The 144,179-nt window shown below is 35.8% G+C and overlaps 1 protein-coding gene across 2 annotated transcripts; it reads left to right on the top strand.

The window, feature by feature from the left end:
• Positions 1-22,353: 22,353 nt before the first annotated feature.
• Positions 22,354-105,188, top strand: LOC149788434 (low-density lipoprotein receptor-related protein 2-like). Of its 2 annotated transcripts, none has more exons than XM_089974426.1 (22): positions 22,354-22,525; positions 46,010-46,183; positions 46,622-47,078; positions 47,436-47,691; positions 48,212-48,365; positions 48,767-48,880; positions 50,035-50,286; positions 51,897-52,068; positions 53,369-53,515; positions 54,582-54,693; positions 55,971-56,127; positions 56,922-57,041; positions 64,703-64,930; positions 65,685-65,871; positions 66,237-66,364; positions 69,933-70,089; positions 70,540-70,655; positions 71,049-71,174; positions 88,270-88,440; positions 89,183-89,353; positions 102,880-103,009; positions 104,437-105,188. In XM_089974426.1, the coding sequence occupies exons 1-22, from the start codon at positions 22,429-22,431 to the stop codon at positions 104,711-104,713; spliced, it is 3,903 nt and encodes a 1,300-aa protein (XP_089830552.1). In that variant the 5' UTR covers positions 22,354-22,428; the 3' UTR covers positions 104,714-105,188. The 2 variants fall into 2 exon arrangements, with proteins under 2 accessions (XP_089830552.1, XP_089830551.1); XM_089974425.1 differs by lacking the exon at positions 22,354-22,525 and adding an exon at positions 27,489-27,645.
• The last annotated feature ends 38,991 nt before the right edge of the window (positions 105,189-144,179 follow it).

A 144,179-nucleotide genomic window follows, 5' to 3' on the forward strand; every position in this document is an offset into this window, starting at 1 on the left:
TATAGAAATATATTATTTCATATAAGCTATGCATAATTCGTAAAAGTTCTTCTTATGATTTTGTTTTTAAAAACCTGATATATAATTAATCTATGGTAAATAGAAAGCTTTATTATATAACTATTTCTTTTTATTTATGAGGGAAGTGTTATGTATATTTGATTTGATTTGATTTAATTGTTTGTTTGTTAGTTTTAAATATTTTCTTTTACTCCATTAGATGCTATTGTAATATAAATTTATTTACTGGATTTGACATTTTCCAGAAATTAGTTTAACCTGGCTTGTCTTTCGTAAACGCCTAATAATTGAACCTTATATATATATATATATATATATATATATATATATATATATATATATATATATATATATATATATATATATATATACACGTAGCTTTAACAATATTTCAGTTATATTGCAACGATGTCTGCAGTGTGGCAGTTTATAGTGACTGCGACATCATGCTGCAGACATGTAGAATGATGTCCCACCCAGTTACATTAGCCTTACACCGACCATCCACTAACCTCTTAATGATGAGCGTGTAGCAAGGCAGCTGCTTGTACCTTTTTTGTAAGTCTTTGGTATGTCTAGACCAATGATCGATCCCACAACCTCCAGTTTCCGAGGCTGACGCTCTAGCCACTAGGCCACCAGAGCGGTTAACTTGTATCTACTGTTTTAAAGGGCCTAAAAGGTAACAATGAAATATATATATATATATATATATATATATATATATATATATATATATATATATATATATATATATATATATATATATATATATATATATAAGGGTTTCAAATGTACCTACTTATTTTCTGGTTTCGATTTCACTAAAATAGTTTCAGAACTATAACTGAAGATGGTACCTCTCTACTGCCGACTCTTTGTTTGGCTGAGCAGGTGGACAAATATATGATATTTTCATTCGCCAATAATTCCTGAAATCATTTATTATAAAATTCCCTTCCTTCCTCGAAATGTATATTTTATTCTATATATCTTCTTGTTAAAACCTCTTAAAATCGTCGTGTAAGCCGCCCTCACCACGCTCCCATTAAAACAATGTCTTTGCCCAGGTGTATGTTCCAAACAGATCTATTACAATCAAAATTATGGTTCTCGCCATTGTTATATTTTTGAAACGCTTATGCGCCTACTGTATTTGGTTGAAACTGAAAATCTTTTTGTGGTGCATATGCACTTCTAAATATATTTTTTTCTAGCATGCTTATGTAATGTAAAAGTAGACTGTTTAGATAACAAGTCTTTTAGCGCAGAAGATTTTATAGGTATTTTCCTTTTATTCTACTTATCAGACTTTGTACTAGCTTCTCTCTCAAGTTTAATTTTTCCCCACGATTGATTAATATTTGTGAAAACAGATAATATTCATTATTTAAAGTTTTTGTATAAATCAAGTCTCAAACCGAATGCTTCTTTTGCTCAAAATTTTAATGCTCTAGATAGAGGAGAAACGTGTACAGGATCGCTACAGTCGCTGGTGTGAATGACTTGGAAGGCGTCTTTCACCTATAACATTTTCAATATTGATGACCTGTCCGCATTGCAAGTTAGATCATACACTAAACTCAGTGAATGTCCTAGATGGACCCCAGGTCCGAATACCCGAAATAGGTAATGGCCTACAACATCAGAACCAAGCCTTTCCACCGCTTCAAACCATATATAAACTAATATTATACCGTATTGTCAAGTTACGACATAGTTAAGTTCGTATCGTCTATACTGATGCTGGCAACATACGTAATCAATGTGCGCCATATTTGAACAGCGCACTTTAATTTATTTTGAATGTACTTCCAAACGGGTCATTCAACAAAATCATAAACTTTGTCGAGTCGATACTATATTACTTAGCATGAAATAACAATCAAAATAACGTAAATAGTTAATAAAATATGTGTTTTCATCAAAGGACTATCGACTTGACATGTATATATTATTGGAAACAAGTTTGAGTACTTACCGATGACAGCTTGATTACTAATCGAGGATGTCGTTTGACCAGATGTTGCAATGAGTGTATATTCACGTATTCACTGGTAGTAAAGATTATTTTGACACAGTATAATTTCCTGGTAGTATAGCAGCATCAAATTTCGTCCGCTCATAGATGCATAGTCTAGATAATATTTTAACGAACAAACGAATGTGTTATACCATATATAGCAACATTCGTATGAGTGATTTACCGTATGTGAACGTTCCTAAAAGCGTATTTACACCTAGACAAAGGTATATGTCTCTGAAAGTGCATTTGCTACATAAATATAATGTTCTTATCATATATACTGATGCCTATATCTCTAGAATTGCATTTACCATATGTACTAATGTGCTTACTTCTAAAAGTGCAAATAAGTGGCTTTTGTAATAATTTGATATAATTTGAAGCTGATGTACAACTGGATTATTAATCCGTAAGCAATTTATAATAAAACTGATAATCGAGAGTCATCAGTAAGTACATTTGTTCACTCTGTTCATTACTGTGATAATAATATATATTAATGGTTTATTTTGAGTTTGTATTTTATATATATATATATATATATATATATATATATATATATATATATATATATATATATATATATATATATATATATATATAATTTTTTATATTCTATTCATGACGGTAAATTGTAGTAGATGTCTATAGCTAAGTCTGTATACAGGTATAGGATTTATTTTAAGATATTTAGAGTGTAGAATGCGTGGGATCTGTAAGTAGTTGTTTCATAAAGGTGTTTACTACCATTAATAATAATAATAATAATAATAATAAAATCATATTGACAACTCTGGGGGTACTTTCTTACTGGCTATTGGGTTCGTAGAAGAATAAAGCTATTCCCCACTGGATGGGTGTGTTGGCATCCGTTAGTCTCGAGAGACGATGGAACTGCGCCCATGAGAGATGTCCCGGTTGGTTGTTGTGCAGCGTCTGCTGTGGCTAAGTAGTCCAATGCCTGAGTGGCAGTACCTGCTGTACTTGAAGGTTGCATCAGATGTTGGTTGGAGCTGCTTCTTCTTCCTCTGCGATCGTCTTTCATCAGCTAGCAAGCGTTGCTTGTCGTCGCTGGCTTTCAGACCAGTGATCAGAGTATGTCGCCAGCTTGATCTGTCTAGAGCGAGCTTTTCCCAGGTGTTGACATCGATATCAAGGGCTTTCATGTCTCGCTTACAGACATCCTTGAAGCGAAGATGTGGCCGTCCGATCGACCTTTTGCCAGAGGCGAGTTCCGAATAAAGAATGTCTTTGGGGATCCGTCCGTCATCTATCCGACATACATAGCCCAGCCATCTGATGCAGCGTTGGCGGAGGAGTGTGATCATGCTGAGAATCTTGGCACGCTCGAGCACCTCGTTGTTTGTTACTCGATCGCTCCAGGTGATCCCGAGTATGCGTCGGAGGCATCGCATGTGAAAGGCGCTCAGTCTTTTCTCTTGTGAGGCGCACAGAGTCCAGGTTTCACTGGCATACATGAGAGTACTTAGCACACATGCACGGTACACGGTGATCTTAGTGTTCATGGTCAGCATACTGTTGTTCCACACTCTCTGCGACAACCTGGAGAGAGTTGTTGATGCCTTTCCGATCCGCTTGTTGAGCTCAGCATCGAGCGAGAGGTTGTTGGTGATGGTAGAGCCGAGTACATGAACTGACTCATCACCTCAAGTTCGTAGTTGTTGATGATGATGCTTGGGGTTCGCGTCCTGAACCATCACGTTTGTTTTCTTTAGGCTTCTGGTTAACCCAAACTCATCGCATGCTTTAGCAAAGCGGGTCATTAGGCGCTGAAGCACAGCTTCTGTGTGGGTGGCTAGAGCAGCATCGTCTGCGAAGAGCATGTCCCTATGGTTACTTCACGCACTTTGCTCTTTGCCTTCAGTCGTGCCAGGTTGAACAGTCTGCCGTCTGATCGTGTGTGCAGGTAAATCCCTTCTGTGGACGTCCCAAATGCGTGCTTGAGCAGGACTGCGAAGAAGATGCCGAAGAGCGTGGGGGCAAGGACACAGCCCTGCTTAACTCCACTGCGGATGTCAAAGGGGTCGGATGTTGAGCCATCGTACTGCACTGTGCCTTTCATGTCATCGTGGAAGGACTGAATCATGCTTAGCAGCTTTGGAGTGCAACCAATTTTGGCCAGGATTGTGAAGAGTCCGTCTCTGCTGACCAGATCGAATGCCTTGGTGAGGTCTATAAAGGCCAGGAAGAGGGGTCTGTGTTGTTCTCTGCATTTTTCCTGCAGTTGCCTGACAGATAAGATCATGTCGATTGTGAACCTCTCTGCGCGGAACCCGCACTGCGACTCTGGGTAGATTCTGTCAGCAAGCGTCTGCAGTCTGTTCAGGATGCCGCGTGCGAAAACGTTACCCACGATGTTGAGAAGTGATATGCCCCTGTAGTTGTTGAAGTCGCTTCTGTCGCCCTTGTTCTTGTACAGGGTTATGATGTTAGCGTCTCTCATGTCCTGAAGCACTGTATCTTCGTCCCAGCACTGGCAGAGGAGGTCGTGCAGGTGTGTGAGCAGTACTCTACATCCACACTTGATGAGTTCTGCTGTGATGCCATCCTTCCTGGGGTTTTACCTAGGGACAGTTTCTCTAAGGCCTTCTTTAGTTCGTCTACAGTAGATTTCTCGTCCAGTTCGGCAATGAGAGGGAGGTTTTCAATGGCATTGAGGGCATCATTGGTCACGTGGTTCTCTTTGGAGTATAGTTCGGAGTAGTATTCCACCCAACGCTCCATCTGCTTGCCCTTGTTGTGGATGGTATCGCCTGTGGCAGACTTCAGTGGTGCTGTCAGCTTCTTCGTGAGACCCATTGCTTTCTTTATGCCATCGTACATGCCTCTGATGTTTCCAGTATCTGCTGCCGACTGGATACTCTGACAGAGCTGAGGCCAGTATTCATTGGCACACTGCCATGCTAATCTCTGCACTTTGCTTCTGGTAGACCTGTATGCCTGGAGTGTCTTCTGCAGGGGGATTACTTGTATTGCAGGTGAGCACTGCGACGCTCTTCTATGGCTGGCATGAGTGTGGCAGAGTTAGCCTCAACCCAGTCATTGTTTCTTGATTGCTTCTTACCAAAGATCTGTGTGGCTGTGCTGTATACAGTCTCTCTGATGTGATTCCATCTTTCTTTGGCACTGCCGTTGGGGGGTTCTGAGTCAAACGTCTAGGAAAGAGCATAGGTGAATTCCTCAGCCTTGTCTGGATATGATGTCTTGCTCACATCAATGCGTGAATGAGATCTTCTTTGGCTGAAGCTTCATTTTTCAGCACACCAGTTAATGGTCGGTGTCGCAGTCAGCTCTCTGGAAGGTATGGGTATGAAGCACACCTTTCATGGCTGATCGTCTTGTAATGATCAAGTCCAGCTGGTGCCAGTGTTTAGACCGGGGATGCCTCCAAGACACTTTATGCTGTGGCTTTGTCTGAAAGAATTAATTGGTGATGCTGCGTTCGTGGTACGAGCACATCTCTAGAAGGTGCTGCCCATTCTCATTCATCTTCCCAACGCCAAACTTGCCAAGACAGGAGGGCCAAGAGTCATGATCGGCACCCACCCTAGCATTGAAGTCACCCAGCAAAATCAAGTTCTTTTCCTTGGGAATTTTGTCGATGAGTGAGTTTAACTCATCATAAAACTCATCCTTGGTATCTGTGGAGGATCTTATTGTGTTAGCGTAAACGCTGATTAGGTTGACAGGCCCGTTTGTGGTGTGGAAGCGGAGGGATATCAGTCTTCCATTTCCTTGTTGGCAGGGTTCTATCATCCCTAGCAGAGTGTTCCTGACAGCGAATCCAACACCAAACTCTCTGGCTTCATCTGCACTCTTTCCTTGCCAGAAGAATGTGTAGTTCTTTTCTCTGAGGGACCCAGAATCTGGTAGTCGTGTCTCCTGTAGTAAGGCGATGTCGACCTGGAGCCTTGCAAGTTCGTCGTTGATGACTGAAGTCTTGCAAACATCGCTGATTGTCTGGAGATCATCTGAAAGCCCAGTCAGCATGGTCAGGACATTCCAGGTACCTAGCTTGAGGATTGAAATCTTCTTTTTTATTTTTATTTTGCTATTTCTTGGTGCAGTAGTTGCAGTCCGCTTGTCAGGTACTCGCGTACCTTAAGCCTTACGCACCCAGCAAGGCAGGCGAACTGTGGCGGGACAGCACCTTATTGGCTGGGGGCTGCCCAGTTTGAGGCGGGCGGTAGCTGTCCAGTGAAACATGTTGGTCTCTCCCACCGTCAGAAGCAACCCCTGGCGTCTGGCTCTACGCCAATCGAGCGATGACTTATAACCGGTAAACTGCTGCTTCCCGTGTTGTGTCGACGCTGTGGAGCGCAGCTAAGGGGTCCTCTCCAGGGCGCAAGCCTGGGCAGGGTGATATGGAGAATCAACTGTTGCCCATGCAGCTGATCCCCCCTCTCCACGCAGCTGATGGATCCAAGGGAAAGGACAAGCCGATACGTCATGGCACCAGCTGCGTCTCAGGAGTTGCCGAGATGACACTGAAATCAGTGCCAAGTCGCCTTAGGGACTCCGTCTCCGGATTTTCTGTTAGGGTTTACTCCCTTAGCCTTTCCCATGAGAGGTTATAGTTGCAAGGCAGCGAAGGTTTGAAATCGGAGTTTACCTTCTCCTAGATGGGCGACCACCCAAGGTTAACGAGCCCCATCTGCCCGAAGTATCTGGTTTTGAGGCGCCAGAAGCTCGCCTGTCATCCCTTCTCCAATCAGTTTAAACAGGTTCCGCCACTCGTGAAGGCCTGAAGCTGGATTTTAATTGTCAGAGGCTCTATCAGATGCAAGCCATTGGGAGGTTTCCAAGGGAAGTGGGTGCTATCTCCCACATCCGCCCCCGGCGATGACAACCCTTGAAACCCACTGGATGGGTAATCACATGAATAAGTATTTTGAAATATTAGATTGAGTAGCAAGATCTGTCACGAGGGATATGTTGCGACATACAGGCGTAATATATTCTAGAGGATGCATATGAGGAGAGAACCGAGCAATCCTATTCACTCCTATTATGGATTAACTACTATTTTGGATTTTAATTTCATATGTTGAATCTGTTCGCAGATGTGTTTTTGCTGTATTTAGATACTTTGAGAGGATACGTGTGTTAGAATTATATACTGGTATTGCAAAGTATCGATTGGACTAGAACATTATTTTAGAACTATTGTGAATTATTCAAAGGAGGTATAGACGATGCCATTGTGATACGTACATTCGAGGATCTGAAATTCATTTAGAACATTCGATTCTTTAGGACTTGAATAAAACTAAGTAACAAAAGGAAGCAAAAACCAGTAACGTGTAAAACTTTGCAAATTTTTTAATTATCGAAATTATAAAATGAAAATGTGAGAGGTAGTTACAGTATTATAAAGTAAATCCAAAATAATCATGAAAAGTTATATTGAAGTCCAAAAGAATGAAAAGTTTCGTATAAATTTCAGAATCAGAGATGAACAGGTCCTCCTAAAATTGTGACGTTGTCAAAATGGCGTTGTTCAGAACGCGATTGAATAATTCACAATAGTTCTAAATAGAATTATAGTTCAATGAGCTCTTTCTATTTCCAATGAACAATTTAAAGAAATACTTTACCTGTCAGATAATATCTAAATACAACATAAAACAAGTCTGCAGACTTGATGTTACATAAGAACCAAAGAAATCAGAATAAGAAAACAACGCAGTCCGAGCTACTTATATATAGGTTAGAAAGCCAAAGCACGGCTATCACTATTACCTACTTGGTCATACTGCGGCTACGTGATGTTTTATTTGTAAACATGATCACGTGATCCTCTATTTCGTAATTCAGGCATTTCCGAAGTTGCGCATTAGTTAGTGTTAATAAGTGATGCTTAGAGAGCATTTAATCAGTCTGGGCTTAACGCTTGATACCAAGTCGTTTCCTTCTGTTGAAGCCCGTTTTCGAGTTATATGTAAATTCTTCTTCAGATTATTTGGATTGAAAAGATTATTTTTTCCCGTGGAAATATACGTGTGCTCATACAGAATTATTGAACAAGTACAAATTTTATTTTTATTTTCAAAAACCGGAGGAGTATTTATTTTGTTTTACAAGGAACTGTAGTCAACTGAGCTATACAGGATACAGCATACGTCATCTTGGATTCTTCGTCGGGACTCAAACTTGAATTCATTAGAACATTTCAATATTAGGACTTCTAAAACAATTGGTGGATTATTCTTGGATTATTTTTGGATTGGGTTCTTAAAACTAAGTTTTTATTTTCTTTCAATTTTACAATATTTTTCCAGGAAAATAAATTATTTGTTAAATTTTTTCAAAACTTGTTGTTTTCACTCTTTCTTGTATTGCTGTTTATTCGAGCCTAAACACGTGACATAAGAATTAGGTAGCTCGTCCGGAATTTTGAATTTTGGCTATATTTAAGAAAACTTTTTTTGTTTGAAATTTGAATGTCCCTAGTTTATGAAATTTTAATTGAAATCGGCAAGCTGTTTTCTAAAACTGGAACATGAGAAAGATAAAGAAGAGGAACAAATGCAAATGCAACGAGACAAAGAAGAGAAGGAATATCAATTTTGAATAAAAGAAATGGAGCTGGCAAGTGAAAAACATATTTCCACTTCAAAACAATTTAAGTTTTGATCTTGCAAAGAATATTAGATTAGCGCCCCCTTGTAGAGAAAAAGAAGTAGACAATTATTTTACTCGTTTTCAATAAGTTGATTAAAAGTTGAAATGGCCAAGGGAGCATTGGACTCAATTATTACAATGTATACTCCAGGTAAGGCTAGCGATATTTACAATTCACTGTCAGTTCAACAACGTGATGACTATGATACGATTAAGGAATGCATCCTAAGGGGTTATAAGTTAGTCCTTGAAGCTTACCGGCAAAAATTCAGAAACTATAGACAAGAAGCTGGGCTAACTCGTGTCGAATTTGCTAGAGAAAAAGACTAGTTATTTGATAGGTGGTGCTAGCTAAGAATGTTGAACGAGATTATTAAAGTCTCAAACAATTTATATTACTTAAAGATTTCCATAGTTACATTAAATCTTATCTTGACGAGCATCAGATTGAAACCTTGGAAAATGCTACTCGATCTGCTGATGAGTATTCTTTAACTCATAAAGTTCCTTTTGTAATTAAGACTTCTACTCAACAGTCTTTTGGCAGAAAAGTATTTTGGCCTAATACAAGCCCTTCTTAAACTCAAACCGGCACAACTTCTAAAACTCAAACGTCCAATAAGCTTGATTCAAGATCCTTGTCTCTTCCTACGTGTACCTATTGCAAGAAAAAGGATACGTTATTTATGATTGTTACAAATTGAAAAATGGCATCAGAATCAAGACAGACCTATTCCAAATACTCTTATTTCTAAGAGGCCAAGGTCACGGTCATGTATTGAAAGCAATACATTTGTTAGGTCTATTAAACCAGTCTAATTTTATTATGGACAATTGTGAACCATTAATATCAAAGGGTTTTATATTACTCGTGGGTGATTCGGCCAATCTTATTCCTATTAAATATTTTAAGAGGCACAGGAGCTCCTCAGAATCTTTAATTGTTGGGTGTTTTTCCTTTTTCTGAGAAGTCTTCATCTTATGAGTGTGTGTGTGTGTGTGTGTGTGTGTGTGTGTGTGATTTGCATTTTTAACGTAGCTTTAACAATTTTTCGGTCATATCGTTACGATGTCTGCAGTGTGGCAGTTTATAGTTTATAGTCTAACACTGGGGCATCATGTAGCAGACATTTAGCGTGATGTCCCACCCAGCCACATTATCCTATCACCAGGCCGACCAGTTCTAACACTAGCCTCGTAACACTGAGCGTCAAGCGAGGAAGCTGTTAGTCTATTTTTGTAAGTCATTGGTATGACTCGGCCGGGGATCGAACCCAAGAGCTCCCGCATCCGAGGCGGACACTCTAACCACTAGGCCACCTGAGCGGTTTCTTCTTATGAGAGTGTTTTTGTACAGGGAGAAGAGTGCGGAATTCTTAATGTTCCTCTCCATTGTGTAAATTTGTCATCAGACTTAGTCTCAGGACCCGTGACAGTTGGCACAGCCTCTGTTTTATCCGTTGAGGGCATTCGTGTATTTCTAGGCAACGACCTTGCTGGAGACAAGGTTGTGCTTAATCCACTTATAACTGACAAGCCTTGCTTGGATCGGAAAGTCGATCCAATCGAAAAAAAAAAATTCGCTGATGTATTCACAGCTTGTGCAGTTACCAGAAGTATGGCACAGATAGCTCTTGAGAATGATGTTGATAAGGAAATATTTCCTTTAGCTGACACATATATTAGTCAGGCTTTTGATGAGGTCACTTTCACTCCTTGCTTGGATCAATCAAAAGGTATTGATGACAGTGACCCTCTTTTAGCTACTCATTCTCTTTTTTCTAATCAGTGTGATAAAGGACAATCACTTGTCGTCGAATGAAAAAAAGATTCTGAGATCTCCTCTTGGTTTCAAAGGGACATTAGGGAAACTCAAACTACTGAAGTTTCTGTCTGTTATTTCATTAAAAATGGAAATATTGTGAGAAATTGAGACCTCTTGAGGTACCTGCTAGTGATGAGTGGTCAGTTCCAAAATCTTACAGACAGGACTGACTTAGTCTGGCCCTTGAAAATCCTCTGGCTGGTCATTTAGGGAATAATAAAACTTATCACAAGATCTTGACTCACTTATACTGGCCAAAACTCAAATGTGATGTTGGTAAATACTGTGGATTTTGTCATACCTGTCAAAAGGTAGGAAACCAATCAGAAAATACACAAGGCTCAACTACAACCTATTCCTGCCTTTGACGAACCGTTTAGTAGAATTATGGTAGATTGTGTTGGTCCCTTAACTAAGACCAAGTCAGGTAACCAATACCTGTTTACCATTACGTCTGCGTCATCAAGGTTTCCAGAGGCAATTCACTTGAGGAATATAAAATCTAAAACAATAGTAAAAGCTTTAATAAAGTTGTTTTTCCTCAGTCTGGCCTTCCCAAATATGTCTAGTCTGATAAAGGCTCAACTTTCATGTCTGGAATTTTCCAGCAAGTTATGTATGAATTGGGTATCCAGTATTTCAAATCTTCTGCCTATCACCTGAGAGCCAAGGGGCATTAGAAAGAGTCAATGGGACGTTTAAAAATATGATTCGATCATATTGTTTTTGATACGGGTAAAGATTGGAATGAAGTCATTCATTTACTATTGGTTGCTGTTGTGGAATCAGTTCAAGACTCTTTAGGCTACAGTCCCTTTGAGCTGGTTTTTGGACAGACTGTGTGTGGACCATTGAAGTGATGGAAACAGACACATCTTTCTAATGAAGATTCTGAAATTAATCTTCTTGATTATGGTTCCAATTTTAAGTATAAGTTGTCAAAGGCTTTTGAGGTCGCAAGAACAAATCTGCACTCTACTCAAATCAAAATGAAGTCAAGATACGATAAAAACTCGAGTGAAAGGAGCTTTCAGTCCGGTACTAGAGTGATGGCTTTCTTGCCCATACCACAAAATCCTCTTCAGGCCAAGTATCATGGTCCCCACACAGTTGACAGGAAAATAATGATTTAAAATAATTACTCATAGGAGGCGTAAACAAAAACAACTCTGTTAACATGCTAAAAGAGTATATTGAAAGAGATAGTCAGGTTAAACATGCAATTAGTTTATTTGTACCTGTCCCACTCAGTAAAGATTTAAGTGAAGGTATATCATCGGATTCTATTGATATTGGAGTGAACAATCTTCAGAATTAAAAAATTATGAAAGACCTGGAACAAAAACGTTCACATTTGCAAGCGCAAGAAAGAAATGAACTTAAACATTTAATATTTGAATATGAACATACTTGTTCCAAAACCAGATAAAACTCTCCGTATTTGTAATGATTGTAGGAAGGTGAATAGTGTGAGAAAAACAGATTCATTTCCATTACCAAGAATCGATGACTATTGATAAGATCAGGAATGTCAAGTATTTTGGCAAATTCCACAAACGGAAAGTGCAAAGGAAATTGCGGTATTCGTGACTCCAGATGGACTTTTCCACTATAAAGTAATACCGTTTGGGATGAAATTGTCGCCAAGTACATTTCAACGTCTCTAGTCTAGACAACTGTGATGCTTGCATCGATGATGTCATCATCTAAAACGACACCTGGAAAGAATATTTAGCAACAATTCGGAAATTCTTTGACAGACTCACTGATGCATGTTTGACAATTTATCTAAGCGTGAGTTCTGTCGTGCTAGTGTATCATTTTTAGGACACATCGTGGGAAGTGGACAAGTTAAACCTATAGATGCTAAGGTATATGCTATCTCTGAATTTCCCGTGCCTTTTAATAAAAAGCAACTGATGCGATTTTCAGGTGTGGATGGATACAATCGAAAATTTTGTTCCACTTTTTCTATAATTGCTGAACCCACGACAAATTTATTGAGTAAGAAAAACAAGTTTCCTTTGGATTGAAAAATGTCACAAGGCTTTTGACAAGTTAAAAGACATACTTAAAAGCGCGCCAGTTCTTACTGCTCCTAATTTCAGCCAATTGTTTAAGCTGTCTGTTGATGCAGGTGATGTTGGGTTTGGAACAGTTTTGATTCAAGAAGACAAAAATGTTATTGTTTATCCAGTTTGCTAATTTTCCAAGAAATTAAATAAGCACCAAAGAAATTAATCAACAATCGAGAATGAATGTTTTGCTTTGATATTGGCATTACACCATTTTGAAGTTTACATTAGTTCAGTTCCTTTTTCGATTATTGTGTTTAGTGACTGCAACACCCTTACTTTCATCGGCAAGATGAAAAAAGTTAAAGACTATTAAATTGGAGTTTATTGTTACAGGAATATGATATTGACATCAGGAACATCAATTGAAAAGATAATTTAATAGCAGACGCACTTTCCCATGTATAACAGTGTATTACTTTATGTACACTGTGTGTAATTTATATGTTTTTTTATACTTCATATAAACTTTGTGGTAAAAAGAAAGCTTTATTATATAAATCTTTCTTTTTATTTAATAGAGGAAGGGTTATGTATATTTGATTGAAATTATATCTGACTTAATTGTTTGTAACTTTTACAATCTTTCGATTTTTAAAACTTTTATTATACGTCGAAATAATGTATTTCTGTTTTATAGGAACTCATCATTTTTCCAGAAAATAGTTTGACCATGACTGTTCATTTTTGTAAACATAAAGCTGACCTGGTTCCCGACCTTAATTCAAGTTCAGTAACAGTCAGGTCAACAAGTTCTTTTTATATCTTATTTTATTGTGGAAGTAATAAGAGTGAGATAGAGGCTGTACTGGTTACGTGACCCTAGGCTTGTAAATAGTTTTAGTGAAGTAAACATTTTTTTAATTTTATTCTTAGAGTAAAATGATTTGTTTTTATCAAGGTCATACAGAAGCTATGTGATTTTTTATATGTAAACACGATCACGTGATCTATTTCGTAATTCATTCATTTCCGAAATCGTGAATTAGTGGTAATAATTGATGCTTATAGATAATTTAGTCAGTCTGGGCTTAAAAACGCTTGATGTGAAGTCGTTTCTTTCTGTTGAAACCAGTTTTTGAGTTACATGTTAATTTTTCTTCAGATCATTTGAATTCAAAAGACTTAAATCTTTTGTTTTCCTGCAAAAATACGTATTCTCATAGAGAATTCTTGAATAAAGACATTTCGTAAAAAATTAATTTCTATTTCCAAAACCGGAGGATTATTTATTGTGTTTTACAAGGATATGAAGACAACCACACAATACATGATACACCATACTTCATCGCCTTCCATCTTGGATTCTTCGCCGTGACTCAAACTTGAATTCATTAGAACATTTCAATATTGGGACTTCTAAATAATGTATTCGTGGATTATTCTTAGATTATTTTTGGATTTGATTCTTAAAACCTTAAGTTCTTATTATTTCTATTTTACAGTATTTTTCCAGGGAAGTAAAGTATTTGTTAAATTGTTCAAAACTGGTTGTTTTCACTCTTTCTTGTGTTGCTATTTATTCGAGCCTAAACACGTAACATCAATTATAAATCTCAGATTATGACAAAGAATCATAGGATACAAGATGCTGTGACGTGTTAATATGTGACATCTAACATAGAATTTTGAATTTCTTTTCGTATGCAATATACTGAATAGCTTCTCCACAATGTGTTCTGTGTATTATCTAAACCTGATCATAACTTCATGTTTTGATTCATTATTCCTTACAGTTGTATTTTTTCTCAGAAACGAATGTAGAAAACGTCTTTAAACATCCTGAAAATGGTGAATATATCAGTTTAAAATATCATCAAGACGGTTACAAATGCTGATGTTTTAATCAGCACGGTACACATGAAGGTATCGCTGTATGTTCAGAAATTACTTTGGTACAACATTTTCCTGGTACTCAGCTCCACTCATAATTAATCAGCTTATATGGAAGCATACCAAATCTAGGTTATTTTAGATGTATCTGTATTATCCTAAGCTCTTGGTTGAATATAATAATTTAGAGCGATAGCTTCATCCGGGTTATATGAGTATTACGTCACCAATCTTTAATCTCTTACAATTGAATTAAAGTAGTGAGACTTTGCTATATTTTCATTTAAATCATTGATTATTTCTGCACGCACCTACGTGATTAATGTGTCTTATTCTTTCTTCTTCTCCTCATTCAGTCATACAATTGAAATAGATAATGGGCCATCTTTGAATGCTACACCATTAGCAAATGCTCCTCCGAGCATTGCTGCCATTTAGTGGTAGTCAATTTTACGATGTTTCCAATATCTATAAATAAGTTAAAAGAATATGATACATGGCCAAGCACTGAGGCAGTTTTTAAAAAAATTAAATATACTGTTTTATTCTAAATGTTACTTTTTAATTTCTTTTATTCTAATTAATTTTGTTCTGCAAAAGTCTCGTCTGGCAAATATTTCGTTATTAATTTGGTAGATTAGAATGACGTTTTAATATTTATAATTCAACATTAAATTTTTGATTAAGTATAAAAATGGAGAGATAACAACTTTATTTATTTTAATGGCATAATAGTCTATGTAAACCGTATAGTGTATCTATATTCAACAAAACGTTTTGAAGGATATTCAATTAAAGAATTAGTAATTATATTTGTGATTTTGAGAAAACAACTAAAATAACACCATTGGTGAAAATAAAAAGAGAAATATTTCCAAGCAGTTTATCATCAAATGTATCTATCAATGTATTATTATGATCATTGAAACTGCTTATTTTGTTCAAATGTAGCTGCATAATTTAATGTTTAAGTCTTTTTATCTTCGTCATGATTATTATCATCTGTTATGTTGTTTGCTTTTGTTCTATACGTCTTTTTTTCTAAGGTATTGGAGAAGTTATTTATCTGCAAATAATTTACAATCAGTAAGAGTTTTATTTTCTGTTCTAGCAAATAGTTCACTTTTGAGAGTCTCTATATCCTTTTCTTTTCGAAGTTGTATCATTATCACTAAAATCAACTATCGACAAATCGAATGTCTCTCTCATGGTTTTGGCAATGATTTCACTCACATTCGGCGTATTCTGTTTGTCCGTTATACTTATGTTGTTTTTTTAAAACCATTTTTCAGGTGTCATTCTGAAAGATTCTTAATGATACCTTTTTTGTTTGTTTCGTCTGTCAATAACTGGAACAAAACTTGTTGATTCATAGCAAAATAACACAATATTATATAATAATAATAATAATAATAATAATAGTAATAATACTAATACTAATACTAATACTAATAATGATGACTTTGTATAGCGCATAATCTTTAGAAGCTCTAAGCGCTTTACAACATTAAACAACACCTATAAGATAAAAAATTTTATAATGATATGATTACAAAAACAAACACCATGAAATTAAAAAACAATTAAAAAACATGCTGAGAATATTTAAGGTAGGAAACATTGTTAGGTCTTTAAGTTTGTCCTTGCAGTCGAAATACGTGAGTTTTGAGAGCCCTCTTGAATGTGATAACTGTGTCTTTGTGTCTAAGTTCAGTGAGCAATTCATTCCACGTTGATGGGCCCTGGTATGCAAAAGAACGCTGTCCATATGACTTCGTTTTCATAGTAGGAATAATGAGTATACGATTGTCAGAAGAGGAGCGTAAGTATCTTGCTGGTGTGTACATGTGGGTGAGGTCGGATAGGTATGTTGGACTAGAGTCCGACAGTGAAACGTGGCACAGAGAACAAATTTTGTGTTTGATTCTGGATCGAATGGATAGCCAGTGTAGGGTACAGAGAGCAGCGGGGAGGTGTGCTCTGATCGTGGTACTCTAAGTATGATTCGAGCAGCTGTGTTTTGAACTTTTTGAAGTTTCTGAAGTAGATATTGAGATGAACCAGACAGAACTGAGTTACAATAGTCCTGTCTTGAAAGTACTAATGAACACACAAGTGTTTTCGTGGCATCAACTGAAAGATATTTGCGAACTGAGCTGATGCGTCTCAGCTCAAGATATGCAGGCTTGCATATGTTCATGACATGTTGGTGCAATGTGAGAGTACTGTCCAGAGTGACACCTAGGTTTCGTACTGACTGTGTGAATTTAATGTTGGTGTTGCTGATATTTATTGTTTGAGGTAAAGGATGTGAATGAGAAAGTCTTTGTGTTATGATCAGAATTGCCTCAGTTTTTTATTCATTTATCTACAGCTTGTTACATGTCATCCATGATTTCACATCAGAAATGCACCTCTCTACACCTTGGATGGTAGCATCAACTTCAGTTGGGTGGCTAGATTTGATTATTTGGATGTGTCATTAGCGTACAATTGGTGAGACACTGGATGATGATCTATGACACTTGAGAGGGAGTGAGCGTACAGAATGAAGAGACCATGTCCAAGAACGGAACCCTGTGGAACACCACAACTTAGATCAACTGGGCTGGAGTGTATTCCATTTGCAGATACAATTTGTGTCCTGTTGACCAAGTAGGACATGAACCACAGTAAGGCTGTATCATGAATGCCAAATGCATGCTGGAGATGGTGAAGTAATATATCATGGTCTATTGTGTCAAATGCTGCAGATAAATCAAGGATGGTGAGGACTGTAATCTTTCTGCTATCCAACGCAGAGAGAATGTCATTTACTACTTTTAGAAGAGTAGTTTCCATACTGTGGCAAGGGCGATATGCAGATGTACATTGCTAAAAAGATTGCTTGAATTTAGATGAGATACAAGCTGGGATAGAACAACCGTTTCTAAGATTTTTGTTATGATGAGAATTTAGAAACTGGGCGGTAGTTCTTTAAATCATTATGGTCTAGTGTTGGTTTCTTCAGCAGAGGCTTTACAATGGCAGTTTTGAAAAATGATGGGAATTCCCCGGATAAGAGAGAGGTATTAATAACATCAGTTAGTGAAGGCAATACTGCATATAAGTATTAAGCAGCGGTGATGATGGAATTGGATCAAGTTCACATGACTTTTGGTGCACTCTTCATCAGGACTGTACGTACGAAATCCATAGAGACAGGTTCAAATGCTGCTAATGGTTGCTGCTCAAATTCTGTATCCCAACTGTATAGTTATGACGAGTCAATTGAAATTGTAGTGTCACTTATTTTTAAAAGAATAGGCACGTCATTTCTGATTGCTATAGGTTGAAAAATAAGCAACTTTATAGTGATAGAGCTATTCTAAATGCTTTAATTTCAAATACGTCAAATACGTCAAAGTCATTGTTTGGTTTTGAAAATAATACATTGGTTGGGTCCAATAAATGTCGGCCTCCTTCTATTATGGAGTATTATGAACCATTTATGTCGAACGGTTCTATATCACTTATTGGTGATTCTGTCAATCCTATCCCTATTAAAATATTAAGTTACAGAGAAACGTCTCTGTCTTTTGTTATCAAACACTTTACTACTGTCTGAGACGTCTTCTTCTAGTAAAGTGTTCTTATTCAAGAATTAGAGTGCGAATTTGTTAATGCGTAAATTTGTCATCCGATTTAGCCTAAGACTCATGCCAGTTGGACCAGTGACGTCCGGAGGTATAGTTGTGGTTAGTACACTTGTAACTGGCAAGACTTGTTTGGCTAAAAAGTTGATTTATTGAAAATGATCTCCCTTATTGATAATGCGCTTGTGCAGTATCTATAGCTATGGAAAAAGAGCTCTTGAGAAAGATGTTGATCAGTATATTATTCCTTTAATAGACACATTTATTGGTCAGCCGTTTGCTGAGGTCATTTTTGCTCCACGTATTGATCAATCAGTAGATATTGATCACAGTGATTTGCTTCCTACTACTCATTCTCTTTGTTTAAACAGGATAAACATCATGAATCTGTTTCAGATGTCTATTAGTGAAACTGAAGCCACACAAACAAATTCACAGACTGATCACATGATGTATGAGCAATTACCTATTTTAGAAGAAGTGACTTCATTAAGTGCTTTTGGGTTTTACGATTGTCACTAATCGTGAAGTTAATGTAAATAAAGCACACCGTGCATTGTTACGATGAATGTATATATATATATATATATATATATATATATATATATATATATATATATATATATATATATATATATATATATATATATGTGTGCAGTTTATGTTTTTAAAACTAACCTGTTGACTGTTCTTTTCTTACTCCTAAAATGGAGTTTCTTATATTTTATTAGGAATTATTCACATCTCCTAACACACACACACACACACACACACACACACACGCGCGCGCGCGCGCGTTCTTGTGTTTCATGCATATTCATGACTGAGTATGAAACCCCATACAGAGGCCATTTGTTTTAGGCATCCTGGAGTGAAAAGCGACACAGTTACTGGCTGTAAACTTGTAGCAAACGGTCACGGTCACGGATCGAGTCGAGTATTGTAACATTAATTCTAAGGCAAATGAAATTATGCACTGCAAGCGAGGACGCTCGTGCTTACACATATAGAATGTACTATCAATTTAAACCGGGGACACATAACTATTGACACAGACATGGACGCTGTGAACAATGGTATATTATGGACAATGTGGACTCGCATGACCGTAAAATAATCAATACCACCCCCACCCCCCGCAGATGTGAGCCTCACGTGATTTACAAAGGTAGTTGCAGCTTGATTGGCGTTTAAGTCCAATCTCCTTCTCCTATCCGACTTCCATTATTCATCATGTACACAATTAAAATCGGCATAACCTGAACATTTTTCAACCATCTTTTTATGAAATTTTCAGTAGGTATTAAAATATTAATGATAATCCACCCTAGGTAACCATCAACAGAAAATAGTTTGATTTTGTTGCTCGGATTCTTGCCACTTTCTAGAATCAAATGACGATTGCTTTATGATTATCAATTACCTAGGTAATATATCACTTTCTGCTTGCTTTTCATGCAGCAAGGTGTCTGTGTTGTGATTCCATAGTTTCACATACACTGCATGCATAAATAACCTTGTGTATCAAAATGCATTTTGGGTGTGTTTAAATTTACACTATTAACCTATGCTACAAAATATGAAACTATCATGATATTTCAAGGTGATAACATTTTGTTATTATTATTGCGTCATTTATATTTGTATTGTATTAATTGTTTAAAATATTCATTAAAATTAGTGTTTGTAACTTATTAATGTGTACACACTCACTTAGCTATTGGTTTGTCAAACTGTACATGTATTTGTAACCACATAAACAAGTTAAATGTTAGAAGATTTATTATGAAGCAGTTTCCTAATCACGCTCTCATTATAGGTACATCATATCAAGACAATCAATACAAATGTAACAGTGACATTATGGACAATTTGATAGTCATATTAAGAGTATTAATTAGGTTGGAGTTCAATTCTTATAGAGAAAATTTACACGACGTTCAGACCTTTTTGTTTATTAACGGAAATGGAAATGTTAGCATAAGTTTCTTAACGTTACTCCTCCTTAACTACTTGAATCACTTCCATGAAACTGTACGCACAAATGCATCATACGGTCTAACTGGTCCAAAATGATGTCCGGTTTAAACTTAAAAAATGACAGCCACAAAGACCATCTTGAAAATTATGTTACTGCTTTTCCTCCTGCACGGAAAGTCATGAGGCATGGGTTTTTTTTGTGGTAGGATAGAGATATAAATATATTGATTTCCTATGTTTCACGAGGCATGGGCATTTTGTAACAAAGACGGCGGTATCGGGTTTTGTTTCCATTTATGTACCATAACTTTTTCGTTGGAAGTAAGCTGATATATTCTGTACATGTCCTTTATTCTAGCATATCAAGATGCACTGTTCCTTCTACATATTTTCATCAAAGATAAATTAACTTCATTTGATTTTTCAGAGTACGTGCGTTTAAAGTTGCTCATACTAATCAAATTCAAATAACCAATAATCCCTCGATACAGTTAAAGCCAAAGTAACTATGCAATAAATCAATTTAGAAACGTCTTCCTACCTAATATCGAAATCAAACAAGTTGCAAATGCCTGAAACATACAATTATTCAACTTTACCTTTCTCGGGGGATATGAGGTGAGAGAGGATTGCACGAGTTTGATTAGATCTGTTCGAATTTCATGTAAGGTAAACGAATCTTAGTATATATTTTGTAGACTGCCTTTTCTTTGGCCACATATAGTCAGTTACATATATTCTGCAAGCGGTTATGTATACAGTTGTCAATACGTTATTTCCAATTCACACTCCTACAGCTACCTAGTAGAAACGTCGCGTGTAAGATTGAGAGGAGTATAAAGTGAATGTTTGTTACATTTACCGACCAGATCAAGTAAAAATTGTCAATACCAAAACTATTAGGTTGCACGTTGCATGAAAAACACTAAATTGACTGTGACCTATATCTCACCTTGACAATGCTTTGGTTACGTTGATATGGTTGTTTTATGACATATATGTTGGGCATGCTGTATGCAAGCTTTCTTACCTAGACTTATGCAAACTTGATGAAAGAGAGCATTTTGATAATCATTTCATCGTTATTAAAACTAGAGATGTCTTTGGTTTCAGTTTGTTTCTGCAACTATGTAAAACCTTTCTGCAAACTGGTCATTCTGAACCTAAACTAAAAAAAAGATAATTACACAATTTTGGCACAGCTCTACAAAGAATTTGTATGCATTTTCAACATCTGTTTGATATACATTTTTCACATGACATGCCCTATATTTATCTTTTGTATTGGACCTGCGCATCATGATTGTATCTTGGGCTTCCCATCATTACTGACACTCATAGGTGAATTATAAATAAAAACTGCATGGACCGCAATACGCACCAGTTTTCCGTCTTCTAGTCTGGCTAAGTTATTGAAGTTTGGTTTTGGATCTAAAGGGAAATAATAATTGTTGGAAACCTCTTTACAAGTTTTCCACAGGGCACTCGAGGATATGGTTTCGGTCGTGTGTATCGCAAGGTTTGGAAGAACGATAAACTGCACAATCACGAAACAAGTACTTATTGTGTAGATGGGGACATTCATAAAAATAATATTTTTTATTGTTCTGGGCCAAAGCAAGTTTTTCCTCTCTTTCCATCCGACGAATATGACATACAGTGGATTCTAATGTTTTCGAACAGTCCACAAGTAGGGAAAGAGTTGACACTTATTTCTACAGTAAGTTATATACACATTAGTGATGATTTAGTGACGTTGTTCGGTATTGGTGATAAATAGTTACTGACCTTTGTTGTGCATCACACTTGTGAACTGGGGAAATTAATTTTTATCGTTGTACAATGTAGTCATCTGTAGAATCATCTGTACTTTAAAAAGCATGATGCAAAAAGGAATTTTAGTGGGTCTGGTGGTCTACATAAAGGGAACAAAATTAGACCAAAGTCTTACAGTTTGTACATTTTGCCTTGAATCCATTCCTAGGATACCAAGAAAGTGGTCAAAGGTGGTCAGAGATTTTAACTCAGGGCTCAATAATTAATAAAGTATAGTAAAATATATTACCAATTGTGATAGGATAGAGAGATAAATAGATTGATTTCCTATAAGTTTCAGTGACGTTTTTCATACCTGCGAAGGAGTGCGCGTGTGTGAAGACGATGATCATGCTGTAAATATTCTTCGTAGAATCTCCGATTTGCACGAATATATCAATATGGGTATAGATCTATTTCTGGGCCAGGTAAGTTTATAAAAATATCTTACCGTTTCGGCGCAGTCAAGCGTGTACAGGACAACTAATCTTCCTGGTCGTCATATGCCAAATGTAGCAAAGACTAGAGGGTCTTCCTTTGTACCAGGTTCAGTTTTCTGTGACTAGACAAGAGATGACTATGAAAATCTTCATTGGGCGTTACCTGTGTCCGAAAGTGATATTCTACACTGTGATATTCTGGGCATTATTCAGCACAATAGCTGGACAAGGTAAGATTTATTTCTCTATTTTATTGGGCCTATGTACCAGAAAGACAGTATACCAGCTTTGTATAACAATGAGTTGCAATCTTTCGTTCTTTTAGTACAGACAGACTTACACTGATCGTAACAGATAAATAAATAAATTTGTTTTACATCTCCCTTCGGGTCAAACACAGTCGTAAACTCGAATCCATTCTTTTCATGACTGGCTGCTTGACGGATCAGAAACAAAACTCCATCTCAATTATTGATCTCCATATCAGCCTGTCTGTTGGTTGATACATGTAACTGGTTTTAAACAACCGATGCCTTTTCACAGGGCACACACGGATTTTATGAGAGTAATTAGGCTTTCGTGACTGACCTACATGACATCACAGTCTCACAAAAATGGATGTCAAAATATATGGGAACAGTAAAACTGCCATCTAGGATTTTTCTTCAGTATGAGCGGTTACGTTACCTTGTTACGCAGTGCATGCGTTACATAATACAAGTATACATTGGCACCTTTTTAAAAACTAGTTTAAAATCCAAAAATGAATGGAATTTTAAACTAGGAAATTGCTCAGTGACAAAGGAAAACTGCTTTTCTCTGTCTAACAAAGTATTCACACAACCACAATACATGCGCTAATAATATTTTGCGGCTGCGGAAAAAAAAACCATCATATTTTTACATAACTAGGATATGCAATAAATATCAGCTCAAATAAACAAGTTTACCATGTCTTTTAATATTTTAACTGAAAAAGGGAAAGGAATACATTGCAGTAAAACAACCAAATATAGTTAATCTTTTACATGTAATTCTACCTATCTGTCGTTTTACACGACATACTCATTGGCATTAAATCAACGAAGATCTCCTTTCTGATTAATTAGGTATCATACATGACATATTCACTGGCATCAAATCAACTAAGATTTGCAACCTGATTAATTAGGTATCATACATGATATACTGACTGGCAAGAAAGCAACGAAGATCTGCTATCTGCTTAATAGGTATCATACATTACGTACTCACTGGCATTAAATCAACGAAGATCTGCTATCTGATTAATTAGGTATCATGCATGACATACTCACTGACATTAAATCAACGAGGATCTGCTATGTGATTAATTAGGTATCATACATGACATACTCACTGGCATTAAATCAACAAAGATCTGCTATCTGATTAATTAGGTATCATACATGACATACTCACTAGCATTAAATCAACGAAATCTGTTTCCAGATTAATTAGGTATCATACATGTCCTGCTCACTGGCATTAAATAAAAAAAGATATGCTCTCTGATTAATTAGGTATCATACATTGCATACTCACTGGCATTACATCAACGAAGATCTGCTATGTGACTAATTAGGTATCATACATGACATACTCACTGGCATTAAATCAACAAAGATTTTCTATCTGATCAATTAGGTATTATACATGACATACTCACTGGCATTAAATCAAGAAAGATTTTGTAACTGATTAATTAGGTATCATACATGACATACTCACTGGCATTACATCAACGAAGATCTGCTCTCTGATTAATTAGGTATCATACAAGACATATTCACTGACATTAAATCAACGAAGATCTGCTATCTGATTAATTAGGTATCATACATGACATACTCACTGACATTAAATCAACTAAGACCTGCTATCTGATCAATTAGGTATCATACATGACATACCCACTGACATTAAATCAACGAAGATTTGCAACCTGACTAATTAGGTATCATACATGACATACTCACTGGCATTAAATCAACTAAGATCTGCTATCTGATTAATTAGGCATCATACATGACATACTCACTGGCATTAAATCAACAAAGATCTATCTGAATAATTAGGTATCATACATGGCATACTCAATGGCATTAAATCAACGAAGATCTGCTATGTGATTAATTAGATATCATACATGACATGCTCACTGGCATTAAATCAACGAAGATCTGCTATGTGATTAATTAGGTATCATACATGACATACTCACTGACATTAAATCAACTAAGATCTGCTATGTGATTAATTAGGTATCATACAAGACATACTCACTGGCATTAAATCAACGAAGATCTGCTATGTGATTAATTAGGTATCATACATAACATACTCACTGGCATTAAATCAACAAAGATCTAATATCTGAATAATTCGGTATCATACATGACATACTCACTGGTATTAAATCAACAAAGATCGTATGTGTTTGATTTGGTTGTTATCAGTTTCAGGCTTCGAGAATGATATTTTTAAAACGTTCTTGTGGCTTGTCACTTTTGGAATTCAGTAGCATTGCTAATACCAGTTTGAATATACTCCCATGATATTTTAGGGATTATTTTTGGAGAACTTCTGCGAGAATGTTTTTGACAATATTTTGGCACGACGAAGAGAAAGACGACTAGACCAACTGTTTCCACGTCCTGGAAACGTGTCAAATCCCATGTAGCCCATATATTCAAAATAATAGATATCTAGCTTTTGAGGTCCTGTACAATGCTAACACTGCTTTTTCGCCTTTTTTCATGTTTAAAGAATTGACATCATTTTCAGATCAGCAGCGTTTTGCTCTTTGCCTCAGCATCGAGTTTTGTATAATTCAACAAACAATCTATTTCCTAAGGAAACAAAGTTAAAATTTGAAAAGAACTTACACCAATAGGAATTAAATCCCAAATAGTCCAAAACATTTTATTACAAGTCCTAACGAATAAAGTTCTAATTAAATTCCAGTGATATTCTATATAAGATCCAACGCTGACAATGTCGATGTACCTGCGGTAGCGAATGTTATAATGTACAAATAGCCTAAATTTTGATGTTGTACTAACAGTTTTTCAGCTAATCACAGTAATATAATCCAAGATGGTCTTGACCGAATCCAGTTATTTCTTATTTAATGATACAAATATATCGTGGTATTTGCATTCTAACGATAGTTATCATCATAATCATAAAATAGTGACCATAAATAATAATAATAATAATAATAATAATAAAGACGATAATAAAGCAATAGTTACAACCCAATGAAATACTGAACACAACAGTAAGACTGATTTCTGCGTCACATTTATTGCAGGAATGAATATTTTCTCAAGTTAACAGGATTATAAAGCCGTCTACTTAAGTCACAGTTAGCATATGATCTTGTGAATGAGCGGATTTCTCATTGGTGCTTTAAGTTCTAGCACAATCAGATTGTATTTTATGTTGTGTCTAGCATTATTTCGGGCTGGAAACTATTTTTTCAAATTATTGAACTCAAGTGATTATTTTGCTCTGGAAATACAAAGAGCTCTGATAAAATTCTTGGATAGATACGTTCACTGAAATTTATAGTAAATTCAAACATGGAATTTTATAATTGTGGTTCGAGAAAAGACCTTTGGCGCATCAAGATTCAAATCACACTCCTACAGCAACCTAGCAGAAACGTCGTGTGTAAGACTGAGAGGAGTATAAAGTGCATATTTGTTACATTTATCTACCAGATCAAGTAAAAATTGTCAATACCAAAACTATTAGGTTGCACGTTGCATGATGAACACTAAATTGACTGTGACCTATATGTCACCTTGATTATGCTTTGGTTAAGGTGCTATGGTTGTTTTATGACCATATATGTTGGACATGCTGTATGCAAACTTTCTTACCTAGACTTATGTAAACTTGATGAAGGGAAGCATTTTGATAATTATTTCATCCTTATTAAAACAAGAGATATCTCTGGTTTCAGTTCATTTTTTCTGTAACTATGTAAAACCTTTCTGCAAACTGGTCGTTCTGAACCTAAACTAAAAAAAGATAATTAGACAATTTTGGCACAGCTCTACAAAGAATTTATACGTATTTTGAACATCTGTTTGATGTACATTTTTCACATGACATGTCCTATATTTATCTTTTGTATTGGACCTGTGCATCATGATTGTATCTTGGGCTTCCCATCATTACTGACACTCATAGGTGAATTATAAATAAAAACTGCATGGACCGCAATACGCATCAGATTTCCGTCTTCTAGTCTGGCTAAGTTATTGACGTTTGATGTTTGGATCTAAAGGGAAATAATAATTGTTGGAAACCTCTTTACAAGTTTCCACAGGGCACTCGTGGATATGGTTTCCTTCGTGTGTATCGCAAGGTTTGAAGGAACGATACACTGCACAATCGCGAAACAAATACTTATTGTGTAGATGGGGACATTCATAAAAATAATATTTTTTATTGTTCTGGGCCAAAACAAGTTTTTACTTTATTTCCATCCGATGAATTCTAATGTTTTCGAACAGTCCACAAGTAGGGAAAGAGTTGACACTTATTTCTACAATAAGTTATATACACATTAGTGATGATTCAGTGACGTCTTTCGGTATTGGTGATAAATAGTTACTGATCTTTGTTGTGCATCACACTTGTGAACTGGGGAAATTAGTTTTTATCGTTGTACAATGTAGTCATCTGCACAATCATCTGTGCTTTAAAAAACATGATGCAAAAAGGAATTTTAGTGGGTCTGGTGGTCTACATAAAGGGAACAAAATTAGACCAAAGTCTTACAGTTTGTACATTTTGCCTTGAATCCATTCCTAGGATACCAAGAAAGTGGTCAAAGGTGGTCAGTGATTTTAACTCAGGGCTCAATAATTAATAAAGTATAGTAAACTATATTACCAATTGTGGTAGGATAGAGAGATAAATAGATTGATTTCCTATAAGTTTCAGTGACGTTATTCATACCCGCGAAGGAGCGCGCGTGGGTGTGAAGACGATGATCATGCTGTACATATTCTTCGTAGAATCTCTGATTTGCACGAAGATATCAATATGGGTATAGATCTATTTATGGGCCAGGTAAGTTTATAAAAATATCTTACGTTTCGGCGCAGTCAAGCGTGAACAGGACAACTAATCTTCCTGGTCGTCATATGCCAAATGTGGTAAAGACTAGAGGGTCTTCATATGTACCAGGTTCAGTTTTCTGTGACTAGACAAGAGATGACTATGAAAATCTTCATTACGCATTACCTATGTCCGAAAGTGATATTCTACACTGTGATATTCTGGACATTATTCAGCGCAATAGCGGGACAAGGTAAGATTTATTTCTCTATTTTATTGGGCCTATGTACCAGAAAGACAGTATACCAGCTTTGTATAACAATGAGTTGCAATATTTCGTTTTTGAGTACAGACAGACTTACACTGATCGTAACAGATAAATAAATAAATTTGTTTTACATCTCCCTTCGGGTCAAACACAGTCGTAAACATAAATCCATTCATTTCATGACTGGCTGCTTGACGGATCACAAACAGAACTCCACCTCATAATTATTGGCCTCCATATCTGCCTGTCTGTTGGTTGATACTTGTAACTTGTTTTAAACAACCGATGCCTTTTCACAGGGCCACAAATGGACTTTATGAGAATAATTAGGCTTTCGTGACTGACCTACGTGACGTCACAGTGTCACAAAAATGGATGTCAAAATATATGGGAGCATTAAAACTACTATCTAGGATTTTTCTTCAGTATGAGCGGTTACGTTACCTTGTTACATAGTGCATAAGTATACATTGGCACCTTTTTAAAACTAGTTTAAAATCCAAAAATGAATGGAATTCTAAACTGGGAACTTGCTCAGTGACAAAGGAAAACTGCTTTTCTCTGTCTAACAAAGTATTCACGCAACCGCATAATTTCTTGTTGCAATACATGCGCTACTAATATTTTGTGGCTGCGAAAAAAACAACACATTTTTACATAACTAGGATCAGCAATAAATATCAGCTCAATTATAAAAGGTTACCATGTCTTTTAATATTTTAACTGATAAAGGGATAGGAAGACGTATAGCAAGCAAATATAGTTAATCTTTTACCTGTAATTCTACCTATCTATTGTTTTACATGACACACTCACTGGCATTAAAGCAACTAAGATCTGCTATCTGATTAAGTAGGTATCATACATGATATACTCACTGGCGTTGCATCAACGAAGATCTGCTATCTGATTAATTAGGTATTATATATGACACACTCACTGGCATTAAATCAACAAAGATCTGTTATTTGATTAATTAGGTATCATACATGACATACTCACTGACGTTAAATCAACAAAGATCTGCTATCTGATTAATTAGGTATTATATATGACATACTCACTGGCATTAAATCAACGAAGATCTGCTATCTGATTAATTAGGTATCATACATGACATACTCACTGACATTAAATCAACAAAGATCTGTTATTTGGAAAATTAGGTATCATACATGACATACTCACTGGCATTAAATCAACAAAGATCTGTTATTTGATTAATTAGGTATCATACATGACATACTCACTGGCATTAAATCAACAAAGATCTGTTATTTGATTAATTAGGTATCATACATGACATACTCACTGACGTTAAATCAACAAAGATCTGCTATCTGATTAATTAGGTATCATACATGACATACTCACTGGCATTAAATCAACAAAGATCTGTTATTTGATTAATTAGGTATCATACATGACATACTCACTGGCATTAAATCAACAAAGATCTGTTATTTGATTAATTAGGTATCATACATGACATACTCACTGACGTTAAATCAACAAAGATCTGTTATTTGATTAATTAGGTATCATACATGACATACTCACTGGCATTAAATCAACAAAGATCTGTTATTTGATTAATTAGGTATCATACATGACATACTCACTGGCATTAAATCAACAAAGATCTGTTATTTGATTAATTAGGTATCATACATGACATACTCACTGGCATTAAATCAACAAAGATCTGTTATTTGATTAATTAGGTATCATACATGACATACTCACTGGCATTAAATAAACAAAGATCTGTTATTTGATTAATTAGGTATCATACATGACATACTCACTGACGTTAAATCAACAAAGATCTGCTATCTGATTAATTAGGTATCATACATGACATACTCACTGGCATTAAATCAACAAAGATCTGTTATTTGATTAATTAGGTATCATACATGACATACTCACTGGCATTAAATCAACAAAGATCTGTTATTTGATTAATTAGGTATCATACATGACATACTCACTGACGTTAAATCAACAAAGATCTGCTATCTGATTAATTAGGTATCATACATGACATACCCACTGACGTTAAATCAACAAAGATCTGCTATCTGATTAATTAGGTATCATATATGACATACTCACTGGCATTAAATCAACGAAGATCTGCTATCTGATTAAGTAGGTGTCATACATGATATACTCACTGGCATTAAATCAACAAAGATCTGTTATTTGATTAATTAGGTATCATACATGACATACTCACTGGCATTAAATCAACAAAGATCTGCTATCTGATTAATTAGGTATCATACATGACATACCCACTGACGTTAAATCAATAAAGATCTGCTATCTGATTAATTAGGTATTATATATGACATACTCACTGGCATTAAATCAACGAAGATCTGTTATTTGATTAATTAGGTATCATACATGACATACTCACTGGCATTAAATCAACAAAGATCTGTTATTTGATTAATTAGGTATCATACATGACATACTCACTGGCATTAAATCAACAAAGATCTGCTATCTGATTAATTAGGTATCATACATGACATACCCACTGACGTTAAATCAATAAAGATCTGCTATCTGATTAATTAGGTATTATATGTGACATACTCACTGGCATTAAATCAACAAAGATCTGTTATTTGATTAAGTAGGTATCATACATGATATACTCACTGGCATTAAATCAACAAAGATCTGTTATTTGATTAATTAGGTATCATACATGACATACTCACTGGCATTAAATCAACAAAGATCTGTTATTTGATTAATTAGGTATCATACATGACATACTCACTGGCATTAAATCAACAAAGATCTGTTATTTGATTAATTAGGTATCATACATGACATACTCACTGACGTTAAATCAATAAAGATCTGCTATCTGATTAATTAGGTATTATATATGACATACTCACTGGCATTAAATCAACGAAGATCTGCTATCTGATTAAGTAGGTATCATACATGGCATACCCACTGACGTTAAATCAATAAAGATCTGCTATCTGATTAATTAGGTATTATATATGACATACTCACTGGCATTAAGTCAACGAAGATCTGCTATCTGATTAAGTAGGTATCATACATGACATACCCACTGACGTTAAATCAATAAAGATCTGCTATCTGATTAATTAGGTATTATATATGACATACTCACTGGCATTAAATCAACAAAGATCTGTTATTTGATTAATTAGGTATCATACATGACATACCCACTGACGTTAAATCAATAAAGATCTGCTATCTGATTAATTAGGTATTATATATGACATACTCACTGGCATTAAATCAACAAAGATCTGCTATCTGATTAATTAGGTATCATACATGACATACCCACTGACGTTAAATCAATAAAGATCTGCTATCTGATTAATTAGGTATTATATATGACATACTCACTGGCATTAAATCAACAAAGATCTGCTATCTGATTAAGTAGGTATCATACATGACATACCCACTGACGTTAAATCAATAAAGATCTGCTATCTGATTAATTAGGTATTATATATGACATACTCACTGGCATTAAATCAACAAAGATCTGCTATCTGATTAATTAGGTATCATACATGACATACCCACTGACGTTAAATCAATAAAGATCTGCTATCTGATTAATTAGGTATTATATATGACATACTCACTGGCATTAAATCAACGAAGATCTGCTATCTGATTAAGTAGGTATCATACATGATATACTCACTGGCATTAAATCAACAAAGATCTGTTATTTGATTAATTAGGTATCATACATGACATACTCACTGGCATTAAATCAACAAAGATCTGCTATCTGATTAATTAGGTATCATACATGACATACCCACTGACGTTAAATCAATAAAGATCTGCTATCTGATTAATTAGGTATTATATATGACATACTCACTGGCATTAAATCAACGAAGATCTGCTATCTGATTAAGTAGGTATCATACATGATATACTCACTGGCATTAAATCAACAAAGATCTGCTATCTGATTAATTCGGTATGATAAATGATATATTTACTGACATTAAATCAACAAAGATCGTATGTGTTTGATTTGGTTTTTATCAGTTTAAGGCTTTGACAATGATATTTTTAAAAAGTTCTTGTAGCTTGTCACTTTCGGAATTCAGTAGTATTGCTAATACCATTTTCAATATATTCCCATGATTTTTTAGGGATTATTTTTTGAGAACTTCTGCGAGTACATTTTTTGACAATATTTAGGCGAGACGAAGGGAAAGAGGACTCGACCAGTTGTTTCCACGTCCTGGAAACGGATGTCTAATCCCATGTAGCCCATATATTCAAAATAATAGATATCTAGCTTTTGAGGTCCTGTACAATGCTAACACTTCTTTCCCCCCTTTTTTTCATGTTTATAAGGAATTGACATCAATTTCAGATCAGCAGCTTTTTTGCTCTTTGCCTCAGCATCGAGTTTTGTAAAATTCAACAAACAATCTATTTCCTAAGGAAACAAAGTTAAAATTTGAAAAGAACTTACAACAATAGGAATTAAATCCCAAATAGTCCAAAAACGTTTTAGCACAAGTCCTAACGAATAAAGTTCTAATTAAATTCCAGTGATATTCTATACAAGATCCAACGCTGACAATGTCGATGTACCTGCGGTAGCGAATGTGATAATGTACAAACAGCCTAAATTTTGATGTTGTACTAACAGTTTTCCAGCTAATCACAGTAATATAATCCAAGATGGTCTTGTCCGAATCCAGTTATTTCCTATTTAATGATAAAAAAATATATCTTGGTATTTGCATTCTAACGATAGTTATCATCATAATCATAAAATAGCGATAATAAATAATAATAATAATAATAATAATAATGAAGAAGAAGATTATAAAGTAATAGTTACAGACCAAATCAAATACTGAACACAACTCTAAGACTAATTTCTGCGTCACATTTATTTCAGGAATGAATAGTTTCTCAAAAATTAACAAGATTATAAAGCCGTCTACTTGATTTAAGTCACAGTTAGCATTTTCTATAAATAAGAAAACCCAAACTATTCCATTCTAGAGGATTTTCTTACTAAAATTATAAAAAAGAACATGGTAAACATAACGTCCTTGACCCAACACCACGATATTGATCCTGGTATTTAACCCACACTCATATTAAATATTAGTTACGTATTATTTGTTTGCCACAATGAAAGCGTCATAAGTATCTCTAGCCAGAAGCAAATCGAACTTGATTTTGGACAAGGTCAAGTACTAAATACAATTATTCATAACATATAATGAATTTTAAAAAGAACTAACAAACAATGGAAATTAAATATGAATATCACTCATACACAATTAAACACACTTTATACATTCTCCAGGGCTGTTTCTGATTAATAATTAATTAAAAAAGGATTTATTTGCTTAATACTATATTGATGCAAAGAAAATACAATTAGAGAAATTTTTAAGTCAAGTATACACGCTACAGAAAGAAAATAAATATTTTGTTTTTACAAAACCTATATTTAAATTCATTCTATTCAAGATTTTACGTTATTAACAATATATAAATTGTGGATTATGGTTTATAAAAGAATGTGAAATTTGTCATAAAAATGTGTGGACCTCGTATTACTTAGAGGTGTAAAACGATAATGCACATTGGTATCTATAGCACCTAAAGAAAATTCTGACACTATATGTTGATGGAACAACGACGAGATATATTTTGAACATGGGTTGGTGTATACAAGTACGATGTGATAACGTATACTTATATACGCTGTTTATTAGAGTAACTCGCAATACTCCCATCCTTAGAGAAGAATTCCGCAACAGAAATATTTATCATGATCAATCTTTCATTTTGCCGCGGAAGAACATTTCCTAGAAGACTAACAATTATGATTAATATAATCAATTAAAAAAAGTAAGAAAATAATGGGATCTATCTTTGCTGCTTGTGTAATATCTTCAAAGAAATACATTATTTGTATCATTTGACATCCTTAACAAATCATGTATTCGGTACGATAATCGATTCATTTAATATATGTATCACCGCTTGTATGCAAATCTCTAGTTATTACAAAACGGTTGAAGTACTCCGTCTAGCAGATCATTACTGGCTGCATAAACTCCCATTATATGTAATTTATGCTCTTTATTTCGATGTCGACAGTTTAATTCGTATATAATGCACGAAACCGGCAAGTAGCGAATCTCAGCGAATCACTTCCCATACTGTCAACATCTTTAGCTATAATCTGGTACAAACTTGCAAACCATGTCTTACCTCTGACCGTATAAAACTGCCTAATTTAAGGACACGCTTGAAGATTTTAATACAATCTAAATTTAGGTTGAGTAACGCTTAAAATCAGGGACGCATTTATGACGTGACTTTAAGCACGCCAACTCAATAGAAAATCTTCACTGAAAAATTGGCCTGAATTTAGATATTGTTTGCCTAAATATTCCAGGTAATATGCTGGGATGATATCCAATTTCAAGTCACGCATATGTTATGTTAAATATGAACCACGCTATAAATGCAATTTACATTCTAACAACAGTCATTCATAAGCATTGTTCAAGTCCATGTCACCTAGAAGCTGTCAGTAATAATTCGGTATATCACTCAGTAAACGAAATTAGCCAAAATGAAGCGTGCACCCCCTCCCCCATCCAGCTACTCCCCTCGATCACCTCCTTCTGACGAACACACCAAAACAAATTTGGAATGCACAAAATTTGGCTGTCTATCAAGGACTACTGGTAATACGAATTGGCCTAACGGGTGGGTGGGTGTGGTATAGAAAAAAATCACATATAGTACGTAATACGTTTAAAGTCATATATATATATATATATATATATATATATATATATATATATATATATATATATATATATATATATATATATATAAACTTAAAAACCTGTAATTTAATGTAAGACGCAGTCTGTTTTAGACAAAATTTTGATATGAGCTAAAATAGGAAATTTAACATTATATTTGACACGCTGTAGATCACAGCATTGAGATAGTATGGAGCTATTGCATTATAATTATTTAGTTGTGTGAAGACTAATCAACAGTATTCACACACACACACACACACACACACACACACACACACACACACATATATTGGTCTTCTTCTAATCAACCTGGTCCATGACTGACAGTCAGATTACACCCATGTCTGTAACCCGACGGCTATCAAACTTTCCATATTGAAAGCACAGTTGTGGTGGGTACTGATAATATCAAACAGAATTTAAACATTCCTTAAATACATACTGTAAGATGACTTTGTTGTTTACATTTTGCATCTTTAAGTCTCATCTTTCACCGCATTTATGTTTCTAAGGATTAATCAGACAAAGCTTACATATTCGGGTTTCATCAGTTCTTAATACCCGTCTAAGAATAATGCAAATTATGGGATGTATATTGAATCTGAATGCAAGTATCAGAACTATTATAGTTATGGTGTGCTTCAGCTAGCGTGTGAGCAGGCATTTCTCGCAAAAAGAGAGTGTGAATCAAATTAAGAGAAAGACAACTTTTAACAAAATGACACACTGATCAGGTAAGATATTTCAACCGTCGTATGCTTTAGAAGACAGTGCCTCCTACAATTCTGATGAAGGAGGCATCTTAATGTCACTGGTAGACTTGAACACGTTATTAGGATCCAAAGAAAGTGGTTAGATATTTAAACTCAAGATTAATTAGGATAGGTAAGACAAGTTTAGAAAAATTAATTACCAATTGTGCTACAATAGATAGTTCAGCTTGTACAGAAAGATATATGAACAGGGGATATGACTATTCCAGACTCTTCGTTTTGCGGAACATCATAATGTTGGGGACTAAGATTAGGTCATTATTATTGTTATTATTACCAAATGTGGCGTGGCGGGTTTGTTATGCCGCCACTGTGGTAGGTGTGTTATGGTTGGGGTTGGGTGGTCCCAATATTCTATTAAAAATATTATATAAGTCCTACCCAGGCTCAGTTTTGGTTGGAAGTTAAATTAGTGAAAAATGGATGTAAAGCTCTGAGCCCCCAGTCAGCGATGGCGAGGGTTAAATGATTGAATATACAAGAAAAGTGAAACTCAACTTAATAACAATTTAATAACGATTCAATAGTCAAGTGCTTCTAATTTCCCAAGTACTCTTTTCCCGCTCGACCCTGTGATAGCCTGTTGCATCATTTGATTTGCAGTGTGAGATAGCTATCCACCTGTCCTTGTATTCTACTCATCTGTGTATTCTTCTCGCCTATTCCTCCAATTCCTTTCTCCTTTTCCTCCTGACGTTCTCCAAATTCCTTCTCCACCTCTACTACTCTATACCCGTCACCTTCTCCACTTCTCCTCGTCGACTCCGTTTCCTCCTCTCCTCGACTCTCCCACCGACTAGACTTGTCGACTCAGACTGCTCTGGTAGTCTCGCTTCCGTTACCCCTTTTAGAGACTCGGGACTTAACTAAACCAGAATTTCTGTTCCCCAAAAACTTCCTGTGAAAACACAAGGACGGTACAATATTTTCCTTGGTCTTCTCATCTTACGCTATGCCCGTTTTATCATCAGATAACAGCTATTAAATTTATTGGGTCACGCATTCATTCACATTGAAATACTCATATGTTCTTTTATGGTAAAACAACGTCGTAATAAAAGCATGGTATCAATTACTTCTCATAAACACATCAATAAATTGCATCACATCAGTATGTATTCCTAATCCCATTATAATAAACAATATCACAACAATCAGACGCATTTCGTTACATTACAACTCATACAAAGTACACACATATTCAAATATCCATGATCTGATATATCCATACATGCATATTAACTAATCTTACACACTTCAACCCTAATCCAAATTCACAATTCACGTATGTGTAAAATCTAACATATCACATGAATAAATGCACTAGTTTACTATGAAGTAACCTAATATCAAATGACAAAATTAATTCTGACCACAATCTAACAATCTACATAATTCTCTACATAATATTCAAACCGATTTCTCAGAAACGCATGCAAATTAAACAATATAAAGGTAATTCTACGTACTAAAAGATCCTTGTAATTAAGTATACATACTACACATAATTACAATTACAATGCCGTAATATTCTGCAACAATCGAGCAAATAACTTACTGACCTTTACGAAGCTTTGTCGTTCCTTAGAATCTTCTACGTTTTACCACCAAAGTACAAGTGGCTTCCTTGGAATAACCATATATTGTTCCGCAATCTTCCTAGGCTAGACTAAATTTTCGCTTGCTAGTTAGAAGTTTTAATTCGGATAGAAATTGTTATCACAATTCCGATTGGATGTCGGCTTCACCTGATCCAATCAAACTTAGCGGACAATGTCCTTCTCGATGTATGTCTACGTGGGGACGGATTTTAAAAAATCGCCCCGTTTCCTCGCGGGTTCCTCTGATCTTAGGACTAAGCTGTAGCACACGGGTGTAAAGTCGCGAGATATAGCGCCTGTGCCGATCCAAGATGCCGGGTCATCTTTCTGGTCACGGTAACCTTGCCTAAAAGATTAACTCTAGCCCACGGCAATGTTCAGACATCAAACCATGGCTTGTAATAATACCTTAGTTTATACACGACTTACTAACTGGGGCTGAACAAACGTGACACCAAAATTCATGGGGAATTGTGTTATTGTCTTCATCATAAAATTCTCCTCACGGCCAGTGCTGGTCTTCTTACATATTTTAAGTGATCACTGTCAGGGTTGTTCAGGACTGACCAGAATCCATTTTATTTGCAAAAGCTCATAATCAATTTATCCAAGTTGTATTCAAAGTCCACTTCTCCTTGCCCCTAAATGGATAAGTGGCATTATATTTTCACTACATATGATACAGACTCTATATTGCAGTACGATGCATCAAATTAGGTGGACAAAAAAATCCATGGGATTGTTTTTATTATTATAGATTATTCTTTCAAAAGTCACTGCTAATTGTGCATAATACTTAATTGTCAGAACTGGGACATCACTATTACCATAATTGTTCACTATTTCTTCAGTATCAGAGTGACCACTCCGGGTGGCTTAAGTGGTTAAAACGTCCGCTTCGGATGCGGTTGGTCACGGGTTCGAAGACTTATAAAAGTTTGACTAGCAGTTGCCTCGTTTGGCGCTCGGCATTAAGAGGTTAGAGCTAGCCAACCTGGTGTCAAGATAATGCGACTGGTTGGGACATGATGCTACATGTCTGTGGCATTATGCCCTAGTGCAGGACATCGTTGTTAACTGCCACACTGCAGACATTGCATATATTGACTGCAATTGTTAAAACTACGTTAAACACACACACACACACACATACACACACACACACACACACACACACGCACACACACAGTCAGAGAACTATCCGCCAACCACATATACCGAATCTTCAATTACCAGTTGCTATTGTATTTTTAATTAGCATTGTTTGTTACTTAGTTTTCTTTTGATTTTCATATATTTCATTACATGCTATTGTAATGTAACATTGCATGTTGGACTTGACCCTGTCCATAACTGAATTCATTTTTATTTGATCTGAATTGGCTTTTTTTCTTTAAACAACTAATACATAGCTAAATATTTCTCTATGTGTATGCGTTTAAAATCAGAATTATTATTAATAAAAGTAAATAAGTTTTTTTGGGTCTATGTCGAGGTCTTGAAATTTCCTTGGTGTGTTTGACAGAGTCCAGGTTCTGGTGTCTAATAATAACATATATTGTGATTTTGTAAAAAAATTCAAGATCATTCTAGAAGGTTATATTCCATTAGGTAATAGTTGTTTTTATAAGATGCTAATTGTGACCTGAGGTCACGTAGAAGACTATATAATCTTGTAACTGAGAGGATTTCTCATTGGTGCTTTAAGTTCTAGCACAATCAGATTGTATTTTATGTTGTGTCTAGCATTATTTCGGGCTGGAAACTATTTTTCAATTGAATTCAAGTGATTATTTTGCTCTGGAAATACAAAGTGCTCTGATAAAATTCTTGGATAGAGACGTTCACTGGAATTTATAGTAAATTCAAACATGGAATTATATAACTGTGGTTCGAGAAAAGACCTTTGGCGCATCAATATTCTAAGAGATACCACATATGCATATTCACCTTCAGTTTTGGACTTATTTTGGACTTTTACTGAATTTTATTCAGGACTTTAAATTTTTTGGACTGGTGTCTATAATTCCATGATTATTTTGTGATTTAATTCCAATAGCGTAAGTTCTTCTTTTTTATTTTCACTTTTGTATTCAAGGGAAATAAATTGTTTGCTGAATTTTACAAAGCTTGTTGCTTTTCCCTCTCTTCTGTTACTTATTTTAAGAGCACATACTCGTAATAAAACTGCCCCGAAACAGGTATGATACCGTAGAACCTGTCTTGAGAGTCCACTGCTATGAGAGACCACCTGTTTTGAGAGACCAGGATCTCCATTAACAGATGTTTTTGATTATATAAAGTTATGACCTGTTATGAGAGACCAGCTGTCTTGAGAGACCATTATTTTTTGGCAGAAGGGGTGGTCTTTCAAAACAGGTTCTACTGTATCTTTGTCTCTTTCAGTCACATGGATGTTCTCATCATTTGTTACCGATCGGCTATTTGAGAGTAAAAGCACATTCTTCGAACTCAGAAAATAATAATGTAATAACCCAGGGGCATGTACCTTTTGTATTTTCTATTTCCGTTTGTAGCTTATTTGATTTTAGTGATTGTTTGTTGAATACCCGGAGTCGGTGTTCGGATTATTTTTGTAATATGGGCCATAACTATTTCTTGACATACGATATTCTACTGGATAGTTTTAGCTATATACGTTTACTAATTTGAGATAGGAATCCTTCTTGTTATAGTATCCCTATGAATAGTGTAACCAGGAAAGAGCCAGAATTTTACCGTCACTTCCCAAAAGGAGGAAAACTGTAGCTTTCTGATTCCATATTACTGTATTTTTAAACGAGGCTGGAGTTACTTTTTCTTTTGATGTTTCTTGGTCACAACTAAGCAAGCGTGACTAGGTATGCCGTAGCGAGACTTGACATACAAATGGAAATAAACTGCATGCTCTTAAAAAATCAGTATAAAGATTCAGCAATTTATTCAATTCTGCTGTAAATAATGCTGTCATTCCTGTGCCACCCCACCCCCACCCCCATCAAGAGCCTCTTACAATGTCAACCAAAAACGCTATTAGTTGGTCCTCAGATATAAACTTACCTAGTTATTCAGCTAAGGATTATATATGTATGTTATAGATTATAGATTATATATGTTAGTACTTCAAGATACATAATACAAAAGACGACCAAAACACCTAATACATGCAATGCGATCTTGATAACTAGATTACGTCGAGTTGTCAGCCTCAGAAAATCCGGGTCATTATGAGGCTATGATAACGATATATACCTATCAATTTTCAGACAAATTAATAAAATCCGAAAACATAACTGAATAAAGAAATAGATTAAGATTTAAACTTTCTGATGCAAAACTTCACCTTAACCCATTTACCGAATTACATTTTTTTAACAGCTAATATGGGCCTGAAGATCAGTTTATGAATGAAGCGTGTATAACAAGTCACTAATTTTCACTACAATCACTGTTAATAACACGAATTCTTTGACGCATAGGGCAACAGACCCATGTATGTGATTTCCAGTGTTACGATTCAATGGCCATAGGCTGAGTAAAAGAATGAAGCAACACCAGTAAGTTTAGAAAAATCAACAAATAATATTGTGTTCGACACTACCTACCGCCAATATAATTACAGCGTAGTCATTTAATGTTTGGTGTGGGTATAGTCATACAGAGACGTAATGTTTTTAAACAAGTTGTGCTTGATTACATTTATCAGAATGACAATTTTAATCCTAACTGTTACAACAGACATAAAAACACGTTAATACGTTCCGTTTTAACCATTTTTTACCATAAAAAAATAGAGGTCTCATTTTGAGCACTTCAGTCTTTTCCTTTGCATATATTGGTGAAAAGATAAGGGCCCCACTAGCCCCACCCAACCCCCACCCATCCATAAAGGAAAACCATTGCTGAGTTGGCATATTCCACGGCAGAGGGGTCAGACAAGAGCAGACCCCTAAGTTTATTTCCTAGATCTTTCTGAACAATTTTTTGACGGTTGAGTTGCAGGAGTAATATGTATGTCTTCGCTTTGAAGACCGCCTTTTGTACGTACTTTTCCCCATTCCTAGTTATTAGTTTGGGTGCCACAAATATAGTGGCTATTCTGCACTCATTCCAGCGCTTATACATTCACAGTTAATCTCGTTAACATTCCCAAGATGCAGTATTTATAACGAGTTGAACTCCTCAGCCAGCTATCTGTAATCCATTTTTTACCTGGTGTTAAGCAGATATAGCGTCTTAATATCATCTATTGAAATTCAATATGAAGATAAAGAGATAGCGGCTTTAAAAATATAACAAAGGTTGAATTGACCTTTATTGTATCATACGTAAACATATCTCGCGATGAACCAAGTTACTCAGACGACTTTCAACCACAATTGAAATGATCGTGTCTCATTTGGTTGTTAATTCAGTAGTTGAAAGTTGTGTTATTCAAGTCCGATTAGGTCTGAGAATTCTAAACAGTATTTGACCATTTCAAAATTATATCGCCGTGATTTGTATGCAAAAGAATGGTTTCCTGAAAAGATTTTTCGGGATAATGTGTTATTTTGCTAAGTTAAAATCTTAAATAAGATACACGGGTGGTGTTCTTGTACGAAATAAAACTGGAGAGTACAGTCTCTTTCCCATAAGTGTTTTAACATGTCATACTGCTAATGGTCATTATTCGTTCTCTTGTGCTTACACACGCGTTTTGATGTAGAACACTAATAATAGTGCTGACAACGAATAATTTCGTGGCCGAAAGCCAAACGAGTGATATTTGACTAAAAAGAATAAACCATAAAATTCGAACGTTTCCAAAGCGGCTGATATCGCAAATCATTTCCTCTAAAGAATCTGAATTTGAATAATTTTGTAATAATTGACATATAAAATGTCTTTATTTCAAACCCAGCGAGATCTCACTTTCTCCAGATGAGAGAGAGAGAGAGAGAGAGAGAGAGAGATATTTTAAATATTTGATCTGTTATTTGGACCTTATTACAAGATAACAAACAAAAACATAATAATATATTAAGGTATATGTTATGCAGCCTAATCAAGGATTTTTCAGTACAGTTTTATCATTTCGACAGGCTATATTGTAACTTTGTATCACTGGTATCGTATAAAACTAGAAGAAACCAAATAACATGGCAAGTGTACACAAATCATTAAAACGACCGAGACAGGTTTGTCGTGATCAACCTGATGTAATAACTTGAAGTCATCTCTCTCACTAAAAAGATACCATGAACTTTTGTACCCATGGAGAGAGAGAGAGAGAGAGAGAGAGAGAGAGAGAGAGAGAGAGAGAGAGAGAGAGAGAGAGAATTTCGATGTAATTATGTACAATTATTACGAAAAGAAACTCTTTTGTTTCTTATTTCAGTAATGTGGAAAATTATCAGTAATCCAGAGAGTACTGATGCAATATTGTACCTCGGCAACCACAAGTATAGGTATATCAATACGTTATGGGTGAATCATAATTTGGTATAGCAACATTATTGGTGCATCAGATTGTTTTATTGTTTTACTCCAACACTTTAAAACCATGATATTTTTATAAGGAGAAGCTAAATGAAATAATTTCATTGACCTGCTTGGGATGGGGAATTTAAAAAAAAAAATTGTTTCAATATCCTGTCTGGAAGCTATGTAATATATTCCAAAAGACTTGTTCAGCTGGCGGCATAGTGCGTTGAGTTGTGTAGTGTATTTGTGATCAGCGTTGTTTGTTTAATTTCATGTTGACCACGTTTTACAGTAGTATGTATAATCGCTACAAATTCATACAAACAAGATCTGGGTAACTGCCCGGGCAGTTTTCCGTCCAACTCTGCGCTAACATTGTCTATGAAGATGATATGCATGGTATCACCTATTCATAATGTCTTTATCGAAGATATCTCGGGTTCAACTAACTCACCTTTCTAAACAATCTCTACATCTCATGTTTTATGAACACGTTTAGCCTAATTCAATTGTTTGAATACAAATAATTGTATCACGACCACGATGTTTCCGCAAAGTGGATATATATATATATATATATATATATATATATATATATATATATATATATATATATATATATATATATATGATTAGGTTATGCATGTCATGTATATACTGAAATTCCTAATGCAGCTCACGTTTCCAGAAACGATTTATAAAAGATACTTCAAGTTCTTATTCAACTCACTCGAATGTATTTTAAAATGAGACAACCAATACCGTCGGATATTTACAGTCACAATAGCTGACATATAGACACATACCATTAAAAACTGATCAACTGGGTCAGACGGAACACAGGAAGGTACTAACAGAACCTGAACCTTAGAAATGTTTTGGTTGTTGTATATAATCATCATAAACTTTTGTATGTACAAATATGACTGAAAAATTATAAGACAAATATCATAATCTTAGGTTAATTGTGTGTAGAATTGGATAGAATAGACCTTGTTCCAGGGGTGCGCTCAGAATTATTTTCGGGTGGTGGAGTTGGTGAGGGGGCAACATGCAGTGGTCAGTTTAAATTAAGTTTCACAGATGTAGGTCAAAATATGCCTAGAGATGAAATCGGGCGGGGTGGGGACACCCATGCCTGATTCACGCAAAAATAATCAACTAGTTGATCCATTCGTCCTTTCTATCTTTATAAGATCATATGAGAGAGAGAGAGAGAGAGAGAGAGAGAGAGAGAGAGCAATTTCATGGTTTTGCCTCGCAGGTTGAGGTAATCACACTTCCATGGTGATCTGAGTACCACTTCATGCTTTAACCTTGATCGTTGAGGTGATCACATTTCCATTAGTAGCGATTTCATGGTTTTGCCTTGAAGCTTGAGGTAATATCATATCCGTGATGACCTTATGACCACATACATGCTTTAACCTTGAAGGTTGAATCGGTAACACATCCATGAATACCACTTTCATGCTTTTGCCTTAAAAGTAGAGGTAATCGATTTTTAAGTCCCAAGATGTAGCACTAAAGCTGTTTAAGATATTGACAGGAAAGCGTGTATACTGACATATCGTGACTTGGGTGTATTGCATTCCTGTTTAAGATATTGGCAGGAAAGTGTGTATACTGACATATCATGACTTGGGTGTATTGCATTCCTGTTTAAGATATTGACAGGAAAGTGTGTATACTGACATATCGTGACTTGGGTGTATTGCATTCCTGTTTAAGATATTGGCAAGAAAGTGTGGATACTGACATATCATAACTTGGGTGTATTGCATTCCTGTTTAAGATACTAGCAATAAAGTGTGGATACTGACATATCATGACTTGGGTGTATTGCATTCCTGTTTAAGATATTAGCAAGAAAGTGTGGATACTGACATATCATGACTTGGGTGCATTGCATTCCTGTTTAAGATATTGGCAGGAAAGTGTGTATACTGACATATCATGACTTGGGTGTATTGCATTCCTGTTTAAGATATTAGCAAGAAAGTGTGGATACTGACATATCATGACTTGGGTGTATTGCATTCCTGTTTAAGGTATTAGCAAGAAAGTGTGGATACTGACATATCATGACTTGGGTGCATTGCATTCTTGTTTAAGATATTGGCAGGAAAGTGTGGATACTGACATATCATGACTTGGGTGCATTGCATTCCTGGTGCTAAGCCACATCTTAATGTCAAAAAGGATTGTGTTGCATTCCGGATTCTAGAATACATCTAAAAGTCAAGGCAGGATTACTTAGGCAAAGTTTCTTGAAAATTCTCCAACTTTTTCAAAGTTATGATTAGGATAATTGATATTTATAATTTAGTGTGTTTACAACATAGACATTTGTGATTTATTAAAAAAATAGGAAATTATATATATTTTCGGTGAACAATACGCACTACAACTATGTAATTTATATGTTGACAAAACTGCTGTAATAAACAAAGCTAATGACAAAATGAGTTCTGATCCTATTTATTAAACCTTCCCTTGAAATGTTGAAGATCTCCGGAACATTTTTCCCTAAGGCCGACTATAATCCTAAAATAACAAAGAAATATCTTAAAAACGTGAATTATCCGACTTACACGGTAAATTAATCGATTAAACAAAGCAGAATTATATATATATATATATATATATATATATATATATATATATATATATATATATATATATATATAAAGAATACAAATCATATGGCGAATAACAATCCTTTCAAGGTCACTGGATCCAGCAAGGGATCACGTGTGTCAGGGATTGGTTAAAATAAATGTAATAAACTGACAACGAACAGTGCGAAACTAGTGTGCAAAACAGAGAATGTCATTTATCTCATCACACGTAAGATTTTGTAGCCTTAAGTATGTCGGAGAAAATAAAAACTACACAAAAGGATCAACCTTCATAGATCTGATTGGATGACAAAGAAGCTGTACAGAAGCCCGGTCGCAGAACACTTCTCCTCCCCTGGCCACACTTTCAGTGATATAACACTTATTGCAATTGCTCACGACCCCAACTGGAGTCCCCAAACCAGGAAAGAAAAGGAATCTTACTTGATACGCTGCCTTAGAACATTGAAACCAAGCGGTTTAAACCAAGAAGACTAGATAAAGAAAATCATGCACAAATAAAATTATCTTTTGCAGCCGACACATTTTCTTTAAAATAATTCTCTAAATTTGCTTAATAGCCTATGACTACTATCACAATGAAATATCCGGGATATAATATGCGCTTGCATAAATTTTACAATAAATAACAGATGTTGTTATGGCTCATTAATTTCTAGGTCAATACAAGTATTTTCCAGTATCAACAACAAGCTGAAATAAACTAGTTGACACATAATAGAGCTGAATTCCTGTAGAATGAGCAATGTAAATTTTCGCAAACATAACCGTTGTTCTGTTTTATTTGTTGGTCTTGTCTATGTTTAGTATTTGCCTTTGAAAAAGACTCATTAAAGAGTCGAAAGCGCTAAGGATAGCTAGATACTAGTTTCGCACTGTTCGTTTATATATATATATATATATATATATATATATATATATATATATATATATATATATATATATATATATATATATATATATATATTCAGCCTGATTAATTCATATGTCTCCTCCATTTATAGATGCGTATTGCCCAATATATGTTACCAAAGGTAGGGTGGATGCAAACTGCACGAGAACGGCATATGAGACATGTAACTTCACGTGCGATAAAGGCTACATACCGGCAGAGAATGGATTATACAAAGTAACATGTCAATCTGACGGCAATTGGTCGCCGAATCTGGCATGTGTAGGTAGGTATCTACGTTGCGTGTCTTTTGTACACATAAAATTCATCGTGAGGCTAATTTAAAGCAGTGACGCGTTTTGTTTTTTTTTTTTATATGGAAAAGCAGAGTGTAGAAAAGCAAAGAAATTGTACAGAATATTAACGCAAAAGTATAAAAGATAGAGAGTAAGTGCAATATTAGGATGCACTTTTAGAATGTGTTCATGCGAGGTTTTACTTCAAAACTACACATTTACCTTGATATCAATGCATGCCAGAAAAGTCTTCGACTGAAGAGTCTGGTTAGCGATTTTAACTCGAATGGCACCAGACTACCAGACAAAGGAAATAATAGGCATAACATACCTTTTATTAATGTGAGCTTCAAGACTTACTATTTGATATTCAAGAATGCTTTTGTATTATATCATATTTGCGGAATGAGACTGTCATCCTCTTACAGTGACAAACATAGGGTTTGTAGTATCTGTGAATCCCGAGCCGACTTACAACGAGGCCCACCTGTACTCGATCGCCATGATGGAGGATGGTCTGCCCGAGCTCAGCTTGAAGCGCTACCTTGTGTTTAACATCCGTGTGGATTTCCGGAGTGTCGCTGCGGATTACGGGTTGAGACATCTCTATGTGTACGACCATTACACGAATGCCATCTATCGAGATCCTACTTTCACTATCGGTTTGACCGGAGACAATACTTGGTTTGCTTTCCATTTGGGGGTGTCCAGAGATTTCCTAAAACTTACTGTCGATTGGATGAATCACAACATTTACTGGACGGATCCCATGTTCAGATGGATAGTGATGCAGAGGATGGACACTTCTGATATTTCACTTTACAAAGTCATCGTGTACGAGAATGTGGAAGCACCATATGGCATTGCCGTAGATCCCAACTCACAGTGAGTAACTAAGATTATTGACTTTAAAGCAAAATATCCATTCAACAATACAGCGATTATATTATTTACTATTCTATTGAAAATGTTGGCTCGTTTTGTCACAGATCGTTGTATCAAATTAGTACGACTTGCAATGATGTAATAATGGACGAATTGTACATGAAAAGAAAAATAACACAAAAAACAATAAAAAATAAAATAAAAAGAAACCCACAAAAATAACTAACTCTAGCACAGATGCATACATAATTTATGTTCAGACTTATTAGTTTCATTATCCCATTTGAAATGGTTAGAATTTGACACTGGTTCAAAAATTAAAACATTAATATAAAATAGATATATTTCCTTGGCTAGGTATTTGTTTTGGTCAAACATTGGTAGTAGCGGGGCACAGATTCGGCGGTCTAACCTATTGGGTCAAAACACGTCGTCTCTTGTGGACACAAAGCTCCTGAAGCCGGTTGGCATGGCGGTGGATCACGTGACCAAATTCCTGTTCTGGGTAGATGCAGGGAGGGAGACAATAGAGTCATGTGACTATGATGGCTTATACAGGCAATCCCTTAGGCGGTTCCGGGACAGTGAGCTTTACGACATTTCCCTTTTTAAAGTAAGCTTGCTTGTCTCTTGATAATCATAATTTTTATCGGAGTTGTCAGCAAGATATTCAGGATAATTTTCGTGGATATTTTTGAGCACGAAAATTATGCCAGCTGTTTTAATAAAGAATGAACTCATTGGATTTCCTGTATGAAACTTGCGAAATAGTATCGATTATAAACAAGACAGTTGCAACTTCTGATGAAAGCATTGACAATAAAACCATCGAAGTTTGAATATGACAATATATTGAGCCGAGAATCATATTTTGATGAAATTAACTACAATTTGCACTGTTTTCCCTATTATTTTTATGATGATTTCAACCATCTTCTTTGATAGATAATTAAATTATCTGGAAAAATGTATTTGTTCAATGTCTTTCATTTTCGCAATGATTTATGACAGGAGAAAAAAGTGATTAAATTTATCTGCACTATGGTTGTGGTCAAAGTGTGAGGATTAAGAATGAAATAGTGTTGGTTCTAGAAATGTATCACTTCTTAAGTAAAACACACTCACTCTTTCAGAATGTTATGTACGTGACAGATACGAAGTCTGGCATGGTATACTTTCTCGACAAGCGAACTGCTAATAACATTCAATACAGCTTTAACACGACAGGCGAGAAATATTTTGGAGTGGGAGTCTTCAATCCAGAGGGTCAACCAATAGAACCAAAATGTTAGTGTGTCTTTCTATTGTACGGACATACATTGAATATTGATTAGCTTGAAGTATACAAGAGGTCGACATTTTGTTATTTATCCTCGTCAGTGACGCATTATAGTAATACATATATAACCGTACATTTCTCATGTATGTATGTATGTATGTGTATGTATGTATGTATATATATATATATATATATATATATATATATATATATATATATATATATATATATATATATATTATCAGTATCAAACTTACGCTTTGGAAATTCTACACCGATATGGAGAGAGAGAGAGAGAGAGAGAGAGAGAGAGAGAGGGAGAGAGAGGGAGAGAGAGAGAGGAGAGAGAGAGAGAGAGAGAGAGAATCGTAACACCAAATGTCTTCTTTTCCAATGTTCTTTTTTGCAGACTCTTGTTCAGCCAAGGCATGTGACCACATGTGTACTTATGTCAATGATTTACCCATCTGCGTGTGCAAGGAGGGTTTTTTTGTAAGCCCAACAGACGACACAAAATGCATAGGTATAAGAAACTATCTCACTCATCTCGATACATTCTGGCATACAATTAAATCTGATAACGCGTTTCAATTGTGTTGATTTCAGCACGATGTGTTTCTTATATTTCGCTTGGTGCTATGCATTTTAATAACAATCTTTGGCTATATCATTATGCAGTCTCGACCTGGAAATGTCCCTTCAATTTCAGATGTCAGCATCGACCTGGAAATACCTTTCAGTTTTTAAATTTCATCATCGACCTGGAAATACCCTTTCAGTTTTCTAATTTCAGCCTCGACATGGAAACCCCTTAAATTTTCAACTTTCAGCCATGACCTGGTTATATCCCATCAACTTTCAAATTTCAGCCTCCATCTGGAAAAACCGTTACCGTTTTCAAATTTCAGCCTCGACCTGGAAATACCCCTTCGATTTTCAACGTTCAGCCTCAGTCTGGAAATACTCTTTTTCAGTTTTAAAATTGCTAACGGACCAGTGTCAGTATTGATATATACTTCTTACTGCCACGAATATTCATTAAAATTTCTAAATTTCAACGTGAACTTGAGTCATCAATATCAAATTGAAATACTATATTAAAAAATAGCCATATAATATTTGCAAAAACTATATTTATACCATTTGTGCCACCAAGAGATTTCCCACCAACGATATTATCGATAAAGGTTACAAGAATAAATAAATGAACTATTATAACAACTTGCAATACACGGTGGTAGCTAATATAGAAAAAATATTAACATGGGCGATTGAGTTTTTAAGATATTCGTACGTGTTGCAACTGTATTTTACATAGACTGTAGCTCATAGTCTTCCTACTCCAAAAAAAAAACAAAAAAAAACAAAAAAAAAAAAAAACTGAGAATAATGGCTCTTTGTTGTGGCATGGAATACATTCTTTCTTAGATGGAACAATCCTTACCAGAACTGGACCAATATTTCAATCAATAGAGCAATAATTTATTGAATGAAGAAGATGAAGATAATTAAAACTAGTATAGGTAAGACAAGATTTTTCAAGCAACCTGCAAAACATGCTGATATGACTTTTTGGTTACCCATTTATTTCATGGATGGAAAAATGCAAAGTTTAAAGGTATCTTGTTATGCAAATGTGAAAGCTGTCAAGTAAGAGCTTTTTCTTTCCTCGAGCAGAGGACATGGGTGTTAATCACCGGGGACTAGTCTTGTCAGACAACCGTCAGATATGTATCCTTGACATCCGGTCAATAACGTATTTCGGCTACAGTCCCAAATGCATCATCCAGACTAAAGACATTTTGGCCTTCACCATTGACATGTGGGGACGGATATTTTACTTGGCCAACTCCTCCGGACTATTCAATGGGCCCATGTTTAACTTCGGCACGGGGACACTGATGGTGCCAACTGCTGGGAATGTCACAGGTTTGTGGATGCTGTGTGTGGCTTGTCTTTCGTTGTATGGTTTTATAGAATGTTCAAAATAATTTTTGTTTGTTTGTCTGGCAAATATATGTAGGATACGACATGAATGACCTTATTTGGGATGCAACTGTTACCATATATATATATATATATATATATATATATATATATATATATATATATATATATATATATATATATATATGTTCTAGCTTATTTCAAGCACAGTATTCTATAATAATGAGTTTTAGTTATCTTTTTATACATATATTCTATTAAATTTATACTTTTTAATTCAGCGGATTATCTGCATGTTATATATGAGAGATTTAAATAGATACAGAGGATACTTTTCATAAATGTTGAAGATTTCTCATGTTGTGGGTGACACCATAATTTATCATTATGCACGGTTGATTTATTTCAACCTTTGTGTGATACCATGTTGTGTTTCCATACACGGCTAATTTAAGTTTTTCATCCCTGTTCAACTGTGCCAAGATCAGATGGTTGTGTTCATTGAATGGAACAAAACAATAAAGACATGGCAAAATACATTTGCATTTGTAAATAACCCACATGAGTTCAATAGATATTACAGGATGTGTTTACTATTCATACGTCTGCTATTCTTAGACAAACTAACTTAAGTACATCAGGATCGAGGATTTTATTTGTCTTCTTTCTTGCAAGTAGATATAAGCAAGTAAGAAAACAGCAAAACTTTGCATCTGTATTTATAACTGTATGAGGAATTAGTATTTCTGTCTAATGCAATGATTCTTAATAAATATCACTGAACATCTAAAAAGTGAGACATGGTAAGTAAAAAATAAAAATAAAAGCGAAAACTAGACGCCAGCGATTGTAAGCGATCAACCTTCCGTTAGACAGCTGAGTATGCTAACTACGACGGTACTGTCCCGCTTATATTTAGCATAGCTACGACTGTGTGATATCGGGTGAATAACTTGATTTATCTGATCATAATAGAGAGATGTGTATAAAACAAATACGAAAGTTCGTTAATAAACCTTTATTTGCTTGTTTGTACTTACACCAAGAAAACCCCACTGACAGCGATCCTAGACAATTGCTGAATTCGCAAAAAGTCGAATCGTACAGTCATTACGACCATGTATATCACTCGGTTCGTGTATTAGCATAGAAACTTAAAATACAAAAACTTCTTCTTTTTGTCATGAAAATATAATAGCTATCAAGAAATTATCATAAAAGTTGCCAAAACGTAGTCATTTAGTCGCTTGGTCACTTACATTCGCGTTAAAGGACACTTAAAAAGTCATCCCTTTGGATACATTAGCAGAATTTATTTTAGCGAACTTATCACCATTAAGCAGCTTGGTGTTTATATGGAATATTATTTTTGACGGGGTAGCAATAATAATCAAGTCAGGTTAACATTAAGAATCAAGATTAAGAACTTTAAAATGGACGCATGCTTCATGAGACGAGAGTTGAAAATGATTTTACACAGGACATCATTGTATAAATTGCATTGTTTGTTTTTAGGTGGGGTGGGTGGGTGGATATTATATATAATCCAATAATGATTTCAATTATTAATAAAGCCTTTAAATTGCCTTCAGGACTGGATTTTGATTGGATTGACCAGTATCTCTACTGGTCGGAGAACAGACGTGAATCAAACAGTAGTGATGTCGTTATGAGGATGCCACTTTCTGTCACGCCATATGGAGCGAGCATTTTCATGGCCGGCCTTACCAAGCCACGAGATATTGTGGTAACACCTTTAAACCGGTATGTGGTCTGATGCAAGGCATTTAGAATGATTTGAGGAAGGTATTAAAGGACGAACTTTAGCAGTAAATGTTTTTCGTTTTCTGCTTCCCTATCACAGTGTTAAAATTTATTGCACACCATTTTTGCTCCATTGTTTAAAAATTTATATCCATAAAACAAGAGAGTTTCATTGATATTTGTCTCAAACATAATGAATTAGACATCCTTGACATCCGAGAAATGCGGACAGGAGCGGAATTGCTATTTTAAATGCACTCACTAATATAATGGAAACCATGATACTCCAGGTTTAATTTAGCACGTATTTAATATCTGACGTCTGAATCTGCTTCTTAATGTAAAATCCAGTAATTTGTTCGGCTCGTCGAATTTCATTTATATTTTACAATCAGCTCTCATTACGGCGGCTATATCATGAATCTTGTTCTAAAAGAAAAGTTATAGAAATAAATGTGTTCATTCATAAATTTGTTCCTTACAACGGAATATTCGACTTCCGACTCGTACAACAAAGACTTGTCCTTCGCATGTGCCTCTTTCATTTTTAGGATTTTTTCTTTATGCCGGGATTATGCATTGAGATACTATCTAACGAATTTATTTCTAGTGGAAAAAAGAGATTTACATGTAATAGAATATGTAAGAAATTGAAAAAGCAAAGATTAAAACATCAAAAAAACAAAAATTAATAAAGTTAGGATATATTAATTATGAAATGTAGATTTATGTTACTGACTCATTGTTTCATTTATAAATACTGGTTTGACATCCATAAAAGAACGACTGTAACTATTCTAAATTACTGGCGTGACGTTAAAATAACTGGATATGAGTATTGTCGTTTTAACGAGAGTTGCTTGTCTATTGTCGGACAAGTCACTATGTAACACGCATCCAGGCATCACTCGAAATTGAATAGTCATTCGTGTATTCAGGTGTTCCAAATATTTTTGTGCCTCAGTATTTATTCAAGACATGGACAATAATCTTTCTTTAGACACGTATTAGTCAGGATTCTGTGAAGACTCTCGTACATTAACCGTCCATGGGACGAAGAGACACTTTACATAATTTATACTATGCATGATACATTAAAAAGAACATAATCTGTATATTAAATAGCCTATATAGTGAACACTGGCGGAATGACCTCGTTCTCCCTTTGTGTACATATATCAAAGACGAAAGGTAAAAGAAAATACAGCTTAAGATGGAGGCACAAACTCCCGTCGCAATTTATTTTTTTTCTTATATTTGGATTTATTATTTTTCTACTTTGTCAATCACTCATTTACAGGAAGGTCTTTTGGATATCAGGTTCGGTCGACAAAAGGATAGAAATGGCAAACTTCGACAATCTTCCTTTCAATAGATCTCTGACAATTATTGATCATACCCAGGTGAAAAATCCGAAGTCATTGACATTTGATCCGGACAAGCAAAGGTAAGGCTGGAATTTAGGTCTGATTTGTAGCAATTTATGTTGAAAGCTTGTATCTTTCTCGTTATTCAGACGCATTTTGCTAGTCTGCCATGATTAACCATCCACAACCGATTGCTCATAAATTCAAGACATAGTTTTAATAGTATCTGTCACAGGTATTCCAATTAATGTGAATTTTATATCTTTGACGATTCTTGTACTGTATCCTTAATACACTTAAATACTGATAAAATATTAACATTTCTTTTACAATACTAATTTCTCCCGAGCAACACCGCGTGTTAGGAATGTTTCAGTCTCTCTCTCGGAAATCTGTCCTTGCGAATCTGTTTCCAACTTAATATATAATCCAAATTTTGGACAGCTTTCGTTCTCTCAGCTCGTAACCTTCTGGAACGGAACTGAGCGTCTCACAAATATAAACAAAAAGCTCCCTACAACCTTTCTTTAAATATTCAGTCTCTATAACTACCAGAATAACTACTAATTTACCTCACATTTATATATACAAGTAGCAGATTACTTGTTTTGTATCAGCTGAAGTTGTTTTGTCATACATAGCAGTCTAAGAAGCAAAGTAGTACTCGCGTATAGATAAAATTAGATGCATTTCCAAATTAACGATATATATATATATATATATATATATATATATATATATATATATATATATATATATATATATATATATATCCCATGGCGCAACTTCATGTATATGTAATATCTGCAATTAGTAACATTATTGGATGTAATAGCTGCAGTCTCTAACGCTAATGGATATAATAGCTGCGATCTGTAGCCTTATTGTATATAATAGGTGCAATATGTAGCATTATGGGATGTAATAGCTGAAGTCTGTAGCGTTATTTGACATAATAGCTGCGATCTGTAGCGTTATTGGATGTAATAACTGTAATATGTAGCATTATGGGATGTAATAACTGCGATCTGTATCGTTATTGGATATAATAGGTGTAATCTGTATCATTACTGGAAATAAGAGCTGAAATTTGTAGCTTATACACGTTCTTTTTTTATAAATGATAATTTACCTTTTCCATTGCAGGTTGTACTGGATTGACTCTGGCTCCATTTACAGCGCTAACATGGATGGTACATATGTGACACGATTGCTTGGCACCACTAAAGATGTCATGGACCTTGTCTTCGTATACAAGGTAACATAATGAAGAATTCAGATCATCAACTTTGGTCTGGGAAAGGTGGTAACAGTAGTATCAAGAGCATGTGCAATAGTTGGAGCAGTAATAATCATAGCGAAACCATCATTGTTTGCGGGTTTTTACGCAATTTTTCAGCACACGGTGGGCTATGTATTTATATGGCGGCCAGTATAACTGTTGGAGGAAGAATGTGGGAAAACTCCAATGAGAACTACCAACCCATGGGAAGCTATTGGCTAGTTTTCTCACATACCCACACTGGCTGAGCCCGAGGCTCGAATATACACTTGATAGAGGTGAGATTGCACTAATCGGTAAAGGCAAGAGGTTTAGACCATTCGTCTCCCTCCCTCCCTCTTAGTGGATTGGGCTGGAACCAGATGTAATGAAATTTTCTGTCTGGTTGAATTTTATAACCACTGTCTCCGATATATCGTGCAGATTCAAGTATCAAAATGGAGTTTTCTTGCCTAGATATATCGTGTAGATTTAAAAATCAAAGAGTTTTGATATTACGATATATCGTCTAGACTCAAACATCAAAAGAGTTTTGAGATTACGATATATCGCGTAGACTCAAACATCAAAGAGTTTTGATATTACGATATATCATGTAGACCCAAACATCACAAGAGTTTGGATGCTACTTTAAGAACGTGGCACTGCTGACAGAATTAGAAAATAGTACACGAACTAGTTCCTACCTCCGACCTGTGCTATCAAATTGAGCTCGAAGCAACCGGAACGTTTCCTAGAATAAGTTTTCGTACAGTTAACTGGACAATTGGAGTTAATTGTGCCCTAGAAACGTTTAAAATACAAGAGCTTTGGAAGTTGGGGCCTTGTCCCATGGGGTTTCACTGGGAATAGCGTTCCACAGACCCCACAACTATTTATGTTCAAGAAAATGACACTAAGCAGCATTTCTCTATTCGTCCATGTCATATGCAATCGATTGTTATTAACATAAATAAACTTACCAATGAAAAATAAAACTCGAATCTGAGTTTCATACCGTTGAGGATATCACATGGTATAATTTGGTCAAACTGTTTCTTAACTTGTGAAATAGATATATTCCATTTGGTTAGTTTCACAGATTTTTGTCAAAATGCTTCTTTATTTGCTTAAAGTTTGGTGCTAAAATGTTGCGATCATGATGCTTTCTTTTCGTTTTGGCAGCATGTTTAGAGGAAACATTTAATATTGGAAGAACATAAATTATCATCTACAAGTAGTGAAGATACCAAATATCTATACTTTCATTTCAGGGTCACGCATTATGGTCAGAAAACAAGATGTATTATTCCACGATAAGGTCTAACGAGATTTCTTCTAAGACACTGATAACCTCGGGTACAGTATATCAAATGGGTGTCATCACAGGCTTGAAGGCATTTGAGCAGTCGCTGCAGCCAAAAGAAATAGGTAACGTCAGGATATCAGTACGAGTCAGGAAAAGAGGTTTTATCAAAACATTTGTCTCTTTCATGATTTTCATGCAGTTTTGTTGAACGTGAACGAACGAGAACGGACATTTTGCAACTTTCGAAGAGCGAAGCTAGAAAATTAAACAAGTTTTAAGCACGATAAATTGCATTAAAGTATAATAATATTTTTTTATTTACACCATCGTTACCAGTTTTTACATTTGGCAATCGCTGGATTTTAGCGTAAGTTGATATTTTCCATGCAACTTAACAGTGACTATCATGAAAATCAAAAATAAAATATGACAGTCGAGTAAAATAATACATTGCAGCATATGAACATCGGATGTTCAATTGCTATTAAATATCACCAGGATACAATCATTAGTTTTATTAATTCTTTTGATGAAATACCGAAACAGCCCTATATCAACATAGAAAAGCAGATGTAATGCGTTTATCATGCCAAAACGCAACAACGATAATGTGACTGGACGCCATTTTATTATGGCTTCTTATGATGTAGTAACTATTTAACTCGTAGTTTGAATGACAATTAAAAAAATCTCTCAGTGTAGCTATAGACTTTTCTCAGTATTTGAATCGAAATGTGTCATACATTGTTCGTAAAATGATTTGATCTCGGAAAACTAAACTTAGATATCATCATCTGCGTTTCAAGTTAATTAAATATTTTTGATGCATAATTCTTATATTTTATTATTTTAAATATTTTATTTATTTTGTTCATCGTTTGACTACTTATTTGGACTTTCTGTCACCCTTTGATAGGTCCCTGTGACGTGTTTAATGGCGGCTGTGAACACCTATGTATACCCAGCAGTTTAAATCGCATCTGCAAGTGTATGTTCGGATACACCCTGACAGTTGATGGAAAAAACTGTACTACTAGTAAGTCAACGAAATGCACTTGTCGTTTACTTCAGTGTCGCAGGTGTATTAGTATACCATGGGATTTCTAGACAGTTTCGCACTTAAAATGTTTTTGCATATGAGCGAAACATTTGTCGAAGTACGAAATATGCAAAGCATGATTTAATATTTATGGGATCCAGTTACTGCATATAACTTACTATTCAGGATAAAAATGTCTTACACGATCGAGCTCATGTTTGAAACATCTGATGTGATCAACTTACTTTATGTAACGGACTGTACATGACTGAAACATCTGATCGGATGCACTTGCTTTATTTAGGTTTTTCTGTGCATGATTAAGAATACTGACGGGATCCAGTTGATTTGTATAACTTAGTTGGTATGAATAACACAAAAAAACATGATCCAGATGCCAAATACCATTTACTGTGCATGGCTGAAACTTGTTACGTAATACAGCTCTTGTGCATAACATACCATGCATGATTGAAACTTCTGACGTAATACAGCTCTTGTGCATAACATACCATGCATGATTGAAACTTCTGACGTAATACAGCTCTTGTGCATAACATACCATGCATGATTGAAACTTCTGACGTAATACAGCTCTTGCGCATGACATACCAGGCATGATTGAAACTACTTACGTAATAAAGATCTTGTGCATTACATACCATAATGAGGGAAACTTCTGACGTAATACAGCTCTTGTGCATAACATACCATGCATGAGAAAAACGTCTGACATAATACAGCTCTTGTGCATAACATACCATGCATGAGGGAAACTACTTACGTAATACAGCTCTTGTGCATAACATACCATGTATGATTGGAACTTCTGACGTAATACAGCTCTTGTGCATAACATACCATGTATGATTGAAACTACTTACGTAATACAGCTCTTGTGCATAACACACGATGCATGATTGAAACCACTTACGTAATACAGCTCTTGTGCATAACATACCATGCATGAGGGAAACTTCTGACGTAGTACAGCTCTTGTGCATTACATGCCATGATGAGGGAAACTTCTAACTAGATTTAGCTGCTTTCTGTTACTTGGTGTGCACGATAAAACGTCTGGTGGAATCCATTTGCTTTAGAACTTCTGACGGGATTAAACTGTTATGTATAACTTACCACGCGGGATTAAAACTTCCGGCAGAATCTAATTCCTTTGTTTAACTTACTACTCACAGTTAAGAGTTCTAACCAGGCCTAATTCCTTTATTCAATGTACTGTGCATACGGGTAAACTATTTTTAATAGAATCTAGTTTCTTTACGTTATGTACAGTGCATGATTAAAACTTCTAACCAATGCTTAATTTAAATTGCTAAATGTGATTAAATCTTCCAAAAGGATCCACCCCTGATGCATATCATCAGTGCAGGATTGAAAGTTTTGACGGGATCCAGTTACTGTATATAACTGATTGTGCAGTTGCTCTACATATATTTTCCAATATTACATTATTTTCGTATGTTTCTTTTTGTCGTTTTCTAAAGAAACTGCTGACTCTTTGATGAAATACAAGAGGATTATCAGCATCTAAGGCACATTTGAAACACACACACACACACACACACACACACACACACACACACACACTTCTTTTTTAAATTCGTTACCCAGTCGTAATACCTTAGGATAACTGCTACCACCTATCAAATCAAGCCCTCCCAGATATTACATTTTGCAAAAGGGAGCTAAAATATGTCTGCAGACCTATGTGGTGGTCAGGTATTTTGATTTATATTTAGGTATAAGATCTAAATAATACCTCAGTTGCTATATACACTCGTGTCAAAAAGCACATTCTCGTCACTGGGAACAAGGTAAAAGCCAGAATCCACGTGGAAGATATACCACAGCAATAGAGTTTTCCACTTCTAAGGAGAATTTACTCCATCTATATTTCCGAATTTTTCTATTTCTATCACGACAAAGCTCAGCCTTTAGAAGTTGCTAACACCTTTGTCATCGTCATACATTCAGGTATTTGCACGGGGAGTCTAAAAAATTTCACATTCAATTCGAGCACTAATTATTTCATACGTGCAAGTCTGAAGCGCTTATAAAACTTCTATATATGTGTAATTCCATTACGAACGGGTACATATCGGCGAGTTTCTACTCCAAGGCATTTCGATAGGTTTACTGGCCTCTTTTCCCCTAAAAGTATTTCCTCGGAATATATATTGTCGCAGCTACTGTTTTCGCCTTCACAATGGTGCCTCAGTCACCTTTTCTGTGAAGGTTTCTTGTATGTATTGTAGACACGCGTGTACATTTCTTTATTTTTTCCATTTGGGTCTGACAAGTACTGGTCCGCGCTCAATACATAATTGATTCGGTCGCATCCTGTGCTTTCGTGTTTATCATTCCATCATATTTAACCAGCACGTAGTCTCTCGAACGGTTAGCCTATGCGACTTCGCGAGTTAGGTTTAGGGTACATTATTCATATTTGTGCATTTCTTTATGCTCTTAGGAAACAGTTTATATTTGTATAATTCCCTCCTTTCTGGTACATACAAGTGAGTTTCATTTACCACATTATCCTCATTATTGGAACATCATGCTTCAATGATTCAACCTCTTCAGATCATCCTTGAACTTACCTACATTTAGCATTGTTTTGAAATTGTCTGCTATCAATTATTTCCAGGTAATCTTCATTTGGTATAGATCTGCGCCCACACGATATTCAAACATTATGTGCAGGTCCACAAGGTTATAACCCCTCCCGCGTGCATGCAGTATTGTCATTATATTTCACCCGTGTGCTTCATTGCTTTATTAGACTGTCTGTTATCAATGTCTGGGCAAAACTTTTCATGCTTTAGCTCTAAACGGACATTGTATTCCAAAGACAGGTGCGGGGCTATATTTTATACGTTTTGTTCTATTTTGTCTTACAGATACTGACCCTGGGCAAAGCACAAACAACACAGTTTAGAATGAAGATGTCACCAGTCTGTATGCTGACTTTTCCCTCTTTTTGGGGACAATACAGATCATTCGAATTGCCCTTTATCCACGAAGCACGGGGCATTAACACGCTCACAATCAGATCAGGCACCCTAGTCACCATAATATGATTTACATGTTTGGAGCTCGCTCTACCTTGCCTTCTCGGGGTCCGACGTGATCCATATAACGGAAGATAGAAGGATAGAGCTAACAAACAGTCGAGTTCGTTCTCATTACATACGGATAGCTTACATGGATCACATATATAATAACCCGTCCCAACTGACGATCATAACGATATCCTCCTCACACGGGAAACATATTTCCGTTGAGACCGGTCAATGCCATATACTAGGGAGTCACATCTATATTACGGGCTCAACAACAGCCCGGCATCCAGTACGTCGAACCCGACTTTTGAAGACGTGCAGGAAGAAATTTAACTCATATCACATCCAGACACCTTCTCGGCACGATGTCACGAATATTCCCTCACGCTACAACTGTTATTGCTTTGCAATTTCTCTACACTGCCACTAGAAGAACCCTTTTACTCAGAATCTGTCTTGAAGTCACCGCTTTTCTCATTCAGGGCTTTCTATGAATTTAGTGAGGTGTGACAGACCTCGTCACTCTTTGCCAGTTGAGTATCAAACATTATATAGGACCTTAGTCTCACCTCACACAACCAAGATGATGTTGCTTGTTTGCCAGTACCGTCATGTTTTCTACATTATCCGATAGCATGGGAAGATTGAGCATTCCGAGCCACCGTTGAGGATGTTTTCCGACCCCGGAGCTTTGTTCTCCACCGCCCACTCCATCACCAACATACACTAGAGTTCCACCATCTGTTGATCTTTCGACGGACCGGAATAATCCGACTTCATTTACTCTGAAAGTCTGGGAGAGTTACAGAAATTCTGACCCGCCTTCATCATAAGTTTGTTGGCGGCTATACCTCGCCCCCACCAGTCTTTCATTCGGGACCTCAGCAGTTGACAGCGATATCGCCACTTTGGGGATGACACAGCCACACTCCGTACATATTGATCGGATGACCTTTGTTGACACTCGGCCGTTAGTGAGCAATATCGTTGTTGTGACTACTTTATTGAACTTTTGTTTTCTATGGCTATCATCCAACAGACGCAATATTGATTATCTTCTCCTACTCCGAATACCTCAAGGTATGCACGAGAGTCAGTCTAAAATATGATTCAGTTGCTGAGCAGAGCCGCTTACCACACTTTGGATAATGCCGTAACTTCATTTGCAAGTTTAATTGGCGGAACTCGACTCAGTGCCTTCTGTCTGCACTTTTCGGATGAACCACTATAAGGCCAAGCTAAGAGAACACCCTTTTACCTCTAACCCTCTGTTTAATGTTACGATGAAGTCTGCAAACACGCAATCAAGGAGACTTATTTTCATCCCTTCCACAACTACAACGTCGATACAGGGATAGCACGGCAAATCAACAAAAGGACCCAAGGGTCACTCATAGGACAGGAGCCTCTGAAAGCCGCCAATAGAAAGTCACAGTTCTTTCGTTGGTTCCGCACATTTTCTTGTTCCCAAAGTCAAAAGAATCTCTTCGTCTGGTCATTGGTCTAAGCGCCCTCAATCCATTCATCCACGCCCCTTGGATCCCACTGGTAAAACCCAAGCGCATTTTGAACGTCATCCATTTACACCCAACTGAAGCATAATCTGGGAATTTGTGGCAGCCTAACTTGGTTCATGGCTTATATTTAACTACACGTCCAACCGCTCTAGATTATACCTATACCAATGCAAATACGGAAGGCTGGAGACCCCGCCTGCTACCATCCTTTCGGGAAGGGCATCTTCATATCGGTAATCCTGGAGAGGACGGTGAGCGCCTTTCACCGTTTGCAGGAATATTTGAATGGCAAAGGAGTTTTCATTCTGTATGACAACTCTACAGTGATGACTTATCTCAAACGACAAGGTGGAACCCATTGTTACATTGGTGATTTATCTCCAACAACAAGGAGGAACCCAGTTCCAAGGCCTTTGCGTCACAGTGTGGGATTTTCAGAAGTGGTGTTGTCATCAACAATGCCATATACATGTTAACCGAATCCTCTACCGTCTCAACGTACTGGCCGACTCTTTGTCACGGCATAAGCAACTGGTACAGAAGGAATGGTCTCTCCATCCTACGGTTCTCTCTCAAATCTGTACCCCATGGACCGATGGTGGCCCTGTTTGCAAGGTGAAATGACATTCTCGCATCATTTGTGTTTCCTCTCTCTGTCCGAAATGTTTGGACAGTCGACGTCGTATCGTTGATTTGCATCAACCTGAACACACAAACGGACCATCCAATATCTCTGATTCCAAAATACATAAAACAAATGTCGCCTCATCCTCATCGCACCATTCTGATGGGAATTGTGGATCAACGATCTTATCAATCTTGCATTGGAAACACCGCGCAAAATCTAGGTTTTCCTTTATCTACTCAAACAACCAGGACGACAATTGTTTCATCCTTGTCCGGAGCTCCCGAACCTACACGTATGGATCATATCAAACAGGTCCTCAGACTTAAACAAATGTTGCAGCCAGTCGTGGATAAAATAACTCAGACACGACCTACCTCCGCTCTGAAATCATATGAAGGCAAATTGCAAATTTTCACCCAGTGAAGAGCAAACGAACATATCTTTCCTCTACAGCTATCTATACAGTAGATGGCTAATTTCCTCATCGGCTCATCGAAGAGACACAGTAAGTACCACGTAAGATCGAAGGTTACCGCTCCACGGTCATAATGAGAGAGGGATATCGGACAATGTCAGGACTTATCCGGCCCTCCCGACAACTGTGTATAATGGCCAAAAGAAACAACCATTAGTTCTATGCCCAAAACGGAACGTAACTTGTATATTAATTTGGTTTGGAAAATACACATTTCGAACTATTTTTAAGGGCATCTCTGACACTAAATTTCTTACAAGACCTGCTTCCTGATGGCGTTAGCGATGGAAGGTAGAATTTGCGAAATACATGACCTCTCAGCAGATCAGACTTACATCCAAGAAGGTCCAGATTTACTCATGACGGCACTCTATTTCATCAAGACCCGTCTCCCTTCTACGGGTAACCAAACTTTTGTTATGAAACCTCTGTCTCATCTCGACACATCAACTGAAGGCCATACACAAGACCCATCCAATGTTTCATGTGGTATCTTAATAGAAGAAAGCCGTTGCGTCGAGGGAGATCACGCCTCTTTCTACTTCTTATTAAAGGACGGGAGGATCTAGCAGAACATATTATCTTGTCCTGAATTAAGGGGGTATTAGTTCAGCATAGGGAATTATCCCCATTTCAAAAGAACTTATTACGCACTTCAGCCCACGAGTTTTGAGAAGCTGCCACCAAACTAAGATCAGATCGGAACGTTTCGGTAACTGATATAATTCAGGCTGTGATATTGAGATCGGAGTCCACATTTTCTAGCTTTAATTTCCGAGATCTTTCTTCCCTGGTGGCCCACTTTTATCTGGTATGATCTATATCCACTGCTCAGCAGGTCACTCTTCCAGAATTATTGATAGCTTCTTAACACGCGGCTTCATGACTTCCACTGGATATGTTGGTGGGTGGAGGGGGAATGTTTCCATTTTAAGCCTCGTCCCGATAGATTAAACCCCATCCAGTCCGGTTACATAGAAGCTGTTTCACATACCTTGGGGAACCGGATATGGTATCTCCGGGGTAGTGGGACGTACCTCCCTTAACCTATTACCTATTCTTCTAAGGTATTATGATTCGGTAACGTATTTGAAGAATAAACCAATTTTTCCAAGTAAAATATTTTTCTTTGAGAATACTTACCTAATCATAATACACATACACCCTCCTAGCCTCCTCGTAGTTACATCCATAGACATAGACGCCCTCTGCTCCATTAGTAACTGACATATTTTCAGGCTTTGCCGCCAAGTCTTATACCATGGGAAGACCACTCTGCCTGACAGCAAAATAGGTCGGCAGACAACCTTTAGCTCCCTTTAGCGGTATTACTGTAGTATTTGCGAGTTAGTAGTAGTTCTCCTTAGGTAATATGACATCGGCAAGTATTCTTAAAGAAACATATTTTACAAGCAAAAATAAGTTGCTACACTTATGTGGGACACATAAGCCACTTTGTACAGTTTCCTCTAAGATACATATGCATCAGTAAAGTTTCAGTGTTATTAGCACTGTTAATTTCATTGTGCGCATGTTTTTTCCAAGCATGTTAAATCTCCAATTGTTGTCCTCAAATTGATATCGTTCGACATCTTTCTCGTTGTTTGGATGACGGAAGCAAAGTTTTCATTCAGCATTTAACATGTATCAGTAATCAAAATATGGTCTTAATATTTTTGCGTTTCCAAAAACTGTTTTCTTGTCTTTTAGAAAAATTGTGAAGCCTACTACTCTTGTTTGAGGAATTTATTTACTCTTTCTCATTGAAGAACGGACTGCGATGTTTATTATTTTGAAACAATAACTTAATTTTTTTCTAGAATTTCCTCATTCTGTCTAAAATCACCATATCAGTTGAATCAAAGGCAAGATGGTGTACAAATATTGTATTGAGAACAACTGTGTAAAATGTAGTGAAAATGGAGATCTGATCCACTGTTATTATTTATTATCAGGGCCTAGAGAGGATAATTTTGCGCTGGTTACCGATGTCACTCATAATGTCATCTATCAAGTAGAATTTGCGTCACAGGACGTCCATGCCATTGACACCATTGACACAGAGGGCCTTACAGGATTAGCCTACGACTTAAAGAACAAACAGGTTATATGGGGTACTGGCGATGGTTCCGTGAATGCTATCTTTCTAAATGGCTCGTTCGAAAGCAAGAGATTTTCTGCAGGTTTGTATTTTTCGAATGAATGTTATGTGATAGTGAAAAGTTCTATGTTTGTGATTAATATACGAAGAAAAGAAAATAAATCCAAATAGGTTTACATATTTTGTCACTATATATTATCATATCAATATTTATATATTTGGTAAGTATTGACTTGAAAGTATACTTGTAACATCCGTGTTCCACAAGGTAATTTTCCACATATACATATGATCATATTTAATTGTCGTCAACGTCAATGTCTTAGAAGTTATAAAACTGTCGAAGTATAAGATTGAACTCAGGCTTAGTACTTTGAATACCAATACCTGGTTATTTTAGGGTTTACATTAGTGTAATGCATTGGATCATTTCAAAACACGGCAATCTTTATTTCTGTGCAAATGTTTGAAATTATGGATTCTTAAAGAATTTCAAATGTTAAAATTCGAATCTGAGTTCATTGTTTGTTTTCAAAAAGTTGCATAACTTCTTGGCTAAGTCATTTGGTCATGATGCCTTTAATTGTATTTTCAATGCCCGAAAGGTTTATACCGGTTCATGTATGTATGTATGCATGTGTGTATATGTGTATGTGTGTGTGTGTATGTATGTTTGGATGGATGCATGTGTGTGAGGTATAGGATTCAATCCTTCCCTGTCTCTCCAAGTTTACTGCACTACTTATGCTGATGTGTTTTGAAAATCGGGCGCCTCTTTTGTTTACTGTGAAGAAAAAAAAACGATCATTCGTTTTGATATTTTTGTGTCTTAAAAGCTCAGCTGTACGAACCGAAAGTGCAGCGAATTGCGATAGATCTCTCAACCCTGAATATTTACTTCACCGGAAAGGGATCCATCCCATATTCGAGTATTATCGGTGTGATCTCACCTACTGGACATTACGCCAAGATCATAACAGGACTGAGGGATCCGAGCGGGATAGCTCTTTACCCCAGTCAAGGGTACATATCTTATTTACTTGAACTTAGATCATAAAACGATAGAAAAAATAATATCGTATAAAACGGGCGTCTTTTTTGCGTGGACTTAATTGGTACTAAATATATGACAAGAACGTATTTATTATATTATCATATTGAACCAACTAAAAGAACAAATTTAAATTGATAGCAAATTTAATTTTAGCACTCGAAATTGTTTTTAAAGTTTGTAATCAAGGATTTTTGTATTGTTATTTTATAAATATTCGTTGCGGAATCACACGAACTTAGTCAATCTAAAGTTGACTTAAGTTCAGGTTAGAAAGGAATCTTCATGCCTTGACCTACATGTAAGCTCATGTCCTCTCCACTAAATTTCTTACTAGGCTGATGTTCTGGACAGAGAAGGGGACACTTCCGCACATTGGCAGGGCCAGTATGAATGGGGATAATATCCAGTTCATCATCAAGTCTGAAATAAATCAGCCCACCGGCATTACAATTGACTACAGCGGTAAATGGAACTATCTAGAGCAACAATCTCTATTTGACAGATTTAGAGTATCCTTTTAGTGTGTTGTGTAGCTCTTTGACGAAATAAATACATACTTATTTAAAGAAACCACAAAACTGATTATGATCAAATTATAGCAAAATCCCCCGGTCTGCAAACACCAGTTTTAAAAGACACGTTTTCTTTGATAACGTATCTTTGATGTATCGCAAGTCCATTCTCAGCAAAGTATTTATTATGAAGGAATACTAGCCCCGCTGATTGTAATAAAGTATTTAATGGAAAAGAAGTAGCAATTTCTGCAGTCACTCGTTTGGACGACACACATACCTTTGTTCTTCTTTTTTGTTGGCAAAATGCATGGTCAGTCTCTTTTGTGATGTATTTAAAAGGAAGACAGCTTCAGCTCTTTGTTAGGGATATTTCTGATGGAAAGCAGGTAACACGATAACTATGTATGAAGGAAACACGTGTTCTACGTACTGCACTAAACGGTTTTGAGGGGGCAACTGTCCAACTGCTTGCAAGAAACAATTTTAAGGTGCACGGTTCTGCAATATAAGAGTTGGAAGTGACGCAGGTATTACTCTCTGCAGTTACTAATTTTGAAGTTATACAGATCCATTTTCTTGCAATAACTTACCAGAACGAACACGTGTCCCACTTTCTGCAACACATTATTTTGTATGAGCAATGTCCAACTTACTAAAGTAAGATATCTGTGTAAGAAAAAATTCTCACTCTGTAAAATAGCTCATCTTAATGGAACATGGATCCCACTCTCTGCAATAAAATATTTCGAAGGAATACAGGTACTTGTGATTCTACTCAATACCATCATTAAAATAAAATATATATCACTTTTCACAGTTCATATTTTAAACGGGAAAATCCTTTGCGATAATATTGTATTTACCTTTAAGAAGTACAGTCCCAATAACTATAGTAGCGTATCTTGAACAACCACAGGATGTTAATCGATTTGGAAGAAAAATAATATTCCATAAGGGATAATTGTTCAGCTCTCTAAGAGCCGTCTATAAAATAACTTATCTTTCATAAAAATAATTTCCACTCCGCAAGAACAATTCTTGATGGAACACAGGTCCCCACTCTCTGCAATAACTGACCTGGATAGAACACATGTCAATCCAACTATAATAACTTATCTTAAAGAAACGCAAGTTCCACTTTCCGCATTAACCTATTTTGAAGGAAAGCAAGTCACATTCCCCAAAACAAGTTTTATTAAATGAACATAAGCCCCTATCAGTGCATCAACACCTGATAAATGAAGGCAAATCATACCTCTTACAGAAAAGTACTTTGAAGATGCACGAGTTTTACTCTCAGCAACAGCATACCCACAAGTAACATTCCTTGCAACAATTCATATATAATTAATGGCATACCTTTACGAATCATTGGTCTTTAAGTAAGTAAAAGAAAACGAGCGAAAACAGCAAGTATTGTAATATTCAGCAAATAATTAATTTCCCCTGAATACAAGTAAAATTTAAGAAACAAATTTATAGTATTTTGAATTAAATCCCAAATAGTACTAAACGTTCTATCACATGTCCAGAATTATAGAGCATTCTGAATGAATTCCAGCGGTGCTCCATATATATTCTAATATTGATTGTGCTGATCTGCTAGTAGTCTCGAATTTGCTAATGTTTAAAAAGTTGTGATATATAACAATGACATAATCCCAAAAATTCATTGTATGAATTAATTATAATATCAAAATAATTATTTAGTCCGAACGTATTCTTAATGAGCACTTTGTAAATCCAGGGAATAATTTATATAAAAACTCTCAAATATTAGCTGAAACAGAACTAAAATTGATTACTCTAAACACTAATGTTGAAAAAGGAATGATGAATTTTTGTTCATTTCTCCTTTATATAAATTCTTAATACAGTAACAGAACCAGGATGGGGGTTATTTTCCAATTAAATTAATTTCCCGAATAGTCTAAGTTGTAAACAAGGCCTGTTCTCTTGCTAAAAATTAGCAAAGAACCCGGAAAACAGCATATACACCATAATTCTCAAGGAAAACACCAACGTACAAAATTCAAACTCATGTAAACATGTTTACCACCACTAATACTGATCGCAATATATAATCTAAAATCACAGAGAAATATTAGCTATATAATATGTTGCTTACTAACTGTCAGGTAGGCCCTAAACTCAATTACTGATCAAGGTCAGTCACACAATATAGATATACAGAATATATATTTATGCAGGTAAGCCAACACATATTACAAATTATACAAAAAAATACTATTTGAAGAAACTAGATGTAAACATGTGGCTGTATTCTGCGAAAACTGAATTTGAAGAGACATCACTTTTCGCTAGAGCCGAATTGATGGGAAAAACGTCTCGCTCTCATTAGTAACTTATTTAAAAGGAGTAAAGGTTCACTAGTTGCAACAACTTATCTTGAAGGGACATATGTCCCTCTCCCTTACATAGGGTATCTAGAAGGAACAAAGTCTTTGCAATAAGTTGTTCAGAAGGAACACAGGTCAAATCTCTGCATTAATATATCTCGAAAGAAGGGTAATCTCACTGTCCGAGAAGGAAACAAGAACTTCCAATCTTTGCAATAAACTATCCTGAATGAAACAAGTCACTACGTTTCATCATAACCTATATAGAAGTAGCATCGGTCCATTGCATATGACAACATTGATTTTCACATCCCTCTCCTCGCAACAATTTATTTGTCTGAAGGAACTAAACTTTCCTTCGATACATTATTTGTGAGGCAGATAAGACTCACATTTTGTATTCACTCAAAAGAACATCAAAATCACTCCCTGCATTCTTATATTTTTAAAATTCCTCTCTGGCAAACGCAATAACTTGGATCATAAGACACTTATCCCACCTTTAAAAACTTGTTTTACAAAAACACGTGTTCCACAACTTGCAATGACTTGTTCCGTAATGACCGCTCCGGTGGCCCAGTGGTTAGAGCGTCCGCCTCGGATGCGGGAGGTAATGGGTTCGATCCCAGGCCGAGTCATACCAAAGACTTACAAAAATGGCACTAACAGCTGCCTCGCTTGGCGCTCAGCATTAAGAGGTTAGTGTTAGGACTGGTCGGTCTGGTGTCAGATAATGTGACTGGGTGGTACATCGTGCTACATGTCTGCTAGATATCACTATAAACTGCCACACTGCAGACATCGTAGCGATATGACTGAATTTTTTTTTTTAAAGTTACGTTAAAAATCCAAATCACATCCCATAACACTGTTCCTAATAATATGAATCGCAATCGTTAATACTTGCACTAACATCAACCATGCTGACGTTTTTCATCAACTTGTTTCGTAAAAGCCCAAGTTCGGCAAATGTTAAGTGTCACTCTGTGCAATAACTAATTTTGAAGTATGATACGTAATTTTAATGTGCCCGTCATAAAAGTGTTTGATAGATAGATAGATAGATATATAGATAGATATAGATAGACAGACAGACAGACAACTTGTAATGATAAAATGACGCGTCGTCAAATATTCTATCATCCTGTGTTACAGATAACAAAATCTACTGGACGGATAATGTACTTGACACGGTGGAGAGGTCGGATTTCAATGGCAACGGACGCTTAATAGTGTCTGAGGAGACGGGAGCCAAACCTTTAGATATTGTTCTGTCCGGCAATTATCTCTTCTTTACAGCTCTGGAAAGACAGTACGTATATCCTGGGTACATTGTCTTCATAATTTTGCGGTGAACACATTGGAAATAGTTGTGAATGTAATAGTCAAGTGTTTGTCGGAATTTGATTCCTGTAAGAACTTCTATGAATAAAGGTTTATAAGAACTTGAACTGTAAGTGACTGTTCATCGATTGTTCCTAATGTGTGTGTGTGTGAGTGTGTGTGTGTATGTGAGAGAGAGAGAGAGATATCCTAATTGATCACACTCCACACAAATATGAGTAAGCTCCTTTGATAAATAAATACGTATCGAATTTACGCTGAGGAAAGTAGATACGGATCGTCAGTTATTGTGTAATTTGTTTAGACTTTGTGAACAACGACTTCCGTTTTGACCTTGAGTTAAAGTATGACTACTTTCCAACAGAAGCGCGAATTTAACGAATTGATTGTCCATCATAATTATTACGTTTCGCGGCAGATACGTAACTAAAATAAACAAGAACAACAAAGACGACAGGGGAAGGTTTGCGGGACATGTGGAATTCGGCGGTCTGGAATCAATTGCCGTTTTCAACTCCTCTGAAATCCCACCGAGTAAGTAACGCTCCAGACGTGAAATACCTTTTAATAGTAGTTTAATAAACCCTCTTTCTATTTCAGTCTCTGTTGCTCTCTCTGTTTATTTCCCAATTTTTGTTATAATTTGGCTTGAGTTCATATTCATCTATTGGGTGATTGATGAATAATGTTTGAAATTACTATTGATTTCCATTCAGGATGCCTTGATTTACACAATATAACCATTTAAGGTACTTGCATATTTTGCTTGCAGTCCGTTAACTCTATCAGACTTGCTTGCTGATACAATTAGTACCTTTAATTTGCCTGATTTATTAACATTTGCATACTAATATTTATGCAAAGAAAGAAAATGCTAAACAGAATTGTTCACTAATTATAATTTAGCTTTTCTCTTTTTCTTGTTAGCCAATTCTCTATGTTCAAAGAACAATGGCGGCTGCGAGCAGTTCTGCATCCCTATGCCGAACAATACCCGTGTGTGTAAATGTCAGGAAGGAGAAGTGTTAGTCGGCGGGCGAAACTGCAACGGATGTAAGTATATTCATGATATCTGAAGTCCCCACATCAAATACATTCTAAAGGAGGTCATTCGATATGAAAACATAATAACTGGCAAATGTCAATAAAATCTTTTGAAATTCAATGTAGTCTCCATTCCTGTTATGAATGTATTGGTCTTATTATAGCCTGAACCAAATTACTATCTGTTCGTAAAATTATGTTAGAAATTGGACACTAAATCTTCACATTTTTGTTGAAATCGAGATACATATCACTATCTCGGTAATGACGATTTCATAATTGACTATACTAAATATAATTAATTGCACATCATACCCGTTAGAGGTTCAAATTCACTCAGATTGGGTCAATGATAGTTCACTGCTTATTGAAAACAATATACCACTTGTATATAGTCGGTATAAGTAGTAAAGTGGGCCACTATAGCCTCAATGGGAATTAGCATTACAGAACCCCCCTGGGCCACTATAGCCTCAATGGAAATTTAACATGGGGAGAACTCATGGGCCACTATAGCCTCAAGGGGAATTTAACATGGGGAAAAAATCATGGGACACTCTAGCCTCAAGGGGAATTGAACATGGGGAATAAATCGTGGGACTGTCTAGGGACAAGGGGAAATTTAACATGGGAATAAATCGTGGGACTGTCTAGCGTCAAAGGGAATTTAACATATAGAAATTGAACATGGTGGGTCTGTATAGCGTCAAGGGGAATTGAACATGGAGGGATTGTCTAGGGACAATGATGATAGAGGGTCAAACACAACAGAGACAGAGACTTACATACACTAGTACAAGCGTGAAATTTATATATAAAGCGTTACCAAGACCTGAAATCTTGCTGGGGTGTTCAAAAATTTGCATAATTGTAATGATGCTATAAATAGCTATAATCAAGGAAATGCTCAACGACAAAATGGATGTGACTAAAAGTAATGCTAAAATGACGAAATTGTCCCAGAATTTAAAGGAAAATAAACATATCCCCGAAAATTAAGTTACAATGGTTTAGACTAAAATGGATAAAATTAGTAACTACTTACAATATCAACTTGTGTGACGATCGTGGATAAACACCCATGTATCTATTTATAGCTATAATCAGCTAAAATTCCTATGAAATCCCACTATCTATTTATACTACAACTTGTGGGTTATTCCTTTGGAAAACCCCACTATCTTTTTATAGCCTCAGCTTGAGTGACGTTCCTGTTTATGAACTCTAGTACATATGTATAGCTACAACCTGTGGAAATCCCCAAGTCCATATTTATAGTCTCGAAATTTCCAGCGTCAGTGACGTCACTGTACTGAACACTAGGGGATAAATGTCAACAGTGTTGTAAGTGGCTGACCTGAATACACGCTACTGCAGGTAGGTAGGTAGAATGTATTTGATAGGGATAAAGTGAGTTTTATAGGGACAAACAGAGACCAATACACACACACACACACACAACGTACGCGCGCAGACACACGCATACACACACATACACACACACAGAGGGAAGAGGAAAAAACAAACCCCAAATATACTATCAACACAGAAGGGAGATAATACAAACCCCAAATAAACTATCCACACAAACGTACGCGAACGCATACAAACCCCAAATATACTATCGACACAAACGTACGCAAACGCATACAAACCCCAAAATATACTATCCATACAAACGTACGCGAACGCATACAAACCCCAAATATACTATCCACACAAACGTACGCAAACGCATACAAACCCCAAAATATACTATCCACACAAACGTACGCAAACGCATACAAACCCCAAAATATACTATCCATACAAACGTACGCGAACGCATACAAACCCCAAATATACTATCCACACAACGTCGCTAACGCATACAAACCCCAAATATACTATCCACACAACGTCGCTAACACGTACAAACCCGAAATGTACTATCCACACAAACGTATGCGAACGCATAAAACTCCCAAATATACTATCCACACAACGTGGCTAACACATAAAAACCCCAAATATACTATCCACACAACGTCGCTAACTCATACAAACCCCAAATATACTATCCACACAACGTCGCTAACGCATACAAACCCCAAACATACTATCCACACTCGGGAGGAAGAAGAAAAAAAACAACCAAATATACGATCTACACAACGTACGCGAACACACACACACACAAACACACACACACCACAGAGGGAAGAAGAAGAAAACTATTATACACTATCCACACGGAGTGAAGAAATAACCCTTTATATATACTATCAACAAAGAGTGAAGAAAATAACCCATTATATTCCATCAACACAGAGTGAAGAAGAAAAAGTTTTTTGAAAGCACCTAAGCCCTCACCTGCAATGACCACCTATGCCAAACACCTACACCCCACCCCCACTCCCAACACTACAAAACCCATGTAACCCGTTATTTTATGGCATCAGTGTGTGATTTAGGAAACATCAAGACACAAAATGATGGCTGATAGACTGACTATTGTTTACCGACTTGCATGCCTAAAGAGCGTGCGTGAAGGAAAACATCCTTCCATTTCAATTCTAACTCCAGAGTGATAGAGAGCGGTGAAAGAGCACAATTTCATAAAATGTGAGTAAAAACAAAAGGCGCCATCCTTATTATACAATGTCAAGACCAAGATACACTTACGTTTTCTTTCTGGTCTATTCTCTTTTAGAAGGTAGTATGAAATTTCACATCAGGGCCAACGCATCGGCTCACATTGTCAATTTTTCCATTTCCATGTCTTTACTGGCACAAGTTCTTCATCATCTTCAATTTCTTCTTCTTCTGAATCCCTTTTCTCTGCTTCGTCTTGTTTCTGTTTCTTCTCTTTTCTCGTAGGGCACTCTGAATTCCAGTGTCCTTTCTCCTGACAACGATATTAGGTATCTTGACTTTTGTCTCTCTTTCTTAGACGAAGCAGGTATTCTGGAGACAAATACCCATTTACCTTTGCAGATATAGCAAACTTCATTAGCACTTACACACTTTCGTATGACTCTCATCAAATCAACGACCAAAAGAGTAAGTTTTGTTGCCACTTTCCTGTGTGAATTATGCTTTCGTATGAGTTTTAGCAAATATTTGACCAGCAGGTCGATCTGTGCTGACTCTTCCATCTTCTTGATCGTTTGAAAGTGGAATGAATACTGTGACGCTAAGACACTCTCCTTATATACAGGGACCTGCTGCATATGAAACCTAGTCAAATGTAATTTTGCAATAAGATGAAACGATTTCTTTGAGGAAGTAAAAGGCAATGATGTACCGTATCGCCTCACACAAAACCTGAAGTGTTAGTTCAAATCCGTGTCAGCGATTTCGAAGACGACATAACTGAGCTTTAATCTATGCTCTCCAATAATGCCACAAAACCACGAGTCCTGATTCACGCCAAAAGAAATTTCGTTCGGTCCATAAAAAATAGTATCACATCTGAGAAACGCAAAAACGAACTTGCAGAAAACTGAGAACGACGGATTACACCTACAACGTAAATGTATGAGTAAAAGTAGTGCGTAAAACTTAGTCAAATTAAATTTTTATAGTCAAGACGAAACGATCTCTTTTCGAACAAGAAAGCAGACACCAAGCGACAATGGCGATCCGTGTCACACAACACTTTTCAAAATGTATATTATCAGAGGTTTGTTCTAGCGATCTGCACGGTTAAATTAAATGTTGATGTATTTTGCAATAAGACGGACACAATTTCCATGGGATCGCCCATGGTACGATTGTTCGTGCATTAGTTTAATTTTTAAAAATATTTTTTTATATAAATCGCCTATAGGATAGACCCAGTAAAGCATGGCCATTCTCGTCACTGTCTGAATAGCTACTTAAGTCAATTCGAAGCGAACGCGGTAAGAAAATAAGTATAGCCAATGAAATGGCTTACAACGGGTGATGCATTGTTTTGTTCTAGGACTGTGTGGCATAATAATCCCTATGTTCTTGCGTTGTTACCATTACAGTGCAGACAGACTGAAATGTGAACTTACAGGCCCTCTTTGTGTGTGTTGTACCATTTCTTCTTACGACATCAAAATACTGAGCGTCACAGTATTGGTTCGCGTTTTCAAGCTGACCATTTTTTTATATCTCACTTAAACATTTTAACATAAACACTCACACTCACATCGGTAGAGTCAGAACAGACGTGTTACAGTATTGAGGGGCATGTTATCTTTTTTTTTCTTCAAACTAATAAATTTGGGGTTTGTATGAAGTAAAGAATCGAAAGTACAGTGAAACTCAAGGAGGATGACCCAATCTGTCTGTCTATTGATGTGTGTATTTACTTAAGAAGAAATATGACCTCTAAAACACAAAGAGATACGGCAAGCATGATTAGATTAAACACAACGATGTTTTCCTTCACGCCCGTGTAATTTAGAGTTTCAATCGTCTTTGAAGACAAACTTGGTCTCCTTTTGTAGGGCTTGGAATAATAAAAAAACTGAAAAATCTTAAGCACTTTGCTATAGATAATTTCATCAACAGACTAAACAACATAAATACCGTTACAATAATAGAAAGCCTTAAATCTCCTATCAAAAAGAAATGCATCAAAACAATTAAAGATTAACGATAACTAACCAATGAAACAGAATTTAACAAAGGCAATGACATGTGAAGAAATGCCTCTCACTTTGGAAAGGTAGGCGAATGTACTCTGTCATGCACCATCAACTTGAAAAAATTATAAACAGAGAGAAACCTGAATTCAAAATTCAGTTGTTTTTTTCTTCAAAATTGTTTCGTTTCTTTTTTCTTTTTTTTTGGAACAAATCTAAGCACTAATATAGAGTGGAAAAGGGAAAATGCACATACAAGCTTTGATATTTCTGAAAAAATGAGGGGATATTCCTAACGTTCATAACTGCCTATATATGCTTGGACTTGTCTGTGACTTATCCACAAAACAAGATGTACATATTTCTGGTCAAGCTGCAAGTTTGTGCGTGTTTTTGAAAATGGTAAAAATTGGATATACAATTTTCTCGTGACACTTATAAAGTGAAGAGTCTGTGCAAGTGTCAAAAGCCAAAGTCATATAAGTTTTGTATTTTGTACGGCTTGTAAAGATTTCCACTTTAGAAAATGTGAAGTATCACAAGTTATTATCACAAACAGAAGTGGAACATAGGGGCTTGCAAGAAAGAAAATAACCCAGACAGTTGGTGTCATCAAGAGTGCTAGAGACGGTACCCGAACTTGCTTGCTTGCTTACTTGAATTAAAGTGATTTTCGCTATAATGGAGCATGTATCACTGGTTTAATAATGCACCGCGTGATTTTTAATTACTCCTGGGGAAGGAAAGAGAGCCTCATCCCCCAGGTTTTTATGTACTCACAGACTATTTTTAAATTTAGCCACTCAGGTGTAGGACTAACTAGTCCTTAACAACCTGACTGAAAGGCTTTAAACATGAGTGGGAATTGTCTCACCACACACTCATTTTTCTGTCCGAGCGTGGTAAAGGAGGAAAAAGGTGCTCAGCAAGACAGCCATGGATGTTAAGTACTCACCAAAACGCTAGCCCGTATTTATTTCAAATCAAGTCGTGTCACCAAAAAAGACGACGTGTACGACATAAAAGGCATTGTCAAACGCAGAAACCGTAAAGTGGGCAAACGACGTGTCAAAGAAGTCAAAGTACGTTGGAAAGGATATCCGCCCAGTTTTCATTCTTGGATCGACGGTTCGCACGTCATCGACTATAAAAAGAAGTGACCATCATTCCCTTTCACACAGATTCAGCTACTGCGATCACTCCTTCACCCAATTCGTCTCTGCAAGATCTACAAAAACAACCCTTGTGGGTGTGGTGTGGAGAACGTGTGCCTAAAACGCAAATCGTCTTTTTCTGCCAAATCTTCGTGGTGTATTGTGTCATCGAGGCAGCCATTGCCAATTTGAGTTTGCAACAAGGAGACAAACAACTGTGGACCATTTTATTGAGCAGTTGCATCGGTTACCTGCTTCCCTATCCCTCCCTGAAATTCTCCTCGAACGGGAACAACGGGAACCTTGTGTCCAGTGTCAGTGCCAGTCACCACTCCAATAACAACAACAACTCCATTTTGGGCGGAGACACTCCTCTGACTTCTAGTAACACCTCGGAGAGCAACAAAACTCTGGAATTATGAGCAATAACAACCAATTTTACTTAACCTTACCCAGTGACAGTTCCATGGAGGTGTTTCCCAAGAACACGTTGTGCTGTTACACGGTCAAATTACCTCAGACCATCCAGTTAGATCACGAAGCCCATTGGGAAGTGGCTTTAGTGGAAATCATTCACCCAACACAAATCAAAAACATCACCGAAAAGCAAAACACTTTCGAGGTGGAAATCCTGAATGCCCAATTGGAGGAAGAGATCAACAAAATCGGGTTTTTAGGGGACACAAGACCAGCCAGCAATCCAGCCTTCATTATCTACACCTTGAAAATTCCTTCAGGTGATTATTTTAGTGGTGAACATTTGGTGGACACTATTGCGGACAGGTTCAACTTAGCCTTTGGCAAATCACTGAACAGAGCCAAAAAAAGTGTGAAGATTGAGTACCATAAAGTGGCTCATCGTCTCATGATCAAATTTCAAGATACGGACACATTGTCCCTCAGGTTCAATGGTAGTTTGAAATTTTGGGTGGACATGCAGAAATGGTCACAAACAATTTGAGCCCCAAGATCAACAGTAATATGGATTTTTACAGAGCTTTTGGAAACCCGGTAGAACTGAACCAAGGACTTAATTTGATCTTTGTGTATTCCGATGTGGTGGAGTACAACGTGGTGGGACACACCTCTGTGCCGTTACTGCGTGTCATTCCGTTCAAAGTGGATAGTACCACAAACAATGACCAGGAAGGTGCAAACACCTATCACGTACACCGTGAATTTGTACATCCTCACTATTTGCCCGTCAGTAAGTCGTATTTAGACACTGTCAACATTGCTATAAAAGGAGATCTGGGACAAAATATTCCATTCTCCAAAGGGAAAGTTACAGTGAAACTCCATTTTCGAAAACGGTTCTCTAACGAATTGTAAGTCAAGACAGCGACGAGTGACATTTTCACCCTATAAAATCCGGCCAGATGCGTGTGGAATTTCAGTTTGCAGAAAATCTACGCGCAGATAATACGGTGAACGTCATCCTGTATGCTGAATTTGACAATACGATATTAACCAACAGTTTGAAAGAAGTCATTCTACACTATTAGAAGTCATGGAAGACTTTTATCAATGTTTATATAGTAGGGATTCTTTGGACATGGAATGTGAAGATCCTGAGGAAGGAGAACCCCAAGACAAAGACAAAGAAGTCATCATGATGAAGTCTAGATGGCCAGAACAAGAATCACATTTAGTTTCCTGTTTTGCTATAGTCTTGACAGAAAAAAATTAAGGAATTGATCAAGAAAGATTGCTTTGGATGTCATAACGATCATCCCAGTCAAATTCAACACGATAAATGCCTGATGCTGAGTCAAGAAGAATAATTGGACGAATATCTGGACGAAGCTTGGAGTCTCATCACGGAAGAAGACGTGTTACAACAGTGGTATAAAGGCTTGCGTGAACATTATTGTCCTCCATTAACAACTCAAGAGATCCATCGCATCGAAGCTCTCTTGGATCAGAGTTGGGAGACAAGGCGAAGAAACGGTTACTTGTCAGACATTTTCAAGCAAAAAGTCAGGATCGAATTGATCACTTATCATTACCTGTGAAGAAAAAACCCACACAAAGCAGGGATACCTGGGAACTTTATTACCTTTTGAACCACAGTTCGTACACTGCTTCTTGGAATCCTGTCGTCTGTGCTAAAGATGAACTCCCTCATTGCACACCTCAAAACCATCAAGCTTATGTGATCAACACGGACGACAGTCATCTCCCAGGAACCCACTGAGTAGCCGTCTACTTTCCTCAAGAAGGATGTGTGGAATATTTCGATTCGTATGGATTGCCCCCTTTGGAAGACGATATCATCGACTTTATGAGAAGAAATACTCAGACCACACGATTAAATAATGTGAAATAACAAGGCACATATTCCTTGGTGTGTGGACAATATTGTGTGTATTTTCTGCATCATCGTAGTCTGGGCTATTCTTTAGAACATTTAGTGACTTATTTTGATCGTCATTCTTCTAGAAACGATGAGAAAGTACATCGATGGTTTTGTGACCAGTATGCTTATCTTTTGTCTCTAACTAGGAAACGTAGTGTCCATCAATGGCCTAATGACATACCACAGTGGAAATCACAATTTCATTCACAACGTTGTCAGCCCTGTCCAAAATAATGTGTGAGTTGGAAAACAAATGTCTGTGATTAGAAAAAAATGTTTGATGTTATATTGTTGGATTATTGTTAAAAAATGTTAGAGTTGTTTGTTAGTGTTAAGTAATTTTGAATAAAAATGTTGTGTTTTGAAGAAATAAATGCCTTTGTGGTTTGTTTAACTATAGGTATCCTGATTCATGCTCTTTGACTTCTCTCTATCCCTCCCATAACACTATTTGAACGGTTCGGCTCGAAAACCGTGGAGGGATGTTTTCCTTCACGTCCGCGCTTTGACTTTAAAGCCGGGGTAGCCTCCAGTCTAACCATCCATTGTCGACTCATCCTCCTACGAAGATGTGCTCCAAACTAGCTAAGCTAAACGAAGCCTACGTGAATTTGCACAGGGTCAGACACAGTCTGATACCGAAGCCAGAAGAGATAGAGAATGTGAGAGTGCTAAAAGTCACTGAAGCCCTGAAAGAAGAGCTCTTCAAGGAGGAATTCAAGAAGGAGAAAGAAGAATGGACGGAGAAGTACTGACTTCATAAACAGCAGAGAGAGCAGCAACAGCAGCAGCAGCACGAACCTGACAGAGGCTTTGTATTCAGTGGTATCGACACCAAAGAGTTCTTCTTCTCTTTCCGAAGAAGCAGACCTTATCCTGTGAGAAAGCCTGTCGTCAGAGGAGGCCGCCATCTTATAACCTAAGCGATCGCCATAGCTTCAAGTTCCCCCCCCCCCCCAAAAAAAAAACATTTCAGGGCTACCCCATACACTCGAAAAGAAATAACATTCCATTGCCTATGATATGTTAGTCAGTTAGAAGAAAAAATACAGAAGTGAGTCTATCAGCACATGATTTCTTTATCTTCGTTAGAAAGTGTGACTCTAAGCCCTTCGTTTCCGTCGCCTATCAAAATTTTTAAAATAGTGATGTTCTGTAAAAAGTGAGTGAGTGTTTCTTTTAGGTCTGTGCGTTTTTTTTGTTGGTGATAATATAGATAATGTAAGTTCGGGTACAACGAAATTAAAAGAATTAGGCCCAGAACTCGGTGTGGAGGGAAGAAATATACGCAGCAGCGGGAGCAAGAAATGCAGACCTAGCCAGTTAGCACTCCACCCACCTCGAGAACACAAATAACATCTAGTCAACAGCCGACTATACCTAACAAACAACCCGTCCCGGAAAGAGTGGTGGCAAAACAAAGGGCCAATTATGTTAGACAAACGGTATGGCAAACTCAAATTTAATTATCGGAGGCACTACGTTCTTTTCTCACTCGGATACTACAGGCAATCTCAGCTGAAAGAACAACCACAACAACAATAACAGCGACAGACACCATAGCAGCGGATTTGAAACTATCTACCTCAACTGAAGAATTAGTATCAGAACCAGAAGAGGAAATTGAGGCGGTTGAGGAGGAGGAGGGGGACGCTGACCCTCGTTGAGAAGTACACCAAAATGGGGCTAGATCAAGCATTGTATGACGTCAACAAAGCAGGGCAGTTTATTAGAGCCATACAATACGTTGCCTACAAATCTCTAGACACCTTTAAACCAAGACCTTCTCAGTGGGGATTAGGGGTCAGAGTTCTTCCCCAATTCTACAGACAAGCCTACACTGGATACCCCTTCAGTCAACTGGTAGAAGCTGCTGCTTACATTACCACCCATCATGGCTACGCATTTCCTGATATCAAGAATCATGAGACTAGGAGTGCGGGAAAGAACGTGAAAGCAAAAGAGAGACGTGTTACCTTCTAACAGAAAAAACAGCCTTTTTTAGGGCTCCAAAAAATTGCCTTTTATTAAATAGGGAACCATATTTGGCTTGGTATCCCACCTTGACTAAACTATTCTCGAAACAAACTTGACCCATTGGAACACCGCAACAAACTTAACTTTTTAAACCTAACAGTGACCAAACTGGTATATGTCGCTTAGACATAATAATTTAAATAAGATCAGTATGGCTATTTTTATGTACACTAATTACTAATATTAGACAGATATGTTAGGAAGTAGGAAATTTAACAGACTCGTTAGATTTGAACTAATTGCACAGGTGGTTAACACATTATTGGTACTTTTTATTGTCCATTAGCAAAAACGGGACTTGATTTGAAATAAGTACGGGCTAGCGTTTTGGTGAGTACTTAACATCCATGGCTGTCTTGCTGAGCACCTTTTTCCTCCTTTACCACGCTCGGACAGAAAAATGTGGTGAGACAATTCCCACTCATGTTTAAAGCCTTTCAGTCAGGTTGTTAAGGACTAGCTAGTCCTACACCTGAGTGGCTAAATTTAAAAATAGTCTGTGAGTACATAAAAGCCTGGGGGATGAGGCTCTCTTTCCTTCCCCAGGAGTAATTAAAAATCACGCGGTGCATTATTAAACCAGTGATACATGCTCCATTATAGCGAAAATCACTTTAATTCAAGTAAGCAAGCAAGCAAGTTCGGGTACCGTCTCTAGCACTCTTGATGACACCAACTGTCTGGGTTATTTTCTTTCTTGCAAGCCCCTATGTTCCACTTCTGTTTGTGATAATAACTTGTGATACTTCACATTTTCTAAAGTGGAAATCTTTACAAGCCGTACAAAATACAAAACTTATATGACTTTGGCTTTTGACACTTGCACAGACTCTTCACTTTATAAGTGTCACGAGAAAATTGTATATCCAATTTTTACCATTTTCAAAAACACGCACAAACTTGCAGCTTGACCAGAAATATGTACATCTTGTTTTGTGGATAAGTCACAGACAAGTCCAAGCATATATAGGTGGTTATGAATGTTAGGAATATCCCCTCATTTTTTCAGAAATATCAAAGCTTGTATGTGCATTTTCCCTTTTCCACTCTATATTAGTGCTTAAATTTGTTCCAAAAAAAGAAAAAAGAAACGAAACAATTTTGAAGAAAAAAACAACTGAATTTTGAATTCAGGTTTCTCTCTGTTTATAATTTTTTTCAAGTTGATGGTGCATGACAGAGTACATTCGCCTACCTTTCCAAAGTGAGAGGCATTTCTTCACATGTCATTGCCTTTGTTAAATTCTGTTTCATTGGTTAGTTATCGTTAATCTTTAATTGTTTTGATGCATTTCTTTTTGATAGGAGATTTAAGGCTTTCTATTATTGTAACGGTATTTATGTTGTTTAGTCTGTTGATGAAATTATCTATAGCAAAGTGCTTAAGATTTTTCAGTTTTTTTATTATTTCAAGCCCTACAAAAGGAGACCAAGTTTGTCTTCAAAGACGATTGAAACTCTAAATTACACGGGCGTGAAGGAAAACATCGTTGTGTTTAATCTAATCATGCTTGCCGTATCTCTTTGTGTTTTAGAGGTCATATTTCTTCTTAAGTAAATACACGCATCAATAGACAGACAGATTGGGTCATCCTCCTTGAGTTTCACTGTACTTTCGATTCTTTACTTCATACAAACCCCAAATTTATTAGTTTGAAGAAAAAAAAAAGATAACATGCCCCTCAATACTGTAACACGTCTGTTCTGACTCTACCGATGTGAGTGTGAGTGTTTATGTTAAAATGTTTAAGTGAGATATAAAAAAATGGTCAGCTTGAAAACGCGAACCAATACTGTGACGCTCAGTATTTTGATGTCGTAAGAAGAAATGGTACAACACACACAAAGAGGGCCTGTAAGTTCACATTTCAGTCTGTCTGCACTGTAATGGTAACAACGCAAGAACATAGGGATTATTATGCCACACAGTCCTAGAACAAAACAATGCATCACCCGTTGTAAGCCATTTCATTGGCTATACTTATTTTCTTACCGCGTTCGCTTCGAATTGACTTAAGTAGCTATTCAGACAGTGACGAGAATGGCCATGCTTTACTGGGTCTATCCTATAGGCGATTTATATAAAAAAATATTTTTAAAAATTAAACTAATGCACGAACAATCGTACCATGGGCGATCCCATGGAAATTGTGTCCGTCTTATTGCAAAATACATCAACATTTAATTTAACCGTGCAGATCGCTAGAACAAACCTCTGATAATATACATTTTGAAAAGTGTTGTGTGACACGGATCGCCATTGTCGCTTGGTGTCTGCTTTCTTGTTCGAAAAGAGATCGTTTCGTCTTGACTATAAAAATTTAATTTGACTAAGTTTTACGCACTACTTTTACTCATACATTTACGTTGTAGGTGTAATCCGTCGTTCTCAGTTTTCTGGAAGTTCGTTTTTGCGTTTCTCAGATGTGATACTATTTTTTATGGACCGAACGAAATTTCTTTTGGCGTGAATCAGGACTCGTGGTTTTGTGGCATAATTGGAGAGCATAGATTAAAGCTCAGTTATGTCGTCTTCGAAATCGCTGACACGGATTTGAACTAACACTTCAGGTTTTGTGTGAGGCGATACGGTACATCATTGCCTTTTACTTCCTCAATGAAATCGTTTCATCTTATTGCAAAATTACATTTGACTAGGTTTCATATGCAGCAGGTCCCTGTATATAAGGAGAGTGTCTTAGCGTCACAGTATTCATTCCACTTTCAAACGATCAAGAAGATGAAAGAGTCAGCACAGATCGACCTGCTGGTCAAATATATGCTAAAACTCATACGAAAGCATAATTCACACGCGAAAGTGGCAACAAAACTTACTCTTTTGGTCGTTGATTTGATGAGAGTCATACGAAAGTGTGTAAGTGCTAATGAAGTTTGCTATATCTGCAAAGGTAAATGGGTATTTGTCTCCAGAATACCTGCTTCGTCTAAGAAAGAGAGACAAAAGTCAAGATACCTAATATCGTTGTCAGGAGAAAGGACACTGGAATTCAGAGTGCCCTACGAGAAAAGAGAAGAAACAGAAACAAAACGATACAGAGAAGAGGGATTCAGAAGAAGAAGAAATTGAAGATAATGAAGAACTTGTGCCAGTAAAGACATGGAAATGGAAAAATTGACAATGTGAGCCGATGCGTTGGCCCTGATGTGAAATTTCATACTACCTTCTAAAAGAGAATAGACCAGAAAGAAAACGTAAGTGTATCTTGGTCTTGACATTGTATAATAAGGATGGCGCCTTTTGTTTTTACTCACACTTTATGAAATTGTGCTCTTTCACCGCTCTCTATCACTCTGGAGTTAGAATTGAAATGGAAGGATGTTTTCCTTCACGCACGCTCTTTAGGCATGCAAGTCGGTAAATAATAGTCAGTCTATTCAGCCATCATTTTGTGTCTTGATGTTTCCTAAATCACACACTGATGCCATAAAATAACGGGTTACATGGGTTTTGTAGTGTTGGGAGTGGGGATGGGGTGTAGGTGTTTGGCAGAGGTGGTCATTGCAGGTGAGGGCTTAGGTGCTTTCAAAAAACTTTTTCTTCTTCACTCTGTGTTGATGGAATATAATGGGTTATTTTCATCACTCCCTGTTGATAGTATATATAAAGGGTTATTTCTTCACTCCGTGTGGATAGTGTATAATGGTTTTCTTCTTCTTCCCTCTGTGGTGTGTGTGTGTGTGTGTGTGTGTGTGTGTGTGTTCGCGTACGTTGTGTAGATCGTATATTTGGTTGTTTTTTTTTTCTTCTTCCTCTCGAGTGTGGATAGTATATTTGGGGTTTGTATCCGTTAGCGACGTTGTGTGGATAGTATATTTGGGGTTTGTATGCGTTAGCGACGTTGTGTGGATAGTATATTTGGGGTTTGTATGCGTTAGCGACGTTGTGTGGATAGTATATTTGGGGTTTTTATGCGTTTGCGTACGTTTGTGTGGATAGTATATTTCGGGTTTGTACGTGTTAGCGACGTTGTGTGGGTAGTATATTTGGGGTTTGTATGCGTTAGCGACGTTGTGTAGATAGTATATTTGGGGTTTGTATGCGTTCGCGTACGTTTGTATGGATAGTATATTTTGGGGTTTGTATGCGTTTGCGTACGTTTGTGTGGATAGTATATTTTGGGGTTTGTATGCGTTTGCGTACGTTTGTGTGGATAGTATATTTGGGGTTTGTATGCGTTCGCGTACGTTTGTGTGGATAGTTTATTTGGGGTTTGTATTATCTCCCTTCTGTGTTGATAGTATATTTGGGGTTTGTTTTTTCCTCTTCCCTCTGTGTGTGTGTGTATGTGTGTGTATGCGTGTGTCTGCGCGCGTACGTTGTGTGTGTGTGTGTGTGTATTGGTCTCTGTTTGTCCCTATAAAACTCACTTTATCCCTATCAAATACATTCTACCTACCTACCTGCAGTAGCGTGTATTCAGGTCAGCCACTTACAACACTGTTGACATTTATCCCCTAGTGTTCAGTACAGTGACGTCACTGACGCTGGAAATTTCGAGACTATAAATATGGACTTGGGGATTTCCACAGGTTGTAGCTATACATATGTACTAGAGTTCATAAACAGGAACGTCACTCAAGCTGAGGCTATAAAAAGATAGTGGGGTTTTCCAAAGGAATAACCCACAAGTTGTAGTATAAATAGATAGTGGGATTTCATAGGAATTTAAGCTGATTATAGCTATAAATAGATACATGGGTGTTTATCCACGATCGTCACACAAGTTGATATTGTAAGTAGTTACTAATTTTATCCATTTTAGTCTAAACCATTGTAACTTAATTTTCGGGGATATGTTTATTTTCCTTTAAATTCTGGGACAATTTCGTCATTTTAGCATTACTTTTAGTCACATCCATTTTGTCGTTGAGCATTTCCTTGATTATAGCTATTTATAGCATCATTACAATTATGCAAATTTTTGAACACCCCAGCAAGATTTCAGGTCTTGGTAACGCTTTATATATAAATCTCACGCTTTAGTAGTGTATGTATGTCTCTGTTTCTGTTGTGTTTCACCCTCTACCATCATTGTCCCTAGACAATCCCTCCATGTTCAATTCCCCTTGACGCTATACAGACCCACCATGTTCAATTTCTATATGTTAAATTCCCTTTGACGCTAGACAGTCCCACGATTTATTCCCATGTTAAATTTCCCCTTGTCCCTAGACAGTCCCACGATTTATTCCCCATGTTCAATTCCCCTTGAGGCTAGAGTGTCCCATGATTTTTTCCCCGTGTTAAATTCCCCTTGAGGCTATAGTGGCCCATGAGTTTTCCCCATGTTAAATTTCCATTGAGGCTATAGTGGCCCAGGGGGGTTCTGTAATGCTAATTCCCATTGAGGCTATAGTGGCCCACTTTACTACTGGTATACTTACATTCAGTGTGTGCAGTTTAATATTTTTGATATGACAATATGTTAGCATATAACTTAATGTGATCCTGATTGGTCAAAATAAGCCCATACAAATTTTGCGCAGTATTCTCCTGACTGACGGGTTGCGATCGAATGAAATGTTCCTACCCCTTGCTTCAATAAATGCTGGCAGCCATTTTTTTTCGGCTCGATTGCCCAAAAGGAAATGTAAGAGTCACGTCTGTCGGGATATGACCACTTTACCTGACAGAGGCTCTTTACGTTATGTATAGTCTATAATGCGCTGAACACTGGCGTTAAATGCAAACCAAGAACAACAGCAACAAATAAAACGTAGGGTTTTGGTCAGTTGATAGCGAGGGTGGTGAGGAGGGGTGAGCGTTATGACTGTAACATGAAATCCGCCCAACGTACAAGCGTGGTTTATGTTAATTTATAGGACTAAATAAAGTAACCTCTGTTCATAGAACAATGTGGAGATAAACCAGTCTCCCAACGTACAGAAAGTTATTCAACCAAAACATTTTTATGCGATAAAATAGCTCAGACGAGCTAATGTTTCTTATTATGTGACGCGATTTCGACTCTAAATAAAATATGTCCATGCTTATTGCAGTCTAATATTCCAAATAAAATAATGCTAATATCCGGTCAAAATACATTAAGTATGTCTGTAATTTCTGTATCTACTAATCTTCCCATCAAATGAATATCAAGCACCTCGAATGCGTAATAGTGAAACTGACACTTTAGGGGCATTCATGGTTGGTCTAATCTAACCTGACTCATACTGACACTTTAGGGGCATTCATGGTTGGTCTAATCTAACCTGACTCATACTGACACTTTAGGGGCATTCATGGTTGGTCTAATCTAACCTGACTCATACTGACACTTTAGGGGCATTCATGGTTGGTCTAATCTAACCTGACTCATACTGACACTTTAGGGGCATTCATGGTTGGTCTAATCTAACCTGACTCATACTGACCTCATAAGGAACATCCATCTGACATTCTATGTAAAATGATATCTGTGTCAAATATTCTATTTATTCGGAAGGAGAGTTTCTCTTTGAGTAATAATTTGTAGAAAAATTTCCTTTAAGTGTTAATGATTATAAAACACATTATTAATTAGACTATCAACTGGTATTATGTTTACGCTAAAAAATAAAATGTGCATCTCGTCTGAGTCAGAATAAAGGAAATTATTTATTCTTCTTTCTCTATAAACTGTTTCCATTAAAAAATATGTGATAAACAGAGTATCAGATGGGTAATGATTTAATAGTCATTTATGAAACTAACTGAATAAATGTCCTATTTCTGTGAGCTAAGACTCGTTTCATAATTTCAATATTAAAACATTACCTATCCATTTCATATCTTATATTTATTGAATCATCGCGATAATAATACATAAATAAATACATCTTGTTAATTATATTCTGCATTGACACGTATTGGTGTGATACATATAATCATATACATCAAAGTGACATGGGTTTGAAACAACCTAATGTTTTGCTTGTCGTATTTCCACTTTCAGCGATTACCTGTCCTCAGGACATCACAGATGGTTCGTTCACTTCTGGCTGTGACTACCAGATGGGGTCACAGTGTTGGTACCAATGTAATGTTGGATACAAACCTTCCAACAAACTGCAAATTCTTACCTGTAGCCGCTTCGGAGAGTGGGACATCCAACAGCCGTGCGAGGGTAAGTAATCCTAAGGTTCGACGAAAGAGAATCGTTATTGTGCCAATACAATCAAAGTAATGTACAATCTGTTTCATGATGGGAAGATCACCCTAGCGGATATTTCATGCTAAAGAGATATTTCTGGTACTTAGGCCTATCCTGAATGAACGGATGGCGTCATAAAAACATCAAGAATGGTTGGGTGAACATTATCCCTTCAATGATGACAACTATGGAAAATTTAACAAGAGACTTTAAGAATTAAAGTATAATCCTGGAACAGTCCATGCACCCTTTTCTTTAGTTTGTCTAGTGTTTTAAAAGCTTTTTTAAGTCTCAAAGTATGTTGAGGTGAGTATAATCAAACAATGAAATAGTAACTTATAAAACTGAAAACTCAGAGGGTAAACGTTTCTGAGAAGCTGCTTAGGTTTAATTGCAGGCGAGTATAGGATGCAGACCTGTCCGTGTTTGACAGTAACTTCGATCGTCAATTATTATAATGGTGACTCGTGCTGTTATACTATCTGTCGATCTCTTGTTAAAAATAATTATAAAACATTCGACATCCGTCTTTGTTCTTTCGTGTATGTTGATTTTTGACACGGACGAGGTAAAGTTATGCTTACCAAAGTATCATCTAAGCTATTCATATCATTTTTGGAGCGTTCTATCCATAAAAATGGATTTGTTTGGCATTTATGTTTCTCTACACGCTCAACATGAAACAATAATTTGTTGATCGATTTTGTTTCTTTAGTAATCTTGTGTCCTGACTACATCCCACTCGGATTCTTGCCACTGTCCTGTAATAGGCAAGTCGGGACCACGTGTATTTACGGCTGCAATCCTGGAGTGACAGCTGTAGCAGACAGTATTGTCTGTCAGCAGTCGGGGAAATGGGACAAAGATATCGCCACACTCTGTCAACGTAAGTATCCATGTCACTGTAACATTATGAGGTGTTATTGCTGGTTGCAATTTCGATACCAAGCCAACGTTTATAAAGCAGTATCATATCATGCTCCATTTTCGGCAAAATGTCTTCCATCTTTGATCTCAGAACTATATGTGTTGTTGGGTGCTACACGACCATTCGAATGGTGTCAGAATTCACTGCTGATATTCAGTATTATGGATCTGAGAGACTTTCCGTCCCTGCACATGAACTTCGTAGCCAGTAACCGTCCCAGAGCATGTGGGAAATTCTGCAGATAATTGAAACTGATTTTTAGTGGTCCCATCAAAGACAAAACTGAAGAAGTCAGATGCTTATATCTCTTAATATGATTGTGAGAAAAGGGACATATGTTGATAAGACCTAAGCAAATATCGACTCTGAAGACGCAGAGAAGCTGGAAATGTCATGTGAGCAATTTAAGGCATAAGCTTATCTTTAACCCGAATCCTTATTTGCATAGCTATGAATTCTTAATGAAGTGCAGGTGCCCATTCTAACGAACAGATTGTAACCAAGTCGAAATTGGAAGGTAAGGTTGCTATTTTCCATTCAAAGCGAAATGTTTAGAGGCAGAACTATTGTAAGGACCATCTAACCAGGGGTGAGAGAAGAACTCGTTATTGGGGAGAAAAAAAAAACTTACCCGTGAGAGTGCGATTCAAATTGTTTAGGACTATGATATACCCATGGACAGCTCAAAACTGAACCAAACAGAAGTTCACGCCATCAAGAGATCTAAAAAAAGTATTTAAAAAATAAACAAAGCGCCAATCAACAGGAATCACAGATTATCAGCCAGCAACAAACCAAGGTGATGAACTGAGAAAAAAAATCTTAAACGGATGAGGACAGTATGGCAGCTTTGGCTGGAATCATGAAAATATGGACACTTGTCCCACCAAAGGAAATCAATGCACATAAATGTATATGTTACCTCAGTCACTATTTATTCTTTAGCCTAGTTAACAAATTAAATACAGGGTAGGTCGAAGATGGCATAAGGTCTGGGTTTCCATTACGAGCGGACTGTCTTGTTAGATTACTCATATGTAGTTAACGGCACCGTTCACTTTCAGGCAAAATGCCATCTTTACTTTGAGCAGTATACTATACCTTTGATACGTTCACCCTGGATGGTGCTAAATGCAATAAGTGATCGCGTAAACAAAGTGCTTAAAATATTGAGAAAAATGAAGTGATAATAAAGATTGCAGAACCTACTGAATGGTTAAACTGCAGTTGGAAAACTTCATTGGTGAACTACGGGCATGCCTTTTATCATGACTTACATAAAGAGATGAAATGACCACATTGCGTTATGAATATTCCTAATGGCATAACACTTGAACTTGCTTCAGCTCGTTAAAAATCAAACTCGATGCTTGGGGAAGGTGTTGGACGGTAAAGTTGTCAGAATCATCGTTACTCACAACATTAAAGATCCCTTTCGGTCGGTACAGATTCCCAAGCCTGGCAGGTTGAAATTATTGCGCAGGACGAATTCGAAGGAAAATAAACAACGCTTTTGAAAGATTACCGTGAGTCGAAGCAGTCGTTGATAACATTCTTTTCTTTAGAGTAAGGCACGAGAAACATAAATAGGACTTAGTCTGCGTAGTACAGTTCTACTGGGAACCTGGAATACTTCTTAGTTTCAATAAATGCAGAGTTGAAATTGAGATTGAAAAAGAAGTTCCATACTTTCGACGCATCCTCACGACTGAGGGCACGAAGCCTGATCTTGCAAAAGTGGCTTCAGTCCAATAAATTAAGCCATTAAGTAATCCCTCGTAGCTATTATCATTGACAGTATGGGAAAGTACCATGCGAAATTCGTGAAAGGGCTCTCTGATGTAACGCAACCGATTCGATACTTAGGCAATATACAATAAAGAAAACTATGACAAGTTTTTCTTCGACGACTGAATATGAAAATACAGTTTCAGTGATTCCAGTGATTCTTCACCTTGCTGAACAATGGTGCTGAAATCTCTCATGAAGACCTTATCCATGTCTTTGAGATGCGATATATCAGTGTGTTAGTATTAACTGATCATGGGAAGTTATGGAACGTACATTGGACATTTCTTATGAGATCTTGGTATCACCACCTTACTACTGGAGAGCTTCCAAACTAATCCTTCTGTTACGTCTTGTTGCAGATACATGAAGAAAACTGTGCTAAATATGGGGATCTCAACATAACATTAAGGGTGCAACCACAGGAAAAACATTAAAATTGACACTGTAACACTTAAAAATATGAACCAGTGGGCATGTATTATTGTAACTAATCATCTCAAAACTGAGATTCTTAAAAGTATGTTTATTAAATTGTGTTCAGCCATTTCCAGGCTAAATAACTAAAAAGCTATATGGTTCACGGCAATGTGTGAATGGTGAGGTTTGAACATTGGTACAACAATTCGTACAATCCAGTGTAAGAGACGTTATGCGACATAGTCCTAAATTATAAGATCTTACAATAAGTAAGTTAATTCATTATGGAAATAATATTCAAGATAATACTGTCAGTTATATGCCTCAGAGATTAACTGAATGTACCAATATATCCGCTATCAGCTTTTAAATGTGAAAGTCTGCTCCCCAAAACTTATAAACAAGGATGGACATTTGCATATATGGGTCATGTACGATGTGCTTAGTAAGATCAACTGTGCAAACATAATTCAAATGATCTGTTTGACCATTTCTAGTGTATTTTTAAGAGTGTTGGTTAACAATTATTAAGTTGAATATTTGTTTTGAATGCGACATCAGCTGATGCTTCAATACTGCACTCTGTCAAAGTACTAAATTGAATTATATTACCAATGATTAGCAAACTAATTGATGGCAATAACTTTTTGTATATTTTAAGTGCATGGAGCCAGATATGTGCCATGCAGATTACTTATAGGTACATGGAGATCCTATGTCATGTACTGAATTTGAACTCTTGGTCCCAAACATTAAAAATTATATTGATATTTGCTCATGTAGGATATGTAACAATGTTAAAATCAGTTGTACAACATTAATTCAAAATATATGTATGACAATTTCTGCTGTTTACAGCGTCAGTTAACAGTTATTATTAGTGAGTAATAACGCATAAAGTAAACTGGTTCATTAGAATGGGATATATACCACAATGTTGCACTTTGTCTATCAATGTCTACACCAAATGAAAAGTAAAAAGGAAATCATTCTGTGATAAACTTCATTTTACTGTGTACCCCTCCGGTGGCCTAGTGGTTAGAGCGTCCGCTTCGGATGCGGGAAGTCGTGGGTTTGATCTCCGGCCGAGTCATACCAAAGACTTGCAAAAATGGTGCTAACAGTTGCCTCGCTAGGCGCCCAGCATTAAGACGTTAGTGTTAGGACTTTTTCCTGGCGACAGGATAATGTGACTGGGTGGGACATCGTGCCACATGTTCGCGGCACTGCCACACTGCAGACATCGTAGCGATATGACTGAACAATTGTTAAAAGCTACGTTAATAAGTCCAAATCACACACACACACACACACACACACACACACACACACACACACATATATATATATATATATATATATATATATATATAATAATGAGGACTTTGTATAGCGCTTAATCTTTAGAAGCTCTAAGTGCTTTACAACATTAGACAACACCTATAAGATAAGAAACATAATAATATTATTACAAAAACAAACAACACGAAATTAGAAAAACATTAAAAAATAAAAAACATGCTGAGAATATTTCAGGTAGGAAACATTATTAGGTCTTTATATTAGTTCTTGCCGTCGAAATAAGTGAGTTTTGAGAGCCCTCTTGAATGTGATCACGGTGTCTTTGTGTCTAAGTTCAGTGGGCAATTCATTCCACGTTGCTGGGCCCTGGTATGCAAAAAGAACGCTGTCCATATGACTTTGTTTTAACAGTGGGAATAATGAATATACGATTGTCAGAAGAGGAGCGTAAGTATCTTGCTGGTATATACACATGGGTGAGGTCAGATAGGTATGTTGGACTAGAGTCCGACAGTGAAATGTAGCATAGAGAACAAATTTTGTGTTTGATTCTGGATCGAATGGATAGCCAGTATAGGGTACAGAGCAGCGGGGAGGTGTGCTCTGATCGTAGTACTCTAAGTATGATCCGAGCAGCTGTGTTTTGAACTTTTTGAAGTTTCTGGAGTAGATATTGAGATGAACCAGACAGAATTGAGTTACAATAGTCCAGTCTTGAAAGTACTAATGAACACACAAGTGGTTTGGTGGCATCAACTGAAAGATATTTGCGAATTGAGCTGATGCGTCTCAGCTCAAGATAGTAGCCTTGCATATGTTCATGACATGTTGGTGCAATGTGAGAGTACTGTCCAGAGTAATACCTAGGTTTGGTACTGATTATGTGAATTTAATGTTGGCGTTGCTGATATTTATTGCTTGATGTAAAGGATCTGAATGAGAAAGTCTTTGTGTTGTGATCAGAATGGCCTCGGTTTAATCATCATTCATCTGCAGCTTGTTACAAGTCATGCATGATTTCACATCAGAAATGCACCTCTCTACACCTTGGATGGTAGCATCAACTTCAGTTGGGTGGCTAGATTTGTATATTTGGGTGTTATCAGCGTACAATTGGTGAGACACTGGATGATGATCTATGACACTTGAGAGCGAAAGAGTGTACAGAATGAAGAGAACAGGTCCGAGAACAGGTCCAAGAACAGACCCCTGTGGAACATCGCAACATAGATCAACTGGGCTGGAGTGTATTCCATTTGCAGATACAATTTGTGTCCTGTTGACCAAGTAGGACTTGAACCACACAGTAAGGCTGTATCATGAATGCCAAATACATGCTGGAGACGGTGAAGTAATATATCATGGTCTATTGTGTCAAATGCTGCAGACAAATCAAGGAGGGTGAGGACTGTACTCTTTCCGCTATCCAAACGCAGAGATAATGTCATTAACTACTTTTAGAAGAGTTGTTTCAGTACTGTGGCAAGGGCGATATGCAGATTGTACATTGCTAAAAAGACTATTTGAATTTAGATGAGACATAAGCTGGGATAGAACAACCTTTTCTAAGATTTTTGAAATGAATGGGAGATTAAAAACTGGGCGGTAGTTCTTTATATCGTTATGGTCTAGTGTTGGTTTCTTCAGCAGAGGCTTTACAATGGCAGTTTTGAAAAATGATGGGAATTCCCCAGATGAGAGAGAGGTATTAATAACATCAGTTATTGAAGACAATACTGGATCTAAGCACTCAAGCAGCTGTGATGTTGGAATTGGATCAAGTTCACAGGACTTTGGTGCACTCTTCATCACGATTGTACGTACGAAATCCATAGAGACAGGTTCAAATGCTACTAATGGTTGCCGCTCAAATTCTGTATCCCAACTGTATGGTGACGAGGGGTCAATTGAAATTGTGGTATCAAGCTTATCTCTAATGGTTTGTACTTTGTCAAGGAAGAAATTTGCAAACATGTCCGGAAGGTCGACTGGAGAGAAGGTAGTTGGAAGTAGTGTTGATTTGTTCCTTGACATTAGCTTGTTAGTATTCTCGAAGAGCTCTTTGCAGCTGGAACTTTTCATGATCTTAGTCGTGTAGTAGGCTGATTTCGCTGCATGGGCTATATTTGTGACATTCTTCTTAGCGATTTCATAGATTTGCTTATGAATAGTGAGTCTGGTGGAAAACCAGAGCCTCTCAGCTTTAGGCCGGTCTCTTTTATCAGTGCGAAGCTGGTCCCTAACACTGCTATACCATGGAGAACATTTTTGAATTGATACTCTGCACTTGGTAGCTGGGGCATATTTATCAAGTAATGAACGCAGACAGTTATCGAGTTGTTCTGCGGTAGGAGGTAAGCAAGTTGTTAGGTTAGCTTGGATGTCGTGCATTAGTTTGGTTCTATTTATCATACGGAGGTTTCTCTTAGTAGCAGATAAAGATGGAGGGTTAGGGACTGATACGTCAAGATGGCATATAATGCAGAGGTGATCTGATGCAAGGTCATGGGATACCAGGGAGGACCGTAGAATGTTATCATCAGGTCTATGAAGACTCCAGTCTAAAATGTGACCATGTTTATGGATGGGTTGGTTAACTGACTGTTTGAGGTTGAAAACATTAATGGAATCTATGAGTTTTGATGTATTTGAGTTTCCGGAACAGTCAAAGTGAAAGTTGAAATCTCCAAGAATAATTAGGTTGCCACCTATCGAATTTCCATTGTCCAGGAGATTCGGAAACTGCTCCAAAAAGAGAGAGTCAGTCAGCTTGTTTTTGTTCTACTTGGAGGAGGCGGTATAGGCAGAAAAAATGGACTGACCTTTGCTCCAGTGTGAGTGTGGTTTGGACTAGTTCAAACGATGTGTGGTCGAAATTGAATGTTGTGGTATAGTTAAGATGTTTTATCACGGAGTTCTTTGTGATGACAGCAACTCCACCTCCGCGAGAATTACGGGGAAACGACTTGATGGAGTAACCAGTGGGTGTTAGATCCGCACACTTGGGCTCATCGCCTGATGTTTTTAGCCATGTTTCTGTCACGAAAAATATGTCAACAGTTTGGTCATTGATAAAATTAACTATTTCTGTGCGCTTTTCCGGTGGCCCTACTGACTGGGGATTGAATAATGCAATACGCAGAGGAATTTCTTGGATAGTTGACACAAAGGTTGACGAATTATTTGGGATTTGAATTAGGTTATCTAAATTAACGGTCGAAATTTTTTTTAAATTTGTGTGCCGAAATAAGGGAGATAACTGGAATCCTTCTTCCTGTTTTACGCCTGCCAGCTTTGAAACAACGTTTCTTTTTTCGCTTCTGTTTACATTTAGGTAATGATGAATGTAGTCCCAGTTCGTTTAGTCTAGAGCACACTGCAGTGTGGAGAACCAAGGAGTGAACGTTTAAAACAATTAATGAGGGTCCATCGTAGCATAAACGGGTTGACTGGCGAGTATCACGTGATGGTGGTTTGTTCAAAAGCATTGAAGCATGACAGCTGAGAAAAAGTCTAATTATACTCGTTTCCAAAACAAGGAGATGAAGAAACATACGAATTTAACAGCCAATACATAATGAAGACAATAACGAAGATGAAAACAGGCAACAAGCACAAATATCATAAAAACGGCACTAAAAACGGAACAGCTGCTTCAAGTCGGTTAAGCGATAGCGGCCATCTTCTTTCTCCAAGAGATATATATATATTCTTCGAAGACGTTACCCAATCATAATACCTTAGGAGAAGTACCGCTACCTCGCAAATCCAGCCCTACCAGATACTACTTTTAGTTAAAGGGAGCTAAATGTTGTGCGCCGACCTATTTTGTGGTTGGGCAGAGTGATGTATCCTTACATATAAGACTTGCCTGTACAGTGTAAGAATATCCTAGTTATTACTTCCGCTCGTGCCAAGAAGCACGGTTTCGTCAAGAGAGACCTCGCAAAAACCAGAACTACGTGGAAGATATACCAATGCAAGTTTGAGTTTTTCGCTTCTAAGGAAAGTATGCTTCATCTATATTTCCAACATTTCTCTCTTTCTATCACGACAAAGTTCTGCCTTTACAAGTTGCCAAACTTAGTTGTAGTCACAATTTTAGAAACTTGCATGTGGAGCCTAAGCGACTTCAGTCAGTTCGTGCTGTTTTATACGTGCAACTTTATAACTCCTATATATGTGTACTTTCTTTACAAAGGAGTCCATATTGGCGGTCTCTGGGCCTTTTCCCCTACAAGTATTGCCTCCTAATGGATTTTGTCGCGCCTTTTCTGTACGTCTCTGTAACGGTGGCTTAGTTTCCTTTTACGCAAAGGATTTTTTTCTGTGTAATATAGATACACTGGTGCATTTCTGAATTTCTTTCGGTTTGGTCAGACAAGTACATATCAGCGCTTTATACATGGTTTGTTCAGTCAGCTCCTCCTCCTCATGCATGTTTCTAAAGGCGACACTTGAGTCCTGTTAATTTACTTAAACTTTAAACCATATTTATGGTGCACTTAGTCGTTCGCACGTGTAGCCTAAGCGACTACATAAGTTAGGTTCGGGCTACAATTTTTACACGTTTATCACAAACAGGCCCGCAAAATTCAACATTTTCGCAACCAGTCGTTGAGAGACTCACGCATGCGCGATGGCATATGAAGTCAAATGCTGTTTCACCCAGTGGTGCGTAAATGAACATATCATACCTGTCGAGGCATCGAAACCACAAATAGCTAACTTTCACCTCTGTCTCTTCGAAAAGAGCAAGCTAGCAACGAGTACGATCCAAAGTTAATGCTCCACGATTGCCGACACCTTTCGTCAACCACTGAACGAAGATATTGGACAAACTCAGGACTTATCCGACCTTTTCACCAACTTTTTGTATACACGGCCAGAAACGTTAATCCTAGGCCCAAAGAAGAACCTCGAGTATTAACCTGGCTGGATATGACACCCTTTGAACCATTTTCAATGAAATCTGTGCCGCTCCCTTTCCTACAAGACCCACTTTCTTATAGCATTAGCAACTGCAGGAAGAAGTCTCCAAATACGCGCCCTATCAGAAGATCCGATTTACATGCAAGTCCAGTGAAGACGGATCAGTCTTATTCATGACACCATCTTTAAATGCCGAGAACCGTTTGTTTAAACTTTTGTCACGAACCATCTGTCTCCTCGGGACACATCAACTATGTTACGAGTCTATGCTCTTTAAAAGTTAACAGAAAAGAGTGAAGACATGCTTTGTAAAATTTAATAGAATAAAAAGTGAAAAAAAGAGAAAAAGAACTTACGGTATTGCGAATAAAATCCAAAAATAATCCAATAATTAAATAACACAAGTACTATCAATGAAAAGTTCTAAGTGAATTTGGTTGAAATCCCGATGAAAATCCAAGATGAAAGGCGTTGGCCTCTGTAATAGTCAGCGTTGTTCTGATGTGGCAAATCTCTTAGAAAATATTAATAAATTTTGTGGAATTCTGTATAATTTCCAGGGAATGTTTTTATTCAAGAATTATCAGAGCAGTTACGTATTTCCAGAAAAAAAGAATCACTTGAATTTCAATAATTAAAATAAAATAAAACCTCAGCTCAAACTGGACACATAATAAAACAATTTGACATCTCAAGTGTTATGGCACGGCTGAAATAATTCGAATCATATCATCAGTTATAAGACTAACTAAAACGCAAACCAGGTTCCCGGATGGGGGTCAAGAGTTCATCCTTCCAGAAGGAATAGAAGTTTGTTCATCAATTACCATGTTTGATGTCACGTAATCCGTGTATGACCTTGACTAAATTTAATTATTTTTACTCTGAGAATGATAATAAAAAATAAAAAAGTTTTTTTTTCCAAAACTGTCACTGATTGTGAAACAAGGTCAGCAACTAAATACAATGATTGTTTTTAATTAGTTGTGTGCATCTAAAATATAAAATAAAAAATCAGCCAGTACAAACGGAACTGAATTCTATTCTGGACAATATCAAATCCAGTAAACCATATTAAATTAAAATAGCATGTGTTGGAATAAACCAATTTAAAACAAACAAACAAACAATTAAATTACATATACATAACACGTCCCCCATTAAAAAGAAAGATTTATATAATATTTATTTTTACTATATGACAATTATACATGTGGATTATATATAAAAATATAAGAAGAAATCTTATGAATGATAGAAAGTATACATGAAATAATACATTTCTATACACGGGAAAGTGCATCTGCTATTACATTATCTTTTCCCTTGATGTACCTGCTGTCAATATTATATTCCTGCAATATTAAACACAAGATTCTGACAACTTATACGTAAAATTGGAAAATAATCGAGAAGATTAATTCCAGTATCTTCATCAGAAAAAGAAATTTCTCTTGTAGCAATTTCAGTGGTCCACGCACAGTATGTCCAAAACGAACTTCAAAGGTACTGAATCCTAAAGCAAACAAAAGTAAATGAATGACATCATCCCAATCTTTATCTGTGTCGAAACAATATAACCAATGATATTTTTTAAAGTTTAATGAAACCTTTTTAAAGTCCCTTGGCATTCACGGTGATAGGCAGTCGATTTGAATTATTGGATACCTAATTGGTACATAACTTGCTGGAATATTCCGGCCATAAAACTTGACTCTTGATCAGACTGGGCAGATTTGGATAAGCCAAATTGAATTAAAAAGTTTACCAAAGCTTTTACTATTTTAGTTTTAATATTCCTCAAAGGAATTGCCTCTGGGAGTCTTGTTGACGCATACATTATGTTCAACAAGTATTGGTTACCTGACTTGGTCTTAGGTAAGGGACCAAAAGAATCTATAATTATTCTACGAAATGGTTCGTCAAATGCAAGAGTAGGATGCAGATGAGCCTTATGTATGTTCTGATTGTTTTTTCCTACCATTTGACAATTATAACAAGATCTGCAGTATTTAAAAACATCACGTTTAATTTTTATCCAATATAAGTGATTCAAGATCTTGTGATAAGTCTTATTAATCACTAAATGGCCAGACAAAGGCGTTTCATGGACCAGACTAAGAACTTTCTGTCTGTACGATTTTGTGTCCACAATTTGATAGTTCGCTGACCAGTCGTCACCAGCAGGTACCTCGGGCGGTTTCCATTTTATCATAAGGATTCCATTTTTAATGAAATAGCAAACAGGTACTTCTGTGCCTTCAGTTTCACTAACAAACAGGAGATCTTTGATCATTTTCGTGTTTGACGACAACTGATGTTTGACCTTGACTCCACTAGATATCATGTTTCTATTTTAGGTTGTATATATCGAAAATAAAAAATAAAAGAAATAAAAATCAGTCTGGACAAACTGAACTGAACCCTCTTCTTGAAAATATCAAATTCAGTACGCAGTAGTACATTACAATAACATATAATGGAATAAAAGAAATTTAAAACAAACAAACAAACAATTAAATTACATACACATAACAACTAAAGGCCATGTACAAGACCCTGTCGGGGTTTTCAGGTAATTCGTTAATACGAATTGAGCCGTTGCGTCTAGGGATTTCACGCCACTTTCTACTTCTCATAAAAGATCGATCGGAACAGCTCAATGAACTTTTACGCACTTCGGCTCAAGAGGTTTGAGCAGTTGCCAGCAACCTAGCGTCAAACCGAAACTTTTTGCTAACCGACATCAGTCAGGCTGTGGGATGGATATCGGAATACACATAGCTTTTATCTCCTAGATCCGCCATCCCAGAGAAGCCAAGCGAACTAGTAGATCCTATATCCTTAGCTCAACAGTACTCCATTCCAGGTCGATCAACAGACTCTTAAGACCAGGCTTCACGACTTGCGTTGGATTTACGGGGAGAAATGTTTTTCGATTTTGAAGCCGCGCCTTGACAGATGGAGTGTCCTCCAGTTCGGTAACCTAGGAGCTGTCTCATTATCTTAGGACTGGAGATGGTATCTCTGGGATAAGGGAATTTACATCCCTCAACCTCTTACCGATTCTGCTATGGTATTATGCTTGGGTAAAGGATTGGAAGAAGAAACCAATTTTTCCTAGTAAAATATGTTTCTTCAAAATTTCTAACCCAATTATAATACACATACACCCTCCAAGCCTCTCCACAGTTACATCCATAGGGAGCGTACCCTCCGCTCTAGTAACAACTGATATATTCTTACACCATGCAGAATAGTCTCATGTAAGGGGAGATTATACTTTCCGACCGCCAAATAGGTTGACTGACAACATTTAGCTCCCTTTGTCTAAATGTAGTATCTGCATGGGTTTGCAAGGTTGAGGTAGTTGTTCTAAGGTATTATGATTGGATAGGTATTTTCGAAGAAACATATCTTATTAGAAAATATTTTTTCCTATGACACTTTTCATTTTCTAACAGTTTAAAGTGACTTTGAATACATCCAGAATATACTAAATTATAGTTTTCATCTCTATTCTCTGTTTAGGTACCTTATAACTATGTTTATAAACAATTACTGAAAGCCTTACAATCAGATATGTGTTACTAATATAATCACCCAATTATAAACATAAATTTAGTGCCTGGACCCATAATACATAGTATAAATGAAATAAAGGCACAATCATATATATATATATATATATATATATATATATATATATATATATATATATATATATATATAGATGTCTTCATGTGTTTTGAATAAAGGCCTCAATCTGAATCTAATAGATATTTTCCCTGACATAATTTCACCAGTATCCACTATTACAACTTGGATAAGGTATAAGAATACTTATATTCTGATAACAATGATTATCGACTCCACAGACTCTATACATGTCCATTTTCTTAAACTTAAATTATAAAAATACATGTTTTGTTAATTCACTTAAACATTTTTTAATTTAAATTATGTAATTTTTAATTTCATAATTATATATTTTAAAGTCAATATACACAATACATAAAACTTTCATGCCTGTAGCTTTAATACTAAAAACTTGGGATATCAGTTTAAACTTTCATATATATATATATATAGCACTGTGAGGGCTCAGATCACAATTATTTTACTTATATAGTGTCGACATTTTTTATTTTATTACTGATCTTTTCACTGTCAGCAAATCCTAATAAATTATGTTAATCCAAAATACCCTAAAACATGAACTCATGGCGCAGTTCATGCATATGTTGTATGGGTTCATTTTGAGAGGCTGCACTGGAAACAAAGTACCTTGCAGTGGGTCACAGATTTCACTTTCGAATCAACATCAATACAACACTCTATTCTCTTTACTGTCGCCAAATTACACATTGACAACCACACACAAAGTGATATTATTCTCAAGAATAAACGTATACCTTTAAATCAATAGGAAGAATGCCTAAATATAAATCTTGTATCACCACCAAAATGAGATAGGGGAATGTTATAAATAGACTGGGACTACATTTGTGAGTACTGAATCGGAAGTAATAATTGTGGCATGAATCCATATATAGACCCTGCAGCACATTTTGTAAAATTTAAGCTATAAATAAGTCATATTGTCTGTTTTATCTGGTATATGCATTACAGTGTGCATTTTTTGGGGTGCTTCGTGGCATATTACAACCGATACATTAACGTTTTTTTTTTTCCCTCAGACATTAATCAAAATAACGTCTTGTATAAGATATCCTTGTTTGGGAAGCTATTTCTATGTCCAAAGTCTGATGTTGTAAAAATACACAGTACAATGTATGACGTAATGCCTGTTTGTAAAGAATGAAGACGAAAACTATACGTAGAAAGATATAAGTTGATAATTTTACTCACTGTTACCCTGAGTGGCTTTCTAATATTAAAGGTGACAGGCCGCAGTTTGCTTTGTTTTTGCTTAAATTTTCACTTGAGTTCAACTTCAGGGATCCAAAAAAAGTAAGATAAATAGTTTTTTTGTGTCATGCTTTCTTTATTGTACAATCCTCATTTCACTATGTTGACAGTCACTGCAGTGGCCAGGCAAACTTCCAAGGAGGAGGCAAGAAACGACGTGGGTATTGGCGTAGGCGTTGGTTTAGGACTTTTATTCCTTATCACTGCCATCATCCTTGTTGCTGTAATTTACATCAGATTGTAAGTTTTTGTCTGTAGTCTGTTCACTGTGTAGCACCAAAATAATCTTGTACCCTATGGGGATCATATACAACGTCTATCTCTAGGTCTCAACTAGCAATTGTAGTACCATTGAATCTCCGAAATGATGCATACATTTTTCAGACAGAACATATATTGTCTGAATCAACCAACTGGGGAAAGCAAAATTTTAACATGCTCTTTTGAATTTGATGAATAAGACAATTTTACTTTTAAATATTTCAAATGTAAACTATCCTAAAATGAGGGGTGACAGTAATAAAGATGATGTGCTAGAACATGTTCACATATGTGCCACACGTTATTAATTCACGTGTGTATTTTCCGTCCATATCAGTCGTTATTTACGATCACTTATTGGCATTATGTAGAGTAATGATACGGTAACATTGAAACATGTTTTTATTTTACAGGATATATCACTAATGTAATCAAATCTGTCAACAATTTGTGCATTTTGAAATGGGTCTTTCGTGAACTGCTTTCTGTTTGCAAAGTTTGGGGTTTGAAAGACGAATATTGTAAGACTTTGTAAAGGATAGATTTAAAAATACATTAGAAGAAAATCTCTTATTTACAGATTTATTTTCGCAAAATTAACTCCTGTACTGTTAAATTACACTAAAATTCCCTAATTCTCTATTAAATTAGAATCTAACTTTTAGAACAAGAAGAGAATGTCCTATTTATCCTATAGTGAAAACACAACTTGCTATTATTATCAAAGCATCAAATTCCCCAACTATCAAATTTTATCATAATATGTATAATTAAAACATGTCCACAAATAGTGGCGTTCCTTTCTAAACTGCCCACATCTGGGCATATAACAGTAATGCGTCCCCAATGCAATTTTGATGCATGGTCAGTTTGATTTGTATCTAGTAGACCTTGAAAAGCTGATAAATTACAATCCTGAAATTTGGATAAAGGGTGTGAATCTATAACATTTATATGTTCCTTCAATATAAGTGGGCCTTATAGGAAGCCCACTTATCCTCCCTCATCCTATCATGTGATCACGCCATTTATCATCAGTGGGCCAAGCTACCAAATTAACCTCCTACTTAAAATGGATAGTCATGAGACGTCCAAACCCCGTAGTCAACACAGCACTGGATTACACAAGCAACACGTTTCCAAAGCAATATAATGTGTTAAAAACCATAACTATAACCTAAAATGTTATCATTTTGATGCAAATCTTGGAGGAAAAATATAAAGGGGATCCTTTGTGAAACGTGCCGACTGAACAACGGAGGATAAACGAAACAATAGAGCAGTACGTTTAGAACGATTAGTAAAACTATTATTATATGGTAATTAATATCATTTAAAAATTATCCTAGAATGGTTTTTATTGCAGAATTCTCATTTTCACATAACGTACTCCTGTTTCATGACAGGCGCAGACTCCAGAACCGTCACCAAAGGTTGATAGAGGAACGCCTGGATCCGCAGAACCCAAGCATTGTTTTTGGGTCATCGGGAACGGCACAGACAGACCGTGAGAATTCTTACGTAACAATGAGAGAAAACACTCTGTACCTAAATGACACCGAAAATTGGAATAGCAATCAGATAGGGAGTATTGACAACCCGGGATACGGAATAAGTGATATCACATTTCAACCGATTGATGATACATCGTCAAACGATAAGAGTTCCACGCAGAAATACTAGTTTTAAGAGATAATCAGGTTTATATATTTTATAAATCTTTATGAAAGGAAGTTGTTCAAAAGGAAGCAAGAATTGTAACGTGCATAATAAAAAAGAACTATTACAATATTTGTCTGTTCCAACGCATTCCTTTCACATTTCATCAAATAGTCCATAATCTTGAAACAATATAAATATGCGTATGTTTTCGGATAGTTTTGATTGTATTGAAGCTTGCTCAGATTGAAAATGTGGGGTGAGAGCGCATATGTTAGTACAATATTTTAGGCTTTTAGTTTGTGTATGTAGGAACACATGCTGCTAGAAAATCCACGTCTAAAATATTTGCAAATAAAATATATATTGTACTTTGATAGGAGTAATATTAATATTATCATTCCAAGTTTATGTACCTAATTTTATCATGGTAAGAAAATGAGCTTACGCATGCATATTACAGTTTTTTTTTGTTATTAAATGATTGACAACAATTGTATATTTTTGTACGAATTATTTTTTAAACATAGATATTTCGTTCTTTTAGTACTTAAAATTGGATTAACGAATTTGTGCATTTCAATTACACCATTTTAGTTCATCTCTACAACATAATAGTAAGCAATCCACACATGTAAACGTTATTGCAACATCTTAACCGTTCTGGCTTCTGAGACGGTAAAGAATATTTTCAGTAGGTTCTAAGGCATCTGCACGCTATCCAACACCATCATGTTATGGACTGGTCAGGGTAGCTAATTTTGTTATCACATGAATTAAGTCTCGGTTGTGTTATCTTCATACTACATATAACACACTGTAGTTCACAGTATATGCAAAAATACCTTATTTAGATTTAGGAAATGAGAGTGGTTATCTATGAAAACAACACCCATACATGAAAAGGTAATCAATGTGGCCTGTATTTTATATTCCAAGCATTTGGTTAGTTTGTTAAATACTTTCTTAGATTACTCATCTATTCGTTGTTAGTAATACTTATAAAATATCTCCAGATGATGTTCCAACGGTCAAGGTGAGTATAACTTAGTTTTTCCTTCGGCATGACAGTTTGTGTTTACATTGATAGTTTAACAAATAATTTGTAGAGTCAATATATATATATATATATATATATATATATATATATATATATATATATATATATATATATATATATATATATATAAAGTAAATCACTTGCACACAGAGGTGAAGCCCATTTCTATGCAAGTTTTTCCTATTCCTCTCCGGTATTCAAATTTTGAGCTCCATTTTTGCATACACGCGATTCAGTGTCTCCAGTTTTCATACTTCCTTGGGTTTCCTCGCTATTTATACTGGCTATTTAAAAATGACTTTCTATATCTTAGGCATTGTTCAAAGAACCTTTAATTTCCTTGTTTTGGTGTATGATTGATGGGTGGAATATGGGTTAAAGAGTATGCAGCTTAGCCTTACTCCAGATGTGCATCTTTTAAGAAACTGCTAGCTCCACTTGGCCATTTTCACTTCCTGGACTTCAGCAGTAAATTATAAAGAAAAAAGCTGATAACGTTTTTGACATTTTTTATATATATTTGGTAATTCATCTATTGCACTTTCAGAAGCTGGCATTGTTTAGTTCAGGAAATTCATTTTCCCGATTTTAATAGGTGCTAAAGATAGTGTACTTTAGACTAATTCAGGGTGATTTGTTTAGCACAAGGGAGCAGTCATTTTAGGTAGCTGTGTGTAGACTAATTCAGGGTTATTTTTAGCACAAAGGAGCAGTCATTTTAGTTATCAGTGAGCTTAGATCATGTACAATTTTTATTAGTACAATATCCAAAGAAATGTCAGCCACATTTCATCAACGTAGCATAGACGCATGCCAACATTCTTTCCATTGGACATTTTTCAAACGCAAACGACTGCACCTTACAAGCATCAATCTCTAAAAAGTACATAATGGGTGAGCGGCTCTACTATCTCATATATCGAGCCCTCCAAGATACAGCTTTAAGCAAAGGGAACTATAAGTTGTCTGCCGACATATGGGGCAGTCTGGCACAGTGATCTCCCTTTAAGTAGTAGAATTGGCGGCAAATTATAAGAACCTCTCAGTTACTATTTATGTTCGTGTCAAGTAGCACGCTCTTGTCACGAGAGGCCCTGCAAAGGCCAGAATTTACATGGGAAATATTCCATTACAAGTTGGAGGAGTTTTTCACTTTTAAGGAAAGTATACTCCACCCATAGTTCCAACGTTTTCTCTATGCCGAGAATGTTCTGCGTTTACAAATTGCTAACACATTGTCATCATCACGCACGGGAAGCCAAGGCAACTTCCCATTAAGTTATGGATAGCACTGGTTCATGTACGTGCAACAATCTAGCGCTTTCATATATTAAAAAACCAAAAATCACCCCCTTCTTAAGATAGTTATCGTTCCATTACGAACGAGTACATATCGGTCAATTTCTCTTCCAAAGCATTCTCAGCGCCTGTGTGCCAACTTCATTGATTTTACTTGTACAAGCGGTCTGTGGGCCATTTTTCCTGCAGGTAATTGACTCATAATCTACACTGTCGCACACACGTTGTACGTATCTATAACGGTGCATCAGGTCCCTTTTATGCGAGGTTTTTGTTTGTAATGTGGACGATTGTGTACATTTTTGTATTGCGTCTGCTCCGGTCGGACAAGCACAGCTAAGCTTTCTATACAAGCTTTACTCAGTCGCGTCTTGCTCATGCGTGTTTCAAACGCGAAACTGAGCTATATTTATCTGCATTCCATCATATTTAATGAGCACTTAATCCCTCGTATAGGTAGCTTACGAGACTTTAAAAGATAGATTATAACTACAATATTTATATGTGTGCATGTCTTTGTTTCCTTAAGAAAGTCTTTGTATATGAATAGTTCCGTCATTTCTGGTACACACAGGTGAGTTTCTTTCACAACTGCAGCCTTTGCCTTGAAATAATAATAATAATAATAATAATGAGGACTTTGTATAGCGCCTAATCTTTCGAAGCTCTAAGCGCTTTACAACATTAGACATCACCTATAAGATAAAAAACATATAATGATATGATTACGAAACCAAGCAACATGAAATTAGAAAACATTAGAAATTAGAAATGCCATGGTTCAATGATTCTATCTTTACATGCCTTCCTTGACCATCCCTACAAGGTAGTATTCTAACTGAGATCGTCTGCTATCACCTTCTCTAAATAACCATCATTTGGTATACGTGTGCGTTCACGCTTTATTGAAACAACACATGTGCAGGCCCACAGATTTATACTTCTCCTACAGGTGGTCTTGTCATTATCTGTTACCTATAAGCTTCATTGCTTTAAAGAACTTTGTTATCAATTTATGGGTTAAATTTTTAAGATTTAGCTCTGCGCCGACATTCCGTTCTAAAAGACGGGTGCAGGGGGGGGGGGGGGCTACATTTGTATGCGTTTTGCTCTTCTTGTTTTACCGAATAGAACTATAGGCAAAGTGCAGAACCGCACAACTCAGACAACGGCACCAGTTGCCATGCTGACCTTTCCTCAGTGAGAATTCTACAGCGGCATCATCAAGTTAACTGGACAAATATCCAACAGAAACACCAGGTACATTATATGTAAACACGACATTATAACCCTTACTAGATTTTTTACCAACATGGCATTCTTGTCAACAAGGAAACATCAGACCTAGCACCCTCTCAACAATTTGTTCATGTAGGTATGGAGGTCAATACGCAGGCAACATTGTTCGTCTCCCTCAGGATCCGGCATTGAAAATTCAAACCATGTTGGCTTTTTTACTTTAGGGGAAAATGTCATCCGCACGGGAATTCCTTCCCCATCTAGGCTTGCTCAACGTAGCAGAGGACCTCATTGTCCTAGGTCACCTTTTGATCTCCATTGCAAAAGATTATTCTATCCAAATGGGGGCCAAAAGAATTCCCACTTGTTTAACCACCATCTAGAAATACTTGAGGCTCCATCTGCGGGATTGGGCATCCAACGTGGCTTAAGAGTGTTTATCACTGCAAGTACAACCGCCCTAGACTAACAGTCTATACCGAGACAAGTAAGGAAGGCTTGTGAGCCCACCTACTGCTATTCTTTCTGGAAGCCAGCAGTGCATGGTCTCGCCATGAAAACCATCTTCATACCAATCTTCTTGAGATGAAGGCCATTACGAAAGCCTTTCATTGGTGGCAGGAATGTTTAAATGGCAATGGAGTTCTCATTCTGTCAAACAAAATTTCAGTAGTGATTTATCTCAAACAAGCAGGAACTAAGTCCCAAAATCATTGCGTAATGGTTTTGGACTTTCTAAGGTGGTGTTGGGAACAATAAATCCACATACACGTTCACCATATCCTGGGACGCTTATACGTATTGGTCGATTCTTTGTCTCATAACAATCAACTAATGTAGATGGAATGGTTTTTCCATCTCTCGGTTGTAACTGAGATATGCACCCGATGGGGATCGACTATTGATGGACCTGTTAGCGACAAAGTAGAATACCAAATTCTCAACCTGTTTCTGTCCAGTACCGGACGAAATCTTGGGCGATCGACGCTCGATCGCTAGATTGGAACAGTAAGGACACAATCGACAACCCTCCAACGTCTCTGATTCTAAAAGTGATATAGAAATCAAGAGAATAAGCATGTCGCATAGTACTAATTGCACCACTTAGATGGCGGAAGTCGTGGATCAACGATTTGTTCAATCTTTCATCAGAACTGTCTCGGCAAATGCAGAGTTTCTATCCTCTTCTGAAACAATCACGACGACTGTTGTTTTATCCCTGCCCAGAGTTACTGAACCTGTACGGCTAGCCATCAGAATTAAACTATTATCGCAATCAGTCTTGGAGAGAATCGCACTCAGGCTCAAATGCCCTCTACTCTGAAAGCATGAGAAGGTAAATGGCAAATTTTCTCTAGGCAGTGCGCAAATGAACATATCCCGTCTCTCCAGTCATCTCTAACCCATATAGATAATTTCCTCCTCTAGCTCTTCGAGAGAGAAAGTTAATACCGAGTACGATCTAGGGTTACGGCTAAACGATCGCTGACACATTTTATTATTGTGGAAGAGAGAATATCAAACAAAACAAGAACTTATCCAACCTACTTGCCAACTTTGAGTATAAACGGCCGAAACATTAAACCTATGCCCATGTGGAACCTATCTTTGGTATTAACCTAGCTGAATAAGATACCTTTTGAACCAATATCAAGGGTATCTCTGGTGCACCTTTCATACAAGACCTGCTTCCTCATGGAATTGTGACTCCAGGAATAATTAGCGAAATACATGCTCTATCAACAGAACTAAATTACACGCAGTTCCGATAAGACGGGTCCATTTTCGTCACGGCATGCTCTTTCATTGCCAAGAACCGGCTTCCTTCTACTGGTAACCAGAATTTCGTCATGTAATCTATGTCTCGTTTGGACACATTTGTTATTAAATTGTTTACCGGTTTATTTTCTTGAATGCTCCATTTCCTATACTAATGTAATTTCTGCTTATGGACTTCGTATTTTACGTCTTGTTTTTTTTGTGCTGACATCAATATCTTCGTCGGATTTTACGGACTCTTGCTAGTTTTCAAGTTGTTCTTTTATCCATAGTAATGGTGTAAAATGGCATAAGAAGGTTCACGTCGAGAGTCTGAAACTACTGCTTATAACAAATATGTTTATGAAGCTGTATTTGTGGACCAGTTTATATTTCCGATACTTAAACCGATAACATATTAGAAAAATTGGGAAAAATTTAAATCTATTTTATTTCACATAATGTTATTTTATTTTTCAAAATAAAAAACTGTACTACAAAGAAATGTGAAATTAGATACTCGAATTTCTTAAATTTGTTAAGCAATAAAGGATATCAAACTCATGTGCATAAAGTCGAACTATGGATTTTAACAATGATCCGTACAGAGTTGAACAATGGATATAATGAAATAATCTCTTCCTGGGACTAATAAAAAGTCAGCTTCAAGGAGCAATCAAACGAAAATAAACTTATGAAACTTATAAAATATAGCTGCTGTTATACGGACATATGTCATTGGATGGACAATGTTTAGAATTTATACACAAAGATGAACAATGTAGAATTCTATCACCAATTAATCAGTGTATATAATTTATACAAAAGGATGATTAATGTATGTTTCGTTCGCACATTAATTAATATTCACACGTATAGGATTCTAGAATTATTGATTTTACTCATAGTGCTATTGAATAATATTGATTCAAATATACACGCGTATTTCTTGGCGTTCCGTTTGACGATGACAATGTATTTTCCGGTTCCACAGCTCTCGTCGAATGGTCAAGGAACCGTTACTGATGGTCTGCCTCTCCGGTCAATGTATCTTTGACAGCTACCTTCTTCACTGCAGGCTTGGTGGTCCAGCATATTTGATCCCCAACTTTCAGCAAACCAATACCGACCTCAAATTCGACATCATAATCGACTCCAGAATCCGGGTTACGAGAAACCCCATATCTCTACGATTTCCCATCTATAACTGCTAAAAGAAAAGAACTGGGCCGTGTAGTACACAATACATAGTTAAATAAAAATGCAATAATATACATTATGCATGCAAGCACATAAATTGCCTTATTACACATAAAATCATTGTATCATGACTACTGTAAAAAACTATTATTAGAGTAACCAAGTAAACATGAATTTGTGTCCGACAAAAATAACCGCACTGGGATAATAAAAAAATGTACTATCCATTAATATGTGCAACGCATATTTCAATTCAACTCATCTGTTTAGCTTTATAAATGCCTAACTAGAAACAGACTATAGTTATTTTTTATTACATTGCGTTATATGACATGGGCCTATTATGAAACGTTAGGAAAAATATGAAACATGCATTCCATTAAACAATTATATGATGTAACACGGATGGCAAGAAAGGCTGCAATTTTACATTTCGCATACCTCTACAGCAAACGATTGCTCCCTTAAAGGTGATAAGTGTGTGTGTCTTTTTAAATACACACTCAGTACATGGTTTGCTTGGGCAGAGACCGATGTAAGAATTGTTTTCTTACATGCTTTTTGTTGGTCAGGACACATAGGTTTTGTATCAAGTTTGTTTGTGAACCAACTAAACATGCTATTTCGTCCATTTGAAAGCATAGATGATAAAGTTAACGATATGGACGAGTCAGAAATAAAACGTTTTAAAAAAGCACACGAATAAACGTGATTTTCGCAATGTGAATAACAATAAACGTGAAATTACCGTTCTAATCATTCGAAACAGTTATTTAGGAGAAATGATCGTAGGGTTTCGTTAATGGAATGGTTCAGACTATGACACGTGATCTCTGTTGTATATAAAAATAGCAGAGAAAAGTATACTGGTGCCAATGGCAGTCTCATATTTATCAGAAACGTACAATTTTATAAGTCAAAGTACTACATTCGAGAAAATTATCGACTAAAGGTTGTGGTAGAAATGTAAGGTCCTCGGAACCAATACAAAATTCAAACATTATTTGGCGGTGCTATGTGTACATTACTATTGTTGTTGTGCTTTGGTGAATCTACTTTTGTGTATTTATTTTGGAATATAGCATTCAATCATTTGGCTTTCTGTATGCATTTATTATACTTAATCCTTCGGTACAATAACCAAATGACTTATACAATAAAAAGGTTAATGCATTTGTATGGGAATATGAAATCTTTTTCTCGGAATAATACTCTACTCCCAAAGGTCGTGCAGTATTATTCAGGACAAAACCTCGTTCATATTTGTCCACACAAATGCAGTAACGTATAATGATTGTGGTGAAAGTCTAAGCCATATAACTCATGTAATCGAGTTTCTCACTGCATGCAATGGGGAAAACGAAAATGATTGTTTTGAAATAGCTAACGATAAAAATAATCTTTGAGTAACGCCGTTCGCCTGAAAGAATCCTAACATTTTCGATCATATGAAATACATATATATTTTACTATACATATTTCCGTGACACCAGCATACATTTATATCATGCAAAAGAAAAAATAGTAGAATTTGTAGAACAATATGTAATTTTGTGTGTGTGGGGTGTATTTCTCAGTGCGAACTTGATCTTGAAAATTAAACGTCTTCGTTTGTCTCTCTTGGGAAAGAAACTTTGAAGAAAAGAAAAACACTTTTATTTCACGTTCTGCCAGATAAGAAAATGAACAGAGTGGAAAGTGACACATATTTCACATGCCGCATGATTACAAAAATGTACACATAAGAAAATACCATATACTATAAACCATAACATGTGAGAAAAATTTATTGATATACAAGAGGTATCTTAAAATATATGATAACATGAGTACGAAACATACAGCTGTAGGTCATAAATGAAATGGAACAACTGAAAACAATTTTCTATTTATCTATGGGTCTCTTTTTAGGCTAAAATGTCATATTTCTTTTCTTTCCAAAACTCAGTAGCTTATTAATCGATATATCTGGTCTCGTCCCAATGTAATAAGCTAACATTTCTGAAAGAGTTAGACAATGACAATCAATAAGCCGCTTCCCGGTTTTAGCTATCTCTTTAGAATTGTAATTGAAACTGTGTATAGTTTGTTTTTAATTGCTGCCAATTCATTACAGTTCGGACGTGAATATTAAATATTTAAACGTAATAATAATAATAATAATAATAATAGGAAGAAGAAGAAGAAGAAGAAGAGAATAAGTCTCTTTTTTGTTTTCATCGCAACGAGCCTTTATTAATCATCTTAATATGCTATTTTATCCAAATTTCAGGAGTACTGTTACAAGTTGCCTAAACTGCATTTGTTTCTAACGGTTATTCGCTTAAAAGAGTTTCAATATTTGAATCTGGTTTAACATAAGCTCTAAAAATTCTATAGATGAGTAGCTTCTGAAAAATCTAAATTGCTCACAGAACAATCACCTGTACATCTAATTTAACTTGACATGATACGAAACGTTTGTTCCGAAGGTAAAAAGAGAAAAATATATCATGTGTGGTTGAACTCATACACCCGTGTAGCAACACGACGCGCATCTCAACCTAATTTAATCGATATGGAGGTGTCGAATAACATTTTAGGTTTGTAAGGATCTGGCAACAGTTTCACTAAAAAACATCTCAAAATGTCTTCCTCAAACTGAGATTTCTGAATATCTATCAGGCTCAGTGTTAACAACGAATTTGCTTAAAAATATATGTAACTAGGATCAAACATATTACATTAAATATTGCATTTCAGTAAAACATATTCTATGCGGAAATATTGAGGGTTACCTTAAATTTGAAGATTTCATTGACTTCTTTCCAAGATAATAAGGGTTCCCATCTTAAATGATAAAACTACAGAGTGATTTTTTATCTTTTCTTATACACGTATCTCTGATAAAATTATTGAATTAACATGCTGATATAAAATCTCGAAATAGTGAGAAATTGACAGCATTTTGGTGAAAATTGATTATGTCCATTTCATTCACCATGGGTTAAGAGGGAGGAGTGTGGGACCAGGGTGTGTGAAAAAGAATGGTTCAGTTTCCTTAACTGAGAAAATGTGTGAACAAAGAAGCTTTCTCTAGTCTCTCTCTTGTAATTTCATGCGTGTAAACATGTCTTTGAGATGGAAACGTATGTGAATAACAGTTTTAGCCAGTGAAATCATGGCACTGCTAACGTGAGCTCTGTTCTCATAACTTCTCATTGACCTGTAAGGAATCGAAGCTCCTGCTCTCCTTCCATTTGTAGCGTTCATTTACTATTACTGATGCTTGACATTTTCTATACGTGTGTGCTATCTAAATTCATCTAGATCAGGTCTATCGACAGACATGGAAAGAAATTCACCAGCGTTCTGGATTAGGTTAAATTGATGTGGAGGTTGCAAATCTTTTTCAAACGATATTTTAAGCAGTAAGAAATATATCAGAAATATGCATTAATTGCTACTTCAAAAATAATTTTCTTCTCAAAGGTTGGAAAAACCATATATTTTTTAACTTTCGTGTGCAGTGCATGCCCAGCTATTTAACAGCACCATCAAAAGCATGGTGCAGAACCTGTTGTCCACCGGTGACCTTTGTCAGTGGATAGTTGTTAACAATGCAGAGATCCACAGCTACAGGAAGACTCAGTGAACAAAACAATAGACCATACCGTTCCTAGCATATCCATGTGACTCTGAACAATTCTGCATTTTAAACGCTGAACAAATAAGAAATGAACTATTCTTCATTATGTAATCTATTCTGTAAAATTTATAAATCTCGATATTTTGTCAAGGCAACCATTCTCAGTAGATCAAAAGCAGCCGTTTATTTATCTAACATTTATGTAAGATATTGTTTAGGTTCGATTAGTATTTTTCTTTTTATCGCAGGAAAATTAACAAGTGATGATTTTGACAAAGAAAGAATTGACATTAAATACTGGAAAATGACCAAGTGATGATGATGACAAGGAAAGAATTTACACGCTAAATTAAGAGTGTAATGTTTACGGATGTACATTGCAATGAGATAGTCAAGTAGAACAAGAGACGAATAAAAGATGACTACACAGCACACCGTCCTATTGGATAAACTAGCCTTGTGACGAGTAGAATTCACATTCTTCTTCCTTTCTTATGAAACTGTAAACTTTTCAGAAAATGCTCAAAGAAACAAATAACCGTCTGGTTATGTACAGCTCTTTCAATTTTTGACCTATTATTAACATTATTATTATTATTGTTAATATAAAACATGTCATTCTTATAAGAATAGAAATAAGGAAATATTTATTCGGCAACGAAAGCAAACAATAGTATATATACATTCTAGGTTATGCACATCGATGTATTATCAACGCCAACATTATTCGAAAGAGGTGAAGAAATCAGGGATTATCTTGGTACGGTTAGATAGCTCAAGATTAATTTGATTGAAAACATCTTTTCTAAAGAGGAAATCTATAAAAATAGCAGAACGTTATTTTTTATACTTTGTTGACTCAACGCTTTTATGACCAATGTTTGGTGCAAAGTTCGTTAGAGAAGTAAAGGCCGTTTTTCACCACTGAATGACTGACTCTTTTGTCATTAGAGCACCGAATAATGGTCAATTAGATATAGGCTGATCTGAGAATTAACTATGTATCAGAATTACATTAATCCCATTCTGTACACAGAAATAATCTACCTAGTCAAAACATTGCGAAAACTGACCCGTAACCTTCGACCACCATTGCAGTCTCTTTTCATCGTGGTAAAGCGACACGAGTATCACACGCAGGGCATGTAGCAGTAACTTCCAAACAACCCATAGATATCTGGCACAAGATGCATCAGATATTAAGTACCCTCTATAAAAAGTCTAGCTTGTGACCTTTCGTTCTAGTCTTATTTCAAATCGCTCAGCTCTCTAATAAAATCAGAGGTAATTCCTGCTTAGTATTAGGAAGACATTTAAAAACCATTGTTCATTTTAAATAGGCAGGATATTGCGGACGACATTGGGCGGTCACGGGTTCATATACCAGGCAAACTGAACAATTCAAATGACAGTAGAATATAGGCAAGCACTTTCGTTTGTAATCGTGTAGAAAATAAAAAAAAAATATTCACATCAAGCTTAACGTATTGTCATGCAAAACGGCGTTTAATGAGGGAACGACAAGATATGATCATTTTCTACATAAGAATCACTCATTCTTGAAAAAGTAAGAAAGAATTAAAAACAAAGAAGGCTAACGGAACAAAGCAACAAAACTAAAATCCCCCAATCCCCCTCATTCCCCACAAACTGTCCTTCAAAAACCTACAAAACAATGCTGTCAAACAAACAAGCTGTCGATATATATTGATGACCTCAGTATTATAAATATTGGATGAGAAATTTCCTTATTACGCTTTATTTGAAGAGTTATCTGCTCATTATGTCTTAAACTAATTTATTGCAGGTTTAACAAAGAAAAATAATCCTTAATCTCCGCTCACATCTAGTGTTGAAAGTTTGTAGAAAATTAAAGATCGACGATTGTTTTATAATAAAATTTATTATACATCTGTTTTAATGGATTGGAATTTTTGTCTTTATATTTTGTCATGAACACTGTCATACTTGATAATGGTCAAGCTGCTTGCATCCTAGAACGTGGAAAACTTTCCTGACACATCAATTGTCTACTGTGTTTCTAGAGTTAGGGTTGTGTGAGACAGCTGAAGGTTACGCTAATTAGAAGCAGTTAACCACGTACTCTATATGTCTTGTAAAAGGAATTTATCCTAAAAGTCGAACAGCTTAAAAAGCATTCGATTAATTTCAGGCATGGAATATAATAATCGGACTCTACCAGCCAATTGTTTTCGAATTGCATGTTCGTGTTCCAAAGACCACATAATGTCCTGAAAGAACAGCTTACTCACATAATAGACTGCGTTGTTACAAACTTGTAAACGCTTTTTCATTCATCTTATGCGTGGTCTTCACGCACCATAGTTATTTGCATTTGTGGGCTTTATAGTTTACAACTCTGCTGTTAATCGGCACTATATAGTGCATACATACATACATACATACATACATACACACACATGAACCTTAGTTGTGGAACGTGTTGCCCATCCAAAATTGCTTTTTTTAGTCGTAAAATATGTTCGAACAAAGCTAATGACGTGTACAATTTGAACTGAACAGACATTCGTTTTTTTAGGTCCATCTAATATATATGACATTATCTATCTATCTATCTCTCCCTCTCTCTGTATATATATATATATATATATATATATATATATATATATATATATATATATATATATATATATATATATATATATATAAACAGATGTAGGAGTTTCTCTTGTATAACGACCATTGACGAACCATACAAACTCTCATCCATAAAACTCCAAGATCACAAGAATAACGATCATTGAACTATCATGTTCCCCGAAACACGAAACGTCAAGAACTGAATAACAACTGGTGACATATCCTGGTCCCTTATTCGCTAGACTGCCATACCACAAGGATAGTGACCAAAAGAATTTAGATTTGCCGAGGCATCAGACGTGATAGTTTGCTACACTTCCAGAATTGAAGCCTTATCGGAAAATACTCAAAGAAGCAAATACCCATATGATTAGGACTATCTAGATTCGGATGTTGAATTATTATTATTATTATGATTTTTGTTGTTGTTGTCATCATTTCTTAGTTTGAGATCAATGGAATGTCAATGTAAAACCTGTCATTCTTTTTCAGAAAGAAATTAGGAAATACCTATCCAACAACGAAAGCAAATAATAGCATACATGCATTCTAGAGTCTGGTCATCAGCGTATTATCAACGCCAAAGTAATTCGAAAGAGGTGAATAAACAAATCACTATCGTTTTAAGGTTAGAAAATTTAAGAGTTTTTATAGAATTTAAAGTCATATTGTATAGAAAGAACTTCAAAAATGTAAATATGATAACAAGTTTTTTGTCTACAGTTTGCAAAACTGTTGCCCCTTTTAAAAATAGTGAGAGCAACTTTGTTGGTACAAAATAATAGAGAGCATTTGAAGCCGTCGTTCACGTCTGAAGAACAGTTCAATTAAAAATGCAGTGAATAATGGCTAATAACATCACACCTTAACCGAAAATTCACTGTCCATTATGATTACATTAATTCAATTCCTTTAACAGAAATAATATATCTAGGTAAACCTTTGTGCAAACGAACTCATAACCTTCGGCGACCGTTACAGACGCCCTTACTGAAGATAAAGCGACCCGAGTTTTACATCCATGGCATACATCTGTCACTTGTAAACAACCCATTCACATCTGACACAATTTCTATTAGAGATTTAGTACCCTCAATTAAATTTTAGCTTGTGACCCTTCGTTCCAGGTTTATTCTTTTAAATCTACTAGCTCACGAGTCACTTCAAAGGCGATCCCTGCTTAGTATTAGGAACACAAATAAAAAAGCCCTTGTTCATTTAAAATAATCCGGATAGGGCGGATTACACTCAGCGTAGGAACATATTTACACGAAGTTTAACATATTTATATTACTGTTCGCAACACACTTCTTATTAACAATTGGCTCGAACATATATTTCATGAATACACCAGAGAGAAAAAACAAAACAGAAAAACAAACCAAAACTAAAACACCCCCACAATTTCCATAAAAATCCCATGTTGCCAAAACTATCGAAAGATATTAACGACCTCAATATTACAAATATTGTGTGAGCAAATTGTTTATCATGTGATTAGTATGGAGCGTTATCTAGAACGACAGCTAAATATTTCTTACACGAAATTATTTGAGGCCAAACAAAGGAAAATAATTCTTATTCTCCGTTCACATCTAGTGTTGGAAATCGGTTGAAAATTTAAAATCGATTATTGGTCCATTATAGAACAAATTAACTATTTATTTTAATTGATTGGAATTTGTTGTTGTTTAACACTATCACACAAGCATTCGTTAGATCCAATAAAGAAACATTGTGCTAGGTCTCTTCCAACCAATCTTCTTGAACTGCATATTCGTGATCCAAGAAGCAGGGTTTTATCAAAAGAAAGAACTAGATTTTCTTGACGCCTATGCAACCATATTATTCATGGTCTTCAAACCATATAGCTGTCTGCATTTTTAGGCCATATAGCTCGCTACTTTATCGGCTGTATATAGCCATGATTGTGCTGACATACATACATACATACATACATACATACATACATACATGCATACATACATGCATACAGGTTGGCAAAATAATGTAGGGAAAGAGCCGAAACTTGGTTGTGGATCGAGTTGCCCAGCCTGAATTGTTTTATTTTGTTATAAAATATGATTGAATAAAGCTTAAAAGCTTGCGCTTGATTCACAGGACCAAATGTATCCTTTTTAGGTGTGTCTAACATCGACGACCTTTGGTTTGAGACAAATACAATGACGGATTACCCATTAAGGACACGAAGCGTGTGCTTAGGGCACCATTCCAACAATGGTACCAGAAAAATTTCAAATTAATTGATGATAAAATGGAATGATCTCTATATGACCTTTTCGACCTGCATGTACAAGTATTTTGATTTGGAATGATTCCAAATCTAACATGTTCCCACGTTTGTAGCTTTTAATTTTTTCCGTTTCACATTTTCTAGCAAGGTGGAGGGGGGGGGGGGCGGGTCACCATAATTATTTCAGAGCTTTGGGTCTAGGAAGACCTTAATCCGGCAATGTCCAAAAGCATTGGGATCAAGATCACTAAAAGCAGCCTTACATGATTCTCAAATACGTTAAATTCAGGACAAAGAATTTTTGATAACGACCATTGATAAACCATAGACACCCACTTATAAAAATACTAGAGCTGAAGAATAACGGTTTCAAACACCGGACATCATTCGCGAAACTGCAAAAGCAAGAGGATAGCAACCGTTGACTTGTAGCTTGTACCCCAGTCACGAAACTGCAAGAGCACGATAATAAGGAACGATGACTTTCCCTGTCCCCCAATCATGAAACTTCAAGCGCAGGAGAATAACGAACGATGACTTACCTAGTCCCTAAATAACGAAACTACATGAAAATATTGACCGGTCACATACACTATTACCCCATCAAGAAACTGCATGAAAATATTGACCGGTCACATACACTGTTCCACCATCAAGAAACTGCAAGAGCAGAAGACTAAGAACTGTCAGTTACCTCTGTGAAGAAATTTCACAGCGCACAAATATCACTTAAACTTGTTTCAAAAACGTTAAGCTCATTACTAATGTATTAAAGACAATGAAAAAGCCAGTTCTGGACGTTTTGAGCTCCACCTGCAATAAACATTTTTTCATTCGCAAATATGTTTTGTTCGAGTGCACATTTTGTACTGAGATGCTTGTTTTTCTTACGATGGAACATGACTGAATTTGTACAACTGTATGAGATCCTGCTGTTGGTAAAGTTTGGCTTGTTTATAATAAGTATGAACAATTATAGTACATGAACGTTTTCTTTTACATCATGGTCACACACACACACACACACACACACACACACACACACACACAGATATATATATATATATATATATATATATATATATATATATATATATATATATATATATATATATATATATATATATGTATGTATGTATAATTGATGCATCTAAGACGAGTCTTAAATTCGTATTGCTGCAAAAAGGCAATGTTTTGCCATCAAATTGAAGTTGGTCATGCTGTTTGTATGAAGGAAACCTATGAAAACTATGAAAACATGGAACAACTTTGGAGGTGCATAAACCATGCCCAACATCAGTGGCAGCAAGTGGCTACTTGAAGGTTCTTGTTCCCTTGCTTCATCTGCAGACTAGATACATAAAGTACTACTGGTTTCTCTGCGAATGGGATTGTCGTGCGAGAGAACCCCACTACATCAAGAAATATTGGTCACTACGACAGGCACTGGATCCTGGAGCATTGTTCAGCATCCAGCACTTGTTGAATCAAGAAAGAGTTTGTTTCCACGCATGCACATCAAGCTAGGTCTGACGAATAACTTTATTAAGGCCACGGACAAAACACAAGCAGGTTTCAAGTACCTCCGTGGAAAATTTCCATGATTAAGTGAAGCTAAGGTAATGGACGGTGTCTTTGATGGTCATCATCTTCGTGAATTTCTTCGTGATGATGCATTTGACCGTGCACTGCGTAGCAAAGATAAGATGGCATGCAAAGCCTTCCAGTTAGTGGCAACAAATTTTCTCGGAAACAACAAGGCAGACAATTATAGGGAGTTTGTGGAAGTCCTCCTCAAGGCATACAAAAGCCTTGGTTTCACTATGTCATTAAAGATCCATTTTTTGCACTATCATCTAGATTTGTTTCCACCGAACTGCTGAGTAGTGAGAAAATGCAATAGTTGCCTCATTAGTACTTTCACTAATTCATGAATGTGTTAAAGTGCAAGAATTTGATCATACCTAGAAAGCTTGAGAAAAAAAATTGTTTCACGGAATGCAAAAAAATACGAATAATAATTTTTTTTAATGTTTCTATCAAATCGCACTTTTTTGCTGTCTGGAATGTAATTTAATATTTAAGAAATGACGTAGACACTGGTATAATTGAAAGTGGTGAAATTGGAGCTTATCAGATACAACTTGTATCGGTATAATGGTGAGATACCAGATATACTAATCAAACAAGACTTTATGCCCACATATACCATCTAAAATCTAGGACGGGGGCTCATTGCCGAATGGTCCAAGGCGTTTGTCTTTACCGACCACTCACACCTTACGTCTGCGAACGGTCTCTGATTTTGCAAGTATGGATATGTGAAGGAGGTTACCAGTAGTTATAGATACTATCAGCCATGTACATCATATATTATGCTGAAAAATGGCGCTACACTCATAGTACCGAAACCAAAATCTGTGGAGACAGTCATATCCAGAGTTATCATGATGATTAATGAAGTAATATCGAGTTCAAACCATATCTATGTACAATTACAAATGAAAAATTAGAAAAATTCTTGGTGGCTTTTAGAATAATATCAAATAGTATTGCTGGTTTTAGAACATTATCTTAGAATCTTACCGTATAATTACATTGTCACTGAAAAAAGAGAAAAGATGTTTGTGTATTATTAATCAAAATATAATTAACCCAGAACATAATTTCCTCCTTGTCTATCATTTGCAATATGCCCTTTATAAATAAACATTCGATTTTGTAATACATTACGCAAAAACTGAACCTCTTACGTAAAACGATTAAGCTATTAGACTAGTTAAATACATTTGCTTTTTAATGAAATGAAAAGATCTTGTTTTATTTTCGTCACTTCTGTTCTAATTTGCACATGGATATTTCTTTTTCAAACATAACAATACATAATAATATGTTAGCATGGGTTCACAATACATTTCTAATTATAATGTACGTTTAAAGCGTTATTTATATACCATGTGATATATATATATATATATATATATATATATATATATATATATATATATATATATATATATATATATATATATATATATATATATATATACGGGTGTAGTAATACCTATTAGTAAGTAGCGAAGCATGACGATGTTGATATTTCTGTCGCGCCGGATTGTACCTCACCACAACTAGGAATCGGCACGCACATATATATATAATTCTAAACGAGACACTCTTTTCAGTTGAGTACTACAGGTGATCAGGCATTAAATTCAGTTACATGGTTTTGATCTTATCCTTTTATAAACTATTGAATTTTAAAATGGTTACATTCATTGAAAAGACGCTTTTGTTTGCGACATTGGGGATTATGTTTAGGACAACAACCGGTGAGTAAATTTCTTTCATTGACGAATATTGTAGCCTAGCAGTTTTATCTAGTAAAACCAGAATTACTCTTATAAAATATCTTTGCTTTTCAGTTTGTTTCTTTCTGTAAATTCCAGATATTTGACATATAATTCGGTACTGTTTTCTGCAAATATGAAAAGTTATAAATATGGCAGGAACTATAGACGTATGTGATGCAGACAAGTAGCCCCTCATGACTTGTGTTACTTAAGGTTTGCTAGTTCCAATTTAGTCATAGAAAACTCTTACAATAGAGTAACGACGCAAATAGATATAGGCTCAAGCAAGACCTACATTACGTCGTCAATATAGCCGAATCAATAACTGACTTGCACCATAAATCAACTGTAGACCAGATGATTGTACCACAACTCAGGTGATTAGATGATACAGTAATAATATTGCTTCCAAACGATTGTCATTAATTTTTTTTTTCTAAACTAGAAGTCAAAACAAATATGGCCAGTATCATTTTTTCTCTTTTATTTTGCACGTTTCCAAATACCAGTCATATTTCTCCTTTAGACGTATGAACAAGTATGAATATTGACTTCTATCATATATCTCAATGAGGTTGAACTTCCATGTTGACATATATACTTTTAAGTATAAAATCTCAGCTGGTTTCGGATTATATCACAATTACACAAACTAAAACCTTAAACGCAATGAATACCAGACTTAATGGATAATTCGTCATGTTTAAAATTTAGATTTAAAATAATAGATTGGGCACTAATTTACCTTGTTAAAGCATTGGAGTAGCTTTTAATAATCTTGAAGGTTATATCTACCCAAACAAAACTCAGAAATCATTCAGTTTATCAGCAATACTCAATTAGGAATTACTCATTAATTACGCTCATATTACTATATCATATAAATATATTCGAGGGCTAATGAGTAAACTTGAAAATTTATTTCCAGCACCAACACTAACTCCAAATAGTTTTAATGCGGATATATTCGTTTTTGTTTATTAAAACGTACATATGTATTGAAATTTGTCTACATATCCTTGCAACTTTGCTAAGGCTCAAAAGTATATTAGACTGCTTGTTCGTTTCTTATGGTTATGATTTTTGTTTTAATTTTAGTAACGTTCTTGAATTTCTAAAGTCTTATCACAGTGGTACGTGTTTTTGTCCTTATGGGCCCTGGGGTAACTGGGCAGAGAATCAAATGGGTTATTGGGGTAAAAATACAAACAAGACATTGTTGCAAAGATAATCACCAGGGGTGTCAAATTAATGGTCATTGATGGTCCTTTCAAATGGAATGGAGTTTAACATTTTCAATCCCGCTTAACTCCCTGAGTAAGATATAAAAGTTAAAAACATAATGGTGCCATTTATTTCACTGTCGATTGATAGTTTTTTCATGAAACTTTGAACGCAACAAATGACTACCGTAAGAACTATTGGTTGGCAATAATTTCCCCATCTTTCAATTTATTTCCAGACAAAACCTCTCCCAGCAAACCCACTATCCAAAATGAATGCATGGTGTGCCAGACATATGTTATATATTAAACTATATATCTTTATTATATTTCTGTTTATTAAACCTTTATTTACTTTTTGATATAGCTCAAGATATATATTGTATGTAACATTTGCTTCATTCTCGGGGGTAGGGGGTGTAAAGAAAATGCAAGATTTCGATCAAAGCATTTCAGCGTGGATGTGTAATCAAAAGTGTGTGTGTGGATATTATTATCATATGATAGGATATTGGCATGTAAAGGGTTTAAAGGTGCTTTTATTTAGGTACGTTTGACCAAAAGTTTCATATGGAGTCATACCGAGAAGGTATACTATACATATAATGGATTATATATTATAGTCTATGAGTAATTATTTAGCGGTGGTTCGGGAGTGGGGATAAGGGACTGAATGTCGGTGATGGGCATATAAATATGTGGATACTTAAAATTTGCAGCAGCTCAATTGTTTTCTATCTTAGACACCCATTCCAAAATGTGGGTATTTGACAAAGGTGTGCAATGATCTTAATGAAGTTTATATTAACATTTACTACATATTTGTTAATGATTGCATATCGGATTCAAACGGAACGTTAAGAGAGTACTTGACAGAGTCACTTCAACCTTTCACAGAGCTCTATAATTCAGGCATAACATTTTATATTATATACTCTTCGATATCTGCACTGATCGGTTTGTTGACTTCATTGTAATCCAAAGTTTGTTTCTTCAACCAAAAACTTGGTTTAATTAATGTTTAATTGTTTTTCATGAATTTTAAAATCGTATTTCACAGATGCTTACATATTCATCCGTAAATTGTTGCCAGACGCGTGATGCAAAACCTTCTGCTGATATATTTACATTCATTTAAATATGAATTACTGTTATTGTCTAATGAGAGAGTGTATTCGTTATCATTGCTCGTATGATCTGCAGGCACAACAAAATCTTTAAAATTTCTTCGATGTTCCGTCATTGATCTACAGTTAAAATGTAAAAAAAATGAAAAGAATTGTGTTTCATAGAAGATAACAATATCAATAAGTATTGCTGCCTGAAAAGAATACGTGGATGATATGACAATTTGTATGGCTATGGGGACATACAGGGAAATAAATGGAAAAGTTTTGACTGAGAAGAAGGTGGAACAAATGGATGAAAAACAACTGAAAAACCTTTGGCATCTTTATAAATGCATGATCACCTAAAACACCAATGCATTTTTAGACATTTGTATTCCAACAGTAATATGTTTATTGCAACTGATTATGTAAATAAATTAAACATGATAGTTTGAAGGTCAGATTCTATTTCAAGATGATATTTGTGTTAATCTTTTTATATTATCTATGCAAAAGGAAACAAAGTTACCTCACGATCATACCGCTAAGGCCTATGCGTCAAGACCCCTAAAATAAAATATTCTCAAACTTTCTCAACTCAGATGTGTTGACCATAAAGCTTCATTTTTTAGCCAGTGGTCTCTCTGCGTTGGATATTGCTTTTTCATTATTTATTTGTAAATAACAAAACCATAAGCGCGATTTTTAGGACAGGGAGCTCAACTTAGCATTTCAAAAGAGACCATTGGCATCAGATCAGCTGAAGCATGACACCATGTGCCTTTTTATACTGCAGCTGTATGTAATATTCGTAACGTATCACAAACAGACAATATCAGATAACATTCTAACAAAACAAAACATCTGGACTCTACTTTGTACTTTCGCCGTTCCTATTGAACGTACGTAACTTGTTTTTTATTCTAAATCAACGTGAAGAAACAACAGTTTTGAAATAGTGTAATTACATTTTTTATTGCGCATTATAATAAAGCGACAGTTATTTGAGCTCGAATTTGAATTACTTAATATGATTTTCATTGTGAATGTAAATGCCTATCTAAAGTATATACTCAAAAACGACAAAGATGTCGATACACCATTGTGTCTAGCTTGAAAGATATACATATAGGGCTTAGCTGTAGCTGGTTCTAGTGCAGCAGCTACATTTAATGAAGGAATCTCAGTATATATATATATATATATATATATATATATATATATATATATATATATATATATATATATATATATATATATATATATAAAGCTACTAGGCATTAAGCAGAATCAAAACATACAATTGTTGTGAAAAGGGTCAGAAGAAAAAATATTTCGCTCTGTTTTAAAGATTGGACTGTAAAAAGTATTTAGTTTGCTTCGAGTTTTGCAAAGACAGTTTCAATTGACTTCACTGTCACGGTGAATGATTTAAACACATTACTAGCTTGCAAGAATTAGTTATGGTTCCCGATAAACCAGGTGTAAAATACATATAACAGGTGTAGATCTAAAATACATATAACAGGTGTAGATCTAAAATACATATAACAGGTGTTCCAAAAGATAAAAAGATAAGATCCTTTTCTTATTAAATTTATGCATTTATATGTGTGTAGTTCTGTCGAAACTACAACAGGACGTGATCATCAAGCGATCCTGGACAACTTTTAATTATTATAATAATGGATACAAGAATTTATTAGGCCCACCTAAAAAATACTTTTTATTTAATATTTTCGTATTTCTTTCCTTGCGTATGTCAACCAGTGGAAACGATGTACATACTAGAAGGATGACAGGGAGCTTCTTTTCAGGCAAATTTGAGATGGGAATCTAAAGAGGCTTTTTAAATTCATCTTTTACCCTTGAAATTGGTGAAACGTGTGCCTTTAATTGTGCATTTGGATTTAAAGAAGCCTCTGGTGTCAATATAGTTGTGTGTCAGGGAAATGGCGTATGGGAGCCCTCAGAGCCTTGTGAAGGTAAAAGAAGTCGTAAGAATTCGTTTAAGAATAAGAGTCTTTAAAATTAATCAGTGCAATACACATAAGATGTCACTGGACTGTCTAGTTTTCTACTCGTTATATCACACGGAACAGGACTATGCATCAACTATTTTGAGCATAGCGAATGGACGGAATGTTGTCCGTTTCAGGCAGATGAGACATATGCTTTCGAATGTAACGGTAGCTGTATGAAAACCGCACACATTATTAGAAATGGGATGTTGACCTGAATTTACATTGCAATGGTAGCTTTGACTGTTGAAGTATGTGTTAGTTGGTCTATATGTATGTTGCTGAATGGTTCTTCTCTTTCGTATAACAGCGAACGTTTTTATCAATGATATTATTCATTGAAAGAAACATATTCTGTGTTGATTGTTATCAAAAATTTCGCCGCGCTGTTTGAGAATTTGGTGAAATTAAGCTTGCAGTTATAGTGCTTGGCATATATATTAGACAAATGGAACACATTAAACAAAGCCTGCTTTTGGCCATTACTGTATGCAGGTTTTATGTAACTGCAAATAATTGGCGTTTTTATGTTCCAGATAACTTTTATTTCAACCTTGGGAAATTAATAGCGTCAGTTGTTACTATGGCCCCTCCTCTGAAAACTATGATAATTTATACTTTTTTTAATTTTCAATCATTATTTAAGCTTGTGCTATCATATTTTCATGTGGAAGGTACACGTTTCACCGCATACTTGTTTGCATGTTAGGAATAGCCTCCCATACACAATATTTTGTATGTAAAATCAATATACTAGTGATTCCTTGTGATTATCCCATGTGTTTTGCAATAGATTTACCTAAGTGTCTAACTGATTATATTCTTTTCCAGAGAATGACCATGGTTTGATTGTCACGTTGACCGAAAAATACAGGTACACGAGTCAACACATATTGACCGTGCCGACTGCTCTGGATGGCACGCCTAACCTTAATTACACCAGGTCACTTCCCTTGCCGAATGATTTTTGGTTTCTGAGCGTAGGGGGAGACTTTGCATTACGTTACGCGTACATGTATGACTATCAGTCAAATGCCATATACATGAACTCCAACTTCTCTATTGGTATCTCTACGAATAATAATTGGACGTCTTACCATAGAGGTCTTTCAAAGGCTTTTGTCAAATTGTCAGTAGATTGGATCAGTCATAACATGTACTGGACAGACCCACAGTACAAGTGGATCGCGGTTCAGCCACTTTTAAGTAATGACTCTTCCATGTACCGTGTTCTAATTCACGAAAACCTGGAGGGACCTCATGCCTTGGCTCTGGACCCGATGGAAGCGTAAGTCGTTCTAAGATGAAGTTATATTATTTTTATACGTATATTTCCACTTCCTTAACTGTATGAATGCCTAAAAGTTTGAGTTCAAAGTAATTAAAATAGTTAATTTATTTGACTATTTTTGGGACGAAAATATGGCTTGATCGATGCTGTTATTTTTACACACACATTTATATGGAAGCTGTTGGAAATGAAATGTATTGATGTATCGTGCAGATGGACACCGTGTTCGATTCTAAGTAATTTGTGCAACTCAGTTAAAATGTGTAACGAAGAAGCGAAACCAACGAGTTTAGTAAACTTAAAAAGGAATTAATTTCCTTGGAATACGAAGTGAAAATTTAAAGCATACTTACAGGATAGTGAATTATTTTCCAAATAATCCTAAAAGTCCTATCCGAACTCCAAGAATTTAGAACGTTCCCAATGAATTCCAATATCCTTGAATGTCCTGATGTAGCACAATAGTTCAGCCAGCCTGTTTTGCAATGAGTTCTAAATATTTCTAATGTAGTCGTTTGGTAAAAAAGGCAATTATTGCTTTGAAATTACAGTGACTAATTTACAAAATTAATTCTTCACGGATTATTTCTGAACGCAACAATAAATTCCATTAACAAATGCATTCCTAGAATGATTTTAAATTAGGAAGTCCCCCGTAGATACATAACTACGTGGATAGGTCGCAATAGAATAATCTGGAAACCAATCATTTCACGTAAAACTTATACTTATCTGTGAACTTAAAGTTTAGTAAACATTTTGCTTACCGCTTACAATTTTTACAATATCAGGAATGCAAATATATATTTAAATTTCCTGTACAATATGAACATTGTCATTTACAGTCACAACAACGAAAATTATAAAAAGCAGTTACCTAAACTAGTGACCATGAATCATCTATTATCTATTTAGTATGAAATCAAAATAGGATGTTCAGCAATGCTAATAGGATCGTTCTATACGTGAGATAAAGTTGAGGAAACCTTGTGAAATAAATGCTGCAAATGTTCAGTATGAATTGTGGCAGAAATGTGTAGCAGTAGCATTGAGTCTCTGAGTATTTATCAATTGGTTTAGAAAGGGAAGGAAACTTACTTTGCTTATCTCTGATGGAGCAGCCTACTCTTCTGGAGTGATATTGGGAATATCAACAAAATAGAGGTGTCCAGTCTATCGGGTCAGAACAGGAAGTCCTTGATATATTCAAACCTGCTGAAACCGTACAGTCTTGCTGCTGATTACAGAACTAAGCATATCTACTTTCTTGACGCCGATCGAGACGTCGTGGAAACTACAACCTACGAAGGCCGGGATAGGAAAATCTTGCTCAGGAAGACAAATGGCAACTTCTTTGATATATCAGTGTTTAAGGTAAACAAAGCCGATTGTTTCCCAGAATAATACAAATTCATTTATACATCAGATGGGATGACAAGGATCTTAATATGTGAGAAAAATAATCGTGAAGTTGAGTGATGTTCAGGGGTTTTGCGCTAAGGTAACATCAATTATTACGTTGGTTGCTCATTTCAGATTGCATCTACAATTTCCTTGCATGTAAAGAGAGTGTTTAACCTGAATGAAATTAGATATATGCTGCAATTTATATACTTTTAATTCAAATAATAATCGTTTCCCTTAAATATCTTTATTATAACCGGTTCTAATTTAAATAACTAGGTTGGGGTTTACGTTAGCACATTTTATGTTTCTTTGGCATTTAAAAATGATTCTCTTTCTATTAATATCAATCGACCGGGATAATAATAAAACAAAAGTCTACTCCAAATATATACCAGGCAGCCTGGACAATTGTTCAGTATGAATACAAAAAAATTATAATGAAAATAGAACTAAATAAAGTTATCGTCAGTAGGTAGTTAACCTATGCTGTCGCTAGTTTTGCATGCCTTAAATTATGAAAACATTATAACAATATATCGCAAATATTTATTCGTCGTTTCAAAATTTGAGTATTATACACAATAACAATTATCTGTTCCTTTATAGCAAAAGACCGAATTATCAATCTTGAAACCCAGTAATACGTGACAAGAAAATCTAAAAAATAAATTCTGATCCCCAAGTGTAGAGTAGTATACATTTAAAGACTATATTTTTGTCAACTTGCCCCTTCCTTCGTAAGCAGAAACCAATCATATATATTATCGTTCTTGTACTAGACAAAATTTCTTCAAATAACGTTTCTGTTTGTTTTCAGGATTATTTGTATGTGACTGATTCAGTCAAGGACCTGCTTTATTTCTTCAACAAAACGAGTGGGGAGGAGTTACAAGGGAGTTTGTACAGACCAGGCGATGCTTACTATGGAGTGACTGTCTTCCACCCTGATGCCCAGCCCACATATGCCACAGGTTTATCTGTTTGTCTGTCTTTTATCTACTATTTCGTTCATTTACTATTTCCTTCACCTTCCTATCTTAAATTTGCAATGATTTAGACTACAAAAAACAATACGTTTGTGAAGAAATAACATGTCATTTTTCGTTGCCTCTGCTTGTAGCCCACTGTGTGAACTACGGTTGCGAACATATCTGTGTGACGGAGAAAGATGGAGCTACCTGCCTTTGTAAAGGGGGATACACTCTCAACCAAGATATGAAAACATGTTCATGTAAATATATTAAGTATGGTTGGCGGAATATGGCAAATTATATCGACGTTTGTCCTAACAAAAGTTTCATATCTGAGGTGTCGTATTGTTTGTACGTATGTCCTAACATATCATTCTCATATTCGAAGTGTCATTTGCCTTCATGATCAAAATTTACTCATAATATCATGGCATTCAGAAAGAGTTCTTTATTGCTGAAATCAAACAAAGGTAAAATGTATAGACCTCACTAGATGCATATTACGTACCACGATGCATTATTTGATACTTGTAAGTCATATAATAGGAGCCATTATTTATGTATCTAAAATGATTCATTCTAACTGCTATTTACATGACTAAGGTGTGTCTCTGACGCCGCATGATGTTGAGGTCGTAATTCGTTTGCTTTCACTGCATGTATTATGCTTCTTAGATTTACCCTTGTCATTAAGATAATTTAAGTAAATTAATTTAAAACGAAATTATGAACCTAAGAAATCACATGATAAATTAATTAATCGTTGGTAGTTCTTATTTCATATATATTTTAATCACGTACATCAATTGCTTTGTTGTGAATAACGGGTACATTCATCGTGGAATCATATTACATTTATAATTTAAATCTGTGTATCAATTAATAATAATAATAATAATAATAATGAGGACTTTGTATAGCGCCTAATCTTTAGAAGTTCTAAGCGCTTTACAACATTAGACAACACCTATAACATAAAAACATATATAATGATACGATTACAAAAAACAATCACCGTGAAATTAGAAAAGATAAAAAACTAGCTGAAAATTTTTAAGGTAGGAAACATTATTAGGTCTTTAAATTTGTTCTTGCGGTCGAAATAAGTGCGTTTTACACTGAACATATTATAATCCCTTGCTTCAATTAATTGTCAATGAATAACGAGGACTTTCGTCGTGGACTCTTATTACACTTAACATATTATAATCCCTTGCTTCAATTAATTGTCAATGAATAACGAGGACTTTCATCGTGGACTCTTATTACACTTAACATATTATAATCCCTTGCTTTAATTAATTTTCAGTGAATAACGAGTACTTTCATCGTGGATTGGTGTTTAGTAATACAAGCAACATATGTATCGTGGACATTCGGGTTGTAACGCATTTGTCTTACGATCCCAAGTGTGTACTGGAAACCAATGGTACTAAATACATGATTCTCGATACTGATCAGAGACAGGTTATATTCGCCAACGAAACAGCTATATACTGGGCTAGCGTCGATAATCCTGAGCTGCATAGACTGACTGAACAGTCTGGAATGATCAGTGGTAATGTCGCATTTCATTTCTGTAAATATGTTTGTATCTAAAATATAATAATTCAGTGCGTAACAAAATATTATACTTTGCCTTTTTTAAATTGTACCGAGGGTTAATTTGATATTTATCAAGACTGAAAGTAATGTAATACAAATAAGGATTGTGAATTATTAGGCGGAAAATGTATTTTTATAATTTTGTCAGTACTTTCAATATATTCATTTCAAGTAAAAAATTAACCAAGATAAACTAGTATGAAATGGGTTCTAACCTTCTTATCCAAGAGTTCTGGAACCCGAATTTCAGGCTTTTCAGACAATGAGGACACATTTCGAAATGTCTCTGTTATCTCCACAAACATAACAATCTCTGTCTCACACTCCATTGGAACTAATGTTCAATATTCAGGCATGAGTTAGAGTGATAAGCAAGTAATGGCTACTTTTAATCCTTGTTTACTCAATAGCATAATAACTTGCAAAACATTGCATTCTACATATCACCACATATGACAGCACAAAAGCAACTCTGGATGACAAGATGGTCTTAGTTAAGAGAACAACTCAAAAACTGGCTTTTTAAAAAGTTTTCAAATTAGATCGAGAATAAACATGTGAGAGTAACACTTTGTCATAACACTCATAAACTTCTAACACATTGTATAGGCATAAATGCATGGCTTAATGGATTTCGTTACCTCAGCCGGGAGTTCTGTAGGGAACAGAAAAATGTCAAACTTGTGTTTAGAAAACCATTATCATTTATTCCAAACCTCACTGGCACAAGATCACGAGATCTTGATATAAGTGATCTTCCCGTAGACAGCTTCTTAAGTAACAGTCCAGAACAAATGGACCCATTACTACCAAAGTAAACAATCATCAAAGTACGTAAAGTCCTGGTCGAACACCTACCCGAACCCGTTCCAAACTACACACAACTAAATACTATAAAGCAACACTGGATATAAAAATCAATAAACTTACAGCGTCAATCCTTATTATTTTCTCTTTTATATTGATAGGGATTATACCAAGAAACCAAACAGACGTGGGGGGGGGGACACTCCGAGTGGCCAATGTCAATCGAGTGACCAAATGCCATTTCAGATGTTGAATATGTCAATGTCTTCACGTAAATGTGTAAATCAGTCTCACATAAAATATTCTGACCTGTCCAAATTCACTATATGTGATAATGGTACAACAGACAAATATCTATGTTATGTTCTTCACGCGTATATGTAAATAATTTTCAAGGTGACTACAAACAACATTTTAAGTATAAAAATGCTGTAATGTATATTGCATAATATGTCATCAAAACTGTCCTGTGTTTGGCTTGCTTAGAAGTGGTCTGCGTGTAGCCAACCTAAGCATCCAACATATCCTCCATAAATTGAAAGAGATTAAATCAATGCGATACCAAGCTATATCAGTCGATATATTAGGTCTGCGTGAAATCATTCTCTCTGGTATTGATGAGTTTGCCCTCCAAATACAAGGGTTTAACTTAGAAATAAAAGATATCATATCTATGCTGTGGGGTGGAACTTTTCGTGTCTATGCAGACAGTTGTATTTGATGTAAACAATGTTAGCATATCCATAAACTAATGGAGTAGAGAGCATCTGGATTGAAGCATCCTTTGTATAATTCAAGTTAATGCTCATATGTTTGTTTTACTGGCCACGTAATAATACAGTTGATTTGATTGATATATTTAGGGAGCATATCATGCCAGTCATATTAAAGAATAATTTAGGAACAATCATATGAGGAGATTTTAACACTGACTACCTGAAGTCTCCACAATCAAAATGGATAAGCAGCTTTGACACTTACATATTTACCCAAATAATTAACACTCCACTATACTAGTACATAAACTTGCTACTGCCAATATTTAGGTAAATACACCCGAAAACACGCGTGAAAATAATGTTCAAATGTATTGATTGAGTGACCAGTATTTGTTTTATATAACTAGACATGGTCACAAACTGTCTAGAAATGGTCACCAATACGATACGGAGTCATCAAATGGTTTGATGAGGAAAAGTTATTACATTATCTAATGTTTAAGCCCTTCCACTCAAAACAGCCTTATATAAATGATCTCAATTATTTAAAACATTCTTCAACAAGCATGTCCCAATTGAAATAAAAAAGGTTAAACACCAGATTATACCTACACAGCGAACACATACAAGATATTAGAAAATGCTAAACATTAAAAGCTTATAGACGTGTTTGTAGATAGTAATTTAAAAGAGAAAACCATATTGACCAGCCTTATAAAATAGTCATCTAAAATTAGACTACTCAGTAGAATTAACCAATATTTTCCGAACTAAGTTCGCATTCTATACCAAATTTCATATATTCTTAAACTGAATGGGGGATTTCATCTTGATAAGATTTGTAAGCTTCATCAAATGGCAGCATTATTTTAGATACCTATTGATTAGTTATGAAATATTGTTTACTGAATGAAAACAGTGCGCTATAAAATAATTTAATTGATTTTCACAAGGCAATTCCTTTATCTAAACATCCACATGGATGTGTCCCAGAGTATCTTTAAGACTGATTCAGGTTTTATTCCACACATTACCAGTTGAGATCAGCAGCACATTGTAAACTACCAAAAACCAGGAGAGAAATATAAGAAAAGATTAATAATCTGGTACTGTTCTGTGAAACAAACTTGCACTGCATGTAACATTCTCAGTCGATATAGTGGCGTTTAAGAATAGAGATCACGAGTATGGATGTGCTTATAATATATTTTAATGTAACATAGTATAAATGATACTAAAGTCATCTTGAAATAATGATTAATTACTATTAATTCTTGTATAATGCAGATTATTATACTTTTCTTAAGAGAGCTTCAAGGGAGAACAGAGGAGTCTTTGACTAAATGACTCATCCTCTAGAAATTATTATTATTGTTATTATTATTATTATTATTTCTGCTACACGCACATTCGTCAAAGATTGGTTTGTCATCCATGTAACAAAAACCTATAATTTGCGGAAAGACGTACGATAATATCAGAGCAAAGCCAAATCGTTTCACTCCAATGGAAATAAGGCTAAGGCGTGATTATTAAATGTATATATTCATTTGGGGATGTAGTGCCATATGTTAAGCTAGCTGTAACTGTTCAAAACCATTATGAAACGTTACAGGTACGTTGATCTTGATTCACACATCGGAAAGTCATATATACGGTCACCGGTACAACCATTAGATGATTTTCAGTGCCAAAATCAGTAATGCTTTAGATTCTTACTAAACGCTTTGAAGGAAAGTTTACCGGCAAGAGACAAAATAATCCTATCGATTTAAGGATCAAAAGATCAGATGTTAAAGTCATTGTGACCGATCAGAGCAACATAATTTTCTTGCAATAACGTCAGTTCTGCTTTTCCTGTTTGACACAATTTTGCGTACGGGTTGCGCAATGTGATATAAAGAAGTCTTTTTTTTAAATCAAGGTCTAACAACCTTAGGTCAAGTTAACAACACTTTAGTGATATAAACCTGTCTCCTTGCAATGGCTTTAGTTCTCAATAACTTACACTCATCACAACCCTTCTATGACAAAATCTATATGTTCTTGGATGTTGGCTTGAACTTCACAGAACTTGTCATCGATGTGGCCCTTTCAAATTAATTAACCACGATTGAAATAGGCACCGAGTGTATGAGGTACATTTTACGGCACTTTCTGAAAGTCTAAAATATGGTAAAAACACGAAAATCTTACATCTATAGGGTTTCACTTCAGGCGATGCTCTGTATGTAACGGATACAGTTGTTTTCACAGTATAACACACACACACACACACACACACACACACACACACACACACATATATATATATATATATATATATATATATATATATATATATATATAGAGAGAGAGAGAGAGAGAGAGAGAGAGAGAGAGAGAGAGAAGAAAAATTGATGTAATGATACTAACAATGTTGCTTCCAACTGCTACTTTTAAGGCTTGGCTTGGGATGGGTACGACAGAAACGTGTACTGGACGGAGGAGGATACAGGAATCATTTGGAGAATATCTAGAGAGTCTAAGACTGCACAGGTTGTAAGAGAAGGCCTTAATAAACCACGTGATATCTTGATCCTGCCCCATGAGCGGTATGGTGTTAAAACGATTATATACTTACTAAATGTATATTCTATAAAATAAGTATTTATATCACTGAAACGGTTTGGATTTAGAAACCTAAATAACATCGTGTGCCTATGATAGCAAGGAAAATTCAGGGTGGAATGTTTTGTATAAATGGCGAGTGACTGTCGTACTTTGTCTACTATTGCTACTTTGTTCATTATCATGTAATGCTATCTTGTAAATACACACATATGTACAAACGCACGTTTATACTCAGTTTATAATCTCGTGTCGATAACTATTTATAATTATTAAGTCAAATTCTGTATATAGTGCACAGAAGTAGCGTGTATTAAAACTCCTGAATTTATTTTAATACCGTTATTACAAAGGTTTAAATCAGATTGTAATTAGACGTTCAGAGTAAATAAAAATGTAGTACAGGTATATTTGCTTAACTTACAGACTGCTGTATTGGATATCCGACAGTAACGGGAGCACAATAGAATCTACCAATGTAGACGGCACCAACTATCAAGTTGTCTTGGACTCCAAAGTCTTAGCAAATCCTAAGTCACTAACCTTTGATTCGTATAAAAAGAGGTGAGCCATGATGATACTATGTCCCCCCCTTACCCCAGTCTCTTCTTTTAATGAAAAGACCAGTTGTATTTAGCTATAAGAGACGCACCCAAGTATAACTCAAGTACATTCGCGTCATTTTTGTCCAGATTGAGACATCTGTTCAGAATTAGGCTTTTATGCTTGTTATGGGAACATTGTGTTTTGTGTGATTTTTACTGAAGTCATGTCGTTTCGAAAGCAAAGAGGGTTTGGTAACTGCTATATCATCATTAACTAAAACGCGTTTTATTTAATGAAACATGTAAATATGATCAGCATAACCAATACAATCCATTTCTTCTTTATCCTTCAGTCATTTCTTCATTCATGCAGAGGTCCCAACATTATATTATACTCAAAAGTACGTTTGAAATCATTTAAACAATTGTTTCTTAATTATGTTAAAATTTTCTTTCACGTCTTAGAATTTATTTCCTGGACACCGTACCAGAAGGTCTCAGCTATGTCTATTCCTGCCAACCTGACGGCTCCCGCCTGTTCCAGTTTCTTTCAGTTCATCAAAACCTTGAGAAACTTGAAATATATAAGGTAACTGCTCAAATCTCACGTTATTGGTAGAATATGGACACTGCATAGAATTGAAATACATGGCATTATTATTATTATTATTTTTTTTATTATAACACACATACACACACTCACGCACACACGCAAATATATATATATATATATATATATATATATATATATATATATATATATATATATATATATATATATATATATATATATATATAAAGACCTTTGATTCTTTGATTCTATGACTGCTGTAAGAAAAGTACATTACTGCAATAGTGTTTCGCAAGTTAGAATAATTAAAATATTTTTCTAGTAATTAGATTTGTTTATTTGCTGCGCATTATGTGGCTATATAACATAAATTTTAATATTTCAGTTACTTTGATTGTTCTAATTTTTCTTTATACTTGAATTTTTGCTGTTTAAAATATTAATAGTCTCTGAGAATTGGATTTCATACGTGGAAAAAGTTAAATGAAATCAACTATTTTTCACCATGACACCCAAGGAAGAGAATTTTATTGCATAACCTACCCTGGAGCAATTTGAGTTCCTTTAGACTACAATTGAATATGATGTTTCTGAAGCGAGGGTATATTGAACGAAACAGGAAACAAGGAATATTTTGATACTGTATATGGTAGAAAGAGAGTATTCTTTGTATGATTATTTTGGATTTGATTAAGACGTCTAATTCAAGTTCGGAAACAAAATGAAATGAATTGAAGGCAAAGAAACTGACGGAGTTAGAACAGCTTCATCTTCATCAAGAGAGAGAGAGAGAGAGAGAGAGAGAGAGAGAAAGAAAGCAAAGAAAGAAAGAAAGAAGAGAGAGCGAAATGCTGGAAAGAAAGGAAGATGGGATAGGCAAGAAAGAAAGGATGATAGAGAAATACAAGAGAGAAGGAACAGCGATCAAATAGGGGTTTGCTTAAAGGATTTGGTAATAAAAGGGAGAAAGATCAAATAGTGTTTAGATTAAAGGAAATGGAACAGACCACTAAAGTGTAGATTCGTGTAGATTTAGGTTCAGTCTTTGATATTGCCAAACATATCAGGCAGGTTTCCATTATAAAGAAAACGAGGTAGACAAATATTTTCTCAGTTTTAACAAAAACTTGCCGACAATTTGAAAAGGCCGAAGGATTATCGGGCTTTGTTTTCACTAGGTGTGTTTACTGTTAAATCTAGTGATGTACACACTTCATTCTCATTTGATGAAACTGTTGATTATTATGTGGTAAAGTAATGTTCTGAAGGCTTATGAGATTTTGACCGAGGCTTATCGTCAAAAAGTTAGAAATTGTAGAAAGTAAAGTACACAGCTTCATCTTCAATTTCAATTGGATAAAGAAAGACTGTTCAATAGGTGGTGTACATCAAACAAGGTTGACAAATATGATAATCTTCTAAACAACTCGTACTGATTGACGAGGTCAACTATTTGGTCACTAGTGACGTTAGAACTTACATTCATTTTTGTATTAAGAAATTGTTTCATCTCGTGTGAACAATTACAAGTCTGAAACTGAGGTAAGTATCAAAAAGCATATTCATGATATCTGTATGTCTTTCCACGTGTACGTATTGCAAAAACAAAGAATAAACTATTTATGATCGATATAGGGTGAAATTTAGCATCACTAATGGCCTTGTTACCGAAGGTTAATAGGGCAACTGATGACACACAAGAAAGAACATGTCAGTTCTTGAACAATATGGTCCTTACGAAGAATTATAAACCACCTGAGGTGCAAACTGGCGATGAGTGGTAAAAATATATCAAATTGTTGTTCCTAGGTAGTATCAACTGGAAATTCAGAGTCTAGCCTATGAGATTTCGTTGTCTGGTGATTTAAATATTTAGAAGACTTATTCCAAGATCTTCAGTCACGTTTTATTTGACGAAAATTACAAAATGTAGATATTGTCAATCCTGTCAAATGGTAGGAAAACCTATTCCAGTATTCAAAAAACCTTTAGTAGCTACATGGTAGATTGTGTCGGCCGTTTGCCTATGTCTAGGATATATAACTATTACTTGTTAACGGTTATATGTGTGTCCATAAGTTTTTTTCGGAAGCTCTTCCTTTGAGGAATATTAAAACTAAACTCTTATTATAAGCTTTAGTAAGCTTTATTATACATTTTGGCCATCAGAGAGACACAGGAAAGGAGGTAGACATATATGTTCACTTGTCGTTTCCTGTTAGGGAATCTGCATGGGGTTGTTTTCAAAATGGGTATTTTGATCCTTATAAAACTGAAAGGAAAACAAGTGACTTAAAATATATTCACACTCTTGAGTGGCAAAATGGTAATTTTGTCATGGTGATATATTAATATGCTGATAGTTTAGGAGTATGCAGACAGAGATTGTCATGTAAATTATTGAATTAATTTATTAGTACCTGTCACACACCCACGCATGAGGATGTGAAATCGGATAGTGGTGACTTTGAAGTGACTAATCTTCGTAAGTATGCAATTTTAGATATTCTTCCACAGGACATGAACTGAACAAATGCTATTAAAACAAGAACACTTGTTTCGAGATAATAAGCTATGAACAAATATAATCCTTTTGAAAAAATAATTTCTACGCCTTTAAAACAATATCCTTATTGGATGAATCATCTAAAACAAGACCATTTAAAGAACAAAGAGCAGTATTTGTTGGAAAATAATGAATAATTCATCAAAACAAGTAAAAGTGATGGTAGTTCATCATGTATTCCAAAATCCGAAACCAGACAAGACTTTTCGTATGTTTACTAATTACAAATAAGTAAATAGTGTCACTAAGACAGATTTGTTTCCAATTCCCAGGATCGCTGACAGCATTGGTATAATTGGAAATTCCAAATATATCATGAAGTTTGACATTTGAAGGGATTATGGTAAATTGCACTTACCTAGATGGTAAAGGAAATTTCAGCATTAGTGACTCTAGATGCATTTTAACAATACAAAGTCATGCCATTTGGAATAAAGGTATCCCCAGTTCCCTCTTACGTTGATGAATATAATTACACCGGTAAAGGAAATTATGAAGCTTACATCGATTATTTCATAATCAACAACACCACCAGGAAAGACAATAAGGAAACAACCGGAAGTTTTTAAAGACTCAGTGAAGCAAATTTGACAGTCAACCTGAGTAATAATAACTTTTGCCGTACTTATGTTACCTTTTCAGGATATGTTGTGAGACATGGTAAAAAAAACTTATAAAGGTTAACATTTAAGCTACTTCTGAGTTCTATGTGCGATTCAATTAATAAGCAACCGATGAGAGCTTTGGGTAAGGCTGGATATTATCGAAACTTTTGTTATAATTCTTCTATATTTCGTACACCTCTGACTAATTTGTAAATAAGAAGACAAAGTTTGGCTCGTCAGACAAATGTCAGGAGGCGTTTGACAAGATAAAGTCCATAGTCAAAAGTGTAAAGGTTCTTTCAGCTCCAGACTTCACAAAATCAATGGAAAATTGTTGCAGATGCAAGTGGCGTAGAGATTTGTGGAGTGCTATTAGAGGAGGACAATGATGGTATGGCTCATTCAGTGAACTATTTTCCAAAGAAATTGAATAGGCATCATATAAATCGTTCCACGATAGAGGAGTGCTTTGCTTTGGTGGTGGCCTTTCAACACTTTGACGTGTATGTTAAATTGATTATTAATATCTCCATAAGGAATGGATACGTATTTTATCTATTTGAAACGACACAATACTCCTTTCCTAACAATGAAAAATAGTCATCATTAGTTTTGCACATATTAGTTAGATTTCAGTTTCTGCTAATAACTAGGCTCTGTGCTTTTGAAAGGTTTTTCTTATCAGTTTTAAATGTTTTATTGATAATAGATTATTATAAACTCCTCCTGATCTTCATTTCAGGGACTTTTGTTGCTGATATCAAAAGATGATGCAAACGGGACATTATTAACGTCCTATGCTGTAGATCGTGGTACAACAACATCATCTGGTGTATTTCCTGGTAGGGGAAATATTTCAGCTATTAAGGTTTTCGATGAAGATTTTCGTCAAAACGAAACAGGTTAACACTGCATTATTTGTTGTTCACATTAATACATTATTTGCTGAATCACGAAAGTTATAAATGTTATCACATTGCAGTTGAAAATAATCCTAATTTGTGAAGGTAACTAAGTATTTTAACCGCAAAATATTTGTTTTCGTATTTATGTTCTGTACTACCGCAGAGTCACTTAACATGTCCCATCGCTTCCCATCAAGAGAACGGCGACACAATATTTGCATGTGCTAAAACAGATACATTTCTAAAGATGTTTGTTACCTTTGATTCTAAATTGTAACATTGTTCTATTACTAACATTTCTTTATTTTTACTGCATGGTTAGCCCACAAAAATAATCCAGTTTCATTCATGTTATATTACACAATCGCCAGTAGCGACTTCTAAATTATGTAAACAATCACATCGGCATCCTTAATTGTTGCATTTTTCTAGGTCCAAGATGCAGTTCATCAGTATTCATTTATATTTTGTCCCACTGAATCAAACTTGATTTTCTGTTAAGTGCAATAGGTGCTTTCTTTCTTTGTAAAAACTATGAACATAAATCTTTATTAAACACATTTAATAAAATACTGTTTTCTGCCACACTTGTACCATATGATGCAAGTTCATATTTTATCTTTATTTACGTTCTTACTGTGAATGCATTCCAGCACTGTGCTCACTTTGATTAAATAACTTTAGGCCAGCAAAGTAACGGATTCACTTTGATGTTAAAATAAGAGAGTTCAAAAACGAAGAATACTCGATTTACATTAGCCATTAATTTTTCTGACTTGACTAAGTTATAACAAGGAAGTGTATTCAGAAGCACCAGGACAATATAAGACTTTGCCCTCCCCAATACTTTATGTTTCTGTTAAAATTTTATTTCAGGACCGTGCTACAACTTAAATGGAGACTGTGAGCAGATTTGTTTATCCAACGGAAAATCGAGGAGATGTGAATGTGTCTTTGGCTTTAAGCTGGGTCTAAATGGAAAGACCTGTACGTCAGGTAGGTTAAATAAAAGGGAAGCAGGAAAAGACACGATGTTCTGTTTTTTTTAATAACTAAGATACAGACATCATGCATATAGACATATAGTGTGCTCTAATTTTGCCGTCGCCCCAAGAAACAAGGCAAAATTAGCAAACATATTTGAAAATCTTTTTGCACCAAGAAAAGTCATTTAATTAAAGGAAGCAGAAGCACGACTGGGATTCCTAGAAGTCTCTAATTCAAACTAAAAACAGAATACCTTTCATATTAAACCTTGATATATGTGCACTTCCCCATAAATCATAACTAATCAATACTCAGTGTCTTTAGCGAAGAAAGACACCTGTTTTAGATAGGGTCTTCTCTGTGTCATCGATATAATAAGTATTGCCAACATTATAGGAATACAGTCATGAATCATGCCAGTATTCCTGTGCTACATTGCTTGTACTTTCAACGTTATTCTCCAGCTAAATTTCAATGAGATCATTGGATTTAACTATCTAAATTGACATAGTGTTCATAAATGCAATAAAATCATGATATTGCTTTAATGTTACGAACTTGTCCCAGCGTAACCAACTAATCCTTAGAGTAAAGCTTGGTCTTAAGAAATGTTTCTGGTCAATTTTAAGTACAACTAAAATTTCAGCCAATCATATCTCTGGAGACTGGGCTTAGATTATTTTGGAGACTTAACTCATTTGCTAACATCCAGGGCTTTAGATGCAAAACAGCATTATAATTGATCAAATTTGCTTAAGGTAATGCATTATTTCACCGAATTTCACAATCTATTTGCAAGATCCTATTACGGACAACTTCATGCTGATTAGCGCCTCTACGCATAACACAATCTACCAAGTCAGTATGATGGACGAGAGCGTTCAGGGAATCAACGCCAAAGCGAGGAGAGTTATGAAGGGCGCTACATACAACCCCTTTCATAATCTGGTAATATGGGGTACGTGGGAGTCTGAAATATCCATCATCCAACTGAACGGTACAGGAAAGAAAACATTCCCAATGGGTACGTTTCATAACGAAAGTGCTTTAAAAATAATCCGAAAATCATACTAAGGACACGATGCAAGGAACAAATATACAGTTGAGTAAATTATCCCTTGAGACTTAAAGGAAA

The sequence above is a fragment of the Sinohyriopsis cumingii genome, chromosome 11 (genome assembly GCF_028554795.1).
Source record: "Sinohyriopsis cumingii isolate HCF-2022 chromosome 11, ASM2855479v2, whole genome shotgun sequence".
NCBI lineage: Eukaryota > Metazoa > Mollusca > Bivalvia > Unionida > Unionidae > Sinohyriopsis > Sinohyriopsis cumingii.

Excerpts from the sequence above, each read along its gene's own strand:
- LOC149788434 (XM_089974425.1), top strand. The coding sequence starts at position 27,513 with ATGTACCAGGTTCAGTTTTCTGTGACTAGACAAGAGATGACTATGAAA. Across the intron at positions 27,646-46,009 it reads CAGCGCAATAGCGGGACAAG|ATGCGTATTGCCCAATATAT; the intron begins GTAAGATTTATT and ends CTCCATTTATAG. Across the intron at positions 54,694-55,970 it reads ACCTTGTCTTCGTATACAAG|GGTCACGCATTATGGTCAGA; the intron begins GTAACATAATGA and ends CTTTCATTTCAG.